The sequence below is a fragment of the Bombina bombina genome, chromosome 1 (genome assembly GCF_027579735.1).
Source record: "Bombina bombina isolate aBomBom1 chromosome 1, aBomBom1.pri, whole genome shotgun sequence".
NCBI classification, from domain to species: Eukaryota; Metazoa; Chordata; class Amphibia; order Anura; family Bombinatoridae; genus Bombina; species Bombina bombina.
Window position 1 is genome coordinate 1,073,601,581 of NC_069499.1, and position 144,179 is coordinate 1,073,745,759.

Consider the following 144,179-nt stretch of genomic DNA (forward strand, 5'->3'; position numbering starts at 1 on the left):
GGTATATAATAAGAATATCAATCAAGAGATTGTTGTTCCGTCTTTGTGTCCTAATCCTTCTTCAAAGAAGGAGCGTCTATTACACAATCTGGACGTGGTTCGTGCTTTAAAGTTTTACTTACAAGCTACTAAAGATTTTCGTCAAACATCTGCTTTGTTTGTTGTCTACTCTGGACAGAGGAGAGGTCAAAAGGCTTTGGCAACCTCTCTTTCTTTTTGGCTAAGAAGCATAATCCGCTTAGCCTATGAGACTGCTGGCCAGCAGCCTCCAGAAAGGATTACAGCTCATTCTACTAGAGCTGTGGCTTCCACATGGGCCTTTAAAAATGAGGCTTCTGTTGAACAGATTTGTAAGGCGGCGACTTGGTCTTCGCTTCATACTTTTTCAAAATTCTACAAATTTGATACTTTTGCTTCTTCGGAGGCTATTTTTAGGAGAGAGGTTTTACAGGCAGTGGTACCTTCCGTTTAAGTACCTGCCTTGTCCCTCCCTTCATCCGTGTACTTTAGCTTTGGAATTGGTATCCCACAAGTAATGGATGATCCGTGGACTGGATACACCTTACAAGAGAAAACATAATTTATGCTTCCCTGATACATTTATTTCTCTTGTGGTGTATCCAGTCCACAGCCTGCCCTGTCATTTTAAGGCAGGTATTTTATAATTTTAAACTACAGTCACCACTGCACCCTATGGTTTCTCCTTCCTCTGCTTGTTTTCGGTTCGAATGACTGGATATGGCAGTGAGGGGAGGAGCTATATAGACAGCTCTGCTGTGGGTGTCCTCTTGCAACTTCCTGTTGGGAATGAGAATATCCCACAAGTAATGGATGATCCGTGGACTGGATACACCACAAGATAAATACATTTATCAGGTAAACATAAATTATGTTTTTTTGGGTTCAGACTCTGGATAGCACTTTTTTATTGGTGGATGAATTTATCCACCAATCAGCAAGGACAACCGAGGGTGTTCATCAAAAATGGGCCGTCATCTAAAGTAACATTCTTGCATTTTAAATAAAGATAACAAGAAAATGAAGAAAATTTGATAATAGGAGTAAATTAGAAAGTTGCTTAAAATGTCATGCTCTATGTGAATCCTAAAAGAAAAAATTGTGTTCAGTGTCCCTTTAACAACAGAGATAAATGAGCTGCTATCCACTGTGTAGCTATAGCAAAGTCAGAGTTCTGAATCCAGCAAAATGCACTCCAGGCTGTCTGAGAGAAGAATGAAAAACAAGGTAAATTACATGAAAAACAGGCACAACTAGTAAAAGTGCATTTAATCATTTTATGGGGGATTTCATTTTAAATCAAATGTTATTTTAATAGAAGTCAAAGAGTCAATCCACTTACCCACCCTAGTTCCTTACTACCAACTTACCAAATAAACTCTTCCTCTCCACTTATTCCCCCACTCATTACCTGATGATACAGTTTCACTTATATAGTCAAACTCCCCCTTTCCTTAGAAATGTTAATTCATCCCACCAATCAAATGGCACAAACACATTTTAAATAATAAAGTAAGTTTTCTAGTTAAAGTAACTGAAAATGAAACAGTCAAGTTGATCTTTGGGGCACATAGGGTTAAGCATTGTTTCAGTTTGATGTGGTATCATTTTGCCTTAGGTTTACTAGTAAGTAATTCTCAGTACTATACTAAAGCTGATCAGGAAAACAAATGGGCCTTTTTGGACTGGTAGTAGGCAATGCGTGGATAAATATTACACATTACTAAATGCTATTTAGTATAAGCCACGGGGGGCAAAACTTTTTGATAGTGCCCTCAAAGTTGTAATAATAAAAAAGATTGTGCATGCAGTACGACACTGCAGCAGACAGTATAGTCTAAGAATAGAATGGCATGCTGTATGAAAACAATTTATTTTTGTGTGCCTCTATAATCGCTCCAAGATTCGCCATCCCTGAGACAGTAACATGATTACAAAATAGTGAAGTCAAGTAGTAGGAGAATTAGAATGTATGGCTTAAACTTAAAGGGACATGAAACACAATTATTTTCTTTCATGATTTAGGTAGAACATACAATTGTTAACTTTCTAGTTTATGTCTATTATCAAATTTGCTTTATTCTCTTGGTATCATTTTTTGACGGAGCAGCAATGCACCGGTAACTGTACAAATGGGTGAGCCAATGACAATCGATTTATATAGGCAGCCACCAATAAGCAGATATAACCTAGGTTCTTTGCTGCTTCTGAGCTTACTGCTCCTGAGCTTACCTAGATAAATCTTTCAGCAAAGTATAGCAAGAGAAGGAAGCAAATAAAATAATAGAAGTGAATTGGAAAGCAGTTAAAAATCACATGCTCTTTCTGAATCATGAAAGAAAAAATGTAGGTTTCATGTCCCTTTAATGTGCTGGATACTGTAGAACAAGGGTGGCTAACTACTGCTTTCTTAAACCTCTCTGTTACCTCAGAGGTGGAGTTGAATCACACCCATTTGTTTGGGATGATTGACAGGCCATGCTTTTGTATGATTGGTCTAGGAGAGCAGGGAGTGGAACTAATAATAATAAATTAGAACATTGTCTGCTCACTGCGTTGTAAATAGAGCCCACCGACAGTACATTATGAATTGTTTTAAATACTATGAGCCAGATTGCAAATGGAACCCTAAATATTTTAGCATGCCAGATATTGAAGCTCCGCCTCTTTGTACAGGGGGCTGCCATCTTGGAGCTCAGGTATTCTCACAGCCTGTGCCATAAGCTGTGCACATTCACCAATAAGTAATATTTCCTTCTTTTGTACAGCCGTATAAAGTACTTCAGGTTAGGGCGCACGTGCATAATACAAAGCAGGAGCTGTACATATCTGCAGTGGTTGCATTGCTTTATATTATTGCTTGATGCTTTTTTATATATATATTTTTGTAACTGTAAAACTGTGTAAAAAAAATGCAAAAAATGTTAAGCCCACATGATGTATCATGCACACTAACCTGAAGCACATTATACAGCAGTCCAAATAGACAATATTACTGATCTGTGAGAGTGCACAGCTTATGGCACAGGTTGTGAGAATACCTGAGCTCCAAGATGGCAGCCCCCAGTACAAAGAGGCGGAGCTTCTGTATCTGGCATGCTAAAATATTTAGGGTTCTCTGAATTTTGGATCACTTTTCTTTCTCCAACTGCTCCAGGTCTTTCAGATTGGAAGGGTTCCTTTTCCCAACTGCTGTTTTGAGATCTCTCCATAGGTGCTCTATGGGAATGAGATCTGCACTCATTGCTGGCCAGTTCAGTACTCTGCAGCGCTTTGTCTTAAACCATTTCTGGGTGCTTTTTGACGTGTGCTTTGGGTCATTGTCCTGCTGTAAGCCCATGACCCCTGGCGGAGATCCAACTTTCTTACACTGGGCCTTACATTGCACCACAGAATACTTTGGTAGTCTTCCAATTTCATAATGCCATACACACAGTCAAGACATCCAGTGCCTGAAGCATCAAATCAACCCCAAAACATCAGTGAGCCTCCACCATGTTTGACTGTAGGGAATGTATTCTTTTCTTAAAAGGCCTCTTTTCTTTTTCTGAAACTAGTAGAATGATGGGCTTTACCAAAAAGCTGTAATTTTGTTTCTTCTGTCCACAGCACATTCTCCTAAAAGGATTTTGGCTTTCTCAAGGTACTTTTTGGCAAACTCCAATTTGGCATTTTTATGTTTCTGTGTCAGCAGTGTGGTTCCTCCTGGGTCTCCTACAATAGTGTCCCTTTTCATTCAGATGGCGATGTATAGTGCGAGCTGACACATTTGTATCCTGTGCCTGAAGGTCAGCTTAAATTTGTCTAAAAGTTTATCGAGGTTCTTTATCCACCATTTGAACAATACTTTTTTTACAATCTTTGATCAAGTTTTCTCTTTCGTCCAAGTCCAGGGAGATTAGCTACAGTGCCATGGGCGGTAACCTTCTTGACAATGTTGCGCACAGTGGACACAGGAACATTAAGATCTGTGGAGGTAGACTTGAGATTGTCCATGCTTTTCCACAATTTTGTTCTCAAATTCTCAGACAATTCTTTGCTGCTCTTTCTCTTCTCCATTCTCAGTGTGGCACACAGAGACACACAACAGGGGCCCGATCCGATATGCAGCGGCGCCCGCAAAAGCCGGCGACGCCGAAATTTGCGCTGGTTTGGTATCCTATATACGGCGTAACCTAGAAGTTACGCCCGTATATTTCTGCCGTCGCCCGTAGTTTTTTGGGCCATAGGCAGGTATACCATACCAGCGCAGTTTGGTATCCAATATACAGCGTAAGGACTTACGTGGCGAAAATTGAGAAATCTTACTCCATTTTAACCTCGCTACAAAATGCAGCTGTAGTAAGCCTTACGCTGTCTATTGGAGCCCCGTAACTCCCTAAACTGCCTGCTAAATTAAACCTAACACCTAACGCATGCGCAATGTCTATCTACCTGTCAACCGCGATCCCCCGCTGCAATCCCTAATAAAGTTATTAACCCCTAAACCGCCGCTCCCGGACCCCGCCGCCACCTAATAAAGTTATTAACCCCTAAACCGCCGCTCCCGGACCCCGCCGCCAGCTATATTAAATCTATAACCCCATAATGTGAGCTCCTACCCCGCCGCCGTCTACCTTACCTACCCCCTAAAGTGAGCTCCTACCCCGCCACCATCTATTTTAAAAATATTAACCCCTAATTTAATCCCCCTACACCGCCGCCACCTATATTAAACACATTAACCCCTAATCTAATCCCCCTACACCGCCGCCAGCTATATTAACTAGATTAACCCCTAATCTAATCCCCCTATACCGCCGCCACCTATTTTAAATTCATTAACCCCTAATCTAATCCCCCTATACCGCCGCCACCTATTTTAAATTCATTAACCCCTAATCTAATCCCCCTATACCGCCGCCACCTATTTTAAATTCATTAACCCCTAATCTAATCCCCCTATACTGCCGCCACCTATTTTAAATTCATTAACCCCTAATCTAATCCCCCTATACCACCGCCATCTATTTTAAATTCATTAACCCCTAATCTAATCCCCCTATACTGCCGCCGCCTATATTAAATTAATTAACCCCTAAAATACTAAACTATCCCTACCACTAAACCTAAGTCTAACCCTACAAATAGCCCTGAAAAGGGCTTTTTGCGTGACATTACCCCAAAGTACATAGCTCTATTTCCAGCCCTTAAAAGGGCTTTTTGAGGGGCATGCCCCAAAGAAAACAGCTCTTTTACCAACCCTTAAAAGGGCTTTTGGCGGGGCATTGTCACAAAGTAAACAGCTCTTTTGCATCTAAGCTAAATCCCCCTACACCGCCGCCACCTATAATAAATGTATTACCTCCTAATATAATCCCCCTACACCGCCGCCACCTATATTAAATAGATTAACCCCTAATCTAATTCCCCTACACCGCCGCCACCTATATTAACCCTAATTATATTAGGGTTAATATAGTTAATATCGTTTGTATATTATATATATATTAAGTATAATAACCCTATCTAACTCTAACATCCCTAACTAAATTATTATTAAAATAAATCTAATATTATTAATTAAACTATTCCTATTTAAATCTAAATACTTATCTATAAAATACACCCTAAGATAGCTACAATGTAATTAATAATTACATTGTAGCTATTTTAGGGTTTATATTTATTTTACAGGTAACTTGGTATTTATATTAACTAGGTACAATAGCTATTAAATAGTTAATAACTATTTAATAGCTACCTAGTTAAAATAATTACCAATGTACCTGTAAAATAAATCCTAACCTAAGTTACAAATACACCTACACTATCAATAAATTAAATAAACTACAAATATCTCAACTAAACTAAATTACCAAAAAAATCAAACACTAAATTACAAAAAATAAAAAAAATAATTACAAGATTTTTAAGCTAATTACACCTATTCCAAGCCCCCTAATAAAATAATAAAGCCCCCCAAAATAAAAAAAATCCCTACCCTATTCTAAATTAAAAAAGTTCAAAGCTCTTTTACCTTACCAGCCCTTAAAAGGGCCTTTTGCGGGGCATGCCCCAAAGAATTCAGCTCTTTTGCATTTAAATAAATATACAATACCCCCCCTACATTACAACCCACCACCCACATACCCCTTTTCTAAACCCACCCAAACCCCCGTTAAAAAAACCTTACACTACCCCCCTGAAGATCTCCCTACCTTGTCTTCACCCAGCCGGGTCGAACTCTTCATCCGATCCGGGCGATGTCCAATCAAGCGGCAGTGAAGTCTTCTTCCATCCGGCGATGTCTTCAAGCAAAGCGGCATCTTCAATCTTCTTTCTTCGCTCCTCCGCCGCGGAGCATCCATCCGGCACGACGACTTCCCGACTAATGAGGTTTCTTTAAATGACGTCATCCAAGATGGCGTCCGTCGAATTCCGATTGGCTGATAGGATTCTATCAGCCAATCGGAATTAAGGTAGAAAAATCTGATTGGCTGATTGAATCAGCCAATCAGATTCAAGTTCAATCCGATTGGCTGATTGGTGTATTTGTAACTTAGGTTAGGATTTATTTTACAGGTACATTGGTAATTATTTTAACTAGGTAGCTATTAAATAGTTATTAACTATTTAATAGCTATTGTACCTAGTTAAAATAAATGCCAAGTTACCTGTAAAATAAATATATACCCTAAAATAGCTACAATGTAATTATTAATTACATTGTAGCTATCTTAGGGTTTATTTTATAGGTAAGTATTTAGATTTAAATAAGAATAGTTTAATTAATAATATTAATTAGATTTATTTTAATAAGAATTTAGTTAGGGATGTTAGAGTTAGATAGGGTTATTACACTTAATATATATATAATATAATAACTATATTAACCCTAATATAATTAGGGTTAATATAGTTAATATATATAATATACTAACTATATTAACTATATTAACCCTAATATAATTAGGGTTAATATAGGTGGCGGCGGTGTAGGGGGATTAGATTAGGGGTTAATCTATTTAATATAGGTGGCGGCGGTGTAGGGGGATTAGATTAGGGGGTAATACATTTATTATAGGTGGCGGCGGAGTAGGGGATTTAACTTAGATGCAAAACAGCTGTTTACTTTGTGACAATGCCCCACCAAAAGCCCTTTTAAGGGCTGGCAATAGAGCTGTTTACTTTGGGGTAATGTCACGCAAAAAGCCCTTTTCAGGGCTATTTGTAGGGTTAGACTTAGGTTTAGTGGTAGGGATAGTTTAGTATTTTAGGGGTTAATTCATTTAATATAGGCGGCGGCAGTATAGGGGGATTAGATTAGGGGTCAATGAATTTAAAATAGGTGGGGGCGGTATAGGGGGATTAGATTAGGGGTTAATTAATTTAAAATAGGTGGCAGCGGTGTAGGGGGATTAGATTAGGGGTTAATCTAGTTAATATAGCTGGCGGTGGTGTAGGGGGATTAGATTAGGGGTTAATGTGTTTAATATAGGCGGCGACGGTGTAGGGGATTAAATTAGGGGTTAATATTCTTAAAATAGATGGCGGCGGGGTAGGAGCTCACTTTAGGGGGTAGGTAAGGTAGATGGCGGCGGGGTAGGGGCTCACATTAGGGGGTTATAGATTTAATATAGCTGGCGGCGGGGTCCATGAGCGGCGGTTTAGGGGTTAATAACTTTTATTAGGTGGCGGCGGGGTCCGGGAGCGGCGGTTTAGGGGTTAATAACTTTATTAGGTGGCGGTGGGGTCCGGGAGCGGCGGTTTAGGGGTTAATAACTTTATTAGGTGGCGGTGGGGTCCGGGAGCGGCGGTTTAGGGGTTAATAACTTTATTAGGTGGCGGCATTAGGTGGCGGCGGGTTCCGGGAGCGGCGGTTTAGGGTTAATAAAAATTTTATTGTTAGGATAGTGAAGGGGGATAGCGGATAGAGGGTTAGACGTGTCGGGCTATGTTAGGGAGGCGTGTTAGACAGTGCGGGTGATTTAATAACTTAGTCAGGTTTTGTAAGCGCCGGCAGTTTCTAAAGTGCCGTAAGTCACTGGTGACTCCAGAAATTTGTACTTACGCAGATTTCTGGACATCGCTGGTTTGTCAGACTTACGGCACTTTAGCCTCCGACGGTGCCGTATATAGGATAGCTCGAGTTGCGAGCGGAAACTGCGGGCGGCGGGGGTTACCTCGCTTGCGCCGCAAACTACGATCTTTATCGGATCGCGCCCCAGAAAGGTTGAATCAATTTTCACCATTTTTACTGGTTGCCAGTGATTTCTATATTGTCAGCACCTGTTAATTGATACAGGTGAGTTTAATCACAAATTACAGGAGCATCACAAACTTGGAATTTTGAGAAGGTGCCAATAATTTTCTCCAGTCCATTTTTTGAGTCTTGCGTGGAATGTGTCAGATTTGGCTTTTTTTTCTTCACTTTTTTGTGTCATACCAATACAAACAAAAGAAATAAACTTGAGAATGCCTAAACATTTGTAATTGCAACAATTTTCTGGGCGAAGTGGTGCATTATCTGACAGAAATGCAGGGGTGCCAATATTTTTGGCCATGACTCTGTGTGTGTATGTGTACCACACACACACACACACACACACACATACAGTATATATATATATATATATATATATATATATATATATATATATATATATATATATACACACAAACATACATATACATATTTAGACATATAGGGCCATATTACGAGTGGAGCGGTATTTATCGCTTCCAATTGTGCGCTAACTCCGCTAGAAGAAAGCTTTTTGCGCACATCAGGCAGTGCTCATATTACAAGTTGAAAGTAAAACGTTTTTGCTCGCTGGTTAACCTGACAAGCATGTTCACGTATTCCGACATAAAGGTCAATGGAGCAAAATAAGTGGGAAAAAAGCCTTTTCGCGTGCAAAACCATATTCTCAAGTGCACCAAACCCGACATGAAAATATTATTTTTTCACATTCCAATGTTCTTTGCAAAGCAGAATATGAATTTATTCATAAATACATATTTCTACATATATTTGATGGTATTTTGGTACAATATATATCTTTACCAAAATACATAGATGATTATATATAGGTATAGATATACTGTATACAGATATATCCTATATTATAAAAGACAAGTGTTTGTCTGAAGCCGTCATGCGCAGTACAGACAAACACTTGGCCTTAGACAGCTGATCGCACGCGCACCCACCCGACCTCGCACGCGCGCACCCACCCGACCTCGCACGCGCACCCCTGCAGGTGAAAACAGCAGCGCGAGGACTGGGCAAGTTAAAGAGCTGATCGCACGCGCAGGGGTGAAAAAAAGAGAGAGAGAGAGAAAAAAATAAAAAAAAATAAAATAAATATATATATATATATATATATATATATATATATATAACACGGCCCGTGTGAACGGGCTTTAGGACTAGTATATATAGGACATATTCTGCTATGTGGAGAACATTGGAATGTGAAATATGTACATTAAAAACACAATATAACACTTTATTAAATATGAATATTGCATAAATATGTTTTTACATGTTTTCATCTACTTGACTGCAAAGATCTCAAATGCACTTATACATGTGTCTATATATGTGTGTATATATATATATATATATATATATATGTGTGTGTGTGTTTTTATGTATTTATATGTGTACATATGTCTTTTAATACATATATGCTCATATGAATACATATGTACACACATATAAATATATATAAATACATATGTACACACATATAAATATATATATAAATACATATGTACACACACATAAATATATATAAATACATATGTACACACACATAAATATATATAAATACATATGTACACACATATAAATATATATATATAAATACATATGTACACACATATAAATATATATAAATACATATGTACACACATATAAATATATATAAATACATAAATATTTAGACATGCATAAGGATGTATCTCTATGTTAAATCCCTTTGCCTGCCTTTTTTTCTAGCACATGAGACCTCAAATTACTGAGCCCTTATAATTTTTTTGTGCAATCATTTGTTAAAATATTTTTTATTAGATAGTGGTATTATGAGTGTGTCTGTACTTTTAATGTATATTTGATGTGCTTTGTGACACTTTTTAAATGCAATTGAGCTCAAGCGAAATTTCAAGTCCTAAGCTACTAGCCAGCCCAAAATGTTACTCGTCCCTTTTAATTCCACCACACCACTCCCACTACTTCACCTCCTAAGCCATTGTGAAACATTTTGTAATATTGTGTTTTTTTTATACAACAAATTAAATAATGCTACATACAGTAATACATTAACAAAAAATAAGTTCATAGCAGTTAGAAAAGTCAACTATATGTTCTGGGGAAGGCAACAGCTGGATAGAAAAAGGAAGTTGTTGAACTCAGAAAGTGCTGAGAGTGCTGACAGTTATGGAAGGTCATAGCAGACCAGAGGATTTTTTTTTAAAAATAACTATGATCTTTCCCTTCTCGCTCTTAATGATCTTTCTTGACTCCTTCCTCTCTTCAATCTTTCTTTCTACTCTCTCACTTCTTTCTCAGGCCATTTCTTTTCTTTACACTCTTTCTTTTCCCTTTCTCATATCTTTTTATTCTTCATTCTCACTTAAAGGGACACAAGTCAAAATTAAACTTTTAGGATTCAGATAGAGCAGGCAATTTTAAACAACTTTCCAATTAACTTCCATCAACAAAATGTGCACAGTCTTTTTATATTTACACGTTTTGAGTCACTAGCTCCTACTGAGCATGTGCAAGAATTCACAGAATATACCGTACGTATATGCATTTGTGATTGGCTGATGGCTGTCACATGATACAGGAGGAGTGGAAATTGATGTAACTTTGAAATTTAAAAAAAAAAAAAAAAAATCTACTACTCATTTGAAGTTCAGACTACATGCCATTGCATTGTCTTATCATTCCTTTGTTGATTATGCAAATCTACTGTATTGACTGGCTCTTTAACTCTACCTTCTTCTCCACTTTCAATTTTCCTCTCCAATCTAAGCACTAATGGGGTCCCTACAGCCCTAGGTGAATAACATATCCTTGGACTTCCATGGCTATATAATATCCCTTTAGATAATAGTTTTAGCATATAGTCCAAAATGTGTGTTTGTCAGTGCTGCAATAGGAATGTACGTTCTGCAAATACAATGTGCCAACTTTGCTAATTACAACATGCCACCAGAACTCAACATTCCCTAGCTGACTTTCACTCAACACCATTAAATTTCTTCTCGCCAATGGCTAGTGGGCTAGTGGAAATTTTGAGTTCTATTTTATCTATCTATCTATCTATCTATCTATCTATCTATCTATCTATCTAATCTCTTCAGGGATCAAAATGTCAAGTCCTAAGCTACTAGCCAGGCCACACCCACTACCCCACCATCTTTACATATGTTTAACCATAGTGAAACACCTTATTGTATAGTAATACTTTTTAATATTTCTTATATTAAATTAAAACAAATTAAGTTCTGTTAATACAATTATTATAATATATATACATTTACTATCCATTTGACAATTTCCCTCTCGCATGATGCAAAGTTGTATAAATCTAGTGCAGCAGGGATGTGAAACAAAACTGTCCAATTTGCTATTTTTATTTTGCTTGGGTAGTAACCTGGACAACTAACCATGTGTGGCCTTAAAGGGATAGAAAACCCCCAACATTTTATTTCATGATTTGCATAGAACAAATACACAATTTAAAACAACGTTTCACTTTACTTCTATTATCAAATTTGCTTCATTATCTTTTTATCCTTTGCTTAAGGAACAGCATTGCATTGCTGATAGCTAACTGAAAACATCTTGTTAGCCAATCACAAGAGAGAAATGTGTGCAGGCACCAATCAGCAGCTAACTCCCACTAATGTAGGATATGTGTGTATCCTTTTTCAGCAAGGGATACAGAGAGAGAACAGAGCACATTTGAAAAGGGAAGTTAATTTAAAAGTTTATTAAAATTACATGCTCTACCTGAATCATGCAAGTTTATTTTGACTTTCATATCCCTTTAAGCTTGATAAAGGGGGCAGTAATTTGAAAGAGATGACTTTGCCTGCAGAGTCTGCCACCTATACTGATCTTGTCCATACTGCAGTATTTACTATAGAAAAGCTATGTAATCAACAGGTAGTGGCCCTGAATGAAGAAGAAAAATGTCCCTGCAGTTACTTTGAATGCAAAAAACTTATCAGCTGTTTGCCTGAATACATTATCCCTTTAATGGAGTTACCTGCTAACAATTAACAGTTTCATGGATACAGAGCATTTTTTATTTCCCCACAACATTGCTTTAAATTAATGTTTTAAGTACATTCCCCTAATTTTGCAACCTGACTAGGAAATCGTAAAGCAAAAATCTTTGAAAAGTCCTCAAAATCTCTTAAGCTACCTTTGTTGCTCACGTTTTTGTGTAAATAGCTCCAAAATTATCCCACCTAAATCAGCCTTCTCTGTTTACATATGTCCTAGTTCTTTTTTTATATTATATTTATTATACATAGCCAAAAAATAATAAAGCATTGATAAATCGAAACATATTGCGTCACGCAGGACCATCATGTACATATGACATTACAGTATCAGGAAAAACAAAAAAGAAAAAGCATATAGAGCAATTAAATAATCACCAATACAGCGCAATATACATAACTTAAAATAAAGCATATATGTTTTCATCCTTTCTGCTAGATTATGAGTTTTTGTCGGTAAAACTTGCGGTGCTAACGCGCAGTTTATGCTCACCTACAAACAACGCTGGTATTACAGGTTTTTTCAAACCCGGCGTTAGCCACAAAAAAGTGAGCGTTCAGCTCCTAACGCAGCCCCATTGATTCCTATGGTAAAATAAGTTATGTCTACTCCTAACACCCTAACATGAACCCCGAGTCTAAACACCCCTAATCTTACACTTATTAACCCCTAATCTGCCACCCCGGACATCGCCGACACCTACATTATATTTATTAACCCCTAATCTGCTGCCACCACTATATTAGTTATTAACCCTAACACCCCCCGAACTTAAATATAATTTAAATAAATCTAAATAAAATAGCTACAATTAACTAAATTATTCCTATTTAAAACTAAATACTTACCTATAAAATAAACCCTAAACTAGCTACAATATAACTAATAATTACATTGTATCTAGCTTAGGGTTTACTTTTATTTTACAGGCAACTTTGTATTTATTTTAACTAGGTATAATAGTTATTAAATAGTTATTAACTATTTAATAACTTCCTAGTTAAAATAAATACAAATATACCTGTAAAATAAAACCTAACCTAAGCTACAATTACACCTAACACTACACTATAATTAAATAAATTAACTACAATTAATTACAATTAAATTAAATAAACTAAATTACTAAAAAAAAAAAACACACTAAATTACAGAAAAAAATAAAATAATTACAATTTTTTAAACTAATTACACCTAATCTAATCCCCCTAATAAAATAAAAAATCCCTCCAAAATAAAAAAAAATCCCTACCCTATACTAAATTACAAATAGCCCTTAAAAGGGCTTTTTGCGGGGCATTGCCCCAAAGTAATCCGCTCTATTACCTGTAAAAAAAAATACAATACCCCCCCAACATTACAACCCACCACCCACACACCCAACCCTACTCTAAAACCCACCCAATACCCCCTTAATAAAGCCTAACACTACCCCCTTGAAGATCACCCTACCTTGAGACGTCTTCACCCAACCGGCAGAAGTGGTCCTCCAGACGGTCCGAAGTCTTCATCCTGGCATCTTCTATCTTCATCCATCCGGAGCGGAGCGGGTCCATCTTCAAGACATCTGACGCGGAGCATCCTCTTCATTCAACGGCAACTGGAACAATGACGGGTCCTTTAAATGACGTCATCCAAGATGGCGTCCCTTCAATTCCAATTGGCTGATAGAATTCTATCAGCCAATCGGAATTAAGGTAGAAAAAAATCCTATTGGCTGATCTAATCAGCCAATAGGATTGAGCTTGCATTCTATTGGCTGTTCCAATAAGCCAATAGTATGCGAGCTCAATCCTATTGGCTGTTCTAATCAGCCAATAGTATTGAACTTCAATCCTGATATTGACTGGCTCTAGAGTTAGCCATTAAAAAAACAATGTCTTCCAGAGAAAGAGAGAGCATCACATCAAGAACTCTGCTACCCAAAATTGGATTTTATGCCAAAGCTGTTGTATTTTAGGGCAAAACTAAAGCATATGAGGAAGATCTGCTCTAGGATTAGAACACCTGGGGCATACTGCCAATTGCTTTGGATACAATTTGGATAGTTTAAATGGGATTAAATAAAAATCATTAATTTCGGATGTGATTCTTTCCAGCTAACCGATATAGGATACTTGGCAACAGAGATAAGACTACATGAAATCCTATCTGGATCTATTGTAGGGATAAAGGGAACCCACAGATTGCAAAGTTTATTCATAGCTAGGATGCTTTGTTTAGTAAGCATAATATCATAGATGAGGGAGATTGAAGCATCACCAGCTTTAAATTTCTGGATACAAATCTTGACCTCGCTCCACTCAGACTCAGAAGAACCATACCATTTCTGTGAACAAATATAGTGTTGAATCTGAAAGTACGCAATGCGGTTTCGAGGAGGAGGAGCAAAAAGTTGAAAGATAGTCTCCCAAGAAAGTATCTGAGAGTCCTATTTTAGTAATTGATAGTTGTCTTTGAGACCTCTATCCTGCCATTCCAAAAACGTCTTCTGATCTAAAACCGGGGTGAAAAGAGGATTACCCCTAATAGCTAAGAATTCGGAAAATGAAAAGTCTATTTTTAACACATGACAGAACTTATGCCATGCACATATTATATTTTTAAATGAGCGGAGAATAATGACATTTGAGGGGAGATTATGTGATGGACAACGCAAGAGGGCCTTTAAAGACCAAGGAGCCACAAAATATAGTTCCATGTCATAAGAGGTAACGAGATTGGATTGAGCAATCCAATCAAATGCTAATTTCAGCAAGGTAGTCCAGTTCTAAAGTTTGATATTGGGAAGGGCCAAACCAGCCACAGGATATTTATGAGACAGTCTGATAAGCGATATAAGTGATTTTTTGGATTTCCATATAAATTTTGAAAACCAGGAGGCCATCTTATGTAAATCTTTATTTAATATTAAAAGCGGCAGATATTGTAACGGGTATAAAATTTGTGGAAAAATTATAGTTTTAATAAGATTAATGGACGCTGTCATAGATAAAGGAAAAGCAGCCAATAGTTCTAAATCTTCTTTAATCTTTTGGAAAAGGGGTATAAAGTTGTCCTGGTACCAGTATTTTGGGTCTTTATGTATTTCAAGACCTAGATATTTAACAGCATTAACTATCCGGAACTTAGTTGTAGATTGTTTGATATCTTTTTTACCAAGCCACATAAGTTCACTCTTTTCCATATTAACTTTATAGCCTGCAAAAGAACTAAACTCTTCTAAAACTTGAACTACCTTGGGAATAGTAGTGGCTGTTTTCTGCATGAATATTAATATGTCATCTGCATAGAGTAATAGCTTCAAACTTTGTGTACCAACTGGTATCCCCCTTAACACCTCTCTTAGCCTAACTGCCAAAGGCTCTACTGCAATGTTGAATAAAAGGGGAGAAAGGGGACAGCCCTGTCTTGTACCCCGCTGTAAGGATACTTGAGGAGACAAAGTGCAGTTCCAAGATATGCTATCAAAAGCTTTAACGGCATCCAAAGTCAGGATCGCTATATCTTTAAAATCACTGTTCTCCTTCAATTGATCACAGTTCCATATATAGTCAACCAAAGTAATTAATTTGCAAATATTTTTGGAAGGGTTCCGCGCCATCATAAAACCAGCCTGATCTGGATGGATAATTTTATTCAGACAGGAGACGAGTCTGGAAGACATAACTGAGGCCAGAATTTTATAATTGACATTAAGTACTGAAATGGGTCTATATGACGCTGGATCTGCAGGGTCTTTACATTTTTTTAAAATTAAGGAAATATTTGCAGCAGAGAAGAGAGCCGAAAAAGGATTATCTGAAAAGAGATAGTCATTAAAAAGATTTACCAGAATAGGAATTATCTCTTCAGCTAGAGTTTTATAGTATTCTGCGGAAAACCCATCTCGGCCTGCCGCTTTATTAATTTTGATAAATCAATAGCTTTAGCAACCTCTTCAGCTATAATCGGAGCATTCAGGGACTCTAGGTCCTCTTTTTGAATGATGGGTAGTGTTATCTTTAACCAGAAAATCTGTTGATTGCTACCATTGGCCGGAACCTCCGCATATAATTGCTGATAATATGACATTACAAATATTATCCGTATCAGTATATCGATTATCGCCATCCTGGATGGCAGAAATAAAATTCTTCCTTTTCCTGGTCTTAACCAGTCTAGCAAGATTTTTAGCTGAACAGCCATGAATACTTTTGAACTGTAAGTTCATTTTGGTCTCTTCTTCATGATGCTTTTGCAGAAAAAAACATCTCTCTCCTTTCTCATCTCTAAATATTTAGACCAATAATGGGTTGAGCGGTTCCTGCAGTAATTTTTGTAAGCGTTCTTAACTTGATTAGTTAATTGGCGTTCCCGGGTCTTTTTCTTCTTATTTAGTACATCCAAATATGCCTTAATTTCACCATGTAGAACAGCTTTAGATGCCTCCCCAAAAGATTTAAATTTTATGAAAATAGGAAATATTAAATAGACAATAGTCCTTCCATTTTTGTTTCAACCATAATACAAACCTTGGATTATTAAAAAGATAGAAAGGATAGAAAAATAAAGGCCCTTTCACATTAGACCTATCCTGACAATTCAATCCTAAAGAAATATTTGCATGATCCGAAATGACAATCTCCCCAATTCCTCTCTGATTTACAAATAGACAGAACTTCCGAAATTAAAAACAAATCCATCCGAGAAAAGGTTCTGTGAGCTTTAGACTCACAGGAAAAGTACCGTGTATCTGGGTTTAAACTGCACCAAATATCCACAACCTGCAGTTTCTGGCAAAAACCAGAAAAATATTTAGAGCTTCTCCTATTCTCTGAGACATTTCTTTGTGAAAAATGATCCAGATCAGGACAGATAGTCATGTTAAAATCACCCCCCAATATAAGGTTCTCTTTCACACATGGCCTAGTTCTATCCCTTCATTTTGTATCGCCCCAGACCTCAAATTAGCCAGATCAGGCATATTTTACATTAGACACACTCCTGTTGAAAATGTCTCTCCCCTCTGCCTCTCCATGGCCCATGCTTCTTCTAAGCGCCTCCACACTGATGCAACACTGCTCCATCCTCACAGCAACGCGCCACTTTCAAGCCAATGCTCTCTTTACAGCATCATTTCACTGCTACACCTACACGCCCAGCCTTCAATAGTGAGTGACTGTTGATTTAACATTTATTCACTATCTTTCACTACTTGCCACAGTTCAATTTGTACTCACCAGTGCAGGGGCGAAACTACAGGGGGTGCAGAGGTCGCAATTGCGACTAGCCACCCAATAGTGGGAGCCCAGCTTAAAAAAAAAATATTTTTATTTTTTAATAAAAAATGTTGACCTGCCACTGCCTGCACTGATATTATGTGAGTGTGACATGCTTCACTAGTATGTCTGACTACAGGGGTTAGTCTTTCTGTTTTACCCATTGGTGTTTGTGTGTGTGTGTGTATGTGTGTATGTTTGTGGAACCAGCAAATTACAGGCCTTGTTACTACAGCATGGGGGAGGGGGTAAACAGTGTCACTATACAGTACTACTATATAAAGTACGGGGGGGCTGGACTATGTCACAGACTACTGTGGTCACTCTATGAAGTGCTGGGGCGGGTAGGGTCAGAACAGCCATCTCAACGGCAGATTACAGACTGTGTCACTGACTCCCTATATACAGTACTGGTGGTTTAATCAGTGTCACTATATACAGTAATAGGGGGGGCAGACCATCTCACAGATTGTGACCACAGGGTACCTCCTTTTGCAGACATGTAATCTGATTCACATTTTGTTTTCTGTGTTAAATGTTAAAAAAAATAAAAAAATAAGATATGTATCAAACTCACTTTTGGTGGGGGGGGGTCTTCTTAGATTCTTGCACCTGGGCCCTGTGGTTTCTAGTTACGCCTCTGCACCAATGGCTTGTTGGCGATTGAAAATTTTGAGCCCTGGTATAAATACATTTTAGCCCTTTCTAGTGAAATACCTTTTCACCCTTATACATTTTTTTAACCCACTTCCACTTAAGCAAGGTCTTTACTTGTGATAACCCAATGAGTGCAAATTTTGTTTGCACTTGAGCACACCTTTTTACTTCCTACTCGTGATTAGTGATGTCGCGAACAGTTCGCAGGGAGAACAGTTCCCGGCGAACATAGCTTGTTCGCGTTCGCTGCGGCGGGCGAACATATGCGATGTTCGATCCGCCCCCTATTCATCATCATTGAGTAAACTTTGACCCTGTATCTCACAGTCTGCAGACACATTTCAGCCAATCAGCAGCAGACTCTCCCTCCCAGACCCTCCCAGCACCTGGGCAGCAGCCATTTTAGATTCATTCTGATCCTGCATTCTTAGTGAGAGGAGGGATAGTGCTGCTGCTGCTGATGATTTTATAGGGAAATTGATAGCTAGGCTAGTGTATTCAGTGTCCACTACAGTCCTGAAGGACTCATCTGATCTCTGCTGTAAGGACAGCACCCCAAAAAGCCCTTTTTAGGGCTAGAACATCAGTCGTTTTTTTTTGTTTTTCTTTGTAATCTAATTGCATTTGTCTGCCTGTCAGCGTGTGTCAGGCTCACAGCATATACTGTGCCTAATTGCTCAGTGCCACCACTCATATCTGGTGTAACATTAGTGTAAATTTAAAAAAAAAAAAACTTTTACATCAGTCTGCTAGTGTAATCTAATTTCAGTTGCCAGGCCAGCCTGCCACTGCCAGCCTGTGTGTCAGGCTCACAGCATATACTGTGCCTATTTGGTCAGTGCCACCACCAGTCATATCTGGTGTAACAGTAGTGTAAAAAATTTTTAAAAAAACTTTTACATCAGTCTGCTAGTGTAATCTAATAGCAGTTGCCTGCCTGCCACTGTAGTCTGCTAGTGTAATCTAATTTCAGTTGCCAGGCCAGCCTGCCACTGCCAGCCTGTGTGTCAGGCTCACAGCATATACTGTGCCTATTTGGTCAGTGCCACCACCAGTCATATCTGGTGTAACATTAGTGTAAAAATTTAAAAAAAAAAACTTTTACATCAGTCTGCTAGTGTAATCTAATAGCAGTTGCCTGCCTGCCACTGCAGTCTGCTAGTGTAATCTAATTTCAGTTGCCAGGCCAGCCTGCCACTGCCAGCCTGTGTGTCAGGCTCACAGCATATACTGTGCCTATTTGCTCAGTGCCACCACCAGTCATATCTGGTGTAACAGTAGTGTAATGTTTTTTAAAAAAAACTTTTACATCAGTCTGCTAGTGTAATCTAATAGCAGTTGCCTGCCTACCACTGCCAGCCTGTGTGTCAGGCTCACAGCATATACTGTGCGTACTCGCTCAGTGCCACCACTCATATCTGGTGTAACATTAGTGTAATTTTTTTTAAAAAAAACCTTTTACATCAGTCTGCTAGTGTAATCTAATTTCAGTTGCCAGGCCAGCCTGCCACTGCCAGCCTGTGTGTCAGGCTCACAGCATAAACTGTGCCTATTTGCTCAGTGCCACCACCAGTCATATCTGGTGTAACAGTAGTGTAAATTTTTTAAAACTTTTTTTTTTACATCAGTCTGCTAGTGTAATCTAATAGCAGTTGCCTGCCTGCCACTGCCAGCCTGTGTGTCAGGCTCACAGCATATACTGTGCCTACTTGCTCAGTGCCATATCTGGTGTAACATTAGTGTAAATTTAAAAAAAAATCTTTTACATCAGTCTGCTAGTGTAAACTAATTTCAGTTGCCAGCAGGCCAGCCTGCCACTGCCAGCCTGTGTGTCAGGCTCACAGCATATACTGTGTCTACTTGCTCAGTGCCACCACCAGTCATATCTGGTGTAACAGTAGTGTAAATTAAAAAAAAAAAACTTTTACATCAGTCTGCTAGTGTAATCTAATAGCAGTTGCCTGCCTGCCACTGCCAGCCTGTGTGTCAGGCTCACAGCATATACTGTGCCTACTTGCTCAGTGCCACCACTCATATCTGGTGTAACAGTAGTGTAAATTTAAAAAAAAAAACCTTTTACATCAGTCTGCTAGTGTAATCTAATTGCAGTTGCCAGGCCAGCCTGCCACTGCCAGCATTTGTGTCAGGCTCACAGCGTATACTGTGCCCACTAGTTGCCCAGTGCCACCACTCATATCTTGTTTAATAGTAGTGTAAGTGTACATTTAAAAATAAAAAAACAATTTTGACTGTGAAGCATCCTTCTGCTTTTTTGTGTCAGGCTCACAGCGTATACAGTGCCACCACCACTCATATTATCTTGTTTAATAGTAGTGTAAGTGTACATTTTAAAAATGAAAAAACTATTTTGACTGTGAAACATCATTCTTCTTTTTTGTGTCAGGCTCACAGCGTATACTGTGCCCACTTGTCCAGTGCCACCACCACTCATATTATCTTGTTTAATAGTAGTGTAAGTGTACATTTTAAAAATAAAAAAACTATTTTGACTGTGAAACATCATTCTGCTTTTTTTGTGTCAGGCTCACAGCGTATACTGTGCCCACTTGTCCAGTGCCACCACCACTCATATATTATCTTGTTTAATAGTAGTGTAAGTGTACATTTTAAAAATAAAAAAACTATTTTGACTGTGAAACATCATTCTGCTTTTTTGTGTCAGGCTCACAGCGTATACTGTGCTCACTTGTCCAGTGCCACCACCACTCATATTATCTTGTTTAATAGTAGTGTAAGTGTACATTTTAAAAATAAAAAAACTATTTTGACTGTGAAACATCTGTCTGTTTTTTTTGTGTCAGGCTCACAGCGTATACTTTGCCCACTCACAGTAGCTTGCACGCATAGTAGCACTAATTGAAAAAAAAAATGACAGGCAGAGGCAGGCCAACCCGCAGGGGCCGTCGTGGTCGTGGTGCTGTGATTCCCTTGGCCATAGAATAATTCCCAGTGTTAGGCCACGTACCATGAACACAAAAAGTTCTGATGAAATAGTTGACTTTATAACACAGGACACACAATCTTCTACAGCTTCCGCTCGTAACCTTGACACACCATCCTCCTCCTCTAGCTTAGCTTCGGGCACCTCTCAACTTACCACTCGCCCGCCTGCCACCACCACCGACACTAGCACCACAGCAGCCTCACTTGATCTGTCAGAGGAGTTATGTACACCTCAGTGTGAAGAAATGAGTGATGCGCAACCGTCATTGACAGAGGATGTAGATAACTGTGATATGTCTCAGTCAGGCAGCATTACAGACATGGACGACGCATGGTGTGATGATGATGATGATGATGATGATGTTGTACCCGCCGTTGCTTCCGTTGTTGAGTTGTCAGATACAAGTGAAGGGGTTGATGATGACGATGCATCCGTGGATGTCACGTGGGCGCCCGGTAGAAGAGAAGAAGAACAGGGGGAAAGTTCAGATGGGGAGACAGAGAGGAGCAGGAGGAGGAGACGAGTTGGAAGCAGGGGGAAGTCGTCGCAAGGAGCTAGTGGCACAGTCAGACAGCATGCATCGGCACCCGGGGTCAGCCAGACAGCACGCCAATCAACGCATGCTGTTGCCACTACCAGAATGCCGTCATCGCAGAGCTCAGCAGTGTGGCATTTTTTTATGTGTCTGCCTCTGACAACAGCAATGCCATTTGCAACCTGTGCCAAAAGAAACTGAGTCGTGGGAAGTCCAACACCCACCTAGGTACAACTGCTTTGCGAAGGCACTTGATCTCCCATCACAAATGCCTATGGGATGAACACATGAGGACAAGCAGCACACAAATTCAAAGCCACCATCCTCCTCCTGGTCCAGCATCTTCAGCCACGTCAACCACTGCTGTGCTCCTTGCCCCCTCTCAACCATCCGCCAATCCGTCTCTCTTCCGGAGCAGTTCCTGCTCATCTTCCCACAGTCAGGTGTCTGTCAAGGACATGTTTGAGCGTAAGAAGCCAATGTCACCAAGTCACCCCCTTGCCCGGCGTCTGACAGCTGGCTTGTCTGATCTCTTAGCCCGCCAGCTTTTACCATACAAGCTGCTGGAGTCTGAGGCGTTCAAAAAATTTGTAGCTATTGGGACACCGCAGTGGAAGGTACCCGGCCGAAATTTCTTTTCACAAAAGGCAATCCCCAACCTGTACTCGATTGTGCGAAAGGAAGTAATGGCATGTCTGGCACACAGTGTTTGGGCAAGGGTCCATCTGACCACCGATAGCTGGTCTGCAAAGCATGGTCAGGGCAGGTATATCACCTACACTGCGCATTGGGTAAACCTGCTGATGGCTGCCAAGCATGGAATGCCTGGCTCTGCAGAGGATGAGTTGGTGACACCGCCACGACTTGCAGGCAGGCCTGCTGCCACCTCCTCTACTACTCCTACTCCATCCTCTTCCATAACCTCCTCGGCTGAGTCCTCTTCTGCTGCTGCGTCTTGCTCCACATCAACGGAACCCCACCAGCTCCCCAGGTACTATTCCACATCACGGATACGGCAGTGTCACGTCGTCTTGGGGTTGACTTGCCTGAAAGCAGAGAGTCACACCGCAGCAGCACTCCTGTCCGCCCTGAACGCACAGGTGGATCAGTGGCCGACTCCGCACCAACTGGAGATCGGCAAAGTGGTTTCTGACAACGGAAGTAATTTGGTGGCGGCATTGAAATTGGGCAAGTTGACACATGTGCCGTGCATGGCACATGTGTGTAATCTGATTGCACAAGGCTTTGTGCATAAGTACCCAGGCTTACAGGACGTCCTGAAGCAGGCCAGGAAGGAGTGTGGCCATTTGAGGCGTTCCTACACGGCCATGGCGCACTTGTCAGATATCCAGCGGCGAAACAACCTGCCATTGAGGCGCTTGATTTGCGACAGCCCGACACATTGGAATTCAACACTCCTAATGTTCGACCGCCTGCTCCAACAAGAAAAAGCCATTAACGAGTATTTGTATGACCGGGGTGCTAGGACAGCCTCTGGGGAGCTGTGAATTTTTTTGCCACGTTACTGGGCGCTCATGCGCAATGCCTGTAGGCTCATGCGTCCTTTTGAGGAGGTGACAAACCTAGTCAGTCGCACCAAAGGCACCATCAACGACATCATACCATTTGTTTTCTTCCTGGAGCGTGCCCTGCGAAGAGTACTGGATCAGGCCATAGATGAGCGTGAAGAGGAAGAGTTGTGGTCACCATCACCACCAGAAACAGCCTTATCAGCATTGCTTGCTGGACCAGCGGCAATGCAGGAAGAGGATTGTGAGGAAGAGGAGTCAGAGGAGGAATGTGGCTTTGAGGAGGAGGAGGAAGACCAAGCACAACAGGCATCCCAGGGTGCTCGTTGTCACCTATCTGGTACCTGTGGTGTTGTACGTGGCTGTGGGGAAGAAGATACCTTCAGTGAGATCAGTGAGGACCAGGAACGGGACATGAGTAGCTCGGCATCCAACCTTGTGCAAATGGGGTCTTTCATGCTGTCGTGCCTGTTGAGGGACACTCGTATAAAAAAGCTGAAGGAGAGCAAACTGTACTGGGTGTCCACGCTACTAGACCCCCGGTATAAGCATAAAGTGACTGAAATGTTACAGAATTCCCGCAAATCGGAAAGGATGGAGCAGTTCAAAAATAAATTAAAAAGTATGCTTTACACAGCGTATAAGGGTGATGTCACAGCACAATAGGAATCTAACAGGGGAAGAGGTGAAAGTAATACTCCCACGACCACGCCGGCAAGGACAGGACGCTTTCCAGATGTGTTGTTGATGGAGGACATGCAGACCTTTTTAACTCCTATGCATCGCCACAGCCCTTCGGGATCCAGCCTCAGAGAACGACTGCACCAACAGGTAGCAGACTTCCTCGCCTTAACTGCAGATCTCGACACTCTGAGGAGCGATGAACCCCTTGACTACTGGGTGTGCAGGCTTGACCTGTGGCCTGAGCTATCCCAATTTGCAATTGAACTTCTGGCCTCCCCCCGCTTAAAGTGTCCTGTCAGAAGGGACCTTCAGTGCAGCAGGAGGTATTGTCACTGAGAAGAGAAGTCGCCTAGGTCAAAAAAGTCTTGATTACCTCACCCTTATTAAAATGAATGACGGATGGATCCCAAAGGGACTGACATTGGGCGATACATTTGAGTAAAAAAGGTCTAATGAGATGAGCTGCCTTGGGCTAAAAATGGTCCACACGCTGCTTTATTTTATCTTCGAATGCCGGATGACTTATCCGCCAACAACTAGGGTTCAAGCTGCAATGTTTTAGGGCACTTTCTAACTGTCAAACAAACATCAATTTTTCTGGCCGCTGCTACAATACCTAATTTTTCTGGCCTCTGGTGCTGCACTGTGGCTTCAAAACCCAAACCAAAAAAAAGGCACATAACAGGGATTAAACTGCTAAGAATAGTACTACTTAACACACCACTCATATCTGGTGGCACAGTAGATTGCACGCACAGTGCCCCAAATTTGAAGTGCCCCAAATGTATATTGCATCTATTGATCTATGTAATTCGTATCTATCAAATGTATATTGCATCTATTGATCTATGTAATTTGTATCTATCAAATGTATATTGCATCTATTGATCTATCAAATGTATATTCCATATATTGATCTATGTAATTCGTATCTATCAAATGTATATTGCATCTATTGATCTATGTAATTCGTATCTATCAAATGTATATTGCATCTATTGATCTATGTAATTTGTATCTATCAAATGTATATTGCATCTATTGATCTATGTAAGCTATGTATCTATCTATCAAATCTATCTATCTCGTGGTCGGACTGTTTTGTGACAGCCACTTGTGTTTTGGCCAAATTTGAAGTAGGAGGACCGACCAAGCATCTTTTTCCATCTCCCGGTTCCTAAAATCCATGCCATATACACCTCCCCCGATAGGGGGAGTAACAGGTATTAAACTGATCAGAATAGTACTATTTAACACACCACTCATATCTGGTGGCACAATAGATTGCACGCGCAGTGACCCAAATTTGAAGCAAGAGGACCGACCAAGCATCTTTTTCCATCTCCCGGTTCTGAAAATCCATGCCATATACACGTCCCCTGGCGCCACAACTGCCTCTGGGAACCTTACCATGGGTCACAGACCGCATGTCTTGTAATTCTCTGTCTGGGAAATTATATATCTATCAAATCTATCTAACTATCAATCGTATCTATCAAATATATATTGCATCTATTGATCTATGTAATTCGTATCTATCAAATGTATATTGCATCTATTGATCTATGTAATTCGTATCTATCAAATGTATATTGCATCTATTGATCTATGTAATTCATATCTATAAAATGTATATTGCATCTATTGATCTATGTAATTCGTTTCTATCAAATGTATATTGCATCTATTGATCTATTGATCTATGTAATCTATGTATCTATCTATCACATCTATCTATCTCGTGGTTGTGCAAATGGACTGTTTGCGGTGCTTTACACGGGGAGTTTGGTCTGTCACTGTGAAGCGGGCGTAACCCTTACACTACCTGATCGATACAACATCATACCTGATGTTTTAAAGCACGTTATTCCAAACTATTTAGGAATGTTAGGTGATTTATGCCCTTTATGGCTTAAAACCAGACTCTGCATCAACTATGTCATTTTCCGTGGGAGTTTTGCCATGGATCCCCCTCCGGCATGCCACAGTCCAGGTGTTAGTCCCCTTGAAGCAACTTTTCCATCACTATTGTGGCCAGAAAGAGTCCCTGTTGGTTTTAAAGTTCTCCTGCCTGTTGAAGTCAATGGCGGTTCGCCGGTTCGCGAACAGTTGCAGAAGTTTGAGTCCGCCGTTCGCGAATCGAAATTTTTAGGTTCGCGACATCACTACTCTTGATATGCGCGCAAGTTAGTGTAGCCACGATATTGTTTATCGCGACCTGTGCTAACTTTAGCTTGCCACTTGTAATAGAGCCCTATATCACTGTTAATGAGAATGCATTTAAAAATAAACAAAACAGTTATATTTGCTATTTATTCCGCTTATTTGCATCCCTTCAAAACAGATGTGTCCAAAAGCAGAGTCTTACTGAATATATTTCGGCACTGAGCAGTAGATCACAAGATTGTGTTATTTCCCTTTTACCATGTGCAGTAGAGATCATATGACTTAGCTGTAAAACACATTTACTCATTTCTGTTATTTTCTGCAACATGCCAGTGGCCTGTAGTAAAAAATAAATATTTTCAAGAGTATCTCAGGATTTGGCACACGATAATTAGAATATTACTGCCAATTATGAGTTAATGGAAATTCGATATTGATAATAATAATCATCTTTATTTAATCCTGTGAAAAGCAGTAACATTTTCAATGCAAATACATAAATAATCACAAAACATGAACCATTGTGTACCTGGTTCAGATTCTTATTTAAATATTATGAGGAAATATTGTGTGAAGTTTTAGGACAGTTAGTGTATTTTACCCTCTGTTCTATCTTCCTCTTTAGATCTGCTGTAGAAAGTCCTGTGATTTGCATGCTTGGGGAAGTTCTTAGGAACCCTTTCCTGTTGGGGATACTGTAGTCTGGTAAAACATAGGGAGCTTTGTGAGTCAGACGAACTTATAACCAGGGTCCCTTCAGTGAAATCTTCTGATCCTTTCAACCAATCAGAGCAAATGACTGATACTGACGAAAACAGCAGATCATGCAATAAGGACTTTCTCTGTTGGATTTCCCTTTTTTCATTTTCTTAACAAATTCCCATTACAAGTGCCCTTTTTGTCCTGTAAATACAGAATTATTAGTGTGTAAGCTGCAGCTTCAAGTTGGCGACTGCCCTCACCATGTGCCGATTTATATTTTGGATCAGCACAAAAAAGCAGGAACTATCTACTGCCACACAGGACTCCAATGCAACAAGGTTAAAAAATAAAACGTACATGACACACAATTTAAAAGGAAAAGTAAATCAAAATTAAACTCTCATGATTCAGATAGACTGTTCAATTGAATTGTTATTATCAAATTTACTTAATTTGTTTAGTGTCCTTTGTTGAGAAGCATACCTTGATAGGCACATGAGCAGCAATGCACTAGCTTACATAAAAATAAACATTGTATACAAAAGTTATAATTTTATTAATGCAATTATACACATATTACATTCCACAAGGAGGAAGCATCATTTTTATTACTCAAGTTATAGTTAGATCAAGAGAACAAATGTAGCATAACCATGCTGCTTTTTACTAGCAGAAAAGGTTGTAGCATGCTGTATTTTCATTAGTGCATATTATGCAAATAATGAGAACTTTAAAACACATACAGAAGCCTACTTACACTTTAAGCTTGGCTGGTAATATAATATTATAGCTTTGCATTCTAATGCCTATTATTTTATATTTTGTGCTTTATAATCAATTGCAGATTTCCTGTCTGCGGTATTGTCATGGATACCAGGCTGCCAGCGCAACCCCTTACCCTATTTGGATTATTATGCTTTCTACCCAACTCCTTTGTTTGTTGCAGTAATTGAACTTTGCCCTGAAAAGAGCTAACTACCCCGCTTTACCCCCTTCAGGTCTTACCGAGTCCCAGCCGAGATCTTATGGAACTATTCGCCGGCTGGGATCGCTAGAGATTCCCACTGGACTTTAACATAGGTGGCTTCAAAAGCCCTTTGCTCCAGAGCTCCACTCTTCTGGGGACTTATCATACCTTTGATGGATATGGGTTAGGGTGATTACTAAGAGGGAGCTCACTCGGGAAGCTGGGGTTTTTAACACTCCCCCCACCTCAAACTGTTCCTGAGTACCCTTTGCCAGGCTGCCGGTCCGGTCCCCAGCAACGGATCATGTCGCTTTCTGCACTGTGACATCTAGGGGCCCGGAGCATTCCAATGATACCCTGAAATAGCTGCCGCTCCCTCGGGATCACCCTGAAAATACAACCTAGCTATTGTGGGGATTTCTATGTCCTATGGCTTGTATGGAGACGGCAGCCTGTCTGGAGGGGGCAGGTCTCTCTTGATCAGATTAGGCTCTTATCAGATGGCAGATGTGTATATAAGTTGTTTGTTTGTCTCAAAGGAGTTCTTGTTTCATCTTAATACTAGTCTTGTCTGGTTATTAGGGTGGGTTACTAGCTAAAATTACTACTAGCTCTACAGGTTCCAGGTTGAAGGACGCTTTTGGCAGAGATACCCAGATGGGGAATCCGGAGTCTGTCACAACTGGTTGGCTGCAGTGAGATGTTTCCTTCTACCTGGAACATTCAAACCACAAACAGGACCCCTTCAGATAGAGCAGCGGTACTCCGGGCTTAAGGGGAATACCCTAAAAGACTTGCAGGAAGCTTGTGGACAAGTGATCAGCAACAAGCTGAAAGCTGCTATCATTGCAGAGCTGATTGGGGGCGAACGAGCCAGCGATCAGGCCAGTGAGCCCGGCAGTAGCCGGGCCAGTGATCAGGCCAGCGAGCCCTTAACCGGGGGGACTGATATGTCCAAAGTCCAGAGGGAGATCCAGTGGCTGCTGGCACTATATGGGACTAACCCACCACAGGAGGTAATAACCCAGATTATTGCCAACACCACTTGTCCACAAGGCTCTGGGGGGGAGCCACACCTACCGATCTAAGGCCTGCTCGACCCTGAAAGAAGTTACCCCATGAGGCTTTCTGTGCCTTTAAAGATAGAGAGGAAGAAATTGATTGGTACCTCCAGGTATTTGAGACCCAGTGTGAGATGCAGGGCATTGACGAGGCAGACTGGATTACCCTCCTCATAGGAAAGCTGTCGTGGAGGGCTTTGGAAGCTTTTGAGGCTATTCCCCTGGAAGATGAGCGGAGTTATGACTGGGTGAAGGAGCGCATCCTGGCCTGGTATGCCATCACTCCGGAGGCGCATTGTCTTAAGTTCCGGAGACTCAGAAGGAGAGAGGGGTAACCCTTTACTGAGTGGACCCACCAGATCACCCGCTCCCTGGACTACTGGTTCATGGATTGCCAAGTGATCACCCTGGCACAAGCCTCACAGCTCATCCTTCTGGAGTACTTTTATGACCACTCCCCACCAGAGGTACGAGAATGGGTCTGGGATTGGAAACCTGCCACTGTAGATCAAGCTGCAATTCTGGCGGATCAGTTCCTAGATGCCTTACGCACAGTTCCACCTGAACATCGACCAGTGGTCTGTCCTCTTGCAGCATCTCCTCATTTTCCAGCATCCAGCCGTTACCCTTTCACCCCACCGTCTCAGCCCCGTCCTTCTGGCCCCATTCCACCCTGGAGGACAAGAATGCGGTGCTTCGGGTGTGATCAGGTGAGCCATGCATGGTCCAACTGCCCATGGAATCCTCCTCCTGCCAACTAGACCCGAGCAACTGCTCTAGTTTCCCAAGCCGCAGCTCATTATTTATAGTCAGGAAGCTCCACTACTTCAGCTGCTTGGACCAAGGAGGAGTTTGGGGTCTTACATGAGGTTGACCCAGTACAAGCGGCAACTGGTGACAACCATCTTCATCATTGTCAGCCCCTATGGATTAATGGCCATCAAGCCCAAAGGTTATGGGATAGTGGGGCCACCATTAATCTTGTCCAGCCACACCTATTCACCAATTTGGACCAGATGGGAAAGTCAGTTGCAGTTAATGTGGCTGGGGGTAAGGTACTCTGGACCCCACAGCACAGGACCACTTGGATTGGGGTGCTGGTTCTGTGCTGTGGAGGTGGGTGTCATGGGCCAATTGCTGGCCGAAGTCCTTCTAGGAAATGACCTGGGCTATCTCGCCTCTTACTTCCTTACGGAGGCCCCCATGGATATGTACCCTGTTACCACCCGACAACAAGCCAGACTCCCTGCGGAAACACTCGAGGATGGATGGGACCCAGGTAAGCATCTGACTTTGCCCAGGAAACCTTAAGTGACCATAGGTTGGCCCCCTACCAAGCACGGGCAGGGACCAACCTGGGTGGGTTAGGGGGTGACCGATTTGAGTGGGACCGAGGACTGCTTTACCGGGTGACCGAGGGTGTTAAACGGGGGGTGGGTGCCCAAGCGTCAGTTGGTGGTACTGCAAAAATATTGGTGCGACTACTACTCAAAGGGCCTGACATTCCCCTAGCAGGACATCTAGGGATTACTCGGACCCGCCACCGATTTACCCAGACCTTTTTCTGGCCAGGGATTATGGGGGAGGTTAGACAGTACTTTCACACTTGTGACATTTGTCAGAGAGTAGGGAAAAAGGCTTCCTATCATTGATGAACCGTTCAGCAGGATAGCTGTTGACATAGTTGGACCATTGAACTCATCCCAGTCCCTTGGGCAAAAGATATATACTGACGGTAGCAGATTACGCTACCCGGGACCTGGAGGCAATCTCCCTGGCCAATATCCAGGCAAAGACAGTAGCCGATGCCCTGCTCCCAGATTTTTTCCAGAATGAGTTCCCCCCGGGAGATTATATCGGACCAAGGGACTCCGTTTACTGCTGAGCTCACCCAGCAGCTATAAAGGCTTTGCGGGATAAGACCCCTGCCAAGCTCCCCATTCCTCCCCCACACTAATGGGTTATGCGAGAGGTTCAATGGGACACTGAAGCAGCTGATTTAGGCATTCTCTGCCTCTCACAAGTACTGGGAGAGATACCTGCTGCACCTCCTGTTCGCTTACCGCGAGGTGCCACAGGAATATGGTCTTGTCTGGTTATTAGGGTGGGCTACTAGCTAAAATCACTTCCAGCTCTACAGGTTCCATTGTTGAAGAAGGATGCTGTTGGTGGAGATACCCAGTCGGGGTATCCGGACTCCGTCACAAGTATATTCAAATTCACTTCAGTAGTCAAAATGACTGCATTTATGTGTAAATGCAGTTTGTTAACTTAATTAATTTACATTATAGATGTGTACAATTATTACTCTTCTATCACTGTGCTAATTTTAAAAAAAAAACATTTTATACCATCTAGACACTTTGAGCCAGATTACAAGTGGAGCGGTATTTAACCCTCCCGCTCGTGTGCTAACTCCGCTATAAGTAAGCTTTATGCATGCATCGGGTAGCTTTCGTATGATGAGTTGAAAGTAAAACGTTTTTGCGCCAAAGTTAGAATATCACAACCGCATTAACATATTCCCCCATAGAAGTGAATAGAGAAAAAAAAGTTTAAAAAATCCTAACATTCTACTAGCGGGCAAAACCGATTCTTAAGTGCGCTAACCCGACATAAAAATACGAATATTTCACATTTAAGTGTTCTTCACATTGCAGAATATGTTCTATGTATGTTTATACATTGTGTGTATATGTATATATATACCGGTGTGTGTGTGTGTATGTGTATATATATATATATATATATATATATATATATATATATATATATATATATATATATATAATTTAAGTTCCTCTTACATTTTATTTTATATAAATCCTCACCACCTACACTGCTCCCACAGAATTGTTTTCTGAATTGATTCCTATTTACATTCTTGTCGTCTCTCCCTTCCCCTTCCTTATATGATATCCTAAAACCTCCCATGCACTCTCTATGAACATTTGTTTTTTGTCTACTCTCAGTTTCACAGATCATTCCCACCTTTTCTCCCTAGAACATCGGTTTCTGAATAAATTCCTGGGCTACATTCTTCTTTTATCGCACATTCCCTTTCCGACATCCTGTCTTGTAACCTCCTATGCTTCGTCTTATCTTAATCAAATTTTTTTTCAAGAACAGTAGTTCTCAATTGTTTTATTTCTTTTTTATTTGCAATAGCATTTGACTTGTGTTTATTACTGCTGAACGCCAATACATCTCTAGTCATAACGTTTCCGCACTGTGCATGAATATTATAAACTAACAGGCACAGTCAAATGTGAATGGGGGACCCCCTCCCAAAAGAGCTTGCAATCTATCCAGAGTCATAGTTTTACAATTGAACTAAAAGTAAGCTCGTAACTTGGTAGATGTGGGGCTGTCATGACACAAGATTCTTTTGGAATGGAGCACAAGTGAGTTAGAATTTTTTTGGTATAAACCGAATCTACATTTCCAAGTGAAATTGTAACACTGCCGCATACTAGCATGTCATAATTCCTTAAATAGCATTCATTGTACAGAAATCCTCATACTTATCAACCAGGCGCGGCAAAATGTTTCTTCGCCTGTGAAGCCAAAAATCCTAGCACCGGCCCTGCGCACACACACACCTATATACGCACATACATATTAATACACATATATATACGCACATGCACATATACACACATATATACGCACATACATATTAATACACATATACATACGCACGTGCACATATACACACATATATACGCACATACATATTAATACACATATACATACACACATGCACATACACACACACACATATATGCACACACATATACGCACATACATATTAATACACATATACATACACACATGCACACACATACATACATATATATATATATATTTTATATATATATATATATATACACACACATGCATATTAATACACATATACATGCACACATACACACACATGCACACACACACACACATATATATATATTGTGAGCAGGAGTCTCTCTGTGATTGGAGGACAACGGTCTGGGAACGTAGGTGGCGCAGCAGTGCAGTGGAGGATCCACGAGGACGCCAGAAATGCCGGTGAAGCTTTCTAAGCACTTGGAGAGACCTGAAGTATATGTCCGTGCTTTCAAGGTATGAATTTTGAAGTCGGGTGATATGCGAAAAGGGCGAGTGGTATCTGAGCAGAAGCTCGCGACATAAGGGAAGAGTGTCCGTTTTCTGCATAGTAGCACACTATCCTAATACATTCTCTATGTTCAGCATTTATTCCACACTGAGACACCTACTATATGACCGGTATCTGACATGGTCGACTATGTGGAGTCAGTTCAGATGGTTGCAATTTGATAAAAAAAAATTTACGTTATTTATGATTTGGAGCATACATATTAATACACATATACATGCACATACACACACACACACACACACATATATATATATATATATATATATATATATATACACATACATATTAATACATTGATCATCAAGGAAATATGATCCACGCCAGATAAGTTGAGTTAAAACTTGAACTTTATTCGCATCATTAAAACAAAGGAAGACCAGCAGGATACAGAGTGAGCGCAGCACTGGGCTTACGCGTTTCGGCAATCAAGCCGTAGTCATAGCCTATAGTGCTGTGTTCATCTCTGTTGTTTAAGAGCATAAGAAGTAGCTCATTGGCTTACAATCATTCATTAATTAAAAACACATTTGCGCCGCTCTGTTGGATGTTAACTGTTAAGTGCCTGAGGACAAGTGAACACATGGGAAAGGGGTGCAAAACAAATAACCATACTGGCAAAAAATGTTGTCACAATCAGCACAGGGTACAATCTTTGAATAAGCTTCATCACATTGGTCCAGTAATAGATAAATTTGTCCTATATATCCCCCAGCACTACTGAAGGGCATTGTGAAATCACAATTCATTAGAACCATGAGAAATAACTCTGATCTAACGACTGGGGTCTCCCAACTGGTTGGTGTGGGTGAGAGGTTCCGCTCAAGAGGTTATAAAACATCTGTGATTCAAGAATTGATGGAATCTGTATCCACTCTAACACAAGCTGAATTGATACAACCTAGGCCTAAACGGGACACTACAGATAAATTAATCATGTCCACCACCTTTACTCCGGCCACCAAGAGCACTGGTCAAATTCTTCGCCAACATTGGCCCATCATGTCCTCAGACCCAAAGCTGACTTTCACCAACAATCTAAGACCCATGGTGGGTTTCAAGAGGGGTACTAATCTCAAAGATCTGTTAATGAGAACATACCCTAAAGCATGCTACAACACTGGCATTAGAAGAAACATCAAGGGTTCTTACCGGTGCTGCTTAGGTTGCACCACTTGCAACGGCCTAATCGGCACAAAGGTATTTCACCATCCACATACGAACCGGTCTTTCACAATCAGACATTCGATAACGTGCACCACTATGCACGCAGTGTATCTCTTATTTTGCCTTTGCTCAAAATTCTATGTAGGCAAGACATCTGGCACGCTACGTGAGAGGATGGCTAACCATCGACACGCTATAAGGATTGTCCTCAAAGAAGGGGTCTCGGAGCAGCCTGTGGCGCGACATTGCGCCAACAAGGGACACTCAGGTTCCTCAATCCGCTATATCTTGATCGATCATGTACCCCCATTGGAACGAGGTGCAAATACTTTTTACTTTCTACTTGTAATATGTGATGCTCACAAAAGCTTACTTCTAGTCGAGTTAACACAGGCAAGTGGGAGTGCAAAATACCGATCCACTTTTAATTTAACCCTGAGGGGTCAATTTATTAAGGTGCGAACGGACATAATACGCTGTATCGTATCATGTCCGCCGCACATCGATAAATGCCGGGAGCATACACTGTCGGCATTTATTATTGCACCAGCAGTTCTGGTGCAATGCCGCCCCCTGCAGATTTGCGGCCAATCGGCCACTAGCAGAAGGTGTCAATCAACCCGATTGTATCCGATCAGGCTGATTGCTGTCCGCAACCTCAGAGGTGGTAGACGAGTTAAGGAACAGCGGTCTTAGGACCGCTGCTTTTTAACTTCCACTTCAGGCGGACCTGAAGCAGAGTGGGTCGGAAGCAGCATCCGCTGCTTCATAAATCGACCCCTGAGAGTGTTATATGTAGCCAATGAGGTAACATGTCTGCTCTTTGTGTGCTACAGGGATAAAGTTACTGCTCAATTGTGAAATATACATATAGTGGGATCAAGGGTGAGGTGTAAGGTAAAGCTTTGGGAATGGGGCAATGTGCTAAGTCAACTACAGATGGTTGAGTATTTTTGTGGAGGACAGCAACCCTACCTGTACAAATATGCTGGCAGGTTTTTCTGTAAAAATGAAAGAGAAAAAGACGAAGGGAGGGGAGAGAGTCCACAAGGTATTGTGTGTGTGGAATGTGGTGTTTAAAACATAGCTTTTATGGTGGTATACTATAATAAAAAGAGCGGTGGACTCAACCACCACTAAATGCTAAAAAAGGGTTAAAAACCCCAGTAGGTTACACTACGCCTCTGATGGACGCCTCTGAAAAAGCAGTTGCGAAACTTGCGTCAGGCGTTCGCACTGCTCCTCTCGCTCCAAACTAGCTTAAATTGTTGGCCCTTAAGGCACTGCTCTTATATGGAAATGGGAATATGGGTGTAACTATGCCATTGTATAATCCGTAGTGTTTAACCTTATGACTTTAGACCAGATTCGCTAGTTAATAGGTAATAGTTACTCTCTTTAATTGTTGGTCTTTTGGCCTCGCTTTTTGTCTGAAGTTGATATAAGGATTTCCCTGTTAACTGTACTATTTTTCCATCTATACCGGCTAGTCCCCTTCTAGTCAGTGGGGCTCTAGGTATTTAGCGGTTTTGCTCAGGTTTACTCACCTATAAGGTGGGTCCCTAATTTGGCTCCCCCTACATTTTAAATATAGACAATAGTGGGAATAAATGACCTCCCTGTGTTGTGGCAATAGCGGTTAACAGTTACAATAGTGCTACCCCATTTTTGTACCGACACCAGCACACCTCGCATAGTTTATTTATGGATATAACCCAATGATTAAAAAATTTGTGTTGGCTGACTTTTGATTAGTAAGCAGACTAATTGGTTCAAGTTTGACTTCAACCGGTGCAAACTGATCACTGCACCGACTGTTGCTGCATGAGGAGCTAGTGTAACCTACTGGGGTTTTTTAACCCTTTTTTAGCATTTAATTTTAGTGATGGTTGAGTCCACCTCTCTTTTTATTATAGCATACCACAATAAAAGTTATGTTTTAAACACCACATTCCACACACACAATACCTTGTGGACTCTCTCCCCTCCAAGTGTGCCACATTATGCTTCGTCTTTTTCTCTTTTTAATTTTTAATGTTTAATAAATAAGCATAAGGCAATGCCTGCACCTGACACTTAGGCTTGTCTTGGGTGGGATTGTGGAGACAGTCCTATATACCTCCCCCCTCCACTTCCCTCGGGGCTTTAGGGAATTATTCTCTCAAAGGTTTTTCTGTAAAACAACACTGTGGCAGCCATTTAGAGACCCTACCACCCTATATTTTTAGATTATTAACAATATATATATATAGTCATCAAAAGAATCAGCACTGTCTGGGCTTGATACCCCAGGTCACAGTTATGGAATAAATAAGGCTTATTCACCATATCTGAAGCCCAATGAGTGCTGATTATTTTGATGACTACATGATACGACTGTAGCACCCTAGCAACTAATCTGATTAGTCTGTGAGAGTCCACCTGTCTTGAGATATATATATATATATATATATATATATATATATATATATATAAAATCTAAAACTATAAATGAATAAAAACCGGTCTTATGCTGACAGTATGAGACATTCTAAGTCATTCACTTATCTTTCATGACTAATTGTTTGTTACAGGAAGTGAAATGTGAACAGAGATTTGTACATGAGTGAAATTTGCATACCCTTTATGCTAGAGCTATAAAAATTTATGGTGTAAGTCATTTTAGGTGATAATAACATTGCAGCAACAAATAAATATTCTTTCTGATTGTTGCTATCTGTTCAGTTCATCAAAATGCTGCCATAATTTACAGAAAACATTCAAACATTATGGCGCTGTGTCTCCTCTTGAAACAATAACTATTTATTGACAAGTTTATAGAGAAACATAAACAACAATGAACTGTTTAAAGGTGCATAAATATATTATGCATATGAAAAAGCACTATTTAAACATTAAAATATATTGCTGCATTAAAAAGTTAAGTTTAAAAAAATGTTTATTTTAGTTTTGAAACAAAAAGAAAGTTTGTGCAATTTGTGGAATATATGAGTCAATAGAAGGTGCACTCACTAGCTTAATACAACTGCCAGGTGCTGTAGCCTCACACAAAGGGGTATATTTACTAAGCAGCGGATGCTGCTCTTTTCGCGCGAGCCTTTTGGAAACAGGAGTTATGAAGCAGCGGTCTTAAGACCGCTGCTCCTTAACTCGTGGTGATGGACTACAATCATCCCGATACGATCGGGATGATTGACACCCCCTGCTTTCAGCCAATTGGCTGCGAATGTGCAGCGGGTCAGCATTGCCCAAGCATTTCTTGTGAAATGCTTGTGCAGTGTTAAATGCCGACCTGGGTTTGATAAATCTACCCCAAAGAAGCAGAAACAATAAGTACTCACTGGTCTTGAGACATCTTTGGGCAAAATTTATCAAAGTGAGAATAAGGAAATTCTCACATTTATCGCCAAAAAAACCCCTCACAAATGATATCATCATGTTTCTAAAGGATTATGCACCACCTTATCATATGCTTGAACAAATCGACTCATGTTCATTCACAAGTCTTTAATATATGCGAATATGATGCCTGGAAATGCCTATTCAGTTATCGGTTATTTGTAGAGCGCCAACAGATTCCGCAGCGCTATAAACATATGCGGTATACAAGGTAGCAATTATTGGGATCAAATGAGTAGAGGGCCCTGTCTAGAGTCGCACTGTTGCAGTCAGCTCTTGTGAAGGTGATCTGCAAGCAGTTAGGTTCTTAAGCTGACATTCTATGGAGGTTCATGGTGGATAGCAATGGAGGAGAGGAACTGGTATTAGGAAAGGTTAGTGTAGGTTGTAGGCATCCCTGAACAGAAGAGTTTTCAGGGAGCGCTTGAAGCTTTCAAAACTAGGGAAAAGTCTTGTGGAGCAAAACAGAGGGTTCCACAAGGTGGGAGCCAGTCTGGAGAAGTCCTGTAAACAGGAATCTGAGGAGGTAACAAGAGAGGAGGAGAGTAGGAGGTTGTGAGCAGAGCGAAGGGGACGGGAGGTAGAGTATCTGGAGACAAGGTCTGAAATATAGAGGGGAGCAGTGCAGTTGAGGGCTTTGTATGTCAGAGTCAGAATGTTGTGTTTAATACTGGATGCAAGAGGAAGTCAGTGAAGGAAATGGCAGAGAGGTGCAGCAGATAAAGAGTGATGTGTAAGGAAGATGAGCCTGGCAGAGGCATTCATTATGGATTGTAAAGGAGCTAGACGGCAGCTAGGGAGACCAGAGAGAACTGTGTTGCAGTAGTCAAGGCAGGAAAGGAAGAGAGAATGGATTAACATCTTAGTTGTGTCTTGTGTAAGGAAATGTCTAATTTTAGAGGTGTTTTTAAGGTGGAAGCGGCAGGATTTAGCCAAGGCCTAAATGTAAGGAGTGAAAGAAAGATCTGAGTCAAGTGTGACGCCAAGACATCGGGCATGCGGGGTAGGGGTGATGATGAAGTTGTCGACAGTTATAGAGAGATGGGGGGGTGGAGATTTTAGAAGGGGGAAAATAAGGAGCTCAGTTTTTGAGAGATTTAGCTTAAGGTAGTGAGAGGACATCCAGGAAGAGATGCGAGAAAGACAGTTAGTGACACGGGTTAGCAAGGAAAGAGATAGATCTGGTGCAGAAATATAGATTTGAGTTTTGTCATCATACAAATGATATTGAAACCCGTGGAACTTTATTAGGGAACCTAATGATGACTTGTAGATTGAGAAGAGAAGTGGACCGAAGACAGAGCCTTGTGGTACCCCAACAAAAAGAGGTAACAGGGCAGATGAAGCCCCAGAGAAGGCTACACTAAAGGTAAGGTTAGACAGGTAGGAAGAGAACAATGAGAGGGCTGTCTCACAAATGACAAAGGATTGAAGGGTTTGGAGCAAAAGAGGGTGGTCAACAGTATCAAAGACTGCAGACAGATCAAGGAGGATAAGCAGAGAGAAGTGTCCTTTGGATTTTGCTGTGAGAAGGTCATTGGTAACCTTTAGACATGTGCACATCGGAAAAATTTGTTCCAGTTCATTTTGAACTGATTCAGATTTTTTCGAATTTAGGATACATTTGAATGTATTAGTTTCGGATCGATTCGGAAGTTCGGTATGTGTTATGTTGATTCAGATGGTTCCAAGTTACACAAACGGAATTATTTCACTGTTCTATCTTACTAAATCTCACTAAATTTAATTGTTATACTGAAGTGTTATTAGTCCATGGCCATTCGAATGCATTCGAATACATCAGAACTAATTTGGATTTATTCGTTACAAATGCATTCGGATTAGTTTAGTTTCATTGCTATGGTAATTTAGAAATTCAAATTGATCTGAATCTACAAAGTTTGCAAATTTAATTTAGATTCGGAACAAAATGAATTGCACATGTCTAGTAACCGTAAAAGGAACAGTCTACACCAGAATTGTTATTGTTTTAAAAGATAGATAATCCCTTTTTTACCCATGCCCCAGTTTTGCATAACCAACAGAGTTATATTTATATATTTTTTACCTCTGTGATTCAGTGACGGATCCAGAGCCTGGTCTCGGGAGGGGCACTTCCAGATTTTTTTGTGGTGGCAGACAGAAAATAATGAGTGCTTATAGAACAGACTATTTTATTTAACCTATCGTACAGCTCTAACCTTATTTAAAAACAGTCACATTTGTCTTTCCAAATTATGGATTTAAAAAATTAGAAACAGGTGACATTTAACCACATATAACTTTATTATTTAACAGTTTTGTAGACTTTTTTTTTATCAGGAGTTTGTATACTGATTATAGAACAGAATATTCACAGACAAAATCGTAATAAACCATACACAATTATGTGCAAAAAGGTAGAAATATACTGATAACAGTGTCACTTTCCAAACACTAAAAGCAACAGACACATAACATTTTTACATTAAATAACAAATTACAGAATTAGCTCAAGTCTTCGTTTTCCTTGCTTTGCAAACAGCTCAATGATTCGGTCAGTATTCACAGGAACATCTCTGTGAATGTAAAGCAAACTCAAACCATTTAATCTGTCTTCTGACATTCGTGACCGAAGCCATGTTTTAACACGACGGAGGGTTGAGAATGATCTCTCTGCAGAGGCCACACTTACAGGTAGAGTTGCCAAGACCAGAAGTAAACTTCTGATGGTTGGAAAGAGGTCCTGGTCACACACATCTAAAACTTCAAGGACTGTTTGTGGAATTTCCTTTTTTTGGGATAACTCGCTTTTCCACTTTGTGAGCCAGAGACAAATTTCTCCCTGAAGTAATGTCTCCACTATCCTCTGGCTACCATCAGCTAGAAGAGGGTGGAAACGGTTTGATAATGAGTGGATATCAACAGGATCCATGGTTTCCATTTTGTTTTTTACAAGTACTGGTGGCATCAATATTTGAATCTGGAAACACTGCATCGAGTTTTCTGGCAAACGAGCTTTTAAATCGTTAATAATGTTATCCAGCAAAGGAATATACAACGATTTCCTGTAGAATTCTTCAGTTGATCCTGCATTGTAATTTGATCTGTGCACTTGTTTTTCTACAAGACGTGGCAATTTTAGTTCCACTCCAAGTTCTGAGGCCAATTCTGTAGCCTCCATATGCAAAGTGGAAAAAGTATGATCAGCGTTACATCGCATATTCTCCAGGGTTCTCATGGTGACATTCAGACATTCAGATGCGCTTGTCAAATCAAGTGTTGGAGATTGAAGAAAACGACTCAGAGGTAGGGTTACTTTCAGAACATTGATAAGTGAAATCAAGGACAAGATAAATTCTGCACTGCAAAGAGAATGGATGAGAGAAGAGGCTGATGAACTAGAGCTTGAGCATTTCCATTGAGATATTGCTGATAGTGCACTCACCACTTTAACTAGTCCATCCCAAAATCTTATTAGAGAATCATGGCGCTCTACCCATCTAGTTTCACAAAGACTGGTCAGTTGAGAGCCTAACTCCTTCTTTAAAACAAAATTACGCTTTGCTGATTGATTAAAAAATGAAATGGTTGATTTGACCACTGCTACTGCGTTGCGAACTTCTGAAACTTGTGATGACTTTGAAATTGAATTGTTCAGAGAATGGTTGTAGCAAGGACATCTGCAACTGTTGGGTGCTGATCTAATAATTTCTGAAACAGCACCAGCCACCTCTGAAGACATAACACTGCAACTGTCTGTTCCAATGCCAACACAATGAGTGATGTCCAGGGAGAGGTCTTTGATTAGTTGAATTACCATCTGGCCTAAAACCTGTCCTGTAAGCCTTAGTTCTGAATCTGAATTATCCAATCCTGACTCACTCTGAGTTGCAAATTCATAGGCATCTACGAATTTTATGAAATCTTCACGAATAGATCCATTGTAGACATATCTAAAGTTAAGTGAAAGTTGTTCTATATGTGAAATATCTGTAGTTTCATCAAATATTACACTAAAATAGCAAGCCTCTTTAATTCTACCAACAATGATATTGCAGATTTCATCACCACAACACTTGATTAAATCATTTTGTGTGGATTTTGAAATGTACGTAGCACATGAAGATGCAGTAAGGAGGTGCTTCTCTAACATTTTGTCTCCAGATGAAACGCGGTATCTCAGCAATTCCCGAAAGTTCCCTTCATTCACGTCCGGTGTGGAGTCATCCATTAATGCACCATCATCTCGGTGGCCACGCAGAGGTATATTTTGTCTACCCAAGAATATAATGGACTCAATGATAGGACGAATTCACTCTTGGTTCTCCTTCACCTTCTGAAGACGATAAGAATTTATTTGATTGACAATTTCATTGTCAGGGGAATGGTAGGTTTTTAAAAATGCTTTTCCTTCTATTACACTCTCCTGGTGATAAACAAGTCTTGCATGGACTTCCAAATCTCCTTCCTTACCCTTAAGCTTTTTAAAATTTGTAAGGGGCTCAGTTACCAATTTTCCAAGTGCCATGCCTTTGTTATGACCACCTTTGCGATGTTGTGCAAATAACGCACAGTACTTGCAAAACAAACCCTTCTTAACAGCTGAATATACGAGCCATGGAAAACTGTCAATATGTTGTTTTGACAAGTATCGTTTGATTGTCCGAGTTTCTCCATTTTTGGAAGTTATGTTCTGAACAGAGAAAGGTAGCTAATATCCAGGAGGAGGTTGCCATGGATTTTCCAGTAACATGCATTTGGTGAAATCATCAATTGTTTTCCCAAGATGTGTGCCAATGTCATTCATTAGGATACTGCCAGTTTGAGGTGGGGTATCAACAGACAGTGGCAACACAGAATCAGTTTGACAAGGTATTGGCTCTACGTGGGTACCAGAACACGAAGGGAAGCTAGTGTCAGTTTCTATAGTTGAAGTGCTTTCTAGTACAGGCTGTGCTCCTGTTGACTTTTTTGCACTAGTACTGTAGAAGGAATCAATAGTCCTGCTATTCACCCTTTTCTGGCTCATTTTGCACTTTCTACAAATAAAGCACAAAAGAACACATGTTGTAAAAAAATTGGTTTGCTAGGACATCATGCCCACATCCATTATGTTATATCATGATACTTAAATGCAACAGCACCTTGTTTAAAGCACAATAGAGCTAGCCTTCTAATGTAATTAAAGGATCACTATAGTGTCAGAAAACCAAAGCGGTTTTCCTGACACTATAATGCCCTGAGTGTACCCCCACAGTGGTGCTGAAGGGGTTAAAACCCCTTCAGTAACTTACCTTAATCCAGCGCCGGGCTCCATTGGCGCTGGTGACCTCTCCTCCCCGTCCGACATCAGCGGTTTCTCAATGCTTTCCTATGGACCATAATTGTGTATGGTTTGTTACGATTTTGTCTGTGAATATTCTGTTCTATAATCAGTATGCAAACTCCTGATAATAAAGTCTACAAAACTGTTAAATAATAAAGTTATATGTGGTTTAATGTCACCTGTTTCTAATTTTTTAAATCCATAATTTGGAAAGACAAATGTGACTGTTTTTAAATAAGGGTATAGAGTGATAACAGAGAATATAGAATATAAGCAAAAAACAGACAGCGCTATATAGCACCATATATAAATAAATCACATAGGAGGGTTAAATGTTATTGTCAATGTAATTAATATTTAGGGCTCGATTATTTAAAGCTCCCTGCTCAAGTCAGATGATCTAAGAAGTGATGTCTGTATGAGGAGGTCCCTCAAAGAATTTTATAAACACATATTTTACCTTGAGAGATGTTTATCTCACCATGAAGGGTTATGTATGTGAGAGACTCCTGTATTACCTTATAAGCTTTAAAAAAAAAAAAATCACACAATATGATGAGTGATTATTCTCCATGGAAGCAAGTTTTTATTGGGCACCAAGACAGGATGAGGTGGTGACAAATGGAGAGTTTACAATGAGGGGAAGAATGGATACAAAAGATAGTTAGAGAAATGAAAATTTTTGGTTCAGACTTGGACAGCACTTGTTTATTGCTGCTGTCCAATAAGAAAGGACAACCCAGGTTGTTCACCAAAAATGGCATTCTTGCTTTTCAAATAAAGATACCAAGAGAATGAAGAACATGTGATAATAGGAGTACATTAGAAAGTTGCTTAAAATGTTATGCTCTATCTGAATCACAAAAGAAAAAAATTGAATCCAGTGTCCCTTTAACCACAGTATGTAATATCCTTTTTTATAGTTATGGCATCACAGAATAATAAGAGGACATCACTGCAACACTATACTAAAGTGATATTATATATATATATATATATATGTATATATATATATATATATATAAGCATTTGTGCTGCATATATTATACATTGTAAAATATAGCATTCATTCTTTAAATTAATTCCAGTGTTATGAACCATTTGCTGACTGTATTTTTGATCTAGTATTGTGAATATAAGACATGCTCAATTCTAAATGTATAAATAATTAAGAATATTACAAGTTATTGTTAAGGTTATGAATGTACACTAAGACACGGGTATAGAGCTAACTCAGCTACAGATAAAACAATTTAAATGCTTATGGAAACAGTGCACAGGAGACACACGCTTTACAAGAAATCAGCCATGAAGTAAACCAAGTAATCATTACGTAAATGCGGAGCAACATTTGATAACTAAAGGCTAAATGTATATTCATTTTCTCTTGAGAATAAGCAAACAGATGCAAAAATGTAGCCCCTGGAGAGTCAAGTGAAGAATGTATTTTAGCACCCACAGAAATATGAATAAAGATTTTCAACAATGTCCTAGCAGTTACCGAAAGAAGTGAACTAAAAGCTAAATGCTGATATAGTGGTCACACCTGTGTTGCGAACCATGCACTGTATACATTATTGTGCACTGCAAATATATAATCCAGCTTTAGTTTAGTATAGCATAATTATTATTTTATATGAAGCAATTAGCTGCCATTAAAAATGCCAAGTGCTCAGAAGTGCTTAGGGATCAATAGTGTAATGTTTTAAACACAGTAGAGCAAATACTAAATGCCCCCTCACTCTTAAAGACTTAAATCCACAAAAAAAGTATTATTTTATCAGAGTAAACCTATACATATATAAATCCAGAAAATGACTCTGCACTGTGCACACTGGATTAAAAGGAAACTAAAAAAAAAAAAAACTTTATTGAAAACTCCTCTTTAAAATCACACAGCTAGCAGAAACACTGACACTTCTTTCCTTACAAAACGTGTTTACCATGAATACAAACTAAGGATGGCAATAATGGTTACCAGACAAACCCCTTTCAGCAATTCAATAGAAAATAATCTGAATGATTTATGGGAAATCTAATTGCAGTGTTGCACAAGCTTTTATGGAAGGCAAATGGCTCTTGTTTCTCATCTTTCTGTAAAATTATTTAATATGCATCTGTCTTGTGAAAAGATTTGTGGGTCCATTTTTTTCTCTTTCCCCTTAACTAAGACAAATTAAAGCTTAGCAGAAATGACAATAAAATTTACATTTTTCCAGTTTGATGAGATACATCATGTATCTCATCAAACTGGAAAAATGTAAATTTTATTGTCATTTTTGCTAAGCTTTAATTTGTCTTAGTTAAGGGGAAAGAGAAAAAAATGGACCCACAAATCTTTTCACAAGACATATGCATATTAAATAATTTTACAGAAAGATGAGAAACAAGAGCCATTTAAGTCTTTAAGAGTGAGGGGGCATTTAGTATTTGCTCTATTGTGTTTAAAACATTACACTATCCCTAAGCACTTCTGTATCATACGTCAGGATAAATCAGTGGCTAAATTTACAGCCATTTAAAGTACCTGAATTTATAATAGGGCCGCGGCGGCGGGCGTTCATTTAGTGCTGCTCTTGTCTTGTTTGAGACTGTCGTGGATCTGCAGCAGCAGAACAGGCGCGCAAGCGGCGCAACCTGATTGGCGAATCGATTGATACTCCCTGTTCAACTTCTGAGTCGTGACCAATCACGGTGAGCGCTTGGCAGGTGACTGCACGTTATCTATTCTGAGCATCATGCGCAGCTCAGGGCAGCCAGCAGCAGCTGTAGTATATTCTGTGTGGAGACGGAGTTCTGGTAGCTAAGGCTAAGCTGGGGTGTTTATTGCCATTGGGTGCACGCTGAGTGCTGACTCGCTTTGGCAATTGGCACTAAGAAGTAATCATTGGGGCAGAGGGAGCACTATCAATAGATAGTGGGTGCGGGTTACAGTATGAGCCGGCGGAATAGAAGCCCTCTTTCATATTCTCGGGGGGGGGGGCAATTGCCCCGTTGCCCCCCCCTGGATCCGCCACTGCTGTGATTATCTTGTATCTAAGCCTCTGCAAACTGCCCCTTTATTTCAGTTATTTTGACATACTTGCAGTTTAGCCAGTCAGTGATGGATCCCAGGTAACTTCACGTGCATGAGCACAGTGTTATCTATATGAAAAACATGAACTAACACCCTCTAGTGGTGAAAAACCTGTTAAAATGCATTCTTAAGAGGGGGCCTTCATGGTCTAAGAAATTAGCATATGAACCTCCTAGGTTAAGCTTTCAACTAAGAATACCAAGAGAACAAAGAAAAATTGGTGATAAAAGTAAATCGGAAAATTGTTTAAAATTACATGCCCTATCTGAATCATGAAAGTTTTTTTGGACTAGACTGTCCCTTTAACGATAGCTGTCTCTGTGGAGTGATGGGGCGAAATCCAGATTGCAATGGGTCAAGGAGGGAGTGTAATGTAAGGAAATGGGATAGGCGTGCATGCACTAGCTTTTCAAGAAGCTTTGAGGCAAGAGGTAGGGAAATAGGGTGGTAGTTGGATGGGCAGGTTGGATCGAGAGAAGGTTTTTTGAGGATAGGTGTAACCAGTGCATATTTTAGAGATGAGGGAAATATACCAGTGCTGAGGGAGAGGTTGGAAATGTGTGTGAGTATAGGGGTAAGGGTAGAAGAGAGGGAGGGGAGTAGTTGTGAGGGGATGGGGTCGAGGGGACAGGTAGTGAGGTGAGGGCCTAGTATAAGTGCAGAAACTTCTTCCTCCGTAACACGGGTGAAAAAGCAAATTATATTGCTATATGGGTTTTGGTTAATTGCAAGGTTTTGTGAGGGTGAGAGGCTGGATACATAATGAGAGCTGATTTAGTTTCTGATGGAATCAATTTTGTTATTGATTTATTTTATTTAAGGGACAATCTAGTCAAAATTAAACTTTCATAATTTAGATAGAGCATGCAATGTTACACAACTTTCCAATTTACTTTTATCATCAAATGTGCTTTGTTCTTTTGGTATTCTTTGTTGAAAGCTAAACATAGGTAGGTTCATAAACTGATTTCTTATGAGCCGTTATAGACCACCTTTAATCTCAGTGCATTTTGAAAGTTTTTCACAGTTAGACAGTGCTAGTTAATGTGTGCCATCTGATAACATTGTGCACTTTCCCATGGAGTTATTTATGAGTTAGCACTGATTCGCTAAAATGTATGTACTTCAAAAGAAGTAATATAAGGGGCAGTCTGCCTAGGCTTAGATATAAGGTAATCACAGAGATAAAAAGTATATTAATAAAACCAACTTGAATATGCAAAACTGGGGATTGGGTAATAAAGGGATTATCTATATTTTTTAAAATAAACAATTTTCAACTATACTGTTCCTTTAATCTCTATTGGCATTTTAAACTGCTCATATTCAAAAATTGGTACATGTAAAATTCACTATTTTTTTTTGCCAATTTTTAGGTTGCCAGGTTCCATGGTTACAATGAAAATTTTTCTTTTTCTTGCCATAATGGCAGTATCTGGAGTTAGAGATTCCGAAAACAAGTTGCAGAACATGAGGGAGATTTGGCTCCTGAAAGAAGGAGGGTTCCTCGACTTTTTAGATTGAGGATCGGTTTGGATGCTTTATCAGACACTGAAACTATTAGAAGATTTCAGCTGAACAGGGATTTATATAATCTGTTGGCTGATGATCTGGAGCCAATGACAGGGAGGACCCACGCTCTTTAAGGCATTGTGAAATTACTGGCTGTGATTAATTTCCTTGCTACATGATCAGTAAGTGTATAACACAGGAATAATAAATAAAGTGAATAGAGTTCGGCAACAGGACCATTCGCTTATAATCGCGATTTCCATTTGCATGTAACTATCTGCGACTTTTAAGTTTTTACTTCATGCGATCTGTTGCAAATGTGCTCACGACTTTTTAGGCGCATTATTTCTCACTTTGATCAATTTTGCCTTTTGTGTAGTTTAATAACTGTAACTTTTTTGGGACAGCTCATTGTCATTTCCTCAGACCTGATGAAGCAGATACTGAGCTGTCCCAAAACATTAGTTATTAAAAGTCTTGAAAAAAAATACTTTTTAGGGCCGAAACACATCGGCTATTGGTATTGGGCTTGAGTTTATTACATATCCAAAATACATTTGAAGTCTTTTAAGCCTAATTTTAAGGTTTCAAGAACCCTAGCAACACTATGGCCTAGATTTAGAGTTTGGCGTTCGTTGTCAAAATGAAAAAGAAGGAAGCGTGGTTGCGCCTATAACTGCTTGCCCAAACAAGAAGGGCACACAGAAAAGTCTAAAAGTGGATACTACAGCTGTAAACTACAAAAATCTCAAAGGATGATAGTTAAGACACAGTACTTCTGTAAAACACACAAAAATATATGTTTTGGTATATAAAATTTAATATCAAAATGGCATAAGGTAGACAATATAAAGTGGATAATGAAACTGAAACTTAAATAGATGTATTAAACATTTATTACATAAAAAATAATATTCATAAATAATAATCAATTAGTTAAATTCATAAATGACTGGCCAGTCAAAAACAACCCTTAATATATTGATATACTGCATCAGTAACCTATGGGAACCATTAGAGCAGTATAAACAATCTATAAAGTGGGTAGGAAAAATAAATTCCAAAATATAATCAATCTAAGATCTAAATGTAAGAATAATAATCTAATCTATATGGCACACTATAAAATACTATAGAACATAGAGGCCCTAGCTTGCAATCTAGAAACTAAAGTATCTTAAAATCAGGCGTCCTCTACTTAAAAACACTGCCACAGAATCAGGCATAAAACTTTATCCAGTTTTTTTCAAATTGTCTTTCAAAAAAGTCTTTTATTTAAAAAATCTCAGCTAATACCGGTAAAAGCTCTGTAGTGTAAATCCTTTATTTATGAAGAAACAATTGTCGGTCTTATCTGTTATCACAACAAAGTCTTACTTTATAATCGAAGAATCCTTGCTTCTTAGGTATTGTGGACTGTGACAGCTCTCCTCGTCAATAGCTCACAATGTAGTGTGATACTCAACTCCAGCGGAAGTGAGCTCAGACTTTGGAATGTTCCGTCCTGTAGTTCAGTCCCACTCCTTCGTACAATTAGTATCTGGGTGTTGCAACCCAATCTGTCCTCAGGTATCCGTTCCTGTTTACTGGAAAAAATTACGCTACGCGTTTCAGCTGCCAACTGCAGCCTTTCTCAAGCATTATGATGATGCCTTTTCTGTAGCAGCTATTTATTCAGCCCTTAATTAACTAAATGAAACACTATCGCTACTTGTAATTATTATATTAAGCATGCTCCATACATACTATTTCATCTCTAAATGATCATTGGATTATGTTACCATTCCTAAACTCTAAACACAGTAATTTAATGCAGTTAGGAATCAATATCTATGTCTCAAAATAAACAAAACACTAACAACATAGTATTTAATAGAATATTCTAATATCTACTAAAAATCTTATAAAATAAATTTTTTGTTTGTAAAAAACGTATTCAATATTGGAGAAATAAGTAGGCTTCATGAGTTAACCAATACAAAAACTATAATCTTAGTTTCTTTAGACCAGATATAGGTTAAAGACTCAAATAAATTCAAAGTTAATTAAGAGATATAATTGGTACGCTAAAAAATCAATACATCTAAAATTTATAAAATTTATATTAGACTGGATTTGAACCCATGGTCATTCTGGTCTTAGGATAACGACATAACCACTGGGCTAGCCTAATAGTAATGGATACAATGTGCCAAAAAAAGTTGATATAAATACCTCAGCAAATTTGTGAAACATGATTCAATAGTCTTTAATTATTTGGCGAGAAAATATGCCAGCAGTATGTGAAGTGATACAGTATTACGTATCATTTCTTTTGTAGAATATAAAATATATATGCATATTCATAATAGCCTCAAACTAATTATATGTGTATATGTACTATAACCACTATTGGAGAAATTAATGTTTTTACAATATTAATCTGTAATTTCAGTATCTTTAAATATAAGTTGAAAACTTGAAAGATGTATGAAGCATGTTAAAAAATAATAAATAATAAAACTCCTTTAATCTTTATTTAAACCGGATTTGAACCTATGGTCTTTCTGATCGTAGGATAACTACCTAACCACTAAACTATCCTAATCGTGATGAAAAAATAATAATGATGAAAAAATAATAATAACGACAAAATGAACCTAGAAGTTATCATTTAGATATCACAGTGTCTATATGCTCAAATCAACTTAATACCATAGTCTTTAATAATTTGGCAAGGGACATTGCACTGGTATGTTAGCTAGAAAAGTGTTACATAACCTAAACTGTGTATATTCTAATGCTCCCATGTACAAGTTGTTTAATTTAATTAAATTAAATTTATAAGGCGACATAATAGATATTACAATAAAAATAATGGATTTCAAATAAGGTATAAAAAAATTTGCGTTTTGAAAACATGTTTCATCATGTATAAAGCTCCCCTAATCTTATGTTTCTAACTGAATATAAAAATATAAAATATTAAAAATCATCTAAAAATTATTACAGGTATATAGACTGTATTACGATTGGTCCTTAGGGATTATATAGAATAAATTCGAAAAACCTAAAAAAATACAAATTTGAAAATAATTTCTTTATAATTTTTTGTTTTTAAAGATTTAAAGTTTAAAATTTAAAAAACTTTTTTTAAAAAAATATATAATATATGCATTGTTATATAATATAATATATAAAAAAAGATATATAAAAAAAGATGTATCAAAATATTATATAAAAATGTATTTATTTATTTTTTTTATAAAAAAAACTCCTATCTTTAAATTCATGTAAAAATACAATATAAATAGTTTTTAAAAAGTTAAAAATGATCTAATATACCATATTTTTAGGGATTCTTTTACCTGAATCATATTAATGTAAAAAAGGGGTCAAGTGGAAATCTATATTTAGTCCTTTAGGATATTTTGTCTCTAATTCATAAATCCATTTGTATTCCAATTTAAAGGACCAGTCAACACAGTAAATTTGCATAATCAACAAATGCAAGATAAGAAGACAATGCAATAGCACTTAGTCTGAACTTCAAATGAGTAGTAGATTTTATTTCTGACAATTTTAAAAGTTATGTCTTTTTCCACTCCCCCTGTACCATGTGACAGCCATCAGCCAATCACAAATGCATACACGTACCATGTGACAGCCATCAGCCATTCACAGATGCATACACACTTATTCTTGCACATGCTCAGTAGGAACTGGTAACTCAAAAAGTTTAAATATAAAAAGACTGTGCACAGTTAGTTAATGGAAGTAAATTGAAAAGTTGTTTAAAATGGCATGCTCTATCTGAATAATGAAAGTTTAATTTTGATTGAGTGTCCCTTTAAGTAGTTCAGTCTGTACATCTCCTCCACTCCAATCTGGATTTAATTTGTCTATGGCTATGTATTTAAAATGTTTTAGGTTTCAATTATTACAGGTTAAAAAATGTCTAGGCACAGGAAGATCTTCGTTTCTTTTCTCTGTAGCATTTTCTATTGATAAAATGTGCTCTCTTACTCTTTCTCTAACTGGTCTAGTAGACTTGCCTATGTATTGTTTTCCGCACTAACAGTTGATCAAATAAATAATATTTTTGTCTGTGCATCTTATTAGGGATTTTATTTTATATTCTTTACCCGTCACACTTGAGTGAAATGTTTTCTTTTTCTCTGAATGTCTACATGCTTTGCATGCAAGACATGGAGAAAAACCTTTAAGATCTTCACCAAGCAGATCCTTATCTGTTCTTATATTTTTATGTCTTTTTAAATCTGTTGGGGCTAATCTATTTTTTAGATTATTAGCCTTTCTGTAGACTATATCTGGAGCCTCTCCAATTATCCCTTTAAGCCTATCATCTAGTTTTAAAATATTCCAATGTTTTTTAATTATTTTCTCCACTTTCTTATGGTTATTGCTGTATTGAGTCACCAATGGTATAAAAGGTTTGTCTTCTTTTTTTGCTTTTTTTGCATTTTCCTTTCTACAATGTACAATATCTTTTCTAACAATCTCACCTATCCTATTTATTTCTTTATCTATAGCGGTACTGTCATAACCTCTTTCAATGAATTTATTTTTAAGAATAGTTGATTTTTCCAAGTAGTCTTTTTCACTTGTACAATTCTTTCTTATTCGTAATATCTGTCCCTTTGGTATGTTGTTTTTCCACCTTTGTAAATGACAGCTGTCTGCATGTATATAATTGTTACTGTCAACTGGTTTAAAGTGTGTTTTAGTGTTAATTTTGTTATGCTCTATAAAAATTTCTAGATCTAAAAATACTATTCTATCTTTACTAATATCATACGTAAATTGTAAATTAATATCATTTTCATTAATTTTCTTAAAAAAAGACTTGAATTGCGATTTATCATCTCTCCATATAATTAAAATATCATCTATATATCTTTTGAAGGCGACCAGGTTCGCTCCAACCGACAAATTTGTCAGGAAGTCTGTTTCCCAGAAGCCCATAAAAAGATTGGCATAACTTGGAGCGAACCTGGTCCCCATCGCTGTCCCACAAATTTGGTCATAAAAAATGTCTTCATAGTTAAAATAATTATGTGTTAAAATGAATTTAATATTTTCTAAAATAAAATTCCTATGTGGTATAGTTAAATCTTCATCTTTCTCCAAATAGTGTTCTACTGCTCTCAAACCATCTAAATGTTTAATACACGTGTATAGTGACGTGATGTCACAAGTCACAAGCCACATATCCTTCCTCATCCCATATAATTTGTTCTAAAAGCTGTATTATAGTTGTTGAATATTTAAGGTAGCTATCCAGATTAATTACATGTTTCTGTAAGAATAGATCAACATATTCGGATAGGTTCGAAGTAAGTGAACCTATCCCAGAAACTATTGGTCATCCTGGTGGGTCTGTTAGGGACTTGTGAATTTTTGGTAAGATAGGAAATAGAGGAATTTTTGGATATTGAGGTAACAGATATTCAAATTCTTTGTCATTTAGGACCTCCGTTATTTTTTGCTTCAATAAGGTTTATGCGACTTATGTGGTATACCATGGATAGGATTATAAGAGTAACAGAGTAGGTCCAGCCTACACTAAAAACCTATCCACTACTGCTATGTAATAAAGCTGTAAGTCACATTGTAGCCCCAGCAGGCTCAAAAGATTAAACTATAACACACATTCTAACTTCTATATACGTGGCTTTAAAGGTTCTGTTGCAGAAAGGAAAGAAGACAAATAGACATAAATAGCCCAGTACAGTTAGTGGCATATGAGGATTGAAAATAACCCCTTGAATTGAAATGTAGTTAATCATGATATGTATGGCTCACCACCTTGGCCGCCGGCGGCGTCACCATACAAAACCTGTAAACAGGGGTTATATACAAATAGTTCCAACATCCTAAGAATTACAAAGTACATGTACATCCTACACTTGGTCCGGAACGTTAGAAATTCAAAGAGCATTAATGTTGAGGTTAAGCAATTGCAGACGTTGGGAACATTAAAGTGAGAATATAAAATTGTAAACAAGTGTACAGCCAGTACATGCAAAGATCAATTGAAAGTAGAGAGCAAGGTAGTGGTAGTGGGCTCTTTGGGGTGCTGTGAATGGATGTGGCATAGGTTATATTATAAGCGTGCTAAAAGTAATGTTAAAGGTATGGGATATGGAATGGGCAATTGGAATAAAAGGAAAGCTGTAAAAACAGGGTGTTATGCTAGGTAATATAAACTCTTTCTAGAGAAAACACCAGTGAGTGAGACCATTCATAGCAAACATATAAATTATCAGTCAGGGTTTGATAGATATCACAATATAGCATAGACAGGGTAGATGGAAATATGCCTAATTTTAGGGATTGTGTTTTTTTGAAAAGGAAAGTGGAGGCTGCATATAATGCTTAGAAACAGGCAAAACAGAACCACATAAGCAAAACATGGTTAAACAGACTATTGGAGGAACCATGCCAGCTTTAGGTATAGGCTCTAGATAAGAACTTGAACAAAACCTCTAAGCATGATAAGGGTATGGGTAAATTGTCACAGAACTATTAATTACTTTAAACCAACCTACTGATATGCATAACATCTCAGTAAATTTATAGCCTAGATGAGTGATCACTGCCTTTCAAACTTGTATACAAAACAAAGAGACATACCAAACTCGCAGATAAGCAGGAACTTTCTTCCTAGTTGTGTCCCACATAAGTTGAATTAGATATTGTGTCTGCAGAGGGCAACAACTCGATATAAGCTGAACTGGGAAGCTTAGAGAAGACCATAGTAACAGTGAGCTAGACCAAACGTGCGGAAATATACTATGCAGAGTATAGCAAAGGAGCAATATTTATACGGATAATACTACACATTATGTTAAACTTTACCGAGCATTAGCTCGATAATAAACAGCTAAAATAACAGTAAGTTGAGCTAAGAACAATTAGACCATTTAAATAGGTTAGAATATAATAATCTTACCTAAGAGTATTCTCATACTAAATGCCCTCTTTGAATAACAGTTGTGGCTTCCCAGTTTAACTATAGTAGAAAACATAAATCATATTCTACTCCTAAATATACTGTATATATAAACATAGTGGAGGGAGCATATGTAGTCTGAAAGCTAGAACACAATAGTGGATATGTATAACAGTTGGTTAATAACATTATAGGAGCTCAATAAATGTCCAGTCCAGATTGTAGAATCTCACAATCAACCCTACTGGAAAACTTGATAAACATGCGTTAGGCTCTGCCAACAGGGTATGTGGAAGCAATGAAGGCAATAGTCACAGTACTTGAACAGCCATTTAGTTCCGGCATTTATGAGCAGTGTTGTTATTATAAAATACAGTTATATCCACTAGCCCGCCCTTTCCCACAGCACAGGCAAGCCAAGCATGGTATATGGAACGGCAATGTCTCTCAGTTTGTGGGCTGCATCCAAAGTCAGACTGAACAGAAAACGATGTAAAATGAAATTTAGGGTTAATTATGTGGTGAAAAGTAGAAACAGAAACGCCAGTCTACATCAACTCACACATACACAATGGAGAGAGTTACTAAGTAGGACATGGTGTCTTTTACCCTACTCCAGAGCGGAAGGCTGAAGGCAGTCCATGAACTAGCTTTAGCAGACACCACCCGGTATCACTGGTCAACTTGTAGGGTGCCATAAACAGATGCAAGCTTGCGATCAGGGAGGGAATCTTCTTACTGCTACAAGCGCTCCTGGGTTCTTCTAGGGCCTCTCCCTTCGTATATGAGTGGGACAGCGCAAGTACGCCCTCTAAAGTACCTCTTAATGCCGCTCCATAATTGTGCCCAAAATCAAGCGCATAAGGGCACCCATCAATAGAAGAGGGGGAGGATCTCTGTCGGTCCGAAGATGCAGCCGCCACTACAGCACGGCGATTGTGAATGTCCACAGGCGTGCAGTTATCCTTCCAGTCGTGAGTTCCGCCTCTGCGAATAGCCCGGGTAGCGGGAATAGGGACCTTGGGTGTTACGGTAGGGAGCATTGGCACAAGCGCTTCTAACAGCCTAAAGGAGGCCTCAATGTAGCTCAAAGCCACCTGTTCCCAGTCTGCCTCAGTCGCCATTTTCTTTTTTTATTTAGTGAGTTGCTAGCCGCAGCTGAATTCTCCGATGGGCCGTTTCCACACCTCGGTGCGGTCAAGTAGGTGCAAATAGTAAGCCCCGATGTGGGAATTGTAAGCTGTAGGTCCTACTATGAGTGTCATAGGACTTAAACTGCGCCAGTTGTCTCCATCTGCGTAGTTGAATTATCGGGCTGAAATTGGGGTTAGTTGTGCGATATAAGGTCCGAGAAATGGTTGTCGAGATGCTTTGTAGAGAAAGTTAGCAGAAGTCTGCCAACAAGCTGAGAAATCCAGTATTTTTAGTAATCCATATTTTTACACCTAATATCTGAATTAGGAGCCAGAGCTCCTGAGAAGTACGTCTGGTCTCTTAGATAGTTGGCTCCTCCCCCTGAAGTTTTTTAAATTTTAAACTTTAAATCTTTCAAAAAAAATTTTTATAAAGAATTTTTTTCAAATTTGTATTTTTTTAGGTTTTTCTAATTTATTCTATATAATCCCTAAGGACCAATCGTAGTACAGTCTATATACCGGTAATAATTTTTAGATGATTTTTAATATTTTTATATTCAGTTAGAAACATAAGATTAGGGGAGCTTTATACATGATGAAACATGTTTTCAAAACGCAAATTTTTTTATACCTTATTTGAAATCCATTATTTTTATTGTAATATCTATTATGTCGCCTTATAAATTTAATTAAATTAAACAACTTGTACATGGGAGCATTAGAATATACACAGTTTAGGTTATGTAACACTATTCTAGCTAACATACCAGTGCAATGTCCCTTGCCAAATTATTAAAGACTATGGTATTAAGTTGATTTGAGCATATAGACACTGTGATCTCTAAATGATAACTTCTAGGTTAATTTTGTCATTATTATTATTTTTTTTTATCACGATTAGGATAGTTTAGTGGTTAGGTAGTTATCCTATGATCAGAAAGACCATAGGTTCAAATCCGGTTTAAATAAAGATTAAAGGAGTTTTATTATTTATTATTTTTTAACATGCTTAATACATCTTTCAAGTTTTCAACTTATATTTAAAGATACAGAAATTACAGATTAATATTGTAAAAACATTAGTTTCTCCAATAGTGGTTATAGTACATATATACATATAATTAGTTTGAGGTTATTATGTATATGCATATATATTTTATATTCTACAAAAGAAATGATACGTAATGCTGTATCACTTCACATACTGCTGGCATATTTTTTCGCCAAATAATTTATATATTATTTATATCAACTTATTTTGGCACATTGTATCCATTACTATTAGGCTAGCCCAGTGGTTATGTCATTATCCTAAGACCAGAATGACCATGGGTTCAAATCCGATCTAATATAAATTTTAGATGTATTGATTTTTTAGCGTACCAATTATATCTCTTAATTAACTTTGAATTTATTTGAGTCTTTAACCTATATCTGGTCTAAAGAAACTAAGATTATAGTTTTTGTATTGGTTAACTCATGAAGCCTACTTATTTCTCCAATGTTGAATACGGTTTTTACAAACAAAAAAAATATTTTATAAGATTTTTAGTAGATATTAGAATATTCTATTAAATACTATGTTGTTAGTGTTTTGTTTATTTTGAGACATAAATATTGATTTCTAACTGCATTAAATTCCACAGTCTGAGCTCACTTCCGCTGGAGTTGAGTATCGCGCTACATTGTGAGCTACTGACGAGGAGAGCTGTCACAGTCCACACTACCTAAGAAGCAAGGATTCTTTGATTATAAAGTAAGACTTTGTTGTGATAACAGATTAGACAGACAATTGTTTCTTCATAAACAAAGGATTTACACTACGGAGCTTTTACCGGTATTAGCTGAGATTTTTTAAATAAAATACTTTTTTGAAAGACAATTTGAAAAAAACTGGAGAAAGTTTTATGCCTGATTCTGTGGCAGTGTTTTTAAATAGAGGACGCCTGATTTTAAGATACTTTAGTTTCTAGATTGCAAGCTAGGCCCTCTATGTTCTATAGTATTTTATAGTGTGCCATATAGATTAGATTATTATTCTTACATTTAGATCTTAGATTGATTATATTTTGGAATTTATTTTTCCTACCCACTTTATAGATTGTTTATACTGCTCTAATGGTTCCCATAGGTTACTGATGCAGTATATCAATATATTAAGGGTTGTTTTTGACTGGCCAGTCATTTATGATTTAGCTAATTGATTATTTATTATGAATATTATTTTTTTATGTAATAAATGTTTAATACATCTATTTAAGTTTCAGTTCATTATCCACTTTATATTGTCTACCTTATGCCATTTTGATATTATATTTTATATACCAAAACATATATATTTTTGTGTGTTTTACAGAAGTACTGTGTCTTTTAACTATCATCCTTTGAGATGTTTGTAGTTTACAGCTGTAGTATCCACTTTTAGATTTTTCTGTGTGCCCTTCTTGTTTGGGCAAGCAGTTATACGCGCAACCACGCTTCCTTCTTTTTCACTTTGTCCATTTTATCATTTTTTAAAGGTTTTATTGATTTAGCTTGGTTGTCTAGTGGTTACTATAATACACTATCATCAATTTCTTATATCTCATTTACTGTTGGCCGTCAAAAGCAGCGTTAAGGGGTCCTAACGCTGCTTTTTACCGCCCGCTGGTATTTAGAGTCAGGCAGGAAAGGGTCTACCGCTCACTTTCTTTCCGTGTTCCAGGCTACCGCAGATCCCCTTACGTCAATTGCATATCCTATCTTTTCAATGGGATTTGCCTAACGCTGGTATTTGGAGTCTTGGAAGAAGTGAGCGGTAGACCCTCTACCGACAAGACTCCTACCGCCAAAAAAGTCAGGAGTTAAGAGCTTTATGGGCTAACGCCGGAACATAAAGCTCTTAACTACTGTGCTATAAAGTACACTAACACCCATAAACTACCTATGTACCCCTAAACTGAGGCCCCCCACATCGCAAACCCTCTAATAAAATTTTTTAACCCCTAATCTGCCGATCGGACACCGCCGCCACCTACATTATAGCTATGAACCCCTAATCTGCTGCCCATAACATCGCCGACATCTACGTTATAGTTATTAACCCCTAATCTGCCCCCCCCAACATCACCGCTACCTAACTACCCTTATTAACCCTTAATCTGCCGACCAGACCTCGCCGCCACTATGATAAATGTATTAACCCCTAAACCGCCGCACTCCCGCCTCGCAAACACTATAATAAATGTTATTAACCCCTAATCTGCCCTAAGCCCCCTAAGCATGTGAATATCTTAATCCAGTCAGTTTAAGAGTGAAGCTACTGGGAGAACATTCAATCACCGTGAATGTCTTAATTGTATAGCTATGAATTGTATATACTTGCTAACATGCCAATCTTGCAATGTGCAGTACACAGGTTTAACAACAAGAGAGGTCAGAAGTAGGATATGTGAACATATCACAAATATAAAAGCAGGTATAATGACTACACCTCTAATAGAACACTTTTCTAGGAAACATGGTAAAAGTCCAGACTCTCTTAGATGGACCATAATACAGAACGTGAGGGTGCCAAATAGAGGAGGAGACTTAAATTATATTTTAAGCAAACAAGAGGTCTTTTGGATGATAAAATTACAGACTAGAATCCCAAAGGGTTTAAACCTTGAGTCAGATGTCATTATTTTTTGGCAGTAAATGACCAAGGGAAGATATTAATCTCTGGCAGCAAACGACTAAAGGTATTACGATAGAACAAATTCAGTTAAATTTGGAGTCTAGAAGAAGTGAAATAAATAAATTGTTCATTAATGCAGGTAAATATTTGTAATAGAACATAATCATCAAGTGTATTTTTTTTTATTTTTATAAGGTTGACAATAATAGAGGAAGAAAAGTATACACAAATTTGCATAACCACAAGGTGGACAAGGATTTTTAAAGGGACAGATGACTTATGTTTAGCTCTAAGAAATGAATAAAATGAGTATATAAAAAGGTTTCGGTAAGCAAAGATATAAACACAAGAATGAAGCAATAATAAATCAGGTCATCAGTCTCTTAATTAAATAGTGTGTTATTTAGTAAAAATATATAACAATATTCAACAGTCCGGTTCAGGTACGAAGTTGCTTTATATATGGAGGAAAGGGTAGCATACAGGCAAACCTTATGCACAATGATTACTAATACAAATAACATCAATAACGATAAAATAGCAACCTAGATAACCACCTATGCTGATCTTGTCATGTCCAACTAAGAACAATTTTTATAAAATCGGAAGAAAAATATAGTCACGTTTTTATCGCTATTGGATGCAAACTGATATGATTAAAACGAGAACAAGTAAGACAGTTTAATATACTGTGAGAAAAATCATTAGAAAACAGAATAATACTGTATTCAGTTATGTGGTCCAAAACTTGGTGAACATAACGGCGATAGATGGGAAAGATAAAAAGTGGGTAAACAAAGTCAGCAGCAGCACTTCGATATATAAAAAGTATAAAATGTTAATATATAATAAGCTGATATACGAGTCTATAAGGTGTTCATGTTCAACTGAATGTATTGGAAAATATAACCATTAAGAAGTGATAGCGTCATGTTTTTGTAACCAATGAAGTGAAACTTACTGTTTTTAAAGCACAGAGGTGTGTGAGGGGGTCATACAGCTTTGACTACGGCTATTGGCCGAAACGCGTCAGCTGACCCCTTGACGCTACTTCAGTGGAACAATATGTGTGTTTGATGAGCGAGCACACGGATTTATCGTTTTCTTGCTGCTGCAATGAATTTTAAAGAATTGTATTAATAAAGGCATCTTGGATTTTAATCATAGCTTCCCGGGTAAGTCTCTTCATTTTTGGATTACTGCTTTGTACCTACCATCCGAGTAGAGCTCTGCAATGTATGGCATATACCAGTGTCCGTACAATACACAGCACTCAAAAGGTTGACAGGAGTCAGGTCGGTGTCTCTGAAGAGGAGAGGTGGTGAGTGATATATATATATCTTATTATTCCGAATGCGGACATAATTGTCAATTCTATCACTGTGGATAAAATCCCTCTCTATGGACCGGAGCCGGTCGGTCACACTTACAAACAAGCGAGAGGAGCTTTAAGTGTGTATAGCTATTTGACCGTTACTGACCTGTCTACCAGTCACATATGCACTATATATTTGGAACACATATCTGACTGAGTGGGAGGGTTAACTTTCTACTGACCCTAATCTGCCCTCCCTAACATCGCCGCCACCTACCTACATTTATTAACCCCTAATCTGCGGCCCCCAACGTCGCTGCTACTATAATAAAGTTATTAACCCATAAACCTAAGTCTAACCCTAACCCTAACACCCCCCTAACATTAATATAATTTAAATAAAACTGAATAATATTCGTAAAATTAAATAAATTAATCCTATTTAAAACTAAATACTTACCTATAAAATAAACCCTAATAATACACTGTAGCTAATCTCCCTGGATGTGGATGAAAAAGAAAAATTGATCAAAGTTTGCAATGGATTGTTTGAATGGTGGATAAAGAACCTCGATCAACTTCCAGACGAATTCAAAATGACCTTCAGACACAGGGTACAAATGTGTCAGCTCGCAATATACGTCACCAACTGAATGAAAAGGGACGATATGGCAGGAGACCCAGGAGGACCCCACTGCTGACACAGAAACATAAAAAAGCCAGATTGGAGTTTGCCAAAATTTACCTGAGGAAGCCAAAATCCTTTTCTGAGAATGTGCAGTGGACAGATGAAACAAAATTACAGCTTTTTTGGTAAAGCCCATCATTCTACTGTTTTTAGAAAAAGAAATGAGGCTTTTAAAGAAAAGAATACAGTCCCTACAGCCAAACATGGTGGATGTTCACTGTGTTTTGGGGTTGCTTTGCTGCTTCAGGCACTGGATGTCTTGACTGAGTGCATGGCTTTATGAAATCTGAAGACTACCAAAGAATTCTGTGGTGCAATGTAGGGCCCAGTGTCAGAAAGTTGGGTCTCCGTCAGAGGTCATGGGCTTACAGCAGGACAATGACCCAAAGCACACATCAAAAAGCACCCAGAAATTGTTTAAGACAAAGCGCTGGAGAGTACTGAACTGGCCAGCTATAAGTCCAGATCTCAATCCCATAGAGCAGCTGTGGAGAGATCTCAAAATAGCAGTTGGGAAAAGGAACCCTTCCAATCTGAAAGACCTGGAGCAGTTGGCGAAAGAAGAGTGGTCCAAAATTCCAGTAGAGAGGTGTAATAAACTTTGGAGCAAAAGAGGGAGGTCAACAATATCAAAGGTTGCAGACAGATCAAGGAGGATAAGCAGAGAGAAGTGGCCTTTGGATTTTGCTGTGAATTAGGTCATTGGTAACATTAACGATAGCTGTCTCTGTGGAGTGATAGGGGTAAAATCCAGATTGCAGTGGGTCAAGGAGGGAGTGTAATGTAAGGAAATGGGATAGGCGTGCATGTACTAGCTTTTCAAGAAGCTTTGAGGCAAGAGGGAGTAGGGATGGTTACAGGAAGTGATTAATATCAGTTATTTTTTCCAAGGGGTGTGCTACCAAATATAAATTGAGGGTGCCAATAATTTTGTCCAGTCCATTTTTGGAGTTTCGCGTGGAACGTGTCAGACTTGGCTCTTTTCTCTCCACTTTTTTTGTGTCATACTAATACAAACAAAAGAAATAAACATGAGAATGCCTTAACATTTGTAATTGCAACAATTTTCTGGGTGAAGTGGTGCATTATCTGACAGAAATGCAGGGTTGCCGATATTTTTAGCCATGACTGTATGTATGTGTGTGTGTGTGTGTATATATATATGTATGTATATATGTATATATGTATATATATATATATATATATATATATATATATATATATATATATGTATATATATATATATATATATATATATATATATGTATATATATATATATATGTATATATATATATATAAATAAAACACACAGAGAAAACCCAGCACTCACTTACAAGCTCACAGCTAAGATTTAAAAGCAAAAATGGAAAGGTTAGTTACCGCATCTGGCCAAATGGGACAAGCCCAGGTACCTCGTCAAGGTCCTTTCCAATACCTGGGACCCTAAAACAGCCACACAATGCAAGCTTTCAAATCCAAACAAACTGGGAACAAGGGAAGGGTGCACAGGAATATGTAATTGTAATGGGATTTCTTGTGTTGGATCTCAACTGCCGTAGAATTAGTAGTATGAATGTTCCACTCTAAATTACAGACTATTATTTCAGCATAGGCTGTGATGATTCAGAGTGGGTTTTTTCTATGATCAATTGAAGTGTAGATATATATATGTGAATATGGCTACTGTTGCTGTGTAGCAATATTCTGTTTAGTAACTGTGAAGCAAGTTCAATAAATTTAAGTTAAGTATCGAAATTAGGCAATCAGAGGTATACAATAGTCTTACTTAGTTACCAACAGACAGCGTCTGAAATGAGATCTAGCCGCTGCAATAGCTGAGAGCTGTAGTATCCGCCTGAGCTGTAGTGAGACAGAGCGCAGAAGCATGCAGCTGCTGACAGGGGCGTGACAGACTCACAGGAGTTTCCCCAGCGGGTGACGTCAGAGCTGCTCCGTAGCGTTACAATGAATCGGCAAGTTACACTTATAAAATGAAACAAAGGTAGCGAGCTGCTTAGTAATGCGGTTAGATAGACCTCTTATCGCTTCTGTAAGTAACTTTGATTTAAATTACTTGCGGTTGCTCCTTGGTTGTTCCGGTGTGTCCTGGGTTGTATGTGTCTAATGAAACAGATCCAATCCCCTGAGTAAGAGCTTGTGCTGGCTGTAGTGGGACAAGTAATGTAACTTAGATGAATTAATTCAGTTACACAGGATAAGTTGTTTTAAAGGACCAGCTCCAGCTGGTATTTGTAAATCCAATAACTTTGGGTATAATATATTTTCAAATTCCTGCTGCAATACACAGGATCAGCAAACAATGCATAGAGCTTAGCAGACATGAACTTAATAACTAAGCACTTGTTTGGGGCGGAGACATGACTTAAATACAGGTGGGAAGGTAAGCTGCAGTAATGATGAAAACCAGGAGTGGATTCCTTACAGTAATCACCCTAGACATATACAAAACACGGAAGGGAACTGCACTCTCATACTGGACCGGGTACACATCCCATTACCCTGCAACATGCTCAGCCCTGGGTGCCACTGGCACTCACAGGAAGCTGTGCTGCTCCCAGAGTCACAGGCAGTTAACCCCAGTCAGGTCTGGGTGCAAGAACCATAGGGAAAATTACAAAACAAATTAATACAACACACAGAGAAAACCCAGCACTCACTTACAAGCTCTCAGCTAAGATTTAAAAGCAAAAATGGAAAGGTTAGTTACCGCATCTGGCCAAATGGGACAAGCCCAGGTACCTCGTCAAGGTCCTTTCCAATACCTGGGACCCTAAAACAGCCACACAATGCAAGCTTTCAAATCCAAACAAACTGGGAACAAGGGAAGGGTGCACAGGAATATGTAATCACCCTAGACATATACAAAACACGGAAAAGAACTGCACTCTCATACTGGACCGGGTACACATCCTATGACCCTGCAACATGATCAGCCCTGGGTGCCACTGGCACTCACAGGAAGCTGTGCTGCTCCCAGAGTCACAGGCAGTTAACCCCAGTCAGGTCTGGGTGCAAGAACCATAGGGAAAATTACAAAACAAATTAATACAACACACAGAGAAAACCCAGCACTCACTCACAAGCTCTCAGCTAAGATTTAAAAGCAAAAATGGAAAGGTTAGTTACCGCATCTGGCCAAATGGGACAAGCCCAGGTACCTCGTCAAGGTCCTTTCCAATACCTGGGACCCTAAAACAGCCACACAATGCAAGCTTTCAAATCCAAACAAACTGGGAACAAGGGAAGGGTGCACAGGAATATGTAATCACCCTAGACATATACAAAACACGGAAGGGAACTGCACTCTCATACTGGACCGGGTACACATCCCATGACCCTGCAACATGCTCAGCCCTGGGTGCCACTGGCATTTACAGGAAGCTGTGCTTCTCCCAAAGTCACAGGCAGTTAACCCCAGTCAGGTCTGGGTGCAAGAACCATAGTGAAAATTACAAAACAAATACCCGGTCCAGTATGAGAGTGCAGTTCCCTTCCGTCTTTTATATATATATATATATATATATATATATATATATATATATATATATATATATATATATATGTGTGTGTGTGTGTATATATGTATTTTATATGTGTATGTTAAAGTTTATGTATGCACATAGATATGTGTATATATATGTGTATATATATATATATATATATATACACATAAATGCTCATGTTTAAACTGATATGCACACACACGTAAAAAATATATATATATATATATATATATATATATATATATATATATATATATACACACACACACACACAATTTTAAGGCCTTCCCAGTCAAATACCTTGAAACATGCAATATAATTTTTATTCATTTTGAATGTGTTGTGTTTTGAATAAAAATACTTAAAATTCCAATGTTCTTCACATAGATTTTTTTTAATTTTAAAATATTTCTGTATATATCTGCATATACTATATATAGGTATGTTTGTGTATATATATATATGTGTGTGTATTTTAAAAATAATCACATATATAAGCACAATCCAATAATATGCACTCCCTGGATTTAAGCACAGCACACTTTATTCAGCAGTGACGTTTCGGGGCATTCACCACTTCCTCAGACAGGTTGTACTTCTATATGAAGAAAATGGGAATGTAAAGTATTCGTAACTAACCTCAGGTTTAGCGCAGTTGGTCTGATGGGGTGTTGGGTGAGACCGCAAGTTGATTTTTTACAGCTCTCAGAAGTCCACAGTGAGAAGTTAGCGTGGTCACGGTATCTGAAGTTAGCGTGCATCGGACTTTCGTTCTCACGCTAACTTTTTACTTTCAAGTTGTAATATGCACGCTAACCTGGCCATGATACATTATTTTTTACTTTGATTCCAATACCACAAGAATGTATGTATGATGATAAATACAAAAAAGCTTGATGCAATAGCTCATTCATACCATCTTTTGTTTGTTAATAAACTTAAAAAAAAAGAATTAAAAAAAAATACAAGCATAATTGCACATCAAAAAATTGCCATTTTTTTAAAACGTGAGACCAAAAGACCTGTAATATAATTGCTAAATACATAAAATCGCTTTTTTCTTATTTTTTATTCCTGCACTTTTGGTTTACAGAATTAGAAGATTACAATTTCATGTTGTTTTTGGAAGAAACAAACTTTGAGCTTAAAGGGATGTTAAATTTGTCTATTTCATTGTAGTAACAAAAAAGCACTAAGCAGTGGCTTATACTTAATAGAAATCATCACAATATCTATTATTCATCGTTTTAATTATTTTTTTTACCTTTAAATCCTTTTTAACTTATTTTTTGCAGTGTCCTTTACTTCCTGTCCCAGCCCCTAAAGGAGGAGGTGGCCTCAGCAGGAAGTCAAAGGTATAGAGGCCTATCTATCAAGCTCCATACAGAGCTTGAGGGCCCGTGTTTCTGGCGAGACTCCAGGCTCGCCAGAAACACCAGTTATGAAGCAGCGGTCTAAAGACCGCTGCTCCATAACCCTGTCCGCCTGCTCTGATGAGGCGGACAAGAATCGCTGCAATTCAACCCGATCGAGTACGATCGGGTTGATTGACACCCCCCTTCTGGCGGACGATTGGCCGCGAGTCTGCAGGGGGCGGCGTTGCACCAGCAGCTCTTGTGAGCTGCTGGTGCAATGCTAAATACGGAGAGCGTATTGCTCTCCGCATTCAGTGATGTCTGTCGGACCTGATCCGCACTGTCGGATCAGGTCCGACAGACATTTGTTAAATAGGCCTCATAGTGTTTATTTTTAAGCGTTGCTAGAAGACACAATAAAATAGCCCCAGTCAGTTTATTGCCCATGATCAATACAGGACTTCTGCTGCAAAAATCATGTGACCTAAAATTTAAGTTTAAGTGCAGTGTGTGCTTCCTTGTTTAGCTGTGGGCAGGGGCTAGACTGAGAATTTCTAAGTGCTCATTTTGCAAGAAAACAAATAAGTGGTTTGCTTTTTTTTTTTATCACAATCTGTTTCTTTGTATGCTTACTTTAATCTAAAGTAAAATGACGTATAATTGTTGTCAATAAAGAAGTACTGTTTTATTTCCCTTTAAAGGGAATTAATTTAGCAACAGAAGCATTTTAATATTGTTTGTGATCATTGGAAAAATAACTGACAATGCTGGCCAAGTTTCAGAAATTGTTATCTGCCCAAAAGAAAAGACAGGAATAAGTAAAAGTCAATGATAGAGACGCGTTCAACTAGAGTGTTGTAGTCTGAAAATTCCTGGGAAATTTAAATGGAAATTTTTAACAGGGAATTCCATTTCCAATATATTTTATCAAAATCTGAGCTGTATTCCTTGGGGTGAAGTCTCTGATTTAGAAACTGGTAAGATAAACCAATTCTAAATAAATGCACCTATTTGGTTTGATTTCTGTGTCACCACAATGGACTTTTTGACAATGCTTGCGTAAATAATGAAACTAATAATCTAATATAAGCAGTTGGCTAAAAACATGCATGAAGTATATGAACACAATACATGCAATAATAAATAGAGAACTTGTTTATACAGTTAAAGTTCACTCATTACCTAATGAAACTTGATATATTTAACTCTCCAGTTTACAGCAGCCTAAGTATGGCCTTTAAACTTTGTTGCTGAAAGCAAAACAATTAATCAATCTACATAAAGTGCTTAACAAGAAAATTTGTATTTAATAAGCAATTACTATTTTGATTGTTAAATAAGCATGGATTTATAAGCACTCATTTTGTATGTATGTACTGTGCTATTGTTAGGTTAATTTGAGATAACAAAAATATATTTGCTCTAAAATGGACAGTCTAGTCATGATTCCTAATGATGCTAATTTCTAAGACGTTGAACTGCCTCTTATCTCAGTGCATTTTGTCAATTTTTCACAGTTAGACGTTGCTAGTTCATGTGTGTCTTATAGATAACTTTGTGCTCACTCCTGTGGAGTTATTTATGAGTTAGCACTGATTGGCTAAAATGCATGTCTGACAAAAGAACTGAAATAAGGGGCCAGTCTGCAGAGGATTAGATACAAGGTGATCACAGAGGTAAAACATATATTAATATAACCGTGTTGGTTATGTAAAACTGGGGAATGGGTAATAAAGGGATTATCTATCTTTTTAAACAATAACAATTCTGGTGTAGACTGTCCCTTTAGGGGATATTAAACAATAAATATATTTTATAAGCATAATATTGAGGTTATTGCCTGCTTCCCTCTATTCATGATGCCGCTAAGTTGAAATCTACCTTTTTTCTACCTTTTTTATATTGCTGTGCTCAGAGGCGTAACTAGAAACCACAGGGCCCAGGTGCAAGAATCTAAGAAGGGCCCCCAGTCGCAATTTCGGTCTCTGCACCCCCTGTAGTTTCGCACCTGGCTGTCCTAATGTGTCTGCACATTTGCAGCAAATCGCCTACAGATACCTGCAGTAAAACCTAAGTTCCAAAATGTCAGCACCCATAATTAGAATTTAGTTTTTAGTGTCCCTTTAAGGATCCTTATATTTTATAACTAATGTTATAAAGAATTTGAGTAACGTGTATTAACAAACAAGATGGATTGCTAGAAGAATTTTGTCAAGTATTGAAATTTTTATATCATATAAAAATGTGCTGGATGTGGTTATTTATTTCCTCTTTTTAATGAGATATTATTATTGTATTATTTTCTTTAATTGTGATGTGCAGACAGATTCATATTAGAGGTACAATACATAGACGAGATGGAGAAGGCAGATTGGAAGAGGATTACAGTCCAGTGCTAATGTTGGCAAGTGCCATTTGGCTGTGTTTTTATATGAATCATAAAGGTCCCAGACCAACATTTCATGCACCAGAACTGCTCTGCAAATAAAAAAAAACCTGATGACTGGGAAGTTGAACTGATTATGTGAATTTGAACTATTTATTGCTACCTATTTTATTGTTAAAGACAATGGGGCCCATTTAACAAGCTCCGTAGGGAGCTTGTGGGCCCGTGTTTCTGGCGAGTCTTCAGACTCGCCAGAAACACAAGTTATGGAGCTGCGGTCTCAAGACCGCTGCTCCATAACCCTGTCCGCCTACTCTGAGCAGGCTGACAGGAATCGCCAGAAATCAACCCGATCGAGTACGATTGGGTTGATTGACACCCCCCTGCTGGCGGCGGCGTTGCAGAGCTGCTGGTGCAATGCTGAATACGGAGAGCGTATTGCTCTCTGCATTCCGCGAGGTCTTGCGGACCTGATCCGCAATACCTTTTTTAAATAGGGGCCTGTGTCTTTGTAAGCATGCCCCTTAAATAGGGGCCTGTGTCTTTGATTTCATGATACAAAGAGAACATGCAATTTTAAACAACTTTACAATTCACTTCTATGATCAAATTTGCTTTGTTCTCTTAGTATCTTTTTTTGAAGAACAAAGCTTGATAGGCTGAAGGAGCCCATGAGTGTGCATGTATCTTTAGAATTTTATGCCAGCAGTGCTTGCAACAATGCATAAACATTGTTGCAAACACTTCTGCCGGATGGCTAAACACACATGCACACTCCTGAGCTCAATATAGGATTACTCTTTAACAAAGAATACCAAGAGAACTTAGCAAAATTGATCATAGAAGTAAATTGGAAAGTTGTTTTAAATGTCATGCTCTATTAAATCTGTTTAAGTTTTATTTCGACTTTACTGTTGCTTTAATGGATTCTGCTGTAAAATGTTTTGTAATTTTTAGAAAATACATTCATTTTGCAGAAATTCAATTTAAGAAAAAATCACCATCTGAAATGGAAAAAATAAGCATGGCCTTTATTTTCTAAATATTTATAGCGCACATGGCTACATATTTAGCATCAAAACCTATGTGGTTCAATTAACATTCGGCTAGATTGTGAGTTTTGCGTTATGAGCTCGGTACTAACTTGCAAGTTATTTTCACCGCTCACCTCCCTATAGCGCTGCTATTACAGGTTTTCAAAGCGTTGAGCTCCATACCGCACCCAAATACCAGCGCTTCTTTGAGCTGGTTTTACGTGCTCGTGCACGATTTCCCCTTAGACATCAATGGGGACAGCCGGCTAAAAAAAAAGCCTGACACCTGCAATAAAGGAGCATAACGCTTTGTAACGCATCCCAATTGATTCCTATGGGGCAAGAAAAGTTATGTTTACACCTAACACCCTAACATAAACCCTGAGTCTAAACACCCCTAATCTGCCGCCCCCGACATCGCCGACACCTACATTACACTTATTAACCCCTAATCTGCTGCCCCCGACATCGCGGACACCTACATTACACTTATTAACCCCTAATCTGCCACCCCTGACATCGCCGACACCTACCTATACTTATTAACCCCTAATCTTCCACCCCCAACGTCGTCGCCACTATACTAAAGTTATTAACCCCTAAACCTAACCCTAAGTCTAACCCTAACACCCACTAACTTGAACATAAAATAAATCTAAATAAAAATTATAATTAATACCTAAATAATTCCTATTTAAAACTAAATAAATACTTACCTGTAAAATAAACCATAAGCTAGTTACAATATAACTAATAGTTACATTGTATCTATCTTAGGTTTTATTTTTATTTTACAGGCAAGTTTGTATTTATTTTAAATAGGTAGACTAGTTAGTAAATAGTTATTACCTACCTAGCTAAAATAAATACAAATTTACCTGTAAAATAAAACCTAACCTGTCTTACACCTAACCTAACCTTACACTACAATTAAATAAATTACATTAATTAAATACAATTAACTAAATTACAAAAAAACAAACACTAAATTACACAAAATAAAAAAGAAATGATCAAATATTTAAACTAATTACACCTAATATAATATCCCTATCAAAATATAAAAGCCCCCCCAAAATAAAAAAAAAACCTAGCCTAAACTAAACTGCCAATAGTCCTAAAAGGGCCTTTGCGGGGCATTGCCCCAAAGAAATCAGCTCTTTTACCTGTAAAACAGGAACAGAAGAGCGCAACCGGACTCAAGTGAAGATAAATTTTAATAGTTCAACACGTTAAAACAATAAAACAGCAGGTATTGTGCGTACCAGATATATATATAAAACATAAGCATATAAGACACAGAGCCTTAGAAGTATGACGAAGTTACCGCTCCACAGGGTCCTTGTCAATAAAAGCCGGGTATTTAATCCAGTCCTCTGCAAAACCTTCTGTGTGGCGTGTATGCGGCTAATCAGCTGTGAACTGCTGCAGAAGCCGGTTCCGGTTTGTACCGGAAGTCTGTAACTGTCACTGCCAATACAGTGTCTTTCACAGGGTTGGTGGGTTTGCAGGGTTGTTTGTATTTTATTTACATGTAAAAGAGCTGATTTCTTTGGGGAAATGCCCCGCAAAAGGCACTTTTAAGGGCTATTGGCAGTTTAGTTTAGGCTTGTTTTTTTTATTTTGGTGGGGCTTTTTTATTTTGATAGGGCTATTCGATTAGGTGTAATTAGTTTAAATATTTGATAATTTCTTTTTTATTTTGTGTAATTTAGTGTTTTTTTTGTAATTTAGTTAATTGTATTTATTTAATTTATTCAATTGTAGTGTAAGGTTAGGTATTAGTGTAAGGCAGGTTAGGTTTTATTTTACAGGTAAATTTGTATTTATTTTAGCTAGGTAGTTAGTAAATAGTTAATAATTACCTAGTTAAAATAAATACAAACTTGCCTGTGAAATAAAAATAAAACCTAAGATAGCTACAATGTAACTATTAGTTATGTTGTAGCTAGCTTAGGGTTTATTTTACAGGTATTTTGTTTTAAATAGGAATTATTTAGTTAATGATAGTAATTTTTATTTAAATTTATTTTAATTATATTAAAGTTAGTGGGTGTTAGGGTTACACTTAGGGTTAGGTTTAGGGTTTATAACTTTAGTATAGTGGCTGCGATTTTCGGGGCAGCAGATAAGGGGTTAATAGTAATGTAGGTTGCGCCGATGTTAGGGACAGTAGATTAGGGGTTAATAATATTTAACTAGGGTTTGCGATGCGGGGGTACGGCGGTTTAGGGGTTAATATCTTTAATCTAGAGTTTGCAATGTGGGAGGGCCTTGGTTTAGGGGTTAATAGGTAGTTTATGGGTGTTAGTGTACTTTTTAGCACTTTAGTTATGAGTTTTATGTTACGGATTTGTAACATAAAAGCCATAACTGCTGACTTTCAGTTTACGATATGGATCTTGTAGTTATGAGCTGTACCGCTCACTTTTTGGCCGGACAGGCAAACTCGTAATACCGGCGCTGTGGAAGTCCCATTGAAAAAGGACTTTTTGAAAGCTGCGGTAGTTATGTTGCGTTACGGCCAAAAAAGTGTGCGGTACAGCTCATAACTTCAAGATCCATACAGTAAACTGAAAGTCAGTAGTTATGGCTTTTAAAGTACGTCATCACTAGGTTCCCTAATAAAGTCCCACGGTTTACAATATCATTTGTATGCCGATGACACCCAAATCTACTTCTCTGCACCAGACCTATCTCCTTCCTTGCTAACCCATGTCACTAACTGTCTTTCTCACATCTCCAACTGGATGTCCTCTCACTACCTCAAGCTAAATCTCTCCAACACTGAGCTCCTTATTTTTCCCCCTTCTTCTAAACTCTCCACCCCCAATCTCTCTATAACTGTCGACAACTCCATAATTACCCCTACCCCACATGCCCGATGTCTCGGGGTCACATTTGACTCAGATCTTTCTTTCAATCCTCACATTCAGTCATTGGTTAAAGCCTGCCTCTTCCACCTTAAAAACATCTCTAAAATTAGACACTTCCTTACACAAGACACAACTAAGATTTTAATCCACTCTTTCATTCTCTCCTGCCTCGATTACTGCAACTCTGTCCTCTCTGGTCTCCCCACCTGCCGCCTAGATCCTTTACAATCCATAATGAATGCCTCTGCCCGACTCATCTTCCTTACACGTCGCTCTCCATCTGCTTCACCTCTCTGCCAATCCCTTCACTGGCTTCCTCTAGGATCAAACACAAAATTCTCATTCTGACATACAAAGCCCTCAACTGCACTGCTCCCCCCTATATCTCAGACCTTGTCTCCAGATACTCTCCCTCCCGTCCCCTTCGCTCTGCTCACAACCTCCTACTCTCCTCCTCTCTTGTCACCTCATCACACTCCCATTTACAGGACTTCTACAGACTGGCTCCCATCTTGTGGAACTCTCTGCCTCACTCCACAAGACTCTTCTAGTTTTAAAAGCTTCAAGTGCTCCCTAAAGATTCTACTGTTCAGGGATGCATACAACCTACGCTAACCTTTCTTTATACCAGTTCCTCTCTTCCATTGCTATCCCCTTAACCCCCTTAGCATGTAAGCCTAAGAGTCCAGCTGTTTGTTGATCACCTTCTTAAGAGCTGACTACAACAGTGCAACTTTTGGCAGGGCCCTCTACCAATTTGATCCCTATAATTGTTTTGTTGTACTCCGCCTTTGTTTATAGTGCTGTGGAATCTGTTGGCGCTCTACAAATAACCAATAATAATAATAATAATAATAATACAGATATACCTGCAAAACTCGTAATACCAGCGGTAGTGAAAAAGCAGCATTATGAGGCTTTTTAACTCATAACGCAAAACTCGTAAACTAGCCAATTACTAATTAAAAATCAGAAGATTAAAATATATTAGTTTTGTCACCACCCTCTTGTATTATATTCAGAAAATGAGAAGGTATAAAACATCTATCCACAAAATGTTAGATATATTTTAAAACTACACAAAATAATTCTGATTTTTTTCAGAAGGACGACAACCCATTTTGAGAATAAATGTATTGTCCTGCTCTTGCCCAGTAAACATAAAATAGACATAGAAATAAAATAAAAAACGTGATTTACCTGCATCTAAAATCATCCCCTATAGAAATTCACAAAATATAATGTATTTTTTCATTTACCCTGTTCTTCCATTTATTTTATTATCTGCAATTTTGTATTAGTTCAGAAAAACAAGGATTTATGAGCGCTGATATTAACAACTCATCTAAATGAGGCTGGTTGTTGCTGCCGGGTTATTTTAATTATTGTAATGATCATTTGACATTTGTGAACGTTCCTTTTAAACTGAATGGTTTTATGATATCATTTCATGGTGAGGTGTTAAGACCTCTTCAAAATCAGAACCCACAAAATAGAAGCAATGTTTCTGCAGCTGAACAGACTTGTGTTCATTTGAAAGAGCTTTATTCCTGCTTATAAATAAAAGGTCTCATGTTTCTCTGTTTATTTGGAGGAAATAACATAGTGGCTGCAATATCTATGACAACCACCACTACCTAGAGGGGTAAAATATCCCTCATTTAAAAGGAGTAATCCCCTGTTTCATTTGAGAAGTATTGTGTACGTGTTGTATGTTGTCTTTAGGGGATATATATATATATATATATATATATATATATAAAATGTAGTACAACAGGTCTTAGACCCTTTTGTGTTTTTTTGTGGGAGGTAGGGGCTGTAAATATGTCCCCTACCCCAGCACATTTGCCTGGGTGTCTGAAGCAAGTTATCACCAGTACTATGCAAGTTAGAGGGGGTTTACCCCTCAATCCCAAGAGGGAATTCCCACTTTACCACAACAAGAGGTCTTATACACCACAAATTAAATCAGATGAGAAGATAATGAAACTGCAATGGCCCACTCTCCACTATTAGAAGTCCCTCAGCTGCTAGGACATGACAATATTTTCTTTCAAATGATGGGTCTCATGTCCCTAAGTGGTTTTGGTTCTGAAATGTGGATTCTGAAAAACCCACCACCCACATTAGGATTTCAGGAAGTCCTTGTACTTCTTGGCACTTCCTTGTGATGTTACAGGCTTTACCAGTACAGTCTACAAGGCCCACAGACACTCTCCCCTTTTCCCAGCTCTAGTGTGATAGTCCTCAGGATATCTACTAAGAAAGGCTCCCCTAAGGTCATGTGGTTATAATTCACAGCAGAGAAGTTTATTAATATAAAGAATTGTATTGAGCTATCACATGATTCTTGTACACTTACCAGAGTTCTCAATTATATAATAGCATATTCACACTACAATGGCTCAGGACTACACATTAGTATAATGTAAAGTCAATTTGTTCAGTGTTATTTCTTGTATATTTTTTTATATTATAATATTATTTATAATATTGACATGTTTAATGTAATTTATTCATCACATAGAAGAAATATGTTTGCATGATACCTACTAAATAGGAAAGGGAGAAATAAATCAACTTGTGGAGAATCAACCTGTTTACTGACTGACACTTTAATAAGGACATATATAAGGGAGTGTCTGATGCTTGACATAGGGAGATCATATAATATGAAAATTGGATCTATTCCAACAGGAAAAGCAAATCTCAAGTTACAGGAATCTGTAGGCGATGCACAAATTTATTATAATTATCGGGTCATTAAAGACTTTCAAGAAGTTAAAATATTCCCTCTTTTTTATTAACTGTTCAAAATCAGAATACATGGAACAATGTATCCCATTGTAATCTATCAGACGTGATGTGCAAAATTTGTAGTTTTCTAAGCAATTCCAAATCTACTGAAAGAACTGTAGTTTAATGAATAAAACCACTTTAATTAAACCAATTATATAAAAAATGTAAATCTTTTATTTAAAAAAAAGCAACAACACCCCCCCCCCAAAAAAAAGGCACTTCTCTGACTCTTTAATGGGGTTTTCACGGCAACCTTCATTGCATTAAAATATATGTGATTAAAGAAAAACTAAATCAATTTATGATGTGTGCCACTAGGAATTTCAAATATTAATCCTTTTAAAGTTTATGTTTTTATTGAAATAAATAAAGCTGAAATACTTAATAGCAAGCATAAAGAAACTTTCTGAGATAAGTATATAAGTTGTGTGTGCAAGCTACATTATACATTTTAGATATATTTTACTTATTATTATTGTTGTTGGAAACAATATTGTTTATTTACATATGAACTGCGCATGTGCAACATCTCTAACACTGATACAACTACAGACATCCAAGAATTGTAGCTCAAATCTGGCTAAAATGTGTTTTTAATAGGTCAAAGCTGTTTAATTTAAAAAAAATAACATATTAAAGGTACAGTATACTCCAGATTTTTAATTGTTTAAAAATATAGATAATCCCTTTATTACCCATTCCTCAGTTTTGCATAACCAACACGGTTATATTAATATACTGTTTACCTCTGTGATTTCCTTGTATCTAAGCCTCTGAAGACTGCCCCTTATTTCAGTTCTTTTCACAAACAAGCATTTTAGTCAATCAGAGCTGTCCCCTAAGTAACTCCACGGGAGTGAGCACAATGTTATCTATATGGCGCACATAAACTGGCGCTGTCTAACAGTAAAGAAATTGTCAAAATGCACTGATATAAGAGGCGGCCTTCAAGGGCTTAGAAATTAGCATATGAGTTTACCTAGGTTTAGCTTTTAACAAAGAATATCAAGAGAACAAAACAAATTTGATGATAAAAGTAAATAGAGAAGGTGTTTAAAATTGCTTGTCCTATCTGAATCGGGAAAGTTTGATTCTGACTAGACTGTTCCTTTGATTCAAATGTTTTTTTCTTATGGACTGGATTATCATTGTTTACTGTTCTAAATATATTGTCGAAGTTCACACAGTGCAGAAAAAATATGATAACATAATGTTTTTTTATGGTTTTGTAATAGATTAGAATGGCTTCAATTGAGAGAAAAAAACTAATTTCAAAATGCCCCACTAGAACAGATTGGAATAGACCCCAAAGATTACATTATGTGACTTCAACACTTATTTTAAGCAATAATCATTTGCATACTCTTATATGGTATTTGGGTTGGCTGTGGTCATGCATTGCTCACAGTTATTCCAGAGCTTGTAGCAGAGTTATTCACTTGAGTGCACATTACAGGTTGGTTTAAAGAGCCAGGGATAGCAGTGAACATATGTTCGATGAAAGAAGCATTTTTTCCCCCTTCATTCTCTGAGCTAAAACCAGAGTAACCACCTTGTGATACAGACACCAATAGTCTCCCATAGCTACAAAGTATTAAATGGACATTAAACACTGCGATGGTAATATAAAATAAATTGTATATTTAAAAAAAAAAACTTTGCAATGTACTTTTATCATTTATTTTGTCCCCTTTTCCTGTAATTCCATCCTGAAATTGTGAGCTTTTCAGTTCCTGATAGACATGGAAGTGAAGAACACTGTTATATTCCACACAGCCATTAGCTGCACACTCTAGTAACCTATTTATAATGGTCCCTAATTGGCAACAGCAGAGATGGTAACCTAGATTACAACATGGCAGCTCCCATTGTTTTACAGACACTAAGGGGCCAATTTATTCATGTGCGAGCGGACATGATACGATGTCCATCCGCCGTACATCGATAAATGCAGACAGCATATGCTGTCGGCATTTACCATTACATTCTTGTGAACTGCTTGTGCAATACCGCCCCCTGCAGATTTGCGGCCAATCGGTCACTAGCAGGGCGTGTCAATCAGCCTGATCATATAGGATCAGGTGGATTGATGTCCGAGGCCTCAGAGCAGGCGGACAAGTTATGGGGCAACGTAGAAACAGGGGCATCAAGCTCCATTCAGAGCTTGCTAATTCGGCCCCTAAAACTTTACGCTTATTTTGTCACTATTTAAACAGCTGATTAAACTTAAAAAAATAAATCTACATGTTATTCAAAGACTGGTCTTTTTATTGGATGCATTTATATAGTGTTTAATGTCCCTTTAAAGGAAATAATTCCCTTCAACATCTGACTACTGTCTTTTTTGATGGTCATTAAGCTGGTTGAAATATGCATTATCAATCTCTATGAAAAACTCTTTATGGCTTCTATGCATGTGGTGATTATATTACACATATACTAACCCTGATAACTATTGTTCTATGAGCAGTAGATAGCACAATACTCTGTTTAAAGGGACAATCATCCCAAAATTTCAAATAGGTAATTCCTATAAACTTACACATGATTATTATTTTGAACTATAGCCCAATTTAGTAGCCTAAAGCGTTTCTAAGTATTAGTAATTACTTTTGTCTCGTGTGACTGTTTAAAATGTCCGTCTGCCCCCTCCCATATTTTGTCACCAGTATCTTCATTATGCAGCTCTAACAGCTAATTTTCGCCCGTACACACTCCCGTGTTTTGCGCATGCGCAGTGCCTCGATAAGGCTGTAGGGGGGAGGTTTCAAATAGGAACTCTAAATCCCTTCTCATTTTCCTACAGCGTTATCGGCGCACTGCGCATACGCAAAACACGGTAGTGACAAGGGAGTGTGTACGGGCGAAAATTAGCTGTTAGAGCTGCACAATGAAGATACTGGTGACAAAATATGGGAGGGGCAGACAGACATTTTAAACAGCCAAACGAGACAAAAGTAATTACTAATACTTAGAAACGCTTTAGGCTACTAAATTGGGCTATAGTTCAAAATAATAATCATTAGCAAGTTTGTAGGAATTACCTATTTGAAATTTTGGGTTGACTGTCCCTTTAATAAAGAAATGACAGTGTCACCCCAAAGTACATCTGATTCATGATCTGTCTATATGTTTCACATACTAGTTACAAACAATGACCTGTGATACCATTGCTTTTCATAAAAAGTGTAATACAAATATTGCTTAATGTTTGTTTGTGTTGTCCTTGTATTGCTTTTCCCCTCACATAACGCTATTTATTTAAAGTAACCATTATTTATTTAAAGCAACCTATTTTGCAAAGGGATAAATTTGATATTGGACTTTAGTTAAAAAGGCTGCATAGAAATTAGTATGGCTCCAAATGATTGCTTGGAGCAGTGTTATTTCTCCCACAATGCAAGTGCAATAGTTTCACATAATCTCATGACCCACATGCCTTGTTAGTAACAAAATGTCTGCTTTTGACTCATTTGAGTGCTTCCCACTCCCCCTATAACTTAAAGGGACACTGAACCCAATTTCAGATAGAGCAGGCAATTTTAAGCAACTTTCTAATTTACTCCTATTATCAATTTTTCTTCGTTCTCTTGCTATCTTTATTTGAAAAAGAAGACATCTAAGCTAAGGAGCCAGCCAATTTTTGGTTCAGACCATGGACAGCACTTGTTTATTGGTGCTGTCCAATCAGCAAGGACAACCCAGGTTGTTCACCAAAAATGGGTCTGCAGCTAAACTTACATTCTTGCTTTTCAAATAAACATACCAAGAGAATGAGGAAAATGTGATGATAGGAGTAAATTAGAAAGTTGCTTGAAATTGCATGCTCTATCTGAATCACGAAAGAAAAAAATTGGGTTCAGTGTCCCTTTAAAGGGATAGTCTAGTCAAAATTAAATTTCCATAATTCAGATAGAGCATGCAATTTTAAACAACTTTTTATCAATTACATATTAGCCACCAATAAGCAAGCGTACCCACAATGAAGACAAATTGATTATAAGAGTAAATTAGAAAGTTGCTTAAAATTACATGCTCTATCTGAATCATTAAAGAAAATTTTTTGGGTTTAGTGTCCCTTTAAGGTCGTCCTCTTCCACTCCACTCTCCATTCACTGTTACAACAAGGAAGCTGGTCGGTCGGCGTTCTCATTCAGAGCTCTTCAACTGTGGAATAACCTCCCAGAAAGCATCACATCCTACGGCAACCTGAGATCCTTGAAAAGAAAAATCTCTCTATTTTTACAAACAAATCAATCTTGTAAAGACTGTAAATTATAAAAAGACCTACCTTGTGGCTGTGTATAGCTATGTAAAAATGTAACTATTTGTACTATATGTAATGTATTGCTGGCATATCCCAGGACATACCTGGAAACAAGAGAAATCTCAATGTATTCCTGGTAAAACCTTTGGGCCAGATTACGAGGGCAGCGCTAATGTTTGCTCTGGTTTATCGCTGGTGTTTGCGCTTGTCGGGTTTACTGCTGGTATTACAAGTTAAAAGTAAACGCGATTGCTTGAGCACAATCGTTATTTATGCTAGAATAATTACTGTGTCCTCAGAGCTGTGGTTAACTGTTTCGTGAAACAAAAATGTGTCACAAAACACATCAAGAATACATTACATAGTACAGTTACACTCATAATGACACCATCTAATAAAAATTATTTAAATCAAATATTACACACAAAAGTTATAAGGGCTCAAAGATATGAGATCTCAGGTGTTAGAAAAAAAAGCAGACAAAGGGCTTTAACATTGTGAATACATACATATACATGTCTAAAAATGTATATGTACTGTATGTGTGTATATGTGTATATATATATATATATATATTTACAGACACATATACACATATAAACAACTAAATATATATGCACACACATATAGACATATATAGAAGTGCATTGGAGCCCTTTGCGGTCAAGTAGCTGAAAACATGAAAAAACATTTATGCAATATTCATATTTTAAAAAAAAGTGTGTGTATATATATATATATATATATATATATATAGTAGATAGAAGACCTCACTCTCTGGACTTACAAAAATGTGCAGCAAGTGCCTTTTATTTAGTGACGTTTCGGGGAGTACACCCCTTCATCAGACCAGGGTGTACTCCACGAAACATCACTAAATAAAAGGCACTTGTTGCACATTTTTGTAAGTCCAGAGAGTGCTGTCTTCTATCTACTATATCTTATCTACTATTCAGCACCCTGGCAAGTGGGTACAGTTTGTGAGAGTGCACCTACTATTTGAGAATATGTGATCATGTTTGCACGTGAGTAGAGTTTTTTTCACACTTGTTTTCGCTCCCTTGACTTCTATGGGGGAATATGTGAACGTGCATGTAATATTCTGACTTTGGCTTTTTGCATTCATCGGGTTAGCGCGTGAGCGAAAAAAGTTTACTTTTAACTCATAATACAAGTGCAACCCGACATGCACAAAAAGTATATTTCTAGCGCAGTTAACGCTCGAGCGGGAGTGTTAGCGATCCACTTGTAATCTTGCCTTTTATAATTAAATAAATAAATATTCAACTTATATTGTTTAAAAATATTTTTTAATCAAATATGTCTTTTGATCAGATGCATGTCCCCTTATTTACCTCTTTAAAAAACAACATGCTTTAAACATTTTTTTTAAATGGGAATCTCAGTAATAATGTTCCCCTTGACATTTGATTCCCTTGACAATCATTTTCATTATTGAATGTTTGAATATTACATTTCCCTATTTTGAATGTGACATTTCATGTTGGGAAAAACATCAAAAAAAGCAAAATGTGACATTCAATTGCTAATTCTGGTAGATTTATACTATGAGTAGTTACATTAAAATATTAGACTTAAAGGGACAGTCTAGTCAAAATTAAACTTTCATGAATCAGATAGGATGTGGAATTGTAAAAAAGCTTTCCAATTTATTTATAACATCAGTTGTTTTTGTTTTCTTGGTATCATTTGTTGAAAGCTAAACCTAGGTAGACTCATATGCTAATTTCTAAACCCTTGAAGGCCGCCTCTTATCCCAGTGCATTTGGAACAGCCAATAGGATGAGAGCTCAATCCTATTGGCTGATTGGAACAGCCAATAGGATTGAGCTCTCATCCTATTGTCTGATTGGACCTTTCAGCCAATAGGAATGCAAGGGAAGCCATCTTGGATGACGACACTTGATTCAAGTTCCAGTTTACGGCAGCGACCCTATTGAAGAGGAGCTCTGCGCCGGATGTCTTCAGGATGGACCCGCTCCGCGCCGGATGGATGAAGATAGAAGAGGCCGCATGGATGAAGACTTCGCTGGATGGATGAAGATGGAAAAGGCCGCCCGGATGAAGACTTCTTGCCGGCTGGATGGGTACTTCAAGTGGAACTTCAAAAACTGTAAGTGGATCGTCGGGGGTTAGTGTTAGGTTTATTTAATGGTTTTTTTGGGTGGGTTTTATTTTTAGAGTAGGGTCTGGCAGGTAAAAGAGATAAATGCCCTTTAAAGGGCAATGCCCATACAAATGCCCTTTTCAGGGCAATGGGGAGCTTAGTTTTTTTAGATAGGCTTTTTATTTGGGGGGTTGGTTGGGTGATGGCTTTACTGTTGGGAGTGTTTGTATTTTCTTTTATAGGTAAAAGAGCTGATTTATTTGGGGCAATGCCCCACAAAAGGCCCTATTAAGGGCCATTGGTAGTTTATTGTAGGCTAGGTTTTTTTATTTTGGGGGGTCTTTTTTATTTTGATAGGGCTTTTAGATTAGGTGTAATTAGTTTTTATTTTTTATACTGTTTTTTCCCCGTAATTTAGTGTTTTTTTGGGGGGGTTTTTGCAACTTGGCATTTATATTTTTTGTAATTTAGTCATTTTAATAGTATATTTAAATAATTTGAGTAGGGTTAGTTTTTTTTTATATGTGTTATAGTTAATTTAATTGCTAGTTTAATGTAATTTTAGTATAATAGGGTAGGTTAATTAATAGTTTATAATTAGTTTCTTTTAATTCTACAGGTAAGTTTAAATTTATTTTAAGATAGGGATGTGGTAATTTTAATGTAAAGTTAGCGGGTTGTTAGGTTTAGGGGTTAATAGCTTAATTTAGTTTATGGCGATGTGGTGGGCTGGCGGTTTAGGGGTCAATAGCTTTAGTTAATGGTAGTGATGTGGGAGGCCAGAGGTAGGGGTTAATACGTTTATTTAGTGGCGGAGGGTCTGGGAGTTGCGGGATAGGGGTTAATAACTTTATTTAGGTTGTGGCGGGGTCTGGGAGTGGCGGGATAGGGGTAATATACCGTTTAACCTTTATAAAATGTTTTATGGTATATGGCAATGTATTTGACTGGAAAGGGCTTTAAAGTATATATACTTTATATAGAGCTGGAAAACAGTCTAGTTAGAGGAACAATGAGATCCTCTAGTAATGGGCTGTAACACTTCCTACAATACACTAAATGCAAGCCTGTCAGCGGTCCTGCTATGTGATCACCCAGCACTACATGGAACATGTGTTGCTTACATTTCTGTGTGGCTTGTTCTGGGGTTATTTAGCTCCCCTCAGCAGAAATAGGACTATTGCACCTTAAATAGGTGACAGAGGAGGAGTCTCAGGCCCAAAGGCAACCATTCAACACTTCATTGGTTTTAATTTGCTTTCATTAACCAAAGTGTATAGATTATATACATATAAATACACTGTGCGTGGGTGCATGTGTGTGTGTATATATATATAAAACAATATTAATTGTAGGACTTGACCCCTGTATATGTGTGTGTGTCTAAATATGTGTATGTGGGTATGCGTATATAGTTATATAATGTGTGTGTGTGTATATGTATATACATGTGTATTGATGTATTTATACAAAAAAACACAAATAGAGTGCTGGGCTGAGTGAGTACTGTATGTGGCTCGTTATATAACATTGGTTAAAGGGACATAATACTCATATGCTAAATCACTTGAAACTGATGCAGTATAACTGTAAAAAGCTGACAGGAAAATATCACCTGAGCATCTCTATGTAAAAAAGGAAGATATTTTACCTCACAACTTCCTCAGCTCAGCAGAGTAAGCTCTGTGTAAAAAATTATACTTCAGCTGCTCCAAGCTGCAGGTAAAAAAAAAAGAAATGAACAGCAGCCAATCAGCATCAGCAGTGCTGAGGTCATGAACTCTTTTACTGTGATCTCATAAGATTTCACTTAACTCTCATGAGATTTCATAGTAAACTTCTTTAAACTGAATAGAGAAATAAGATGAGTGTGCACGAAAGCTCACTCCCTTAGCTGTCCCGGGACAGACATACTGATTTGCTGCTTAAAAGTCTTTTACAATGGGATGTGGCTACTGAGGAACTTTTGAGGTAAAATATCTTTCTTTTTTACGCAGAGATGTTCAGGTGATATTTTCTAGTCAGCTTTTTACAGCTATGTTGCATCACTTTCAAGTGTTTCAACATTTGGGTATCATGGCCCTTTAAGCAGTCCCCAAACATAAGAATCCCACTATGTTGGTGAGTGGTCAAACAATCTTATAATGCACAATCTCCCTGTCAAATAAAACACTGCTACTTATAGCTCTCAAGGTTGCTGTAGTCCCGCAACCGTATATAGAACAGAGTTACCTGTGTGAAGATTGTACCTTAGTGGAGTAGACTCACTCAGACATACTGCAGTGATTGCAGCCGTAGTTCCATGGTGGTTGATCCCTTGTACTCCACTATGTTGAAAGCGTTTGCCCCGGCTGGGTAACAAACTCCATATCGGTGCATCAGGCTAAATCACTTTGCGAGCAGGTGTATGGAAACAAGGAGGAGTGGGTACATACGCTCACTATCACGGCTTCTCTGTGCCTTTCAGCATGGACGCCAAGTCCTCCGTTCACACCTCACTGGTCCGATCTGAACACGTGGTGCCCAAGACGTCACTCCTCCACCCTCAGACAGGGGCAGGTAAGGCAATCAGCTGTAGACGGAAACTCGAAGTTGGGAAAAGCACTACTGATGAGGGAAGGCTGCTCCAAATCAGGCAAAGATATCCAATCCAAAAGAAGACGAGGAAGAGCAGCCTTATTAAAAAGTCAAAACTTTATTTACACAGTTTAAAAGTATATTTACTCCATGGATGAGCAAATGGAGTCTGATACAGGATTCCAAGAACACAGTATACGCGTTTTGGCATAAGCTGTACTCACTACTGATAACAAAGTGTACGTTAGTGCTGGTTAAAAAAGGGTGTGCAAGACTCCCATTGGACGGGACCAGAAAACGGTCCAACCTTTCCTAGTATCAGTGATAAGGTGCAATCTAAGCAATCATACAAAATTGTTCCATTGATCACACAGTTACATTGCATTGTTATATAGTACTATACATAACTCCTACAAAGTGGACAGATATTTAAAGATGGGGCGCGCAAACTAGACATATAAAAAAAGTCATGTCATACATAAAAGTCCTGTACAGTTGGTGCAAACTATTTTCCATATAAACACCTATCTATCATAAAGTTATTCTTTCTGTTATTATACAAAAAGGAAAAGAATGTAACATATCACTTTCTATTACTGTTAAATGTAAAAACTTATATAGAAACTTATATATATAGAAGATCAAAAATCATAATGGCCAATATATCAAGAAATAGTGTAAATAAAGATCAGCACTAATGAGATGGAAAAACCAAAATCCCCTATTAAAGCATAGGTTAAAATTAGGATGGATGTTAGAAGTATGTATGGATAATAATACAAATGATGCAAATGATATTTGATCCAAGTCAAATAAACTTCTATTACGTGCATAATAATAATACACCCCAATTCGTATATAAATATGTATCAGAAACCTAAGGGAATTGCGTTGTTACTCATTCAATCAGAATTCTTATTCCCAGTAATTTATAAGGTAATATTCTTCATTGAGTCCTAACTGGACTTTTGTAGATAACTTAAAAATCCATAGCATCTCCCATTTTTCCAAGAGTTTCTGCCTGTCCCCACCTCGCCTAGGGGGGGGGGGGAACCTTATCAATAGCTAGCCACCTGAAGCTGGCAACATTTTTTCAGTGTAAGGTGACCAAATGTTGGACTATGGATGAGGTGGATTTTCCCACATTTATGGTAGACAAGTGTTCTCTGATGCGGGATCTGATGTCTTGGGTCGTGAGTCTGATATATTGTATATTGCACAATGTACATGTGATAAGATAAATCACAAAATTCGACGTGCAGTTCAAACAGTAATTTATGTTGAACGATCAACCCTTGAAGGTAGATGTAAAGGTATCAGAGATATCGATATAATTGCAAGCCCTACATCTACTACTTCCACATCTGAACATACCCTTGCTGGTAAGCCATGAGCTAGTTGTGGTAGGTATTTTTGGCAAGACTGTGGGGGATAGGTAATTCCCCAATTACTTATTTCTCCTATAGGAGCATCTAATGCCACTCTTTACACAGTCAATTAGTCTATCATCTGCCACAAGTAGTTTGACATGTTTCTTCACGACATTGCAAATATGATGATAATCAATGCTATAGTCGGTTACAAATGTGACCTGATTGGGATTATCAGTGGTGGAGTGTGTGTTTTTATCCACCAATAGAGTATATCTATCAATGTCCTTAACCTCTCTGATTGCTCTTTTTATGATTTTACTAGGATACCCTATTTCCTGTAAACGATCCACCAAATCTTTCTGGTGTCATAGGAAACCTTTTTCAGTGGAGTAATTTCTCTTGGTCCTGATTAGTTGTCCTTTAGCGATAGAGTAAGATACATTTTTAGGATGGCAACTACTTGCATGTAGCACAGAGTTACCTGATATGGGTTTCCTATAAATGCTAATTTCTACTGTGCCCTCCAGAGTACCACTAAGTGTGATATCCAGGTAGTTAATTGATGAGTCTTACATTTCAAAAGTGATATTGAGATTCACATCATTTGTGTTGATGTACTCAATAAAATTCATAATTTCTCCCTTATCTCCTTGCCACACATAAAGGAGATCATTGATAAATTACCCATAATACACAATGTATTTAAGAAAGGGTTTCAAATCTCCAAAGATGTGGGACAGCTCCCACCAACCCATATACAGGTTGGCATAGGAAGGGGCAAATTTAGCCCCCATGGCTGTCCCATATCCCTGGAGATAAAAAAAAAAACCTTGAACTCAAAGTAATTATGGTGTAGGAAAAAATTTGTCACATCAACAACATATTTGCGAAAGTCTCTACTCAGATTGGAATATTGAGAAAGTAAAGATTCCAGGGCAATTAGACCTTTAACATGCGGAATGGAAGAATATAAGGCAGTGACATCCACTGTCAACCAACAATAGGAGTCACACTGCATATCATTAATTACCCTCAGTACATGTTTGGTGTCATGAAGATAACTGGGCAATGTCCGTACCAAGGGATAAAGAATAGCATCCAAACATTCAGAAACATGTTTGAACAAGGAGCCTATGCCACTGACTATAGGATGTCCTTTTACATTTACCAGGGACTTATGCACCTTCAGGAGATGGTGAAATACTGGAATGACAGGGTAAGTAACATTGATATAATCAAAAGTGCTACGATCTATAAACCCATGTTCAAGATCATCGTCCAGAAGGTGCATCAAGTCTACATGGTATTTCCTTGTTGGATCAGCTAATAAAACTGAATATTGAGTGCTATCAGTTAATTGGCATAAGGCCTCATTCCTGTATACCTGTCTATCCATTACCACAATGGAACCTCCCTTGTTGGCTGCTCTAATCACGATATTGCCATTGATTTGAAGTTCCTTCAATGCTTGTCTCTCTAATTATGACAAATTATCCGTGATTGTGTTGTTCTTATTAAGTGCAAGATCCCTCAGATCTTTCTCCACTCTACTATGTATAACTTTTCCACAAGGGGCCCCAACTATGGATGGGATAAAAGGTTTAGGGTTTCTTGTAACCCACAAATCTTTCTACATCAGTGTATGATGTTTCAACTGCTGTTTCACTTGCTAATCTGTCTAATGAGATAACATCACACGTTTCAGAAAAACAAAGGTTAGTATTCAAATATATTCTTGCTATGTAGCTATGCATACTCCTATCACACAAATCTGTTGTGAACTGTGCTTCACTACCGGAAAAATGGATATCTGTTTTGCTGTTCTGCTGTTGCCCCTCCCCCTTCTTGGTTCCTCGGAGTCACAGAAAAAACCTGATCAATCTGACATATACCTGAGTGTGAACTAGCAGAGGATAAAGTATCCCCAGTAGTAGAAGGCGCCACCTGTGGGAGGGATATAGCTAAACGAGGACTGGTATTTCCCTATTTCCTTAGGTCTAGTAGGTGGATATATACCTGAATCCTGAGTGTGTGTAGCATACAATGATATTTCTTTATTCTGTTTTAGAATACCTGGCCTGTCATTATTGGAATTACCTGATACTGGGGGGATTGCGTTCCTCACCTGAGTCAGCATCGCTATCTTAAAAAGTAATCCTGTTACCACTGGGTGAACTAGACCCCTGATGTCTATTGCATGATCTCCCCTCAACTTCTATTTCTATTGTGGTATCTATGTGTTTGGAACCTTTGTGTCTTATTTCAAACATGTCTATAAGATAGGGGGCGCCCTAGAGAAAATATATGGTATATATAGTAGGGATACAGTGAATAATTTAATCAATCAATTAGCTATATAATATATATGATGATTGATATAATGTGTGTCAAGAGCTGGTTGATTCAAAAAAAAGAACAATGTGACTCATAAGGAATATTTTCACAATTAATAAAACATTAAAAACTGTAATAAAGGGTATAAAAAAAGAGTCTCTATACGATGAAATGAAGATGTTCAAGGCAGCAATCTGTAGAGGACCTGGCCTGGATCTATAAACAAGAAAAAAGACAGATGCGCCACATGGCCCAATATTGTTTGTTCCACACAATATATACGATCAAGTTGTGCTAATTAAACTCACAATCTTAGAAGCACTCAAATTAGTGCAGTGGAAGCAGTCTGGGATCTATCACAGTCACCCAGCAGACCGACCTCTAGGAATTTGAGATGGATATTCTGTGATAAAGATACAAGGAGACACAGAGGTGCCTATATGGCCTAGTACAGTTTGGACCCAAAGAGCAATGGTGTATATAGTATGATATATACTCACATTCGGTAAAGCATCTCCATTGATGCTATTCAGGCAGGAAGGGATCAATGCAGTCACCCAACAGACTATGACAAGGCTTCCACAGGAGGCAATCAGCAAAAATCCAATGGACCAAGGATAGATCCAAATAATACACGATAGCAAGTGTTTTGTATAAAGGTAATAAACTTTACTTAAAAAGATTAAAAACAAGCGATGCGTTTCTCAGCAACAAGCTGTTTCATCCGGCTGAGATGGATTTAATGTATGTTTAAATATTTATACTTGAAGCAGTTATGTTTATATGGTTGGTGACTTGCTGCAATTGTTTTTAAGTGGTGGTCCTATTCTTGTTAGGGGTGCAAAGGGTTAAAATGATGTATTAACTTTTTTCTTTTTTCACAGGATATGTGATGATGTGAAGTACCTGTTAGACACACCCCTGCATTGTAATTGGTCACCTGTTTTATGTTAGCCCTTTATAAAGGGTGTGTATGTCAGTTGTTAATTAGCTTGAGAAAGGGGCAGGAGCCCCGAAACGTTGCTCTAAATAAAAGGTTCAGCCTTTTGAAAATCGTGTGCTACCTTCATTTTCTACATATTATTATCTTGGGACCTTAAGGGTGGTCCTGGAATTTATTGCACCGGACATTATCTATACAGAAAAATTGTTTTTCCTATTGGAAGTGTGTGCGAATCTCACCTGCTCTTACTATACATATCTTTACCCTTAAGGGATATCAGCACCACAAATTTCTAATTATTTTACACAGAGATTTAGGCTGCTCCTAAATACACCATCATGTCCTGCGAGACAGGAGTGTTCACTTATTCTGAAGAAGCAGCAGCAAGGATTGCCACCCTGACATTGGGGCCCAGATATTTTCTAACAGCACCAGATAAAGAGTCACAAAAAAGAGACTTGGAACGTACTCCGAAGAGACAAATACATGCAGCAACATTGGCTGAATACTACAAAACAAAGCGTATTCCCAGAAGCCGGAGGTCCCCCCTCCAACCCACGTTCTTTTCCGACAATAGTGAGTTCTGCACTATTTATCAACAGATCCTGAACAAAAGCTCAATGGATATAATTATATTGAATATTGAATTTTCCAATAGAGAGCTAGCGGGACTCACCAAAGATATTGAGGAGAAAAAAGATAAACTACTCACGATTCTGGGAGATGAGGAGTATGCTAAAACATATGGTGAGATTGAAAAGGCAGTCGGTACCTACAAGCTGGAACTCGAAGAGTGGAAAAGGAGAAAATTCAAGCGAGATGAACATGACTACAATATCGGTAATGTGTACTGGTGGAACCGCCCCTTCAGACGTATGGCCAATCGTGGACCTAGACGGGCAGGCATGCAACCACGGTCACAGAGATGCGCCGACGGTAGCGCTACATCCAGTACAGACAGTTCCGGAACCATCACTATGGCTCACGGCACAGGAGCGACAGGTACCGACTCCGCACTCACCACAACGGCTTCTTTTTTAGGGGAGCGCAGGCAGGAGGCCAGAGACCGAGGAGGCAGATTAGACGGGGGCGAAAACACAGGAGGAGTGGGGACCAGGTGACAGGTGAAACCAGCCCGGAGGAAGTGAATGTGATTAACTTATCTTCTAAGCAGTTACAGCCACAAGAAATCAAGGTACTAAATAAAGGATTGACTTTTTGCCCTACAGAGCAAGCTGATACCTTTGCTCTCATGAAAGACCTCACACGCTTTTTCAGGGGCATAAGATTAAAGGCCTTTTTTTCTCTTCGAGAGGACTTGGTAATTAATCGACATGAGAATAGAGACAAAGAGATTTTTGATGTTACACCATTGGGACTTAATGTGAAAAGTATGTTCAACCCCTCAGGTGACAATGAGGCGGTTGAAACATTTATAAAAATTGTGGATAATGAATATAAGAATTTGGTATGTAAAAACCACTCACATAAAGGTAGATATCATTTTACAAAACAAGAGTTCCACACTTTACAGAAATTGGAAAAGGATGTGTCCATCACGATCAAGCCCGCGGACAAGGGCGGGGCTGTGGTCGTGATGGACACAGTAAAATATAAGGCAGAAATTGTGCGGCAGTTAACAGATGTGTTGGTGTATGAAAAGTTAAATGCAAATCCAACAGGTAATGTACGCAGAGAGCTTACTAGGATTTTGGATAAAGGTTTGCAACACAATCTGCTAACACAAAAATTGTATCAATTTCTATTACCAACACACCCACTCATTGCTGTTTTTTATGTGGTACCAAAAATCCACAAGCAACTTATAGACCCACCAGGTAGGCCCATTGTGGCGGGCATTGGCTCGTTGATGAGTCCTACCTCACAATTTTTGGATAAAATTTTGGCACCTTTGGTAACACAAGGCAAATCATATGTCAGGGATACTATACAATTCATTGAAAAAATTAAGGGTATCCATCAGATAGATGATAATGTCATCTTGGCAACTTGGGACGTTACTTCCCTTTACACAGTCATCCCCAATGATGTGGGGATAGACTGTGTAGGTGAAGCTTTGGCGAAGTGTAAGCTGTATAGTAACATACAACAAGAATGGCTATTGGAGTTACTTACTTTGGTACTTACCAATAACTTCTTCCTCTTTGATAATCATTTTTACATGCAAAAAACAGGCACAGCGATGGGGTCGAATGTGGCCCCATCCTATGCCTGTTTGGTGATGGATGCCATAGAGGAAAGGTACGTTTATACCAGTCCACTTTTTTCCAAATATTGTCTGGGGTGGTACCGCTACATAGATGATTTGTTCATCGTGTGGCGGGCCCCCCAGAGACATTAATGGAATTTAAACACTGCATAGAGAATGCAGTGCCCTTTCTAAGATTCAGCAGTAAGATGGATAAACAGAAAGTGGAATTCTTGGACACAATGGTACACAAAAAGGAGGGAGTATTAGTAATAGACATCTTTGTTAAAAGTACAGATAGGAACACACTCCTACACAGAGATACCTTTCACCCCCCACAAGTTTTTCAAAGTGTCCCCAGGTCACAATTACTAAGACTTGATAGGATTGTATGAGACCCACTGATCAGACGTGACAGGTCTGAGAGCATGAAGAGTAAATTTATCAGCAGAGGCTATGATGCTCAAGAGTTAATGACTATAGAGGAATCTCTAAAAAATTGCCCAGTCAGAGTAAACAATCCTAAAAGTAAAAATACAGTAAAAGGAGGAAGACTAAATTTTGTTAGTTCATACAGCACTTTGTGCAAGAGAGTATACAATATTATAAAAAAATATTGGTATATTCTACGTGACACATGTCCAGAGATAGAGGAATTTAGAGAAGTCCCCAGGGCCTCATACAGAAAGGACCATACGATAGGCAGAAAGTTGGTACATGCCATGTCTGAGAAATGTAGGAGTGATATTCCTAAACAATTTTTTGGAAGTCCCAAAGAAGGGACATATCCCTGTTTAGGGTGTGCACAGTGCAACAATGTAATTAAGGGGGCAGTTATATCCCACCCATATACAGGGAGGAAATATCATATCAAAGGATATTATACATGTGATTCGGCTTATGTGGTCTATGCGCTTAAGTGTCCCTGTGGGTTGCTTTATGTCGGTGAGACCACCCAAAAAATAATGGACCGCATATGCCAACATAAGTCGACCATACGTAATATCAAAATGTGGCACTTGCCAGTTCCAGCCCACTTTGCAGAGATGGGACACCAGGCTAATCAGCTCGGGTATCTAGTAATAGACAGTGCCCCCAAGAGACTTGGGGGGGAGACAGGCAGAGGGACTTACTAAACCGAGAAGCAAAATGGATTTGGCTCCTCAATACTTTACATCCTAAAGGGTTAAATAGGGAGTTTGACCTTTTACCATTGATATAATAAGTATGTAACAAACAAATTAGTCACTACATCATTATAAATTGTAATCGATTTAATGTATGTTTAAATATTTATGCTTGAAGCAATTATGTTTATATGGTTGGTGACTTGCTGCAATTGTTTTGTTAGGGGTGCAAAGGGTTAAAATGATGTATTAACTTTTTTTCTTTTTTCACAGGATATGTGATGATGTGAAGTACCTGTTAGACACACCCCTGCATTGTAATTGGTCAACTGTTTTATGTTAGCCCTTTATAAAGGGTGTGTATGTCAGTTGTTAATTAGCTTGAGAAAGGGGCAGGAGCCCCGAAACATTGCTCTAAATAAAAGGTTCAGCCTTTTGAAAATCGTGTGCTACCTTCATTTTCTACATATTATTATCTTGGGACCTTAAGGGTGGTCCTGGAAGGTATTGCACCGGACATTATCTATACAGAAAAATTGTTTTTCCTATTGGAAGTGTGTGCGAATCTCACCTGCTCTTACTGGTAAAGATAATAGATATATATTTTACAAAAAAATAATCATGTATATAGATAGAAATAAATATTTAAAAATAAAAAGAATATTTTCATGTAACATATTGATAATAACTACCTTCAGCAGCTTTAGCGCAGTTGGTCTAATGCCTGTCCAGTTAGTGCACAAGCGATGTGTTAGTTTTTTTTTAACACCGTGCTCCATTGAAGTCTATGGGGATATCTGATATTGCGATATCTGAAGTCCTGAAGTAATCTTGCACCAGGATTCACTTGTGCACAACTTTTTACTTTTAACTTGTAATACAAGTGCTAACCCTCCTGCATTAAAAACTTGCTTCTAGCGAAGTCTGCATGCGAGTGGAAAAAAAAATTAGAGCATCACTTGTAATCTAACCCTAAATAGTTAAGTGTATTGGTGTCTCGAAGAGCTAAACATCTTGCATTTTTTCAGTTTCATTTCCATGTTTAATGGAATGGATGACCCATGAACTGCTTAGAATGAGAAATGAAACCAGCATTATGTACACTTTTAGAAATGGGCTGGACAAAATCCCTTTGTTTGTTTAGGAAAGTTTGTTTAACTGACAGTTGTGGTAAAGCTAAGACTTGTATGTAGTCAGGGCTATTTCAGCATTTTTATCCATGAGTCTGCTAGTAATTTTGTCATCTTGTGTCAATGATAGATAATGTAAGATAAGGGTTAAATAGAAAATGTAAGGCAAATTGCCTGGAATGCACATAAGGGTTAAGGCCAAGATGAAGGAGTGGGAGTGCTCTGGTTTGTGTGTGTGAAACAATGTTGCAGATAGAGAGGAGGGGTTCCAGTTTACCTTTTTAAGCCCTGTACAGGAAGTACAAGTCCTCTTTCTGCTGGTTTCCTCAAAGTTTTCACATGAAGCATTCAAGGATATCTAAAATACCTCCAAAGCGAATCATGGAGACTAGGGAGGAACCTACAGAGAGAGAAGTCATAGAGTAGAGTGATGACGCTGACGATTGGATCACACCATCCCCTGAAATGGTGGGTCGAACCCCTTTGTTTTCCCCTTCCCATGTCCCTCCCTAGGGTAAGCCTAGTGAGGGTGGTATTACTACGACTGTGCCTGAGATCTCTGATCAGGCCCTGTTAGATGCCATTTCCCAGAAGGGTGGATGGGGTATTAATGTTGGTCCCTCCGATGTGGCGTCTGAGCCTGTGGGCCATGCGGCCTATGTAGGGCCTTCGCTGGCCCTTCCGGTTTGGCACCCGGTCCCCCCAGTGTCCCTCCCGGTACATCCGTGAATTTTTGGGCCCTCCCCAGGTCAATCCCAGTCCCTTATGGCCCTGTAATGTCCCTCATATAGTTAGTCTGTATAGTGGGAGCGCCTTGGCCTTACCTGGGCCTTCCGCTGCCTTGTCCCAAGAATCCATTGCGGCGGCGGTGTCCCTCTTCCAAATGCTGGCGTCGGCGATGTCCAGGGCTCCGGATGGGTCCCACGTGGTCCATAGTCCGGCGATCGTGTTGAGCAGGCTCCTCCGGTGGCTTCGGCCTTCTCCGTGTCGACTTCCGGTCTTGGGTCCTCCAGCGGCTGTACTTTCGGTGACGTCATTTCCAGTTTCTCCATTCGATGCCCGGCCGTGAAGAGGAGTGCATCGAGTTCCCCACAGGTAAGAAAGGAGTACCGTGTGGGGGAACTTTGGCTCCAGGGGTTAGGACTTCAGGGGCGATGGGGGCTAAAAGCGCTCGGGGGCTTAAGGCAATAGAGAAAAGGGGCAAGGGAGCAATATGTGAGTTATAACAGGCCATATGGAACCGAATTAAGTTCAGGTGATCAGGATAAGGGGGCTAATAAAACCGCTAACATGCGGTCAGGGGCTAAGGCCTCAGCGGGCAAAAATAAAGGTGCTGCGACATCTAGTAGGCCCAGTATGTGTAGAATGAGTGGTGATAACGTGGATTCTGATTCCACGGGCGTGGCGATTGCCACGGATGATGGCAGCATGGATGGGATAGACTGCGCTGATAGCCATAGTAGGCGGCGGTGCGCAACCACAGTGCCGCCTGCTGCTAGGAAGATAGTTACTAGGTCGGCTGCTAGGCAGGGTACCCATCACAATTTCATAGTCTAGATATGGAATAAACGCCAACTAGAAGTGGCAATTGCAGAAGTGGCATGGAGAGAGGAACAGAGAGCAGTGCAGATTCCATGGTGTCGGAGGATGAGCGTCCATCGACTTTGAGCGTGGTGGCGATACCGCCTAGGACGGGGTTGCAAACCAGTGAGTCCTCAGTTTCAGTGGGGTGCAGGGTTTCACGTCATCCTTGGATGATTCTAAGTCAGAGAATGACAAAGAGTTGGGTTTAAATGCTAAGGGTCATAAGCGCATGTACAAAATGCTTAGGTGGTTGACTGAGGAAAGAAAGTTTGCTAGGAAGGGGTTGCAAAGATCTTCAGAACCTGTTACCTCTGAGAAGTCTGATAGGGCATCCCAACCCAGATCCAGAGTCAGTGAGGTACGTGGACCTGCTAATGGCAAGGTGGCACTCCACGGCAATACACGGTCCTGGTCATCTTATGATTTGCACGAACATCTTAAAACTAAGATGGTTCGGTGCATTCAGGAGGGGAAGTATGTCAATATCTTTGAGCTCTCTGTGGAAGCCTTAAGGCAGAAGGAAAGAGCAGAAGATGGGACCGGGCCGTAGAAATACCAGCGCCCTGACACGTTCCACGAGTGGCGACGTTGTTTCAGGATTTACGCTTCTTGTTTTTTTGAAAAGTGGCCAGATCAGTGTTTAGCCATATTAAAATATATAGAGAATATGGAAATCATTGCGGAAAATTATCGTGATGGAGCCTGGCGGGATTATGATGAATAATTCCGCAGGAAGATGGCAGGTAACCCTCTTCTTGACTTTGGATGTGTGGAGATGCAGCTTTGGGCCTGGCTGGGTCCTGAGAAGGTCCCGGGGACTTCTGCTCCTCCAGTGTGATCACACCAGGTCCGCTCTACTAGTAGGTTTCGCAGATGCCCCACCGGGGTCTGTTGGAAATTTCAGGATAAGCACTGCACGCTGGGAACTGCGTGTTCCTTTTGGCACGCGTGCCACAACTGCGGGGGACCTTACCCAGCCGCAGATTACGTCAAGAAAAGCGAGAAACAGGATAGAGCTGGATCACGAGACCCTGTTGTTGGCAAGAGCGGGCACCCCGCTGAGGGTGGTTGCAATTAGACCTTGGCTTGTGCTGTACTCGGAGAGGGATGCGGCTGCCTTGCTGGAGTTGGGTCTCTAGGAAGGTTTGATTATTCCAGTACAAGGTAAGGTTAAGGGTTCTGCGGGCTGCAGGAACCTGAAATCAGCTTACCAGTTACCAGAGGCATTAAAGGAGAAATTGGGTAAGGAAGTTTCGCTGGGTAGGATGGCCAGACCATTTAGGGTAAAGCCAATGCCGGGATTGGTTATTTCTCCTTTAGGGGTCATGCCTTAGAAAGACCCAAGGAAGTTCAGGATGATTCAACACCTTTCCTACCCGAAAGGCAGGTCAGTCAATGACGCCATCCTGCAGGAATTGAGTTCGGTACATTATCAGTCCTTTGATGATGCCCTAAGGGTGGTTCGGAGGTCGGCAAAAGGTGCCTTGCTGGCAAAACTTGATATAGAGTCTGCCTTCCGGCTGTTGCCGATTCACCCATCTTCTTTTTATCTCATGGGATGTTTTTTCAATGGATCATACTATTTTGACCGTTGTTTACCCATGGGGTGTTCAATTTCCTGCACCTATTTTGAGGCTTTCAGCTCCTTCTTACATTGGGCTGTTGCCGAGGTGGCGGGGGAAGTTAGAATTGTACGCTATGTGGATGATTTTTTATTGGTGGGCAGACAGGGCTCCAGGGAATGTGAGTTACTTCTGCACACCATGAGACTATTAATGACGAAATTTGGTGTTCCCTTGGCAGAGGACATAACGGAGGGCCCTTGTACATGTCTTACATTCATAGGGATAGAAATTGACTGTAGCCGAGGAATGCAGACTTCCGGCAGATAAAGCGCGGAAGATGCTGGAGGAAGTGAGAAGACTTGCTTCGGCGGTTTTTGCATATTAAAAGAGCTGCAATCCCTGTTGGGTCTGCTCAACTTCGCAGGTCAAGTCATCCCTATGGGGAGAATTTTTCTAAAAAGAAAGGAGCGCTTGTTTTTGGGAGTGATCTCCCCTAAGGCAAGAATAAAGGTTAACAAAGACATGAAGGATGATCTCTAGGTTTGGAATCAGTTCCTTAGGGATTTCAATGGGGTTCACATTTGGCGGAAACCTCAGACATCCATGCAGTCCATTCACCTTTTTATGGATGCTGCGGGGGCTTTCGGGCTACATTGCTTACTTAGATGGTAGGTGGAGTGATGAGCCGTGGCCGGTCGAATGGACCGTTAAGGGGCTTACCAGGAACATGTGCCTCCTGGACCTCTTCCCCATTCTGGTGGAGTTGGAGATCTAGGGAGACGAACTTAAAAACAGTTCCATGGTTTTTTGGACGAACAATATGAGTGTGGTCTTTGCCATCAATGGACTCTCATCTTCATTCCCAGCAGTGGTTAGATATCTTAGGATTCTGGTTTTGGGGTGCCTTAAGCGGAACATTTAGTTTCAGGCTAGGCATGTCCCTGGGGTTGCTAATATTATAGCTGATGTGCTTTCTCGTTTCCAATGGGAAAATTTTAGGAAGTTTGCTCCTAACGCTGCGACTCATGGTGTTCCCTGTCCTCCTTTCCTTTGGCAGGTGGCACTGGATGGCAGTCTCTGATTCCACTACTGAAAGCGTCCCTTGCACCTTCCACTTGGAGGTCTTATGTGAGGTATTGGGAAGAATGGGTATTCTTCTGCAATGTTCAGGGATTTCCTTCCTGCGCAGGTGAGCAAGAATGGTTGTTGCGATGGCTTTTGGAGCTTAGAACTAAGCAGATAAAGAAGGGGGCGGTGACAGCACGGTTGGCAGCGGTATCCTTTATCTGTAAATTGTTCATGCTGACGGACTCTTCCAAGACGTTTTTGGTGCGCCAAATTCTTCGGGGCTAGGGGAGGTTGGAAGTGCGGTGACCTTACATTTAGGAAGCCATAACTGCTGATCGGTTACTCCTGTGGCTTCAGGTTCTACCTGACGTCTGTTCCTCAGAATATGAGGTTCAACTGATTTCCGCGGCGTTCGCCATGGCATTTCATGTTGCCCTGCGATTTTGGGAATTGGTTCCGCAGTCTAAGATGGCGAAAGTGGGAGGTGTGTTGTCTGAACATGTTAGATTCCCCGACAATGGGGTATTGCTATTCATTCCAAGATCCAAAGTGGATCAGGAGTGTAGCGGTGCTTGGCTGTCGCTCCCTGTGAATCAGGGTTCCCCAGTTGCCCTTACATCCTGTTGAAGGCCTTCTCGGATGTGCGTCCAGTGGGTTCACATAGGTTTTTAATTTACCAGGATGGTACCCCTCTTAAAAGATTCCAATTCCGGAGGGTCCTGGGATGGGCTGCGGAAAAAGCGGGGTTAAATCCCAATACCATAGCTCCTCATTCATTTAGGGTTGGAGCTGCTATGACAGCGGTGACTTTAGGTTAGTCTGCTGACCGTATCATGGCATTGGGGAGGTGGAAATCTAGGAGATATCAATTATATGTGAGAACCCTTTTATCCCACTGCTAAGAATTACGGTGTGTTGATGTTTTCACTGTTGTGGTATGAATCTAACACTTGTTTCTATTGCAGGGCCTAGCAGTGGTCTGCTCCGTGCCTGGATTGTGGGGCACTCATTCATGCACTGGGCAGCCATCCAAGCTTCTACTCGATCTGGAGGACAGCAACTGGGGTTCTCGTCACCTAGGGTGGTTGTTAGGTGGCTAGGAAGAAGAGGCCTTTGCTGGGCAGATCTGCCTGGATTACTGCAAGATTCCATGAAACGTTGGGAGAAACCCCAAGTTTTGATCCTCCACTACTTTTTGAAACTATCTGGGCTAAATTCCCGGATGGGACTTGAGTGCGGTGATCCAGTCAGACCTGCGCACCTTTAAAGCTTGGATGCATGGTGTGAGAATGGGATGGTCAAACATTATTCCTAGGTTGACATGGCGTCATATGGCCAGTCATAGGGCTGCATTTCAGGTCAGGAAAAAGCTCAATAGGGATGTACGGAAATTGATGTTTGAGCTTTAGGGGCTTTGTTGTGGAGCACAAAACCATTTCGGCAGCTGACCAGAGCCTCTACCGAGATGACGGGGTACATCTTTCGGACCATGGCATGGACCTGTTTATTGAAGACCTAAGACAGTCCCTACTCCTATTTGTGTGAGTTTGGGTGGCGGCGAGATTTGCCCTGAATATGTGGGCGATCTCGTGGCAGGTGGACAGTGTCCGGGGGCAGGATGTGATCGAGGTAGAGAGATGGCTACTTCCGGCCAGGGGTGAAGTCCTCAGACGCGTGTCTGGGTGTTCCCTGCCCATGTGATTCGAAGCCGAGAACTCCCTAAGCCTTTCCAGTATTGAGCTACGCTCTGCTTCCTCTCCTGCGCCTTGGTACTGCTCATCTTGTTAGCATGGGTCACTACACATTAGCTAGTACCTGATTGCCGCCCCCCTGGTCCATGTTTATTCGTGCTGGTCGTTTGGTTCCTGTGTTGCAACAATAAACGTGACCTGCGGGTTGAAGTTGTCTGTGTGTTTATTTTTATGTTAGAAATGAAGTTAAAGGTTTACATTAAACTTGAGAATGTAAATAGTTAAGTTATGATAATTCTTCCCTCAGAGGAGGATATGGCATTTAATCCCTTAAGGAAATGTAAGGCAAATTTGCCTGGAATGCACATAAGGGTTAAGGCCAAGACAGAGGAGTGGGAGTGCTCTGGTTTGTGTATGTGAAACAATGTTGCAGATAGAGAGCAGGGGTTCCAGTTTACCATTTTAAGCCCTGTACAGGAAGTACAAGTCCTCTTTCTGCTGGTTTCTTCAAATTTTTCCACACCCTGTCCCTCCCTTTTTTATTATTTTAGGCGGCAATCATTATTGGGATTCATCTCTAGGGTGGTCCCTAGGATTAGGGGTGTCCAAGGCATGATGAGGGTGTCCAAGGCATGATGAGGTGTTCAATGTAGTTTGCACCTTATTGACCCTGGTCATACTGGTACGGGGTGGTGGGTTTGCACCCTGACTGGCGGGTGGACAGTGTCCGGGGGCAGGATGTGATCGAGGTAGAGTGACAGCTACTTCCGGCCAGGGGTGAAGTCCTCAGACGCATGTCTGGGGTGTTCCCTGCCCGTGTGATTCGAATCCGAGAACTCCCTATGCCTTTCCAGTATTGATCTTCCTCTCCTGTGCCATGGTGCTGCCCATCTTGTTAGCATGGGTTACTATGCATTAGCTAGTACCTGATTGCCACACCCCTGGTCCATGTTTATTCATGCTGGCCGTTTGGTTCCTGTGTTGCCACAATAAACGTGACCTGTGGGTTTTATAACCAAGAAGTTGTCTGTGGGTTTATTTCTATATTAGAAATGAAGTTAAAGGTTTACATTAAACTTGAGAATTTAAATAGTTAAGTTATGATAATTCTTCCCACAGAGGAGGATATGGCATTTAATCCCTTAAGTATTTTCATTTACATAAAATACATTTCTACAGCTGTTTGCAACACAAACAGTAATTAACTTTAAATGAAATATATGATCACATTTAAGGCCTTATACACATTTTAAAATCTGCATTATACACTATATGGCCAAAAGTATGTGGACACCTGGCAACCAAACCTTTATAAGCTTGTTGGAAATATCACTCCTAAACCATGGTCATTAATATAAACTTGCCCCCCTTTTACAGCTGTAACAAACTTCACTCTTCTGGAAGGATTTACATACAATTTTGGAGTGTGTCTGTGGGAATTAGTGCCCACTCAGATCAAAAATATTGCACTGAAGTTGAGCAAAAAGGTCTAACTCACAATCGGCAATCTAATGCATCCCAAAGGTGTTCAATGCCGTTGTGGGCAGGCTCTGTGCCGGCCACTCAAGTTGCTCCACACCAAACTCTTCAAACCATGTCTTCATGGACCTTGCATTGTGCACAGGGGCACAGTCATCTGGAAGAGGAAAGGGCCTTTCTCAAACTATTGCTTCAAAAATGGAAGCACCCAATTGTTTAAAATGTGTTGTATCCTGTAGCATTAAGATAACCCTTTATTGGAACTAATGGGCCTAGCCCAAACCCTGAAAAACTGCATCATGATTGTCTGATTAGTATTTTTTTTTATACATATTTTGAGTTATTTTACACTAAAAGCCAAAAGGGGCCATAAGCACATTTTTGCTCAAGTGATTTGGTTAAGAAGGATTTGAGATATTTGAGATTGAAAAAAAAAAAAGGGTTATGAGTTGAATATCCCATAGCCTTAAGTAACATAAAACATGTTGAGATCTCAGTCTGTATATCCTAAAAGTGCTAATTAAGTAAAATTAGTTTGCAGTGATAAAACATGTTTAAAAATTGCTTGCAAGTATTTTAAATAAGCCAAATTACTTACATAGCCATGCGGACTGATCCACCCCTCCTCCCCTTATGTGTATGTGCACAGATCAGCGTACCCGACTTATTGTATAGTGTTGTATAGTAATTCATTACTGTGTATGTGCACAGCTTAGCGTGTCAAACTTATTGTATAGTGTTGTATGGTAACCAATCACTGTATGTATGTGCCTAGCGTGTCAGACTTATTGTATAGTGTTTTATAGTAATCAATCACTATGTGTGGTGCACAGCTCAACATGTCAGACTTATTGTGTAGTGTTGTAAGTAATCAATCACTGTGTGTGGTGCACAGATCAGCATGTCAGACATATTGTATAGTGTTGTAAAGAAATCAGCCACTGTGTGTGGTGCACAGCTCAACATGTCAGACTTATTGTGTAGTGTTGTAAGTAATCAATCACTGTGTGTGGTGCACAGATCAGTGTGTCAGACTTATTGTATAGTGTTGTAAAGAAATCAATCAGTGTGTGTGGTGCACATCTTAGTGTGACAGACTTATTGAATAGTGTTGCATAGTAATCAATCACTGCGTGTGGTACACAGATCAGCGTGTCAGACTTATTATATAGGGTTGTAAAGAAATAAATCACTGTGTGTGGTGCACATCTTAGTGTGACAGACTTATTGTATAGTTTTGCATAGTAATCAATCACTGAGTGTGGTGCACAGCTCAGCATGTCAGACTTATTGTATAGTGTTGTATAGTAATCGATCACTGTGTGTAGTGCACAGCTCAGCATGTCAGACTTATTGTATAGTGTATAGTAACCAATCACTGTGTGTGGTGCACAGCTCAGTGTGTCAGACTTATTGTATAGTGTTGAATGGTAATTATTGTATGTATGTGCACATAAAAAATGTGCATTGTGTATATGAGTATGAATTCAAGAAATATAAAAAAACAAGGAAATTAATTGGCAAAAAACCTACATTAATGCCAAGTTCCTAAACATTAAAAAGCAAGGAAATTCCCAATTTAAACTGCCCCACCCTGGGCTGCCTTGCTTGGCTTCATCAATGGCATTATTGATTACATCACACATGCCATTGTTGATGTCACTAGTGATTTAATTGATGATGTCATTAACAATGGCATGTGTGATGTAATCATTGATGATGTCATAGTTGATGTCACTAGTGATTTAATTGATGATGTCATTAACAATGGCATGTGCGATGTAATCATTGATGATGTCATAGTTGATGCCACTAGTGATTTAATTGATGATGTCATTAACTATGACATCATCAATGATTACATCACACATGCCATTGTTAAAGACATCATCAATTAAATCACTAGTGACATCAACTATGACATCATCAATGGCATCAGTAGTGAGATAACCCATGACATTTTTTTAATTTCAGATTATATTTTGCAATATTGTTTATGACATCACCTATGATGTCATTAATGGTACCACCATATACAGCAATGTGTAGAAATGTATGAATGTTTCCACTAGGCAAAAAAAGTATGTAGTAAGATATTTAGTATGTTGTTTTTATTGACTTAATTGATTTTATGAAATGTGTTAACTGTGATTTAAGAGGGTAAGGATGGATTATGTATGATAGGTGTAAAAGGGTAAGGATGGATTATGTATTATAGGTGTAAGAGGGTAAGGATGGATTATGTATTATAGGTGTAAGAGGGTATGGATGGATTATGTATTATAGGTGTAAGAGGGTATGGATGGATTATGTATGATAGGTGTAAGAGGGTAAGGATGGATTATGTATGATAGGTGTAAGAGGGTAAGGATGAATTATGTACGATAGGTGTAAGAGGGTAAGGATGGATTATGTATTATAGGTGTAAGAGGGTAAGGATGTATTATGTATTATAGGTGTAAGAGGGTAAGGATGCATTATGTATTATAGGTGTAAGAGGGTAAGGATGGATTATGTATTATAGGTGTAAGAGGGTAAGGATGGATTATGTATTATAGGTGTAAGAGGGTAAGGATGGATTATGTATGATAGGTGTAAGAGGGTAAGGATGGATTATGTATGATAGGTGTAAGAGGGTAAGGATGGATTATGTATGATAGGTGTAAGAGGGCAAGGATGGATTATGTATGATAGGTGTAAGAGGGCAAGGATGGATTGATGTGTATAACAGAGAAAGGTAAGACAGTGAGGAAGACAGCATGATTAATGGAAAGGATGAGAAGGACTACCTATGAGAAAAGGAAGGAGGGGGGGTTAAAATGTATGTGTTAATTTGTGTTTACAGTGGGTATTGAAAACAATAGGTGTAAGAGGGTAAGGATGAATTATGTACGATAGGTGTAAGAGGGTAAGGATGGATTATGTATTATAGGTGTAAGAGGGTAAGGATGTATTATGTATTATAGGTGTAAGAGGGTAAGGATGCATTATGTATTATAGGTGTAAGAGGGTAAGGATGGATTATGTATTATAGGTGTAAGAGGGTAAGGATGGATTATGTATTATAGGTGTAAGAGGGTAAGGATGGATTATGTATGATAGGTGTAAGAGGGTAAGGATGGATTATGTATGATAGGTGTAAGAGGGTAAGGATGGATTATGTATGATAGGTGTAAGAGGGCAAGGATGGATTATGTATGATAGGTGTAAGAGGGCAAGGATGGACTGATGTGTATAACAGAGAAAGGTAAGACAGTGAGGAAGACAGCATGATTAATGGAAAGGATGAGAAGGACTACCTATGAGAAAAGGAAGGAGGGGGGTTAAAATGTATGTGTTAATTTGTGTTTACAGTGGGTATTGAAAACAATAATCCCCTTGAAAACAATCACATTTTGTTGCTTTGCAGCCTGAAATAAAGACAGACACAGTTTTTGTTTATCCAGTTGTAATTACTCAGTGCAACTTATAACATCCAAGTGAAAGATATAACACCAACATGTTAGGCAAAAATAAAGACAATTCAAAAGCAGAATTACTGAGTTGCAAAAAGGATAACCCTCTACTAAAATTACTTGTAAACTCAATCAGGTGTAGCTAATCACACAAAGGCAATTGACCTTCAACTGTGATCAGCTGTGGGCACATTGATTAGCTCAGCATGAAAAGAGCTTTCCTGGAACATCTCAATCCCTGGTAGTGCAACTGAAGCAAACAATCATCTATGGATGGCAAGGCACTGTCAAAAGATCTACGGGATAATGTTGTGGACAGGCACAAGTCAGGAGATGGATACAAGAAAATATCAAAGGCTTTATCAATGCCTAGAAGCACAGTGAAGTCTATTAATAAGAAGTGGAGGGTATTTGGTACAACACAGACCCTCTCTGGATGAAAATTGGATGAAAAAGTCAGGAGGAAACTGGCCAGAGAGGCTACCAAGAGGCCCACAGAAACTCTAAAGCAGTGGCAGGAATTTATGACAAAGAGTGGTCATTGTGTACATGTGACAACATTATCACAAATTCTCCACAAATGTGTCTTGTATGGGAGGGTTGCAAGAAAAAAGCCACTCATCAAGAAAGGCCACATGCAGTCACAACTGAGCTTTGCAATAACACACCTAGGAGATTCTGAGGCCACATGGAAAAAGGTGTTATGGTCAGATGAGACTAAAATTTAATTATTTGGCCTCAACACCAAGCAATATGTCTGGAGGAAATCCAATACAGCTCACCATCCAAATAACACCATACCTACAGTAAAGCATGGAGGTGATAATATCCTGTTATGGGGGTGTTCTCTGCAGAAGGCACTGGAGCACTTGTCAGGATAGAAGGGATAATGAATGTGGCAAAATACCGTCAAATTATTGACGAAAATCTGCTGCCCTCTGCCAGGAAGTTGTCAACGGGAAAAAGGTTTACCTTCCAACATGACAATTACCCAAAGCACACAGCAAAAATGACCACACAGTGGTTGAAGGAGAAAAAGGTGAATGTCCTTGCATGGCCTAGTCATATCCCAGACTTAAACCTCATTGAATATCTGTGGCATGACTTGAAGACTGCAGTCCACAAACAGTTACCATCAAATGTAACGGAACTGGAGTAGTTCTGCAAAGAAGAGTGGGTAAATATTGCACAGTCTAGATGTGCAAGGTTAGTAGACACATATCCCAACAGTCTAAAGGCTGTAATTAAAGCAAAAGGTGGTTCAACAAAATACTGAAACAAGGAGGTGATCTTTTTTGCAACTCAGCGATTCTGTTTTTGAATTGTCTTTATTTTTGCCTGACATGTTGGTGTTATATCTTTCACTTGGATGTTATAAGTTGCACTGAGTAATTACAACTGGATAAACAAAAACTGTGTCTGTCTTTATTTCAGGCTGCAAAGCAACAAAATGTGATTATTTTCAAGGGGGGTGATTCTTTTCAATACCCACTGTATATGTCTGTAAATACATAGATACACGTATAAATACATATGTACATGCATATAAACATATACAGGGGTCAAGTCGAGCGGGAACGCACAAGAACGGAGTTATTGCACTATTTTCCCCCTGGAAAAAGAACAGAAACACTTTAATAAACACTGCTGTTGCTGGTAGGAGGAGCTGGAGCACAGTCTGGTAAGAGGGATAGTGAGATCCTCTAGTAATGGGCAGTAATACTTCCTACAAAACACTAAATGCAAGCCTGTCAGCGGTCCTGCTGTGTGATCACCCCACATTGTATGTAACACATGGTGCTTACATTTCTGTGTGGCTTGCTCTGGGGTTATTTCTGCCCTCAGCAGAAATAGGACTTTTGCACCTTAAGTAGGTGAGACTCTCTGACAGAGGAGGAGTCTCAGCCCCAAAGACAACCATTCAAACCTTTATTAGTTTTTATTAGGGTGATCATATTGCCGCTTTAAATAGGGACACATACTGTATGAAAAATACATATGTCAGGGCTGTTTAAAAAAATGTTTTGAATAATGTTCCATTATAAGAACCCTGACATATGTATTTTTCATATGTGTCCCTTTTTAAAGTGGTAATATAGTCACCCAAGATTTAAATTGCTTTCATTAACCAAAGTGTATAGATTATATAAATAGTGTGTTTGTGTGTATATACATACGTAAAACAATATTAAATGTAATGGGGTGTGGAAGTCTTGGTGAGTTCCAACACTTTTTTTTTTTTTGTAGGACTTGACCCCTGAACATATATATTTATGCAATAATTTTTTAAAATAATTTTATTAGAGTATGGTATTATGAGTGTAACTGTACTTTGAAATGTATTTTTGATGTGTTGTGTGCAACTTTTTTTTAGATGGTAACGGTTAATCAGAGCTCTGAAGTCACGCTATCCAGACGCGCATTAAATTCAATTGTGCGCAAGTGAACGCATTTACTTTCAACTCGTAATAAGCGCACTATTTCCGACATGCGCAAAGAGCCACGATAAGTCCCTTTTTGATTGTGTGCAAAAGTTAGTGCACCACTTGTAATCTAGCTCTAAATGGTTTAAAAGCATTTAAAACTTTTCATTTTGTTAGAAAATTATGTATTGTTTGCAGCCTTGGGACACTTTTTTTTCTTTTTTTATTTCCCTTATAATGACTTATTATGGACAATTATAAACAGGCTCCTGCACATATCAAGCAATCAATGTGCAACATATAAATGTGGGAGGAATATACTTCAACAACTCTGACAATTATAAATGCTACAATTTACAGAAAAAAAAAAATGAAAAATTACTAAACATTTTGGCCTAGATTACAAGTGGACTGCAGTCATTGACACATAAAGCACAAAGGCTTGCTTGCGATAGCTTGAATTAACTAACACTCCCGCTAATATTACAAGTTCAGCATTACTCCTTGTACTCAAAGGATATTAACATTAACACTAGAATTATTAACCAAAATGACAAATGCTGCTCATTGTGACTGCTCATACAAGACTTAAGAAACCACAAAACTGGCCTCTTTGGTCTTTTTTCTCTCACTATTTCAAGACTTTCTACAAAGGAACATTGCTTTTGTGCATAGACAAAACACACTAATTCCATTTCTCCAACATTGGTGTGTCCGGTCCACGGCGTCATCCTTACTTGTGGGATATTCTCTTCCCCAACAGGAAATGGCAAAGAGTCCCAGCAAAGCTGGTCACATGATCCCTCCTAGGCTCCGCCCACCCCAGTCATTCTCTTTGCCGTTGCACAGGCAACATCTCCACGGAGATGGTTAAGAGTTTTTTGTAGTTTTATTCTTCTATCAAGTGTTTGATATTTTAAAATAGTGCTGGTATGTACTATTTACTCTGAAACAGAAAAGGATGAAGATTTCTGTTTGTAAGAGGAAGATGATTTTTAGCAGACAGTAACTAAAATCGATTGCTGTTGCCACACAGGACTGTTGAGATGAAGTAACTTCAGTTGGGGGAAACAGTTAGCAGTCTTTTCTGCTTAAGGTATGACTAGCCATATTTCTAACAAGACCATGTAATGCTGGAAGGCTGTCATTTCCCCTCATGGGGACCGGTAAGCCATTTTCTTAGTTAAACATAAATGAATAAAGGGCTTCAAAAAGGGCTTAAAAACTGGTAGACATTTTTCTGGGCTAAAACAATTGCTTTACTAGGCATATTATGCAGATTCTAACTAATTATTGGTATTATAATCTTGGGGAACGTTTAGAAAAACGGCAGGCACTGTGTTGGACACCTTTTTCAGATGGGGGCCTTTCTAGTTATAGACAGAGCCTCATTCTGGGACTGTATAGGGGTTAAATGTAAAAACGGCTCCGGTTCCGTTAATTTAAGGGTTAAAGCTCTGAAATTTGGTGTGCAATACTTTTAATGCTTTAAGACACTGTGGTGAAATTTTGGTGAATTTTGAACAATTCCTTCATACTTTTTCACATATTCAGTAATAAAGTGTTTTCAGTTTGAAATTTAAAGTGACAGTAACGGTTTTATTTTAAAACGTTTTTTGTGCTTTGTTGACAAGTTTAAGCCTGTTTAACATGTCTGTACCATCAGATAAGCTATGTTCTATATGTATGAAAGCCAATGTGTCTCCCCATTTAAATTTATGTGATAATTGTGCCATAGTGTCCAAACAAAGTAAGGACAGTAATGCAACAGATAATGATATTGCCCAAGATGATTCCTCAAATGAGGGGAGTAAACATGATACTACATCATCCCCTACTGTGTCTACACCAGTTATGCCCACACAGGAGGCCCCTAGTACATCTAGTGCGCCAATACTTATTACCATGCAACAATTAACGGCTGTAATGGATAACTCCATAGCAAATCTTTTATCCAAAATGCCTACTTATCAGAGAAAGCGCGATTGCTCTGTTTTAAACACTGAAGAGCAAGAGGACGCTGATGATAACTGTTCTGACATACCCTCACACCAATCTCAAGGGGCCATGAGGGAGGTTTTGTCTGATGGAGAAATTTCAGATTCAGGAAAAATTTCTCATCAAGCTGAACCTGATGTTGTGACATTTAAATTTAAATTAGAACATCTCCGCGCACTGCTTAAAGAGGTGTTATCTACTCTGGATGATTGTGACAATTTGGTCATTCCAGAGAAATTATGTAAGATGGACAAGTTCCTAGAGGTTCCGGTGCCCCCCGACGCTTTTCCTATACCCAAGCGGGTGGCGGACATAGTAAATAAAGAGTGGGAAAGGCCCGGCATACCTTTTGTTCCCCCCCCTATATTTAAGAAATTATTTCCTATAGTCGACCCCAGAAAGGACTTATGGAAGACAGTCCCCAAGGTCGAGGGGGCGGTTTCTACTCTAAACAAACGCACTACTATTCCTATCGAAGATAGTTGTGCTTTCAAAGATCCTATGGATAAGAAATTAGAGGGTTTGCTTAAAAAGATTTTTGTACAGCAAGGTTACCTTCTACAACCAATTTCATGCATTGTTCCTGTCACTACGGCAGCGTGTTTCTGGTTCGAGGAACTAGAAAAATCGCTCAGTAAAGAATCTTCGTATGAGGAGGTTATGGACAGAGTTCAAGCACTTAAATTGGCTAACTCTTTTGTTTTAGATGCCGCTTTGGAATTAGCTAGATTAGCGGCGAAAAATGGGTTTGCTGTCGTGGCGCGCAGAGTGCTTTGGCTAAAGTCTTGGTCAGCGGATGTGTCTTCCAAGACAAAATTGCTTAACATTCCTTTCAAAGGTAAAACATTATTTGGACCTGATTTGAAAGAGATTATTTCAGACATCACTGGGGGAAAGGGCCACGCCCTCCCACAGGATAGGTCTTTTAAGGCTAATAATAAGCCTAATTTTCGTCCCTTTCGCAGAAACGGACCAGTCTCTAATTCTGTATCCTCTAAGCAAGATGGTAATACTTCACAACCCAAACCAGCCTGGAAACCAATGCAAGGCTGGAACAAGGGTAAGCAGGTCAAGAAGCCTACCACTGCTACCAAAACAGCATGAAGGGATAGCCCCCGATCCGGGACCGGATCTAGTGGGGGGCAGACTTTCTCTCTTTGCTCAGGCTTGGGCAAGAGATGTTCAGGATCCTTGGGCGCTAGAAATAGTTTCTCAAGGTTATCTCCTGGAATTCAAGGAACTACCCCCAAGGGGAAGGTTCCACAGGTCTTCAAACCAAATAAAGAGACAGGCATTCTTACATTGTGTAGAAGACCTGTTAAAGATGGGAGTGATACATCCAGTTCCAATAAGAGAACAAGGAATGGGATTTTATTCCAATCTGTTCATAGTTCCCAAAAAAGAGGGAACATTCAGACCAATTTTGGATCTAAAGATCCTAAACAAATTTCTCAGGGTACCATCGTTCAAAATGGAAACTATTCGAACGATCCTACCTACTATCCAGGAAAATCAATTTATGACTACCGTGGATTTAAAGGATGCGTACCTACATATTCCTATCCACAAGGAACATCATCAGTTCCTAAGGTTCGCTTTTCTGGACAAGCATTACCAGTTTATGGCACTTCCATTTGGATTAGCCACTGCTCCAAGGATTTTCACAAAGGTACTAGGGTCCCTTCTAGCGGTTCTAAGACCAAGGGGCATTGCAGTAGTACCTTACTTGGATGACATCCTGATTCAAGCGTCGTCCCTGTCAAAAGCAAAGGCTCATACGGACATCGTCCTAGCCTTTCTCAGATCTCACGGATGGAAGGTGAACAAAGAAAAAAGTTCTCTGTCCCCGTCAACAAGAGTTCCCTTCTTGGGAACAATAATAGATTCCTTAGAAATGAGGATTTTTCTGACAGAGGTCAGAAAATCAAAACTTCTAAGCTCTTGTCAAGTACTTCATTCTGTTCCTCGTCCTTCCATAGCGCAGTGCATGGAAGTAATAGGATTGATGGTTGCAACAATGGACATAGTTCCTTTTGCACAAATTCATCTAAGACCATTACAACTGTGCATGCTCAGACAGTGGAATGGGGATTATACAGACTTGTCTCCGACGATTCAAGTAGATCACAGATAAAAAATATATTTAAACAGGAGCGCTGTAGCTAAAGGTGAATATGAAACAAATAAAACAGGTGATAGATTCCCATAAATACGTGTTAAAACATCAATACTGATAAATTAAAAACAAGTGGTGAATTCCAAAAGATACGTTTCAAAACATCAATGTTGGTAAATATTAAATAGTGACAAATACTTAGTGCAAAGATCATTCGTGCATATTATGAATAATTAAAAAAAAGGGCTTGGTGCAGCAAAATAAACTAAAATGAATTAAACAGTGACAAGTTAGGTGTGGTTTGCAAGGCTCTGCCTAAAAATATTTAATGTAACATATAAAAATACAGAATAAAACACATATACTAAAAACGGACGTCTCCGTATCAAACAAATTATGCCAATACACCGATTTTTTCAAAAGTTTGTCTCCTAATGGCCAGAAATGGGATAAAGCAGTCCCGGTAACAGTTATTATGTAGATAGATGATGCAGGCTTACCCCCAAACAGTTGCGGCTTTTTGATGAAGCAAACGATGAAATTACCGCCGTGGCGGAAGTGACGTCACTTAAGGGGGCGCTGGCCCGACTAAGCACTCCGATTGGTTTCTATTACGGTCGTTCTCAGGTTGCAGCTGCTTAGTTCACAGTGGCAAGGTATCCGCTCTTTATGTGCTCAAATGCACGCAGGATACTGACAACGGTAGTTTTGTGCTGAATGCGACTGTTTAGAGTAGATACAAAAGTTCCATTTATAACCTTCAATAAGGCTTAATAATGTTGGTACACAAGCAAGTGCCAGGAGAATGCAAAATTCTTTTAAAAGTTCCACAGATGACAAGCTGTATCAATCTGTAACAGCAACTGATAGCTGTGAGATACTTCTCAAAATCAGAAGTGGGCAACAAACATCAACGCGTTTCTCCCTCTGCAGGGCTTTCTCAAGATGAGGTGTTGCAGCAGGTGTACCTTTTTAAAGGTGTACCTCAGTCTCTTATTGGTTACAATTTTCTTAGTCATAGATGAAGGGGTGTGTATCATTAATTAAAGGTAGTATTGGCAAATCTACATCTGTTCAGAGCAATGATATATCAGCTTCATTATTAAAACAGATACAAAATTTCATATAATCTTCTAGAGTGATCAATTAAAAAATACATAGCGATAGTGATATTAAAATAGGTATACAGAATTGAATTAGATTATTTTAAAAAACCTATAAGGTAGAATGAAAATATAAATGAAAATATAAATGGGGCTCTATGAACTATGTAGTAACATAATATAAAAAAACTATATGATAAATAAGGTTATATCTATACCTTCATTCTAAAAAACTTTAAAAGTGAATTATCCGCGCTGTTAAAAAGAATAATAAAATACACTAGTATTAAAAAATACATTTATATTGAAAGTATATCTATATTAAAAGAGACACAAGTATACGTTATTGGATAAAATTGATTTATAAAAATTTAATTTGATCTAGTGGAAATTAATCTAATAAGAATGGGGAAATATCTAACTCTGAGTTCAGGCCGGTGGGAAATAGGGTATCGTATTTATATATCAGTTCTGCCTCTTTGAGTTTTAAGATTTTTTCTATGTTCCCACCCCTCCAATTTTGTTTAAAATGTGCTATTCCCCAATACTTTAGATCAGAAGTTCTGCCATTATGCACTAATTTAAAATGTTTATACAGATTAGTGTCTTCCATTCCCTTTTCAATACAAAGGAGATGTTCCCTTATCCTATCTTTTACCATTCTTTTTGTTTCCCCAAAATATATCAAATCACAAGTGCATTTTAAAATATAGATGACCCCTTTAGTGGTACATCTAATACACTCTGTACCACTAAAGGGGTCATCTATATTTTAAAATACGATACCCTATTTCTATATAAATACGATACCCTATTTCCCACCGGCCTGAACTCAGAGTTAGATATTTCCCCATTCTTATTAGATTAATTTCCACTAGATCAAATTAAATTTTTATAAATCAATTTTATCCAATAACGTATACTTGTGTCTCTTTTAATATAGATATACTTTCAATATAAATGTATTTTTTAATACTAGTGTATTTTATTATTCTTTTTAACAGCGCGGATAATTCACTTTTAAAGTTTTTTAGAATGAAGGTATAGATATAACCTTATTTATCATATAGTTTTTTTATATTATGTTACTACATAGTTCATAGAGCCCCATTTATATTTTCATTTATATTTTCATTCTACCTTATAGGTTTTTTAAAATAATCTAATTCAATTCTGTATACCTATTTTAATATCACTATCGCTATGTATTTTTTAATTGATCACTCTAGAAGATTATATGAAATTTTGTATCTGTTTTAATAATGAAGCTGATATATCATTGCTCTGAACAGATGTAGATTTGCCAATACTACCTTTAATTAATGATACACACCCCTTCATCTATGACTAAGAAAATTGTAACCAATAAGAGACTGAGGTACACCTTTAAAAAGGTACACCTGCTGCAACACCTCATCTTGAGAAAGCCCTGCAGAGGGAGAAACGCGTTGATGTTTGTTGCCCACTTCTGATTTTGAGAAGTATCTCACAGCTATCAGTTGCTGTTACAGATTGATACAGCTTGTCATCTGTGGAACTTTTAAAAGAATTTTGCATTCTCCTGGCACTTGCTTGTGTACCAACATTATTAAGCCTTATTGAAGGTTATAAATGGAACTTTTGTATCTACTCTAAACAGTCGCATTCAGCACAAAACTACCGTTGTCAGTATCCTGCGTGCATTTGAGCACATAAAGAGCGGATACCTTGCCACTGTGAACTAAGCAGCTGCAACCTGAGAACGACCGTAATAGAAACCAATCGGAGTGCTTAGTCGGGCCAGCGCCCCCTTAAGTGACGTCACTTCCGCCACGGCGGTAATTTCATCGTTTGCTTCATCAAAAAGCCGCAACTGTTTGGGGGTAAGCCTGCATCATCTATCTACATAATAACTGTTACCGGGACTGCTTTATCCCATTTCTGGCCATTAGGAGACAAACTTTTGAAAAAATCGGTGTATTGGCATAATTTGTTTGATACGGAGACGTCCGTTTTTAGTATATGTGTTTTATTCTGTATTTTTATATGTTACATTAAATATTTTTAGGCAGAGCCTTGCAAACCACACCTAACTTGTCACTGTTTAATTCATTTTAGTTTATTTTGCTGCACCAAGCCCTTTTTTTTTAATTATTCATAATATGCACGAATGATCTTTGCACTAAGTATTTGTCACTATTTAATATTTACCAACATTGATGTTTTGAAACGTATCTTTTGGAATTCACCACTTGTTTTTAATTTATCAGTATTGATGTTTTAACACGTATTTATGGGAATCTATCACCTGTTTTATTTGTTTCATATTCACCTTTAGCTACAGCGCTCCTGTTTAAATATATTTTTTATCTGTTTTGTACATGCCTATATCAGGGACTTTTTAGGTATATCAGGAGTTTGGTGTTTTTTACTCTGCGCTTTTTATTCCATATTTCTAGATTCAAGTAGATCAAAAGACCAGAGATTCACTCCGTTGGTGGCTGACCCTGGACAATCTGTCACAGGGAATGAGCTTCAGCAGACCAGAGTGGGTCATTGTCACGACCGACGCCAGCCTAGTGGGCTGGGGCGCGGTCTGGGAATCCCTGAAAGCTCAGGGTCTATGGTCTCGGGAAGAGTCTCTTCTCCCGATAAACATTCTGGAACTGAGAGTGATATTCAATGCTCTCAGAGCTTGGCCTCAACTAGCAAAGGCCAAATTCATAAGGTTTCAGTCAGACAACATGACGACCGTTGCATATATCAATCATCAGGGGGGAACAAGGACTTCCCTGGCGATGAAAGAAGTGACCAAGATAATTCAATGGGCGGAGGATCACTCCTGCCACTTGTCTGCGATCCACATCCCAGGAGTGGAAAATTGGGAAGCGGATTTTCTGAGTCGTCAGACATTCCATCCGGGGGAGTGGGAACTCCATCCGGAAATCTTTGCCCAAATAACTCAATTATGGGGCATTCCAGACATGGATCTGATGGCGTCTCGTCAGAACTTCAAGGTTCCTTGCTACGGGTCCAGATCCAGGGATCCCAAGGCGACCCTAGTAGATGCACTAGTAGCACCTTGGACCTTCAACCTAGCTTATGTATTCCCACCGTTTCCTCTCATCCCCAGGCTGGTAGCCAGGATCAATCAAGAGAGGGCCTCGGTGATCTTGATAGCTCCTGCGTGGCCACGCAGGACTTGGTATGCAGACCTGGTGAATATGTCATCGGCTCCACCATGGAAGCTACCTTTGAGACAGGACCTTCTTGTTCAGGGTCCATTCGAACATCCGAATCTGGTTTCCCTCCAACTGACGGCTTGGAGATTGAACGCTTGATTTTATCAAAGCGTGGGTTTTCAGATTCTGTAATAGATACTCTGATTCAGGCTAGAAAGCCTGTAACTAGAAAAATTTACCATAAAATATGGAAAAAATATATCTGTTGGTGTGAATCTAAAGGATTCCCATGGAACAAGATAAAAATTCCTAAGATTCTATCCTTTCTACAAGAAGGTTTGGAGAAAGGATTATCTGCAAGTTCTCTGAAGGGACAGATCTCTGCTTTATCTGTTTTACTTCACAAAAGACTGGCAGCTATGCCAGATGTTCAAGCATTTGTTCAGGCTCTGGTTAGGATCAAGCCTGTTTACAGAACTTTGACTCCTCCCTGGAGTCTAAATCTAGTTCTTTCAGTTCTTCAAGGGGTTCCGTTTGAACCCTTACATTCCGTAGATATTAAGTTATTATCTTGGAAAGTTTTGTTTTTGGTTGCAATTTCTTCTGCTAGAAGAGTTTCAGAGTTATCTGCTCTGCAGTGTTCTCCGCCCTATCTGGTGTTCCATGCAGATAAGGTGGTTTTGCGTACTAAGCCTGGTTTTCTTCCGAAAGTTGTTTCCAACAAAAATATTAACCAGGAGATAGTTGTACCTTCTTTGTGTCCGAATCCAGTTTCAAAGAAGGAACGTTTGTTACACAATTTGGACGTAGTCCGTGCTCTAAAATTCTATTTAGAGGCTACTAAAGATTTCAGACAAACATCTTCCTTGTTTGTTGTTTATTCTGGTAAAAGGAGAGGTCAAAAAGCGACTTCTACCTCTCTTTCCTTTTGACTTAAAAGCATTATCCGATTGGCTTATGAGACTGCCGGACGGCAGCCTCCTGAAAGAATCACAGCTCACTCCACTAGGGCTGTGGCTTCCACATGGGCCTTCAAGAACGAGGCTTCTGTTGACCAGATATGTAAGGCAGCGACTTGGTCTTCACTGCACACTTTTGCCAAATTTTACAAATTTGATACTTTTGCTTCTTCGGAGGCTATTTTTGGGAGAAAGGTTTTGCAAGCCGTGGTGCCTTCCATTTAGGTGACCTGATTTGCTCCCTCCCTTCATCCGTGTCCTAAAGCTTTGGTATTGGTTCCCACAAGTAAGGATGACGCCGTGGACCGGACACACCAATGTTGGAGAAAACAGAATTTATGCTTACCTGATAAATTACTTTCTCCAACGGTGTGTCCGGTCCACGGCCCGCCCTGGTTTTTTAATCAGGTCTGATGAATTATTTTCTCTAACTACAGTCACCACGGTATCATATGGTTTCTCCTATATATATTTCCTCCTGTCCGTCGGTCGAATGACTGGGGTGGGCGGAGCCTAGGAGGGATCATGTGACCAGCTTTGCTGGGACTCTTTGCCATTTCCTGTTGGGGAAGAGAATATCCCACAAGTAAGGATGACGCCGTGGACCGGACACACCGTTGGAGAAAGTAATTTATCAGGTAAGCATAAATTCTGTTTTTTAGATGTACTTAGTATACAATGGTCTAGATTCATTGGGGGATATTTATCAATCCGTTAACCGCAAATACGCTGGAATTCCACAGCATAATTGTGACGAGCTTGATTCAACCTAGTTATCAAAGCCTACAGACCGGCAAAAGTTTAAATCTGTGACGTAACATACGATCCGCCGGTCTCAATCCGATACAGATTAATGCTTACGTCATTACAGATGTTCTGAATACACATTCGGCTCTATCTGACACTTTTTCAAAGTTATCAAATAGTTAACTGGTACGCTCGTGGCTATTCCGGCCCAGCGTACCTGGTTTTCAATCCGCCACCCTGGAGGCCGCGAATGCCATAGGAATCAATGGGAGTCTGAAAGCAGCGAAAGCTTATGTTCGACGCTGCCAGATATTCCATTGATTTCTATGGTAGAAAACCAGTAACATTTAACACATTAACATAAACCCTGAATCTAAACACCCCTAATCTGCCGCCACCTACATATTGTTATTAACCCCTATCCCGCCGCTCCCCGATCCCGCCGCAACTAAATAAATGTATTAACCCCTATTCAGCCGCTCCCGGATCCCGCCACAACTAAATAAATGTATTAACCCCTATTCCGCCGCTCCCGGACCCCGCCGCAACTAAATAAAGTTATTAACCCTTAAACCTCTGCCCTCCCACATCACTACCATTAACTAAACCTATTAACCCCTAAACCGCTAGCCCCCCACATCACCATAAACTAAATTAAGCTATTAACCCCTAAACCTAACAACCCACTAACTTTACATTAAAATTACAACATCCCTATCTTATAATAAATTAAAACTTACCTTTAGAATTAAAATAAACTATATTAAACTATTAATTAATTTACCCTAACTATTATACTAAAATTAGATTAAACTAGCAATTAAATTAACTATATTACATCTTTCTTATACTCACCTTACTTTTGTACTCATGAACTCTACCTATTCCTAAATACTCTCTCTCCCCCCTGCATTTCAGCCAAACAACAGTCTCATTACTGCAAATCTGCTTCTCATCTCATGTCACTCTCCATCTTGCTCATACTAGCTGCTGGCGACATCTCCCCTAATCCTGGTCCCTCACAAACTCCTAACCTTTCACATCCTTGTGTGCCTTTCAATAGACTTCATAAACTAAACTCTGGTAACCTTAATCGCATTCCTCTTACATCTAAAAACCCCTCCCCCTTCACTTGTGCACTCTGGAACTCTCGCTCTGTTTGCAACAAGCTCACTTCTATCCATGATCTCTTTATCTCCCACTCTCTTAACCTTCTGGCTCTTACAGAAACCTGGCTCTCTGCTTCAGACACAGCATCCACTGCTGCACTGTCACATGGGGGTCTCCATTTCAGCCACTCTCCTAGATCTGGCAATAGACAAGGAGGTGGTGTCGGTATTTTACTTTCCTCCCGTTGCACCTTCCAACAAATACAGCCCTTCTCTTCACTCATATTTTCTTCATTTGAAGCATACATGATTTGGTTATTCTCTCCCCTCTCTATACGTGTTGCAGTCATATACTGCCCCCCTGGCTCCCCAGCTCAATTTTTAGATCACTTTGCTGCCTGGCTTCCTTATTTCCTTTCCTCAGACGCCCCTGCCCTCATTCTTGGCGACTTTAACATCCCTCTTGACAATCCCAATGCCTCCTCTGCAATACAACTTCTTCAACTGACTTTCTCTTTCGGCCTGTCACAATGGACTGACTCTCCCACTCACAAAGATGGTCATTCCCTTAATCTGATTTTCACCTATCGATGCACTCTTTAAAATTTAACAAACTCCCCTTTTCCTCTCTCTGACCATCATCTCCTAACTCTCTCCCTCTACCCCTCACACCAAACTTCACAGAAGCACTAAGTCACTAGATCTGCATCAGCTCGCTGGCTCTCTCAAACCTCTCCTCTCATCCATCACCTCCTTTTCCTGCCCTGACCAATCTATCTGCCAGTATAATTCCATCCTTACATCGGTCATTGACACTCTGGCCCCTCCAACCTTAGCTCAGAAACCAAACTCTCATCCTCAGCCCTGGCATACTCCTCTGAAACGATACCTATGCAGATGCTCCCGTACTGCTGAGCGACATTGGAGGAAATCTCGGAGTTCAGCTGACTTTCTTCACTACAAGTTCATCCTGAACTCCTACTATTCTGCCCTTAATCTTTATAAGCAACAATATTTTTCTAATCTCATCTCTACTCTTTCCTCTAACCCTAAACGTCTGTTCAACACGTTCAACACTCTTCTCCGCCCACCCCACCTCCTAACACAACCTCTCTCTCAGCTCAAGATTTTGCAAGCCACTTCAACAACAAAATTGTCTCCATCAGAAGTGAAATCAGCTCTCCACATACTTCCAATCTCCCACCCCCTCAAAAGCTCACGATCACCCAAAACCCAAATATACAAAAATGCAGCTCTTTTGCCCCTGTTAATGAGGATGAAGTTTCTGCCCTTATACTGTCCTCCCACCTCACTACCTGTCCCCTCGACCCCATCCCCTCACAGCTCCTCCCCTCCCTCTATTCTACCCTCACCACCATACTCACACACATTTTCAACCTCTCCCTCAGCATTGGTATATTTCCCTCATCTTTAAAACATGCACCGGTCACACCTATCCTCAAAAAACCTTCCCTTGATCCAACCTCCCCTTCCAATTACCGCCCTATTTCCCTACTCCCTCTTGCCTCAAAGCTCCTCGAAAAGCTAGTTTGCGCATGTCTATCTCATTTCCTTACACTAAACTCTCTTCTTGACCCACTGCAATCTGGATTTCGTTCCCATCACTCTACAGAGACAGCAATTGTCAAGGTTACCAATGACCAACTTACAGCAAAATCCAAAGGCCACTTCTCTCTGCTTATCCTCCTTGACCTGTCTGCAGCCTTTGCCACCCTCTTCTGCTCCAAACCCTCCAATCCTTCGGCATCTGTGACACAGCTCTCTTGTGGTTCTCTTCCTATCTGACTAACCGTACATTTAGTGTAGCCTTCTCCGGAGCATCCTCTGCCCTGTTACCACTTTCTGTTGGGGTACCTCAAGGCTCTGTCCTTGGTCCCCTTCTCTTCTCAATCTACATGTCGTCACTAGGTTCCTTAATAAAGTCCCATGGGTTTCAATACCATTTGTATGCTGATGAAACCCAAATCTACCTCTCTGCACCAGACCTACCTCCTTCCTTACTAACCCGTGTCATTAACTGTCTTTCTCACATCTCATCTTGGATGTCCTCTCACTACCTTAAGCTAAATCTCTCCAAAACTGAACTCCTTATTTTTCCCCCTTCTTCCAATGTCTCCACCCCCAAAATTTCTATAACTGTTGATAATTCCATCATTACCCCTACCCCGCTCGCCCAATGTCTTGGGGTCACACTTGACTCAGATCTTTCCTTCACTCCTCACATCCAGTCCTTGGCTAAAGCCTGCCGCTTCCATTGCAAAAACATTGCTAAAATTAGAAATTTCCTTACACAAGATACAACCAAGATTTTAATCCACTCTCTAATCCTTTCCTGCCTCGACTACTGCAATTCCGTCCTCTCTGGTCTACCTAGCTGCCGCATAGCTCCTTTACAATCCATTATGAATGCCTCTGCCAGGCTCATCTACCTTACTCGTCGCTCTTCATCTGCTGCACCTCTCTGCCAATCCCTTCACTGGCTTCCTCTTGCCTCTAGGATTAAACATAAAATCTTCACCCTGACATATAAAGCTCTCAACTGCACTGCTCCCCTCTACATCTCAGAATTTGTCTCTAGATACTCTCCCTCCTGTCCCCTTCGATCAGCTCAGGATCTCCTCCTCTCTTGTTACTTCCTCACATTCATGTTTACAGGACTTCTCCAGACTGGCCCACATCTTGTGGAATTCCCTGCCTCGCTCCATAAGACTCTCCCCTAGTTTTAAAAGCTTCAAGCACTCCCTAAAAACTCTACTATTCAGGGATGCATACAACCAACACGAACCTTTCCTAACGCCATTGCTTTCCCCTTGAACCCCTTAGATTGTAAGCCTATGGGCCCAGCTGTTTACAGATTGCTTCATAAGAGCCGACTACAACAGTGAAACTCTCGGCAGGGCCCTCTACCCACTTGACCCCTACAAAAGCTATCCTGTACACCGACTATGTTTACAGTGCTGTGGAATCTGTTGGCGCTCTACAAATACCTGATAATAATAATAATATTAAAAAACCCATACTCAAATTATTTAAATCTACTATTAAAAATTACTATAAAAAAACAACACTAAGTTACAAAAACAAACAAACCACAGTATCAAAAATAAAAATGAATTACACCTAATCTAATAGCCCTATCAAAATAAAAAAAAAAACCCCTAGCCTACAATAAACTACCAATGGCCCTTAAAAGGGCCTTTTGCGGGGCATTGCCCCAAAATAAATTCATTCTTTTACCTGTAAAAAAAAAAAAAAAATACAAATACCTCCCAAAAGTAAACCCCCCCAACCAACCCCCCCAAATAAAAAGCCTATCTAAAAAACATAAGCTCAATATTGCCCTGAAAAGGGCAAGTGTATGGGCATTGCCCTTAAAAGGGCATTTAGCTCTTTTACATGCCCAGACCCTACTCTAAAAATAAAATCCACCCAAAAAACCCTTAAGTAAACTTCACACTAACCCACAATCAGCCAATATGATTTGAGCAGCTCTCATCCTATTGGTTGTTCCAATATGGGTTAATACATTTTATTTAGTGGCGGCGGGGTCCGGAGCGGTGGGATAGTTGTTAATAACTTTATTAAAGTTGCGGCGGGATAGGGGTTAAACATTTTAGTATAGTGGCGGAGTTTAGTGACAGGGAATAAAAAAGCTGAATAGCAGCAAGATCGATGACTGCTAGTTAACAACAGTCCAATGCTCATCGCCCAGTACTTGGTGCGCAGCTTTTTGTCGGCTTTTTTTTATAAATATGGAGATCGTATTCAGGTCCACGGCCGCAATGTTAGGCAATGTTAGGCGAGCGTATTGGTGCCGGCGAATACAGCACAGTTGAGGCTTTGATAAATATCCCCCATTAAATCTATATTCTATATATCTGTTAATTGGACATAACTACTGCAAATTTAAATATATTAGTTGGCCAGTTATATGTAATGTGAGAAAACATAAAAAATTATAGCAACTTTGGAAAAAAACATTGTGCCAACGACTTCATGCAATTTTGACTTACACTATTCTCATTATTCCAAACAAAATTTTCTGTTTAAACACATCATGGCTTTGTGCTAAAGGAGTATTTATTTGCTTTCAAGGTCCATTGCATGGGGTAGATTTATCATATGTCAAGCGGACATGATTCGCTATTGCGAGGGATTGGATTTCGCTCAAGTGAAATTTACACTTTGAGTTTAATGTCCCTTTAACATTCAATTAAATATCAAGAAGCAATAGTCATCATAATACAATTATTATATACTTAAAAATATATATACTTGAAAAATATAAACTTGAAACAAATTAGTGCAACATGTATGCAAATGTTATGATTTCCTTTAACGGTATTCTACACTGTCTTATGATATTAACATATAATTATACATGTATAAATATGCATGAACATCTAATATGTTTATATATATATATATATATATATATATATATATATATATGTATACAGTATGTGTGTATATATATATATATATATATATATATACACACATAAATAAAAAAAACATGTTGAAATGCTACTTTCTGACTGGATGACCTTTGCATTTTTGCTTTTAATCTTAGCTAAGAGCTCGCTAGTAAGTGCAGGGCTTTCTCTGTGTGTTGTATTAATTTGTTTCGTAATTTCCCCTATGGTTCTTGCACCCAGACCTGTCTGGGGTTAACTGCCTGTGACTCTGGGGACAGCACAGCTTCTTGTGAGTGCCAGTTAGCACCCAGGGCTTAGCATGTTGCAGAGTCATGGGATGTGTACCCGGTCCGGTCTAGAAGTGTAGTTCCCTTCCGTGTTTTGTACATGACTGGGGTGATTACATAAGCCTGTACACCCTTCACTTGTTCCCAGTTTGTTTGGATTGAGAGCTTGCATTGTGTGGCTGTTTTAGGGTCCCAGGTTTTTGGAAAGGACCTTGAGGTGGTACCTGGGCTTGTCCCATTTGGCCATATATGGTAACTAACCTTTCCATTTTTGCTTTAAATCTTAGCTGAGAGCTTGTAAGTGAGTGCAGGGCTTTCTCTGTGTGTTGTGTTGATTTGTTTTGTAATTTCCCCTATGGTTCTTGCACCCAGACCTGTCTGGGGTTAACTGCCTGTGACTCTGGTGACAGCACAGCTTCTTGTGAGTGCCAGTGAACACCCAGGGATGAGCATGTTGCAGGGTCATGGGATGTGTACCCGGTCCAGTCTAGGAGTGCAGTCCCCTTCCGTGTTTTGTATATACAGTGTATATATATATATATATATATATATATATATATATATATATATATATATATATATATATATATATATATATATATATATATACTTTGCCATCAAATACCTGAAAACATTAAAAATAATTTTTGTTTAATACTAATATTTTATAATGGTTTTAGCTATGTATTTAATGTAACTATTTCACATTCCAATGTTCTTTCAAATAAAAATTCCTATATACAGAATCCCACAAAAGTGAGTACATCATCCATCCTGAAGACATCCCGTGCGGAGCTCCTCTTCAATACAGTCGCCACCGTAAACTGGAATTTGAATGCAAGTGACATCATCCAAGATGGCATCCCTTGCATTCCTATTGGCTGAATGGTTCCACTCACCCAATAGGATTAGACCTGCTAAAATCCTAATGGCTGTAACAATCAGCCAATAGGATTAGAGCTGCTCTCATGCTATTGGCTGTTCCAATATGGGTTAATACATTTTATTTAGTGGTGGCGGGGTCCGGGAGCGGTGGGATAGGGGTTAATAACTTTATTAAAGTTGCGGCGTGGTCCGGGAGTGGCGGGATAGGGGTTAAACATTTTAGTATAGTGGCGGCGTTTAGTGACAGGATTTAAAAAAGCCGAATAGCAGCGAGATTGATGACTGCTAGTTAACAACAATCTGATGCTCATTGCCCAGTACTTGGTGTGCGGCTGTTTGCTGGATTTTTTTATAAATATGAAGATCGTATTCAGGTCCACGGCCGCAATGTTAGGTGATGTAATTTCCCCTATGGTTCTTGCACCCAGACCTGTCTGGGGTTAACTGCCTGTGACTCTAGGGACAGCACAGCTTCTTGTGAGAGCCAGTGAGCACCCAGGGCTGAGCATATTGCAGGGTCATGGGATGTGTAACCGGTCCGGTCTAGAAGTGTAGTCCTCTTCCGTGTTTTGTATATGACTGGGGTGATTACATAAGCCTGTACACCCTTCACTTGTTCCAAGTTTGTTTGGATTGAGAGCTTGCATTGTGTGGATGTTTTAGGGTCCCAGGTTTTTGGAAAGGACCTTGAGGTGGTACCTGGGCTTGTCCCATTTGGCCAGATGCGGTAACTAACCTTTCCATTTTTGCTTTAAATCTTAGCTGAGAGCTTGTAAGTGAGTGCAGGGCTTTCTCTGTGTGTTGTGTTAATTTGTTTTGTAATTTCCCCTATGGTTCTTGCACCCAGACCTGTCTGCGGTTAACTGCCTGTGACTCTGGTGACAGCACAGCTTCCTGTGAGTGCCATTGAGCACCCAGAGCTGAGCATGTTGCAGGGTAATGGGATGTGTACCCGGTCCAGTCTAGGAGTGCAGTCCCCTTCCGTGTTTTGTATATACAGTATATACATATACTGTGTATATATATATATATATATATATATATATATATATATATATATATATATATATATATATATATATATATATACACATAAATACATATGTACACACACACATATATATTTATATATATGAGCATTGGAGCACTTTGCCATCAAATACCTGAAAACATTAAAAAGCATTTTTATTTAATACTAATATTTTATAATTGTTTTAGCTATGTATTTACTGTAACTATTTCACATTCCAATGTTCTTTTAAATAAAAATTCCTATATACAGAATCCCACAAAAGTGAGTACACCCTCACATTTTTGTAAATATTTTATTATATCTTTTCATGTGACAACCCTGAAGAAATGACACTTTGCTACAATGTAAAGTAGTGAGTGTACAGCCTGTATAACAGTGTAACTTTGCTGTCCCCTCAAAATAACTCAACACACAGCCATTAATGTCTAAACCGTTGGCAACAAAAGTGAGTACAAGTTGAAATGTCCAAATTGGGCTGAAAGTGTCAATATTTTGTGTGGCCACCATTATTTTCCAGCACTGCCTTAATCCTCTTGGGTATGGAGTTCACCAGAGCTTCACAGGTTGCCAATGGAGTCCTCTTCCACTCCTCCATGATGACATCACAGAGCTGGTTGATGTTAGAGACCTTGCGCTTAACAAGGGCTTAACAACCAGCTTCGTACAGGGTACGGCGCTGGTCCTTAAGGAGTTTTAAAAAATGCAAATTTTTTTTTTTTTTTTTTAAAGAAAACTAACACTTGATTTTGGGGGCATTTGATCTGATCTCTGGTTAATTTTATAAGCGCTTGTTGCTACCGCAAGCTCGCAGTAGCAATAATCAGCCACTTGTAATGGCTGGTTAATTATCACGTGCCCACAAACTCACAATAATTTAAAACTCCACTTGAAGTCTAGCCCTTAATTTCCTTTTAATACTGTTGAAACGGAATTCTGTAGCCCTCATATATTTACATTTTTTGTCATTTTAAATAATATTTTCTTTTTTGTAAGTCATCATTATTAGGAATATTTTATTTTTCTTGGTAACAATATAAGATGCATAAAACTGCTTAGTTTCACTTCCCAAAGGATTTAAAGGTTTACTAAGATTTTTTTTGCCTCTGGAAAAACCCCTGGCCACCAAGTTTTACAAAAGGAACAGACAAACCTCCTTTGTTATTATATTGTTCTTAATATATATTTATACAAAAGCAATCAAATATGGGAAACTGTACTATACAGCCATGGAAGATGCTTTCTTGTTTGTTATTTTGTGAATACTAGCAACATGATGCAATTGAAGTGTAACACCCACTCCCTACAGTAAAATAAAAAGGGTCATAAAAAATAGAGAAGCCAAGGACAACACAGAGATAAAAAGAAAGTTAACGTATTGTAAAGTAACAATATCAATCATCAATATGTACAAATACTTGTTAAGGGTAATAGAAATAGCAAACTGATTACTGGTAAACTGGATTTAACACTTTTGGCTAGATTACAAGTATTGCGCTATTTTGTGCTCCCACTTAAGCGTAAACACCGCTAAAAGTTATCTATTTGCGTGCACAGACTATCTAGCGTATTACAAGTTGAAAGAAAAACTTTTGAGCGCGAGAGAAACCCAACGTGCATTAACTTTAGGACCTTGGATATTTTTATTTTTAAAACATATTTATATATATCTGTATATACCTATATATCTATTCCTATAGATATACAGGTATAGATATATATTTTACATTAACATTATTAGATATATATATAGAAATAAATATTTAATAATAAAAATTACATTTTTTATATGTGAAGAACGTAATGTAATGTAAAATATGCGTAACACTTGCCTCGGAGATATATATATATATATATATATATATATAGTCTATGGATTATTTATTATTAGTGCAACACTTTATTTTAATGTATTTATGTTGTGTTTGGTGCAACTTTTAATTTATCTTCAACCCTATATGCAAGGTCGTTAGTTGCGCTAACCCGACAGACGTTAAATTCGATTTCGCTCAAGCAAAAGCGTTTACTTTCAATTTTAATACGTGTACAAATTAATGTGCCTGCAATATTTAGATATCGCATGCGCGCTAAAGTTAGCTCTTGTAATCTAGCTCTTTATGGTGAACACTAAGAAAGTTTGTACTAAAGTAGCACTCTACAACACTATTTCTCCACATCTTTTGTTAGATTTCATAATATTTTGTAATATCATTCCCAGAAAGATAGAAATCTAAAACTTAACTTTTAATAGATAATAATAAAAATTTAATTAGGCGGATAAAAACACAATGTAGTTTGTTACCATTACTGTTGCGCTATGGTAATTATATTCTTAGTCGTGTCAGAATGATTCTGAAATATAAGGAGTCAGCCGTAATCATTCAGTGAAGTATGGATTAATGATTACCACTGTGTTTCCCCACTACAATGTTGGGGCAAGATTATTGTGCCACCTCATCTGGTAAAATAATAATAATATTTTGTAGTCCGTAATGTTATATAAATATATATATATATATATATATATATATATATATATATATATATATATATATATATATATGTTATATAAAGTGTGTCCTAGCAGAAGTAGCTTGTACATTTATTGGTACGTCTGCTGTGTACTTAAACACTCAGTTTATATTGGAACCAATGCCCCTCATATATAATGCGGCTCAAATAACACTAACAGACTAGCGAGCGTGACTGCCACTCTGTGTATAAAGCGCAAATATCATCTTCCAAGATTACACAAGTAATTTAACGTTAACCCAATAACTATTGTACAGCAGAATACAACAGCACAATAAGTACTGCAATTGCGGTTAAAAATCAAACCCCATGAATCTCACTCTGCCTGACATGTTTCGCTCGAAAGGTTTTATCAATGACGGAGCCACCACCATCTTTTCAGATATTTATTGGCTTACAGTTCAGTGACGTATAATCTATGTGCTTTCTGATTGGTTAGTCTGATTGGCCAGTAGACCTTTCATTTGTCTCATACTCGTATTGAAATCTAATAGCGAAAGGGCACGCTGGAAGGATGTAACAAAATGGTTAGCTAGCATTCTTTATTATTATCTGTTCTTGACATATTTAAAATGTAGCAATCTCATTTTTTGCAATAAATTTAAACTTTGTATCAATTTAATTCACAAAGATGATTTCACTTGTATCAATAGTGAATAGATTGGATTAGTTATTTCTTAAATGTGTTAAAAAATATTCAGTTGCTTGTTTGCTTCATAGTCAATATTAAAAGATTACAAGTGGAGTGCAAGTGATTGCGCATGGTCTGTTATCCTTATTGTGACCCTGAGCTAAGAATAGCGCACAATCTGGTATTACAAGTGAAAGGTAATAAAATGTTTAATAGAGATTCTTAATGCAGCACACTTTTCTTTATCTAGTCCTTTACTATAAATGGATAGCATTATTATTGTTCATATTGGGCAAGATTACAAGTGATAGCGCAGGGCGCGATAAGTAATATCATGACTGCACTAACTAGTGGGGATATAAAAAGTTGAAAGTAAATGGTTGCACATGAGTGCAAAAACGGATTAGCATGCCTGAATACCTAGCATAAAGTGTAAGGGTAAGTATTGCACTCATATATAAACATTCTGATGTGTATATATACTCTGTATATATATATACTGTATAATATATATATATATATATATACACAGTGGGGCAAAAAAGTACAGTATTTAGTCAGCCACCAATTGTGCAAGTTCTCCCACTTAAGAAGATGAGAGAGGCCTGTAACTTTCATCATAGGTATACCTCAACTATGAGAGACAAAATGTGGAAACAAATCCAGACAATCACATTGTCTGATTTGGAAAGAATTTATTTGCATATTATGGTGGAAAATAAGTATATGGTCACCTACAAACAAGAAAGATTTCTGGCTCTCACAGACCTGTATCTTCTTCTTTAGGAGGCTCCTCTGTCCTCCACTCATTACCTGTATTAATGGCACCTGTTTAAACTTGTTATCAGTATAAAAGACACCTGTCCACAACCTCAAACAGTCACACTCTAAACTCCACTATGGTGAAGACCAAAGAGCTATTGAAGGACACCAGAAACAAAATTGTAGACCTGCACCGGGCTGGGGAGATTGAATCTGCAATAGGCAAGCAGCTTGGTGTGAAGAAATCAACTGTGGGAGCAATAATTAGAAAATGGAAGACATACAAGACCACTAATAATCTCCCTCGATCTGGGGCTCCACGCAAGATCTCCCCCCGTGGGGTCAAAATGATCACAAGAACGGTGAGCAAGCATCCCAGAACCACATGGGGGGACCTAGTGAATGACCTGCAGAGAGCTGGGACCAACGTAACAAAGGCTACCATCAGTAACACACTATGCCGCCAGGGACTCAGATCCTGCAGTGCCAGACGTGTCCCCCTGCTTAAGCCAGTACATGTCCGGGCTTGTCTGAAGAATGCTAGAGAGCATTTGGATGATCCAGAAGCGGATTGGGAGAATGTCATATGGTCAGATGAATCCAAAGTAGAACTGTTTGGTAGAAACACAACTCGTCGTGTTTGGAGGAGAGAGAATGCTGAGTTGCAACCAAAGAACACCATATCTACTGTGAAGCATGGGGGTGACATCATGCTTTGGGGCTGTTTCTCTGCAAAGGGAGCAGGACGACTGATCCGTGTACATGAAAGAATGAATGGGGCCATGTATCGTGAGATTTTGAGTGCAAACCTCCTTCCATCAGCAAGGGCATTGAAGATGAAACGTGGCTGGGTCTTTCAGCATGACAATGATTCCAAACACACCGCCCGGGCAACGAAGGAGTGGCTTCGTATGATGCATTTCAAGGTCCTGGAGTGGCCTAGCCAGTCTCCAGATCTCAACCCCATAGAAAACCTTTGGAGGGAGTTGAAAGTCTGTGTTACCCAGCGACAGCCCCAAAACATCACTGCTCTAAAGGAGATCTGCATGCAGGAATGGGCCAACATATCAGCAACAATGTGTGACAACCTTGTGAAGACTTACAGAAAACGTTTGACCTCTGTCATTGCCAACAAAGGAAATATAACAAAGTATTGAGATGAACTTTTGATATTTACCAAATACTTATTTTCCACCATAATTTGCAAATAAATTATTTCCAAATCAGACAATGTGATATATATATAAAATCACCAAAAGTTTGGAATAGTATATTACTTTTGCTGTAGATTAAAGTAAAAGTCAGTTGGCATTTACAGAGAGTGGTATGATGTATACTTTATGAATGAGTTTAACCTGTGTATGTCTGAGATCAGGTGATCATATAAAAGCATAACTGCTAGTAAGGAGAAGAACTAGTGTTATCCTTGCCCTGAGATCCTGTATGTACAAGCACCAAACAAACATGCAAGAAATTAATTGGAAACCTATTTAAACAGAGACTTGGTCCAAAGGGATTGTTCCGCATGGCACCTGAATGATATAAATATACATATAAGTGTTCATATAGCATCAGACATGTTTGCTACAGTGTTTTCACCAGCTGTTGTCAAACACAGGCTACAGAGGATTACAACCACTGGAGGAAATATGGCGTCTTGAAGAGATGTGTATTAGACATGTGCCACATTGAATCATTTTTTTCAGACGAATCATTCAGAACGAATATTCGGAAAATGTTTTTGTTAAAACTAATGTAAATGTTAGGAGATATTCAGTATTCGTTTAGTTTAAAATGAATGTAATGTTTTTTTTGTGCAGTCTTTACATCTACATTGTAGCTAAACAAGCATTCATCAAAGCTCATATTTAACCAAAACAAAAAAGAAAATGATTAGCTAAACAAGCTTATTTTTCCAAGCAGATTGTCTCTATGGAGGATATTTGTTCATTTTATGTAAAAAGTGATCTGAGAATGGTATTAAAATATAATTTTGTGTCTAAACATTGGTGCAGCCTGAATCATACTTTAGTGTGCTGGATAGAACGTAAATGTTTTTTTTACTACGGGTGAAAAAGTGTCACATGTAGCTTTTTACTTACCTATAGCACGCTGCGGGGGCCTGGCTAATCCCGACCCTTGCTCACAGAGCTGCGCTAATAGGAGGCTTAGCACAGCGGATCCTAAAGCTTTTGTTAATGGACTGTCTCCTTTAGCGCAGGCTCTGGGATCCGCTGCACTAAGCTTCCTATTTTCGCACCCCTGGGATGTGAAGAAGGGTTTGAATTAGCGCAGCTCCCCCAGTGCGCTATAGGTATTTTACCTTTTAAAGCTAATTGAAATTAAACACCACATTTTATGACTTGTTTAAGGTAACAATGCACCTTATCCCACATTGCAAAACACTTGTCAATGTTATAAGGTTTAAAATGGTAGGACCATAAATCAAGATTGTGGAAGATGTGAATTCACACATTTTTCACTGTTATGTTTCTGTTTTAATGGCAGCAACTTATACCCTTAAAGCGAAAAAGAGGTATGTAGTTTATGTATTGGTTGCCATGTATAAATGGTCAGGTCAGGCTGCCAGCCCTCCCTTATTGCAAAGATCTCTTTTATTTGCCCAAACCTTTTTAAAGTCTCCCAGGCTCCCTTATTTATCTTCTCCCTTATTTTTTTACAATATTATTATATTTCATTTCAAACATTTAAAATTGTAGTACTTGTTTAGGACCAGATTATGAGTGGAGCGCTATTTATCATTCCTGCATCGAGCATTAACTGCGCTTGAAGTAAGATTTTTGAGCGTGTCAGATACTACGCATATTACAAGTTGAAAGTAAAACATTTTTGCTTGCAAGCTAATCCAACATGTGCAAAAAGCCGAACTTACAATATCGCAATTGTGTTAACGTATTCCCCTATAGACTTTAATGGAATGTTACATATAAAATATTAATAAAAATTAATAAACACACTGTAAAATATTCTACATAACCCATAGTATATGGATTATTTGCAGTATGTTTATTAATTTTTAATGATTTATATTAATATTTTATATTTCAATAACGAGTCTTAAGAATACTAAGTTCTTATGTGCGCTAACCCGACCATGTCTAAACTGAGAAACACGATGCGTAAAACGCATATTTTACATTCCTTTATTATTCACATTGTTTTTTTTTTATTATATATATACATCTAATACTGTTCATGTAAAATAATATCTATACCTATATATCTATAAAACCCTTATCACTTGCGTGCAACAATTAGCGCTCCAATTGTAATCTGGCTCTTAGTGTCTTTACTCCCTTAATGCCTTAAATGATAAATAGAATTTACAGATTTTGCAGAAAATCGTTGAATGCATTAAGTTATACTGTGTGAATGAAGAATTTTGTTGTATCAAACTGTATGAGATTGTAAAATAAAGTGTTTTTTTCAGTAACTACTGTATCATTGGTCAATTTCCTATGTGAAATTTGTTGATTCCTTAGTCTCCCATTTTTTTCTTCAAAAAAAGTTGGCAACCCTAGGCCAGGTCCTTTTAAAAATATTAGCAGTATATAGTATGTGTACTGTGCAATTACCTACATGTACCAAGAAATACAAAAATCTGAAAGGAGGCATTCTTCCAATGTAAATGGTATTAAAAAAAAAATAGATGAGTAACAATGGATCATACATCTCAACCATCTCAGATTGGGAGATGCCCTGACTGTCCCTCAAAATCACACCTTCCCAGGGTAAATAACCCCATTTCTGGGGATTCCCCTAACTCCATCCACTACGTGTCCTGACTTTGGCTATGTCCCACCCACCGCACACCAAAAGCTCCAAACTACTGTTGCAGAACCCCCTACCAATGAACGCACTATCCCTCACCTCCCTCTCCTGGAAAGCCTCTGAGATATGTTGGGAGGTAAGATGGAAGCCTCAGGTTTATATTTCATAATGGGCTGCAGAGAAGTTTATACTGAAGTTGGTAGCTGTTATATCTATTTTGACAAAAAATATAGAATCTATTTTGTAAGTGATTTTACCTAGTGTTTCTCTATAAGCAGAAACCTTTTTATATTCTGCTATATTTTATATTCTGCTTGTATATTTTCTAATTTATTTGAGTTATAAGCATTTTATTTCTCATCTTATGAATGCCTTTGATGCTTAGCAAGATTTCTATTGATGTAGATTTTGGATAATTAATTAATTTATTTATTAGCTAGTGTTATGAGGGGGGTATTTTTTTAGAGTGTAATTCACCTTTTAGACCAGCAAATTAAGACTTTTCTTTCAGGGTTGCTATGTTTACTAAAATAAATATGGTATCGTCTTCACCAATGAAATTTCCCTGCATCAAGGGGATGAACATGAAGAGGCAGCTGATCAAGGGTTGGAATTTAGAGAAATATTAGTATGTTTGAGGACATAAAAAAGTTCAGTTTCATTTATTATATTCATACACACTGAAGAGTCATGAGTTTGAAATGAAAACTAATTTTCGTAATAACTCAACATCCCAGTGAGTCAACTCAACATCTAAACAAATGATCTAATAGAAGAGAGTTTCTGTTTCTTAATTACTACATCCATGGGGGTATAAATAGTATTTGCCATATATGTTTTTGTTATGTTCAGCATGGAAACCAAGGTACACAGAAGAATCTAGATGAGAAGGATACAAATGGAAAATGCCTGGAAAATTCAGACAATGCATGAATTGTAGATCACTCACATATTTCCAACGTAATTCAAGCATATTAGTAGAATCACACACTCTGTATTTGCCCATCCTAACTTTTCATGATTTCAACATCCAACATGATAAATAAAATGAATAGACAATTTTATGATACTGTTTGAACAACTATATCCTTGAAGGCACCAGAATATTATTCAGAGTAAAACCAGTAATGATTTACTTATATCAACATGCTCATTATAAAATCTCTGTACATAAACAATATACATAAACAATTTGTTTTAGTTTTTGAAAAACTAATTTATTTGGCAAAATATACACTGTTTCCATTAATAAAAGTTCAAAATATGTTTGTTAGTACATAATGAAAATAAAAAATTCTCAGTATTCGGTATGGCCACAGTTTGCCATAACTGCTTTAACTTTTATTGATTTTACAAGTTTGTGATGAATTTTATAATCCACATTATTACAGTGACCCAGAGATTGTCTAGAGATGTTACAGAGTTTCGTCTTTTCTCTTTTTCCAATGTTCCAAAGGTGTTAAGTGGGACGGAGGTTTGATGACTATGGATGGAAAGCTACGCAAATTAGCTCCCCTTGCCATTTCCTGGAGCTCAGATAAACCTGACACAGCTTTAGTGTGTGTCTAGTAATATTTTACTTCTGGAAAATGAATTATTTTAAATAAAACTTATGCCTGAAGGGATGGCAGCATCTGAAAAATACAGTGCTACTTTTGTTTGGTTAAAGTGTAGTTAATCTTATGCAAGTCAATAACTACAGAATAGGCAAAACATCTCTGTTCCTCAATATATCTTGCCCCATATTTAAATTTTTCCTCACATGGATTTTTTTTATCATTTTGATTTTGCAGCAAACAGGACACTTTTCAAGTCTTCCACTGAAAATCGTCTGTATTGTTTGATCCATGCTAAATGTTTAGATTTGTTGTTGTTGCTTTGTTTTGTTTATGAAGAAGTAATTTAAAGACTGCTGCTCTCTCATGAAAAGTGCCATTTGCCTTTTGAATGTGCTTTTGCTTACTGGGGTAGAATGTTGCTGGTTCAGAACTTCAGATGGAGTTGAATTAGGGATGCAGATACTTTCTTTTCATGTAATGATATTGGATTGTCATACTGATGTTCTGATGGTGTAGTCACTTGAGGTCTTCCTGGTCTTGCTTTGGATGAAAATCATTTTGGTTCAGAAAATATCTTCAGTGTGCATTTGTGAGGGTACCAGGAAGCAGACTGAGACATGAAATGCTAAATGAATCACACTTTTATTAAAAATAACAACATTATAACAAGTCCAAAAGCCAAATGACAAGCCAGAAGTCAAAGCCAGAGTTGGTAGTCAGACAAGACGGGGCCAGGAACACGAAGATCAGCGAAGTCATGAACAAGCCAGGGATCAGGAACCAGAAGGGACGTTAAACAAGCCAGCTCATACACGGTGTCAGGAACACAGGAACTCACAGAGAAGTCAGAGACAAAGCAAGGGCAAAGGCAAACTAGACTGAAGCAGTTAAATAGGAAGTGATGACATCATTCTGGGACTGAAGCCTGTCTCTCTCTGATGATGTTCTCCAGTTTGGTCATAAGAGGGAGCCTGGGAGTAGTGAACAGCATTACACACTCTGCTACAGGCAAGGAGAAAACACAAATATAGTATCTCACAAAAGTGAATACACCGATCACATTTTTGTAAATATTTTATTATATCTTTTCATGTGACAACACTGAAGAAATTACACTTTGCTTCAATGTAAAGTAGTGAGTCTGTATAACAGTGTAAATTTGCTGTCCCCTCAAAGTAACTCAACACAAAGCCATTAATGTCTATACCGTTGGCAACAAAAGTGAGTACACCCCTAAGTGGAAGTCTATTTCTATCTATCTATTGGGTTCTTGTAAAGCGCGGCTATTCACCCGTAAGGGTCTCAAAGCACTTAGGGTTGCAGTTCAGTCGAAGAGCCAGGTCTTGAGGTCCTTTCTGAGCTTAGTTAGGGCGGTAGCTTGTCTAAGGTGCAGCGGGAGGGTGTTCCAAGTCTTGGCAGCCAGGTGAGAGAAAGATCTGCCTCCCGCTGTGGTTTTCCTGATGCGTGGGGATGACAGCGAGGGCTTGGTCGGCCGATCGAAGTTTTCTGGCAGGGGTGTAGAAGGTAACGCGGTGGTTCAAGTATTCGGGACCGATGTTGTGGAGGGCCTTGAATGCGTGGGTGAGAAACTTGAAGGTTATTCTTTTGTTGATGGGGAGCCAGTGCAGGTCCCGCAGGTATTTGGTGATGTGGCATTGACGAGGGATGTCAAGGATTAGTCTGGCCGAGGAGTTCTGGATGCGCTGTAGTCTCTTTTGGAGCTTGATGGTGGTGCTGGCATAGAGTGCGTTACCATAGTCCAGTCGGCTGCTGACGAGGACGTGAGTGACTGTCTTCCTGGTCTCGGTTGGGATCCATTTGAAGATCTTTCACAGCAGGTGAAGTGTGTGGAAGCATGCAGAAGAGTCGGCGTTGATTTGCCGGTCCATGGAGAGCGATGAGTCCAGGATGACGCCTAGATTTTGTGCATGGTTGGAGGGTGTCCGAGGGCTGTGGGCCACCAGGAGTTATTCCACACAGATGTGGTGGGACCGAGGAGGAGGACTTCGGTCTTGTCTGTGTTCAGCTTTAGGCAGTTATAGTTCATCCAGGTGGCGACTGCTGTCAGCCCTTCATGGACGTTTCTCTTGGCGGTGGTGGGGTCACTGGTGAGTGAGATGATTAGCTGGGTGTCATTGGCGTAGGAGACAATGTTGAGGTCGTGTCATCGGGCGATGGCGGAGAGAGGGGCCAAGGAGATGTTAAATAGGGTGGGGCTCAGAGAAGAGCCTTGGGGTACACCGCAGCTGATTTCTGTGGGCTTGGAGGTGAAGGGTGGGAGTCTAACTTTCTGGGTTCTGCCGGTGAGGAAGGAGGTGATCCATTCCTGGGCTTTGTCGCGTATGCCGGCATCGTGTAGTCGGTTGCGGAGGGTGAGGTGGGAGACAGTGTCGAATGCTGCTGAGAGGTCTAGGAGAATGAGGGCGGCAGTCTCTCCTCGGTTGAGTAGGGCGAGGATGTCATCTGTGGCGGCGAGGAGGGTGGTCTCGGTGCTGTGGTTGCTCCTGAAACTGGATTGGGAGCGGTACAGGGTGTGGTTGGCTTCAATGTAGTCAACGAGTTGCACGTTGATGGACTTCTCGATGACTTTGGCCGCAAAGGGGGGCAAAGAGATTGGGCAGTAGTTCTTCGCATCATTGGGGTCAGCCGTGGGTTTTTTCAGTAGGGGTTTTAATTCTGCGTGCTTCCAGTCATCCGGGAAGGTGCCGGTTTCAATAGAGCAGTTGATGGTGCTGCAGAGCTCGGGGGCGATGGTGTCACCCGCTTTGTTGAAAATGTGATGCGGGCATGGGTCCGAGGGTGCTCCGGAGTGGATCGATCTCATGATCCTGATGGTGTCCTCTGTGGTGAGGACACCATCAGGATCCAAATTTGGCCCAATTAGCTATTTTCCCTCCCTGGTGTCATGTGACTTGTTAGTGTTACAAGGTCTCAGGTTTGAATGGGGAGCAGGTGTGTTCTCACTCTCTCTCATACTGGTCACTGGAAGTTCAACATGGCACCTCATGGCAAAGAACTCTCTAAAGTTCTGAAAAAAAAGAATTGTTGCTCTACATAAAGATGGCCTAGGCTATAAGAAGATTGCCAAGAACCTGAAACTGAGCTGCAGCACGATGGGCAAGACCATACAGCGGTTTCACAGGACAGGTTCCACTCAGAACAGGTCTCTAAGCTCCTAAGCTTTAAATTCCTGCTTTTCAAATAAAGATAGCAAGAGAACGAAGAAACATCGATAATAGGAGTAAATTAGAAAGTTGCTTAAAATTGCTGTATATGATTCATTAAAGAAAAAAATTTAGTTTAGTACTTTTTTAAATATTTGAGATTAAACAGCAAGTTGAGTTAAGAATTCCATAGACTTAACAATGGAGTTTTGAGTGAATATATAGGCAAAACAGTTGCACAGATCTGTTTCAAACTTGGTATTTTGATTATCTTCTTGAAAACCGATTACCTTATGTTGGGTCAAAATATGTATGATTATTAGTTTATGTAATATTTGTAAAAAAAACCACACTAACGGCTAGATTTAGAGTTTTGTCAGTAACGACCCGCGTAGCTAACGCTGGCTTTTTTTCCCCCGCACCTTTTAAATACTGCTGGTATTTAGAGTTCACAGAAGGGCTGCGTTAGGCTCCAAAAAGGGAGCATAGAGCATAATTTACCGCCACTGCAACTCTAAATACCAGCGGTGCTTACGGACGCGGCCAGCTTCAAAAACGTGCTCGTGCACGATTCCCCCATAGGAAACAATGGGGCAGTTTGAGCTGAAAAAAAACCTAACACCTGCAAAAAAGCAGCGTTCAGCTCCTAACGCTGCCCCATTGTTTCCTATGGGGAAACACTTCCTATGTCTGCACCTAACACCCTAACATGTACCCCGAGTCTAAACACCCCTAACCTTACACTTATTAACCCCTAATCTGCCACCCCCGCTATCGCTGACACCTGCATATTTTTTTAACACCTAATCTCCCGCTCCGTACACCGCCGCCACATACGTTATTCCTATGTACCCCTAATCTGCTGCCCCTAACACCGCCGACCCCTATATTATATTTATTAAACCCTAATCTGCCGCCCCCAACGTCGCCTCCACCTACCTACACTTCGCCGCTACTATAGTAAAGTTATTAACCCCTAATCCGCCTCACTCCCGCCTCAATAACCCTATAATAAATAGTATTAACCCCTAATCTGCCCTCCCTAACATCACCGACATTATTAACTATTTAATAGCTATTGTACCTGGTTAAAATAAATACAAAGTTGCCTGTAAAATAAGTATTAATCCTAAAATAGCTACAATATAATTATAATTTATATTGTAGCTATATTAGGATTTATTTTACAGGTAAGTATTTAGCTTTAAATAGGAATCATTTATTTAATAAGAGTTAATTTATTTCGTTAGAATAAAATTATATTTAATTTAGGGGGGTGTTAGGGTTAGACTTAGCCTTAGGGGTTAATACATTTATTATAGTAGCGGTGAGGTCCGGTCGGCAGATTAGGGGTTAATACTTGAAGTTAGGTGTCGGTGATGTTAGGGAGGGCAGATTAGGGGTTAATACTATTTATTATAGGGTTATTGAGGCGGGAGTGAGGCGGATTAGGGGTTAATACATTTATTAGAGTAGCGGTGAGGTCCGGTCGGCAGATTAGGGGTTAATAATTGTAGGTAGGTGGAGACGACGTTGGGGGGGGCAGATTAGGGGTTAATAAATATAATATAGGGGTCGGCGGTGTTAGGGGCAGCAGATTAGGGGTACATAGGGATAACGTAGGTTGGGGCGGTGTGCAGTCGGTAGATTAGGGGTTAAAAAAATTTAATAGAGTGGCGGCGATGTGGGGGGGCCTCGGTTTAGGGGTACATAGGTAGTTTATGGGTGTTAGTGTACTTTAGAGCACAGTAGTTAAGAGCTTTATGAACCGGCGTTAGCCCAAAAAGCTCTTAACTCCTGACTTTTTTCTGCGGCTGGAGTTTTGTCGTTAGATTTCTAACGCTCACTTCAGCCACGACTCTAAATACCGGCGTTAGAAAGATCCCATTGAAAAGATAGGATACGCAAATGGCGTAGGGGGATCTGCGGTATGGAAAAGTTGCGGCTGCAAAGTGAGCGTTAGACCCTTTCCTGACTGACTCCAAATACCAGCGGGCGGTAAAAACCAGCGTTAGGAGCCCCTAACGCTGGTTTTGACGGCTAACGCCAAACTCTAAATCTAGGCGTAAGATTTTGAAAACTCCATAGCCCATTTGGGACGCATGCGCAGTGGGTTCTTTTTCTTTGTAGCCTGTCTGTGGGTTCTTTTTTTCCTCTAAACCAGCGATGTTGTCTTGGGGAGCACATTATGGGGCCGATTTGTCCCTGATGCCCCTGTTTCTGCGTGAGCCTTCATGCTGGAAACAGCAGTCTTAAGACCGCTGCTCCTTAACTTGTCCACCTGCTCTGAGGCTGCGGACATTAATCCACCAGATCGCATACAATCGGGTTGATTGACACCCCCTGCTAGCGGCCGATTGGCCACAAATCTGCAGGGGACGGCATTGCACAAGCAGTTAACCAGAACTTGTGCAATGTTAAATGTGCAATGTTAAATGCCGACAGCGTATGCTGCCGGCATTCAGCAATGTCTGTCCGCTGAGCGAATAATGACGTACAGATAGTTTATAAATCTGCCCCTTAGGAGCCGATTTATGAACCTTCTGTCCGACATGATCCGATCAGCGGATCATGTCCGACAGAAATCGCTGAATGCGGTGAGCAATACACACTCCGCATTTGGCATTGCACCAGCCGCTCTTGTGACCTGCTGGGGCAACTCCGCCCCATGCAGATTCACGGCCAATCGGCCACTAGCAGGGGGTGTCAATCAACCCGATCGTATTTGATCGGGTTGATTTCCCACGGTGTCTGTCCGCCTCCTCAGAGCAGTCAGACAGGATATGGAGTTTTTAGACCGCTGCTTCATAACTGGTGTTTCTGCCGAGCCTGAAGGCTCACCAGAAACACGGGCCTTCAATCTCCATACGGAGCTTGATAAATAGGCCCCTTAGGCTCTCTTGTAAATGTTGATCTGTAGATGACAAAAATCTTGTAATAGGGCAAGCGAGAGGATCAGTGTGGCCGCATAAAAATGATGAAGTTTTTCCCCTCAGTGATATAAATGTAAATGGCTATCTTATCCATGTTTAGAGGCCAGTTAGATAAAGCAAGATGGCTGACAGTAATGTGGTGTAACAAAATCTTTTTGTTATACACTGCTGGTAAGAATACCCTGAGAAAGCCATTGTCGTGAGAATGCTACAGACGACAGTATAGTTGGGAAACCTAACTAGTAACCCAAACAACTAAATCCCCAAGATGACAGGTAACATAAAAGACATTATGACTAGTGTTTTGACAATACTGTAATGCACAACAACTTACATTCTGTATTGTGTGCATGTACTAGAGAGATAAACGTTACTGGGCACAAGGAAACTAAAAAGTCAGAAAGCTTCTTATTACCCTCTTCCAAGGTATGCTTGTCTTGTAATTCCAGCTCTGGTTACCACCAAGATTAATTTCAGGGCAAACTGTTTCTGCCACACAACTGTTTGTTGTCAGACAATGTGTCTTTTTTTTAGTAGCAGAAACAATTGATTTAAATGAATGAATATTAATCAGTGTAGTGCCCTGAGGTGACATTCAATCATATAATATAACTTATTAGAATTTAAGTTGTGTTTTGGAGTTTGTTTTGTTATTGCAAGCATGTGTGCAACATATGAAAGGTGAGTGTAAAGAAGACTGCACACAGCAACACCAGTGAACACTGTTAAATTGGTTATTAACCTAAGTGCAGACGATAACTCATGGTTGCTGTCTGCAAAAATATTTTAGTGCAGATAATGATCATGGCCTCTAGTTAACAAGCCGTCAACCGCAAATATGTTCGAATTCCGCAGCGTATTTGTGGCGAGGCTGATTCGCTGTAGTTATCAAGCCCTACAGCCCGGCAAAAGTAGAATTCAGTGACGTAACATACGATCCGCCGGACTTAGTCCGACACAGATCGATGCTTACGTCACTACAGATGTTCTGAACGCAAGTTCGGCACAATCTGACTACTTTTGCTAGTTATCAAATAACTAGAAGGTACGCTTGCCACTATTCCAGCCCAGCGTACCTGGTTTTCAATCTGCCGCCCTGGAGGCGGCGGATCCCATAGGAATCAATGGGAGTCTGACAGCAGCGAAAGCTCATGTTCGCTGCTGCCCGATATCCCATTGATTCTTATGGGAAGTGTCTGCACCTAACACCCTAACATGTACCCTAAGTCTAAACACCCCTAATCTGGCCCCCGTACACCGCCGCCACCTACTTTATACTTATTAACCCCTAAACCGCCGCTCCTGGACCCCGCCACCACCTACATTAAACTTATTAACTCTTAAACCGCCGCCACCTACATTAAACTTATTAACCCCTAAACCGCTGCTCCTGGACCTCGCCGCCACCTACATTAAACTTATTAACCCCTAAACCGCCGCTCCTGGACCCCACCGCAACTATAATAAATATATGAACCCCTAAACCTCCGCTCCCGGACGCCTCCGCCACCTACATTATACCTATTAACCTCTAATCTGCTGCCCCCTATACCGCCGCCACCTTCATAAAGTTATTAACCCCTATCCTGCCGATCCCGGACCTCGCCGCAAATAAATAAATAGTTTAACCCCTAAACCGCCGGAGCCTGCCGCCACCTACATTACATTTATTAACCCCTATCCTGCCCCCCCCACACCGCTGCCACCTACATTACATTGATTAACCCCGAATCTACCCCCCCTACACCGCCGCCACTATATTAAATGAATTAACCCCTAAACTTAAGTCTAACCCTAACCCTAACACCCCCCTAACTTAAATATTATTTAAATTAATCTAAATAAATATTCCTATAATTAAATAAATGAATCCTATTTAAAACTAAATACTTACCTATAAAATAAACCCTAAGATAGCTACAATATAATTAATAATTACATTGTAACTATTTTAGGGTTTATTTTTATTTTACAGTTATTTTTTATTTTTAGTTAATTTTATTAAATGTTAGGTAATTATATTTAATTAATTTAATTTATTTAATGATAGTGTAGTGTTAGGTGTAATTGTAACTTAGTTAGGATTTATTTTACAGGTACTTTTGTAGTTATTTTAGCTAGGTAGCTATTAAATAGTTAATAACTATTTAATAACTATTGTACCTAGTTAAAATAAATACAAAGTTGCCTGTAAAATAAAAATAAACCCTAAAATAGCTACAATGTAATTATTAATTATATTGTAGCTATCTTAGGCCTAGATTTGGAGTTCGGCGGTAAAAGGGCTGTTAACGCTCCGCGGGCTTTTTTCTGGCCGCACCATAAAATTAACTCTGGTATCGAGAGTTCAAACAAATGCTGCGTTAGGCTCCAAAAAAGGAGCGTAGAGCATTTTTACCGCAAATGCAACTCTCGATACCAGAGTTGCTTACGGACGCGGCCGGCCTCAAAAACGTGCTCGTGCACGATTCCCCCATAGGAAACAATGGGGCTGTTTGAGCTGAAAAAAACCTAACACCTGCAAAAAAGCAGCGTTCAGCTCCTAACGCAGCCCCATTGTTTCCTATGGGGAAACACTTCCTACGTCTGCACCTAACACTCTAACATGTACCCCGAGTCTAAACACCCCTAACCTTACACTTATTAACCCCTAATCTGCCGCCCCCGCTATCGCTGACCCCTGCATATTTTTTTAAACCCCTAATCTGCCGCTCCGTAAACCGCCGCCACCTACGTTATCCCTATGTACCCCTAATCTGCTACCCCTAACACCGCCGACCCCTATATTATATTTATTAACCCCTAACCTGCCCCCCACAACGTCTCCGACACCTGCCTACACTTATTAACCCCTAATCTGCCGAGCGGACCTGAGCGCTACTATAATAAAGTTATTAACCCCTAATCCGCCTCACTAACCCTATCATAAATAGTATTAACCCCTAATCTGCCCTCCCTAACATCGCCGACACCTAACTTCAATTATTAACCCCTAATCTTCCGATCGGAGCTCACCGCTATTCTAATAAATGGATTAACCCCTAAAGCTAAGTCTAACCCTAACACTAACACCCCCCTAAGTTAAATATAATATTTATCTAACGAAATAAATTAACTCTTATTAAATAACTTATTTCTATTTAAAGCTAAATACTTACCTGTAAAATAAACCCTAATATAGCTACAATATAAATTATAATTATATTATAGCTATTTTAGGATTAATATTTATTTCTCCAACATAGGTGTGTCCGGTCCACGGCGTCATCCTTACTTGTGGGATATTCTCTTCCCCAACAGGAAATGGCAAAGAGCCCAGCAAAGCTGGTCACATGATCCCTCCTAGGCTCCGCCTTCCCCAGTCATTCTCTTTGCCGTTGTACAGGCAACATCTCCACGGAGATGGCTTAGAGTTTTTTAGTGTTTAACTGTAGTTTTTATTATTCAATCAAGAGTTTGTTATTTTAAAATAGTGCTGGTATGTACTATTTACTCTGAAACAGAAAAGAGATGAAGATTTCTGTTTGTAAGAGGAAAATGATTTTAGCAACCGTTACTAAAATCGATGGCTGTTTCCACACAGGACTGTTGAGAGGAATTAACTTCAGTTGGGGGAACAGTGAGCAGACTTTTGCTGCTTGAGGTATGACACATTCTAACAAGACGATGTAATGCTGGAAGCTGTCATTTTCCCTATGGGATCCGGTAAGCCATTTTTATTACAGAAAGAAAAAAAGGGCTTCACAAGGGCTTTTTAAGACTGTAGACATTTTCTGGGCTAAATCGATTTATATATAAACATATTTTATACTCCATAGCCTTGAGGAATTATTTTAATCTTGGGAATTTTGTAAAATAACCGGCAGGCACTGTATTGGACACCTTATTCTCTAGGGGCTTTCCCTAATCATAGGCAGAGTCTCATTTTCGCGCCTGTATTGCGCACTTGTTTTTGAGAAGCATGACATGCAGATGCATGTGTGAGGAGCTCTGATACATAGAAAAGACTTTCTGAAGGCGTCATTTGGTATCGTATTCCCCTTTGGGCTTGGTTGGGTCTCAGCAAAGCAGATACCAGGGACTGTAAAGGGGTTAAATATAAAAACGGCTCCGGTTCCGTTATTTTAAGGGTTAAAGCTTCCAAATTTGGTGTGCAATACTTTTAAGGCTTTAAGACACTGTGGTGAAATTTTGGTGAATTTTGAACAATTCCTTCATACTTTTTCGCAATTGCAGTAATAAAGTGTGTTCAGTTTAAAATTTAAAGTGACAGTAACGGTTTATTTTAAAACGTTTTTTGTACTTTGTTATCAAGTTTTTGCCTGTTTAACATGTCTGAACTACCAGATAGACTGTGTTCTGAATGTGGGGAAGCCAAGGTTCCTTCTCATTTAAATAGATGTGATTTATGTGACACAAAAT